Consider the following 144,179-nt stretch of genomic DNA (forward strand, 5'->3'; position numbering starts at 1 on the left):
ATTTTTTGAGCATCAGTTTTGAACTAGATTATCTTCCAAGAACAGTAAAAAAAAAATTAATAAAATATAAAGTTTTATTCTTAAGGAAACTACATGTCAGACTTGGTTAGCAGTTTTCTCCTTTGTCTCATACACACATCTTTAACTTCTACCTCCAGCACCTCTTCTCCAGGCAAACAGCCCAATCTAGACCCATCATGGTACGTGCCACATTCTTCTGGCAATAATTTGTTAAACATTATGTATATGGTCTATATTAGTCCATGTTCACGCTGTTATAAATAAATACCAAGATTGAATCATTTATAAAAGAAAGAGATTTAATTGGCTCATAGTTCTTCATGGCTGGGGAGGATGCAAAAAGCTTACAATTATAGTGGAAGGCAAAGAGAAAGCAAGGACCTTCTTCACATAGTGGCAGGAGAGACAAGTGCAAGAATGAAGAAGTACCACACTTTAAAACCATCAGCTCTGCTGAGTTACTCAGTATCCTGAGGGCAGCATGGGGGAAACCACCCTCACGATCCAATCATATCCTGCCTGGTCCCTCCCTTGACAGGTGGGGATTACAATATGTGATGAGATTTGGGTGGGGATGCAGAGCCAAAACATATCATAGTCTAAATCAAGATATTAAGAGTCCTTCTCTGAAAATGGTATTTCTACTTAATATAAAGTTCTGTGAATTTAATTTAAAATATCCCAACTAATACAACAGATGTGCCATAAATTATCCTTAAATAGGTACATTGATAGTGCTAAGAAAATTTAAAGATAAATCTCTGTAGTTTGTACAGAAATGAATAGAGGAAAAATAAGTAATAGACAAACCTTAATAAATGAAGGATTTAATTTGTTAAATTAATCATTTCATGAAGAAGAAATAATAGAACTTTATTAATCAATGGACTATTCCATTGGACTTATTTTTCATGTTAAGTAGGAAAAGAGGAACTGATTACAATTTTCAGGAAGCAAAAGAAACAGTAAATTTTGAAGAACTTTATGTGAGTTTTCACAGTCCATGCTGCTCCCTGTAACTCCTGGGACAAGTTGCAAAGTATTCTGTGCTGTTTCACACACAACTTTCCTTTTCATCTTTGAAATTAAGATTGTAAGCTCTATAAGGACATAAACCTATCTGACATAAACTTCCTAAAATAAATCTTGTTAATAGCTTTCATTAGGAAGTAAATTAGTACAAATAATAATAAGTTCTCAGAGGATATCAAAAGATTTTCAAAAATGCCAAATTCAGCCACAGACTAAATAAGAAGTAAATGGTAGGTCTTGGTTAACTTACAAAACAGTTAAATCATCTTAAGCCAAGGTGATTGAAATTTATGTTAAACTCTTTATATATATTATCTTAAGTAATTTTAAAATGTCTTGTGTAATTTTAAATGCATTTTAATAACATAATCTTATGTATGTTGTAGGTATTATCCCCAGTAAAAATTACTGGACATCATGTATCTTCAGCGTGTTCATCAGGAGTCACATACAGTATCAAATGTTGAATGTAGATTCCAAAGGTCTGCCATAATCCAAAAAAATAAGAAGTAAATTTAGTATCTACCTCAAGCATCCCAAATTCCCAGAATTAGTGAATAGATAATATATCCTCTCCTTTCCTCGTTACTCTATATATGCATATCCTGAAGCTGCTCCTGAGTCAAGGGAAGACTTCTCCTAATAAAAGATGGCTATCTTCCAAAAAGCATCCAAGTCATCATGTTCCCTTGTTATAATCACTATTTATAGAGAATTTTATCTATAACAGAGGTATACTGGGAAGATTTTTTGGTGAACTGTCATGCCTGAGAATTAAAATCAACATTCAACCAGAGTCAATGTTTCAAAGTTAAAATATAACCATCATAGAATGAAATTCTGCAATGTAGAAATAAATTTGAAATTCTATAAAGTAATTTAATTTTATTAGAAATTTATCATTAAAATACACTAGTCAAATTTTTAAAGTTTAACATAATTATGCAGCAACAAATTGCTCCTGTGTTCACTATCTTAAATACATGCCACACAAAATAGAAACTCACTTTCAACTGAGATCAGCAAAGATTCAAGATCTTGTTTTTTTTCTGACACCTCCAAGAGGTCTGTATGTAGATACTTACATAAGGTATGTCAGATTATGTAACCATTACCAAGTCATTAAGCCTTTCTTGTTTATTAATACAAAGTAAACTATCAATATAAAGAAACATACACTCTTTAAATCCTAGAAGTAAAGATTTCGGTTGATGGGGATGATGCAGTCTCAGGATGCAATCCTACAAACTGAAACTTTGCACATAGCTTCAAAAAATAGCATTTTAATATTAGATGCAGACTTAAAAATTCATTTTTAACTTATAGTTATTAATTCTATTATTTGTAGATATTTTTGTATTTAAAAAACAGCAACCAATTTTCCATTCTTCTCATTCATCTGCTTAAGATATAAGGAATTCCCAAGTAGGATATTTGTCCTGAAACACCCATGATCAGGATAGAATTAAACAACTCACAATTAAATATAAATGGTAAAAATTATTTTGCTCACTACTGGGAATAATGAACATAGTGAATAATTCCAGAAACATTAGAATTGCAATATGATAGCTTTGAAAAATATCAATATAGCTAAAAATGCCCTTTACTGTACTTATTGTCATTGATATACAGGAATAGGTCCAGGGTGACCACGCTTGCATCTGATGACCATCTCACAGTGGCCATCAAATATCAAAGCAACAGTGGACAATTGATACTTCTAATCCAGATTATTTATCCAGGAACTTAAAGTTTTTAATGGAAAGAGAAAGAGACAGAATTATTTTGAGATGGGTCACATTAAAGTTCTGGCTCCAAAAAGAAGTCCCAGTGTCTCTGCTGGAAAGGTTTCTGGAACTGTCCTGGTGTCAACCTTTCCTAACGTCTCTGATCCCATTAGGCATCAATATTATCTCAATAAGTTCCATTTTGTTCTTGGCATCTGTTACTTTTGACTAAAACTACCTCAGAAGTAAAGATTCTATTACTGCCATTGCCCTTCTATTACTCGCATTTAAGTATTTCTTAATATTTAAATATGAAGTTGAATTTTTTTCCAGTTATAAATAACTTGGAGGACACAACTAGTATATTTGAAATTGTACAATTTCAATACAGGAACAAGTAAAAATTGTCTTATCAAGTTTATCTTAATAATAAGTGCTCCAAAATTTATCTGTGGTAGTAGTAGACATGAAAATTCTCTAGGAAAGATGAAACTCTAGCAACAAATATTTCAAAACTTGTTTTGGAATGTGAACTTTTAAAAGATTTGAAGATTACACATAGGTTTTTGCAAGAATAGAAAATATTTCTATGTTTTTAAAATGGAAACGTTTTCTTGATAGAAAGCCTCTTGCTTTTCAATACCCAAATTTCTGAGAATGTATTTATTTCTCAGTACAAAGGTTTCGGCCAATGGTAATATAGGAAAAAATTATATTTTAATCCCCTAAACTTTGTAAAACATTTTCATGAAAATGTTGCGCATGAAAATATTCAAGTTGCAATAAAAATACACTTGATAGGCTGGCAGAGTCAGGCATAGATATGGCTGATGATCAGTACATCACAGTGTCATACACAAGGCGAACATACCATTATGTCTTATCCTCTACCATTCTTTCAGCATGATCTTCTTTTTGACTAGTGCTGTGCAGTTAGTATTCACATTTTTTAAGAAAAATACTGGAGGAAATTTTAGAGAATTATAACAATTTAAGTGAAAAAACTGACTTAAATAGAAGAAAAGGTTTTTCTGCATACAAAGCATGTAATTGTTAAAAACCATGTCAATTGCTTTGAGATTAGAAGTTATGTTTTAATCAAATTAAATCCTAAACAAATAGTTCATTATTCTTACAAATGTTCATATTTCAGTTATACTCTAGGATTTGTTGGGATTTTAGGCTTTCTGTGTAATGTAGGTACATTTTTTCTAAAAGAATGGTGACAAGCTCTTGCTGGTATTCTCAAAAAGTATATTTATTTGAAAAAAACAGTTATTTTTCTATAATTTAAATTATTCTACAGATAGAGGTAAAAAAAAGTTTCAAAAACATCCAGCATGAGACAGCATGTGATTCTTTCTCATTATTTTCAATGCAAATAAAGGTTAAAAGAGCATAGCAAAGCCAAAAAGGATTTATTCTAGAAACGCCAAAAAAAAAATGTTTGATATCAATTAAAAATCATATAAAATTCGGTCAAATAAAGATCTTCATATAATACAAAGAAGGCATTTTAAAAGTTAAACATCCGTATATAATTTTTAAAGGCAGAAACCTTATGCCTAATTGTGTAATAAGCATTCTTAGTAAAGTCATGAGTAAGACAATTGTTACCACTTTATTTTAAATTGTTTGAATGGTTCATCAATGTAATTAAACAAGAAAATTAAGTGAGAAGCAAACTTTTTATTATGTGCAGTGATAGTTTGAATACTTGGAAACAAAAACAATTGAAATTAAAATGAGAATACCTGAAGATAGCATACTATAAAAATAAAAATCCTTCATTTACACAAATAATAACAATTTAGAAAGTATAACAAAAGGGGCCGGGCACGGTGGCACACACCTGTAATCCCAGTACTCTGGGAGGCCGAGGAGGGCAGATCACAAGGTCAAGAGATCAAGACCATTCTGGCCAACATGGTGAAACCCCATCTCTACTAAAAGTACAAAAATTAGCTGGGCATGGTGGCATGCGCCTGTAGTCTCAGCTACTCGGGAGGCTGAAGCAGGAGAATTGCTTGAACCCAGGAGGCAGAGGTCGCAGTGACCGTGCTACTGCAATCCAGCCTGGCAACAGAGCGAGTCTCTGTCTCAGAAAAAAAAAAAAAAAGAAAGAAAAGAAAAGATAAGAAAAGAAAAGAAAGTATAACAAAAAGAAAGATCTTTTGCATAAGTATAAAAAATAATTTTCTTATTTCTGAGTAAATCAATCCAGAAATCAATATAACTGTATGGAAGTAAACATTAAAATTCACTTAAGTATTGTAAATGATTTGAATAAATGAAAAATACACTGTTTTCTTGTATTGTCAAATTCAATATCGTATAGATTCAGTCCTTCAAAATTAACACATAAAATTAATATATTCTAAGTAAAAACACCAACATATACCTCAGAGTTCTTGTTCCTTTTCTATGCTTTATAAACAAAACAAGAAAAAATAAATCTAAAAGTCACTTGGAAAAATCACCATATAAAATACTACCTCCGAAATGTGAATGTGTAATTAGTGAAGACTCTTCCAGTAATACATTAAAATATATTGAAAAGCTACTATAATAAAACAATGCAATTCAAGTCCAATGATTGGTACAAATTAATAAATCAATACAGTAGAATAGATCATACAGAACAAGACTCTAGTGCACATGAGGATTTAGTATGTGATGAAATGGTCTCATACTACTCAGGACATTTAGTGTTATAAGTGAAAGAAACACAACTCAAACTGGTTGCTATGGCTTTAATGTTTGTGTCCCACCCAGTCTGCCCCTAAATTCTTATGTTGAAACTTAATCACCAATGTGATGGTGTTAGGAGTTGAGGCCACTGAGAGGTGAGTAAGTCATAAGGGTGGGGCCCTCATAAATGGGATTAGTGACTATTTTAGTCCATTTTGCATTGCTACAAAGGAACACATGATGCTGGGTAATTTATAAAGAAAAAGGATTTATTTTGGCTCATGTTTCTGTAAACTGTACAAGAAACACAGTGCTGGCTGCTGTTTCTGGTGAGGGCCTCAGAAGCTTTCAACCAGGTGGAAGGCAAATAGGAAGCAGAGGTGTTATGAGAGAGCAAGAGAGAAAGGAGGTGCCAGGTTCTTTTAAATAACCTCTCTCCCATGAACTAATAGAGAATTCACTCATTACCAAGGGGACAGCACCAAGCCATTCAAGAAGAATATGCCCTCATAATCCAACACCTCATTAGGCCCCACTTCCTAAATTGGGAGTCACATTTCAACATGAGATTTGGAGAGGACAAAGATCCAAAGATACCAGTAGTCCCCAGAGAGGTGTGTTGATCCTTCCAGTACATGAGGACACAGCTAGAAGGTGTCACATATAAACCAGAAAACAGGCTCTCACCAGACACTGAATCTGTTGTCACCTTAATCTTGGACTTTCCAGTCTCCAGATTTGTAAGAAATAGACTTGAGCTGCTTGTAAACTACCTAGTCTGTGACATTTTGTTATAGAAGCCCAGATAGACTAAGACATTGGTTTAAGTAAAAGGAGAACTTTATTGGCTAGTAAAGCCATACCATGCGAATGCAAGATTTACAGCTATATCAATGGATATCAGGGGTTATTTTATCTGTGATAGTCTCTAGTGATTGTCACACTGCCTGGCAGAGAGAAAACAAGCAAAAAAATGTTTGTTAACTGAATGCACAGACTAAGGTGCAGCCTAGAATCCAGTATCAGGAATTGGGATGGAGAATGCAGTGATACATAAATAAAGTGGAACTTGATGCTCAGTCTCAGACAGTCATGAAACTAGAAGCAAAATTGTGTCCAAAATTTTTACTGCCACATAAGAAACACAAAATTGAGAGTGGAAGAGGAGAAAACACTAAATAAACTCTTGGTCAGACTTTGGGCATAGAATTTAGGGGAAGGGGTGCAAGTATACAGGTATACGGGGTGAAAACTAATTTATGAAGTGACAGAGCAAAGTGCAGTTTGGAGAGTAAATTGTATATATAAGCAAATAAAAAATACAGAAAATAAGTTAAAATGTCAAATGCATGTATTCAAAAAAAAAGCTTATGATTTAATAAGAGAACTTTTAAAGAGATCTATTATTTACTAAATTCTTTCTATGTTCCAGAGAAATTTCTAAGAAATTTAGCAATCAAGAATCACTTGAACAGATCAACCATGTTATTATCCTCATTTTATGGGTGAGAAACTAAAACTCAGAGAGGTAAGCAAGTTGTATGAGATCACATAGTAAATAAGCTGAGATTCATGCTGTAGCTCTCTGACTCCAGAGCCCATATACATAAACTCTACACTAAACCTAATGTGTATGAATACATTTGAAATGAGAACTAAATGCATTAGAAATATACATTAATTTTAAATGAATATGCTATATATATTTATGTGTGTGTGTGTATCACATCACAACACTGCATACAAGCTTTCATATTCCATTATTGTTTTAAATCAAATTTAATCTTCTTCGAACTTCCACCTGCCTGGATGGTAAGAAATTCAGTGTCACTCATTTTGAAGTCTCCTCACCACAATAGATCCACAGGATAATATAAAATTTCTGGACAAGTGTCACAATAGAAAAGCAGGGAACACTCCTGGTCTATACTCCAAGATTGCTGCCATCTTGATTATTGCTCCCTTGGCCACATTGATGCTATTCTGAAATTCTGATAGCTACTGTCTGTCTGATAGACCCTGAGGCTTCAGACTGACTGATAGTTACCTCTTAAATGTCTTTCTATTCATCGCAGACTCAGCCCTAGAAACTTTTATGACTGCTTTTAGGTTTTAGCATCTACAACTGCAAGAGAAGTCTGCATGAAATATCTAACTTCCCTACTTGCAAAGTAAAGTAAGTACCCCTTATGCTTTCTTGAATCTTAGACAGCTGCATCTGAAATGGTCTTCTTTGTAGTTGAGCAGTATGCTTTACAGTCTTGTGTTAGGTTCAGACTTCCCTTAGGAGACTTCAGTTCTGTAGTGCATAGTGTAAGCCACTGCAAAATGGTGGATAAAGGATTGCCCGGATACCAAAGTGTTGGGATATCAAGGATCTTGTGGAAGAGCATCCACATATAGATTAATGGAACACACGAAACAACAATCAAGTCTTCGGTTGGTATATTAAGTGTCCATCTGCCCTAGCTGGCAGAGTCTGAAATTGGGTCACTAAAATCATCTCTTTCATGCCTGACTCCCTCTCTCCTGGAGTGAACAACCACTTCCCCTTCATTTTCTTCTCTAATGAGATTTAAAGTTGAAAACAGTTGAACAGTTGAAGGGAGGGGTTCAGTTTCCACCAGGCTGAGCTCACAGTGGAGAGTTTACTCAGAGCAGCCCCTCCCTATGCTTGCTCCTGCTGGGCCTGGGCCATACTCCCTGGGTCTATGGCTCCTCTGGCCAAGGCCAAGTCTCCAAAGCCTCTAGCCTCAGAGCCAACATAGAAACTTTTAACCAGCCCTCTGGATGGTATATTAAAAACTGACCTGAACAGAAGCTTATTCTAAACTACTGAGACATTCAGCCATGGCACTGAATACTTTTTGAGATTCAAATAGACTCAAACTCAAGACTTTAACCCCATTTCATCATTGTTTGTATTTCAGGACCCCAGACACTTTCCATTCTTCTAGTAGTGAATCTTCTCCAAATGGACTTCTCAATCAACCCAAAGTTTCATCCCCTTCAACAAACAGATTTTATGGGATTTATCATTTCACTGGCAGTGTAGTTTTCCCTTATCTTAAAATTTCAGCCCATATTTAAATGACATTTAAGCTAGGAGCAATATGGAAGTTTCCATAAAATAAAACAAAGGTCTCCAACTCATTTGATCTGAATTTCTGTCAGAAATGCAGTTTTCATTATGACTCTTTATACAAATTTTTATGTATTTATAGGTGTATATAGGTATATAAAAATATATGTAATAAAAATAAAACAATACAGAGTCCTATTCTATGTGATGCAATCAGATATTTTCATTTGATTTTTTTTAAATGCCTGTGGTGATTTTCCAGATTGATTTCATGACTCACAAAGGAGCCGCAAAAGTAATTTGGAAAACACTCCTGAAGGACACTGAGGGCATTGGCTAGTAGGTATTCGTCTCTCAGATGGAGATGATTAAGTCATTTTTGAAATTATAAGTCTGAGATAGGGGACTTAAATATCTTCTTCCCTATTCGTCATTTCTCAATAGTCTCTTGCGAATAACAAAGTTATTTATTGAAAAAGGCTAATTTCTCTTCCCTTAATGAATATTCTGCCAATCACTATGTATATGCTACCAGTTTTAAAAATATTTAGTAAGCCCCATTCACACTAAATCTCATATCAGATCACTGGTATTCCCCAAATCCACAGGGTTTTATGGGAGTTCCCACTATTCATTAATTCTCCAACATAGCAAAAATCATTATCTGAAAATTAACAACCCTAAATTCTAAGCATTTTAGTCTTCCTCATAAATATATATTTCATAAACTTTTATAATAGTGCCCAAATTGTTTCATGTATAACTGTTATTAATTTTACCCCCATAATATTCAAGTTTAAGGAATTTCATTTTGATTCACTATGTTAAATCAAATATCCTCCAAGCTTCTAAATACTTACTGACAATAAGTTCAATTCAGTCAATATTGAGACTCTCTCATTAAACATTAAAAACTCCTGAGTTTATATAATGCCTAAAAAATAGTTCATCATGATTTTCTTCTTGGCCTTGCTCCTTTAGCTTCTCACTGCTGCAATTGAGCAGTGATGTTGACTACCTTTTAGGCACTGGTTTCCTCTGAGTTTAACCAAATTCAGATATTCATGCCATTCCAGTTCTCTGCACTGACCTTCATCTAAAAGCACACAGCAGTCTTGTAACCCACTCCCAGTTTTGGGCAATGTATGCCATCTGGACGCACTTTTCCACAGCAAGCTGAAATGCCAAAGCTCCTTTTGTAAATCTCAGGTAATCAAAATCAAACCCTTGAACTAGTCACACCTGCTCCCACTAAAAAAGGACTTTCACTGCCTATCTCTCTGAAATAATCTCGCCTTTAAAAAATGTTGTTCATTTCCCTTTTGAATGTATTACTTACTTGGGGGAATGCAGACTTTAAAAAATATTAATATAATGAGGATTTCTGACTTTTAGGGAGCAGGGAAGGTGTGGAGAAAGAAGATGCTTTATTCTTCCTTGGTAAGAGTCTACAGCAGTAATGAAATCTGAGACACCAGTTCTCTCTCTCTCTCTCTCTCTCTTTGTGTGTGTGTGTGTGTGTGTGTGTGTGTGAGAGAGAGAGAGAGAGAGAGAGAGAGAGAGAGAGAGAGAGAAAATGAGGTGGAAAAAGAGATTCTTGTTACAAATGCACTGTAAGCACTTAAGACTATCCTCTTTTGAGGGTTAGGGGAAGGAAGCTTATTAAGGTAGCACTGGAAAAAGTTACACATACTCTTTGTGAGCACTTTACTTTCCATTTCTTTCATTAGAATAAATATGAGATGAGATTATCATTTATTAACTTAATTTCTAAAATTGCATGACCACTGAATAAACACAAGTTTGGAAAAAATAAAATAGAGCATATGAATTAATACCAGGAGAATCATTCTAAAAGTATGCTTTCTATTATCCCAGAGGGAAAGAGTGTTTATATTTTTGAAGAACCATAAGCATTTGGGATTTAACCACCTTTGCATCCAGGAAATTTCAAAAGTAGGCTTAGTTTAGATTAGGAAAACCACAACAATAAATAGGATGGCACTCAATCTTGTGTTTTCATCATGTCCAGGGAAAGCACAGTCCTGACAAGAGAAAGAATTGATGAGAAAAAAGGAGAGTAGATGAGCAAATGAGTTATTTTCCCCTCTTTGAGCAGAAATATTACTAGTGATATCATATCTAATAGAGAAGTATTACATTATCAATTTCAGGATGGTTATTGATTTTTTTTCCATGAATGGCATAGAGATAGACTTAAATTATTTTTGGTTACATTATTATTCTTACTACCATGTGTATAATAATGGTGAAAATAAAATATAGTCATAGAGTTTTCCTCATTTTATTGAACAAGGGAGAGAAAGAGAAAAGAAAATTGAACATTCAGGAAACAGAAAATTGAAACTTTTCTTTTGTTTGCCCTAGCAATTCCAAGATCTAATTGACTCCATCTTCATTTTTGGTTGTTTTTATTTTCATTTTTAAGGTTAGCTTTGTGGTGGTTTTTTCCAAGTTTCAATTTCGGCTTAAGAATGCTCAGTATTTTAAAATGATCAGTTCTAAAGTTATTAAAAGCACATTTGATTTTACTATGGATGACCAAATTTTTATGTATGTGTGTACATGTACACAAACATGAATGAAGAAAAAAATGAAAGAAAAGGAGAAAAAAGCAGGGAGGAAGCTTATCTTAGAATGTGAGTGTTAAGAGGCACAATTATTCATATGAGTACTTTAGTTCTTTTTTGAGTTTACGTTAAGTTTGCTAATAGTTTTTCTAAGTTATTTTGCAGTAATAAACAACCCCAACAATCTTAGTGGCAACAATCTTACAGCAACAACGGTTTATTTCTTGCACATGTTACTCATCCTTCACTGTTCAGTTGCGGCTTTGCCTCTTATTGTCTTCACTGCTGGACCAAGGCTTAAAGAACAGCCCTAGTTTGATCTTATGAAAGAAGAAAAGCAATGCTGCAACCATGCAATGAATACTCTACAGGCTTCCAGTGAGCAATGCTATGCATCACTTTTACTCCTATTTCACTGGTCAGAGCTACTCATATGGCCAAGGCATTCTGTAAATAAGGCATGAATGAAGCAGAAGTAAGACTCTCTCAGGAAGGAGCATTGCACATCACATGGCAGTGGGCAGTGATGTATTCACTCTCTCCAAGTGTGAGAGTAAGCAATTCCAAATAACAGTGCCATCTATCTCAGAGTCCTTGCCAATATCTTATTCCTTATAAATTTTATATAAATTTTATTCTAGAGTGACTTAGAATGAGACAACTTGGGTCTCACTTTACTCCATTAAAAGCATACTGTTGGCTGGGCACAGTGTCTCATACCTATAATCCCAGAACTTTGGGAGGCCAAGGTGGGCAGATCACTTGAGGCCAGGGGTTTGAGACCAGCCTGGCCAACATGGTGAAACCCCTTCTCTACTAAAAATACAAAAATTAGGTGGGTCTCATGGCGCATGCCTGTAATTCCAGCTACTTGGGATGCTGAGACAGGAGAATCGCTGGAACCCAGGAGGCAGAGATTACAGTGTGTCAAGATGGGGCCACTGCACTACAGCCTGGGTGACGGAGTGTGATTCTGCCTCAAAAAAAAAAAAAAAAAAAAAGCATACTGCTAGGTTGAATCTCTCTATTTTCTGTTTCCTTGTAACTCAATAAGAGAATAATAGAAAGGAAAAGGAAGATAATTCCAGTATCAAAAAGTTTCAGTTAGAGAACTTTTATTTACAAACCAAAGACTATTTCTGCTGCCAGTTTGCTATGAGTTTCTATAACCCATTGAATGAAATCTTCAATATTACATGCATAGGTAGATAATACACAGCAGGAACATAACTCTCAACCAAGTTGTTTTTTCTCTTTTCTTACTTGTTGAAGACGGTCACCGGAAAATACTCCAGAGCACATATATTAGACCAAGAGGGGCTCAGAGCCCCAGTATCTCCTTTTTACCTAAAAGGAAGTGTTATTGGGTTTCCCTCCGATACTCCAGAGAGAAATAATCAGTCATCACTAGTAATACCAATTGCTCTCATCTGCGTCGATCACCAGCCGGGGGTAAAAGGAAGCAATTTTACCAGCACTCACTTCGTTCCAGTGAAGGAGGAAAATGGAAACGGAAAGTTCTTACCAATCTGCAAATAGAAGTATGGACATTTCTTCACTTTCAGGGGACATTCAGGTTCGGTTTTCCCTTTTTCTTCTGGAAGAGTAAGACCTAAATATAATTCAGAATGTGGAAGAGAGACGAATGAGATTTCTCCTTGTATATGAAGAGAAGAAATATGAGGGTCATATGAGAATTGTAGCTGTTGAGGCAGACTATAGACAAGTTGCCATGGCAATGACCCCTTGATTTTCGCCTTTCCTAACCCTGTACCTCTCTGAACCATATCTTTTCAGAGTTTTTGTTCTTTTCCCTATTTGGTTACAAGTATTGTGGTTGTGATAAGTAAAGTTAATTTTATTTTTTCTCTATGCTGTCAGTATAAAGACATAAAGAAATAATATGCTAAGTCATTTTGTGATATTTGAGCTAGAAGTTTTTCAGGTAAAAAGATTTAAAAGTAATGAAGCTACTAAAGGCATTCATTTATACGTATCACTTGCTATTCCAATTAATGGGATACTGAGAAGCAGCTTAAAGTACATGTTGTAAATAACATATATATCAATCCTGAAATAGACATACATAGCTTCAAATATTTTACAGCATTTCAACAAACACGGCACACAAACGATTACAATTTAAGGGCTTTCTAAATATAGGCTTTCAAATTAACAATAAACTGTAATTTAGTAATTTTGAACAATGAATACAGCTTGTCAGGAATACAGAAAAGCATTTATTCAGAATAAATAATTATTGCCCAATCTATTAGACATGCTGTCTGCATCAAAACTATTATTTCTTTGCAACTGTACTATTTGCTAATATGATAGGACTTAATTCTATCTGAATTAAAATATTACATACCCTTTCTATAACCCAATTTTTGGATATCTAAGTATATGGTGTATTTCTTCATGTGGCTCAATTTTTAGTTATCTTTAAAATAAAATATATTTTATAAAAATGATACAAATCAATTTTTTATTTTATATATTGTATATTAAGTATATAACAATAAATTGCATAATTAATAAAAATATCTAATAAAATGATTATTAAATATTATTTCATATTTTTTAACTTTATAAATTTCTCTTAAGCTGTAAAACTCTACTCCCACTCAATAATGCCATCATTTTGGTTAGGTACTTTTATAATTGTACCTTTGGTTAGGTAATGTATAATTTCTTTGGATGAAAAATCTAAAACTTTAGAGTTTTTGCTGGAGGGTTCCAGGTTATTTAATATTGGTTCATTTCAACTGGATAAAATGTCAGTTCTCTAGGTTCCATTTTTATCTCCAAATAATAAAAAAATGTGGCAGTGATATACATATTTTATAGCTTCCTTGAGTAGTAAGAGTGTTCACCCTGAGACAAAGAGGATGCAGATGCAGAAGGAGTATAAGAAGCATTCCCTAGTCATTTCAGATTTAGATACTGTTTTTTGGAAAAAGAATATGGAAAACCACAAGAGAAACAAGGCAAACTTTTAAAAATAACATTGTTTAACAGCATATTTATGTTTTTAAAATATAATATATTATGTGCTATAATATTCCCAATCAAATGTTAATGACCCTTAAAATTGTGCAATAGATTTGCTTTGCTTTGTTTCCATTCTACTTTTCTTCTACACTGTTCTTCTTTATCAGTATTGCCTGAAGAAATTAAATTTTGTGCTCATAATAGTCTCATCATGCTAATATTGTTACAATTATTAACAAGATACCACCATGTTAGTAACCACCAAAAGGCTTTTGCACATAAAATAAGATAATCACTAGCACCTTTTGTACCTTTTATAAATTTTGTAAGCAATTAATATTCTTTTAATTATTAAATAATTATTCTTACAGCTAAAATGTGTACATTTCAACAAGTGATGTAGCGGCAATTAGATATCTGTCACCAAAACAAATACACCTTGAAATAAAACCTCCACTTTATAAAAGTTCACTCAAAATGAACCAACAGTTTTATCATAAGATATAATATTATAAAGCTTTTAGAAGACAATGAAGGAAAAAATCTTTGAGGTAGAAGATTAGGCAGAGTTCTTAGACATGACAAAATGCAATCACTAAAAGAATAAAATAGATAAACTGGACTTCATTAAAGTTTTTTTCTCTACAAAATCTCTGTAGAGAATATGAAAGACAAGCTAAAACCTGGAAAAAATATTTGTAAACCATACTTAAAATATATAAAGCACTCTCTAAGTGTTAAAAAAAAAAAAGCTTTTAACTATCTAATTAGAAAATGGCAAAAGACATTAATAGAATTTTCAACAAAGAGAATATATAGATGGAAAAAGTACATAAGAAGATGTTCAAAATCATTAGCCATTAGGGAAATACAAATTAAAAAAAGTTGACCATCACTATGTTTATAATAAAACAGTTATAATTAAACATAGTGAGATTATCAAATTCTAATAAGGATACAAAGAAACTGTTTCTTTTATACATTGCTGCTAGGGGTGTAAAAGAGTACAGCTACTCTGGAAAATAGTTTGGCAGTTTTTTATAAAACCACACACACTTATCAGATGATCCACTAATTGCATTCCTACACATTTATCCCAAAGCAATGAAAACTTATCTTCACATAAATGTTCATAGCAGGTTTATCAATAATAACCAAAAACTGGAAAAAAATTCTTCAACAGGTGACTGGTTGAAGTTACTGTGGTACCTGGATACAGTGGAATACTACTCAGTAATACGAAGAAACAGTGAGTTACACATGCAAACATTTTAATGAATCTGAAAGGCAGTAATACAAGCCAATCTCAAAAGGTTACACATTCTAATTCTACTGATGTCTTTTGCATTCTTGAAATGACAAAATAAAATGTCTTGAAAATAAAGAACTTATAGAAGTAAAATAGATTAGCAATTACCAGGGTGTTTGCATCCATTGTCATGCCCTTCACACATCTCACCACGTATTCAAGTGTCGCTCTCCCTTGTGCCAGTCTGTGGGAGAAGAATAGCCAACACTGTGGAGCAAGAGTTTCACCTGGATCCTTCTTCCCTACAATACACAAGCCTAAACCACCGAGGGAAGAGCAGCAAATGAGATTCCTTACTGCTTAGGGCAGGACATGATCTTTGAGAAAGACACAACCTCAACAGCCAAGGACACAAAGCCTACCTAAGACAAGCCAGGACAACAGAAAACACAAAAGTATAACCGTCTATCCCCACCCTTGCCCCTTTTGGATCAGCTTTCAGGTCCATAAGCACAAAATAATAAGAAAAAACCACTGGGAGACGGTCAAGAACGTGAAGATATTCTGCATGTAGGGAAAGTCTAAGGCTGAAAGTAGTCTAGGAACATGGAGAAAAATCCTCCTGTAATTCAGCTCTCGATCCTCAAGCACAAAGTAACAGTGGAGCACCCACCTAAACCTGGAGATGTAAAAAAACAAAGAAACAAACCAGCTTCACTGCCAGCTAGATATACTCATAACCTTAACTCACTGTCCAGGAAAGACAGTTGTCCATTTTCAGGCATCAATATTTCTCTCAACCTCTACATGACTACACATGATGCCTGTGTATAAAATACACACACACACACACATACACACACACACACATGTACATACCCCCCACAACACACACCAAGGTTAAGATACAACTCAATAAGCAATCAACAAAACTAGACTTAGATAAGGCCCAGATGTTGGAATTATCAGTGAATTTTAAATAACTGTGTCTAAGATGTTAAAGGCTTTAGAGGAAAAGGTGGACATCTTTCATGAACAGATGAGGTATTTTGAAGAGATGAAAAGTATAAGAAATAATCAAATAGTAATGCTAGAAAAAAATAGAAACATAGTAACAGAGATGAGGAAGGCCTTCAATGGGCCCAAATATATGTATACTCAACATAGTTGAAGAAAATATTAGTAAAATTCAAGATAGGTAAAAAAGAACAACCCAAACTAAGACACAAAGAGGAGAGAGAGAGAGACAGAGAGAGAGAGAGAGAGAGAGAGAGAGAGAAAATGACAGAGAATCCTGTGCAATGGGACAATATCAAACAGTCTAACAGATGTGTAATTGGGATACTAGAAAGAGAAGAAGGGCAAAATATATTTTTAAATATTTAAAAAATATTTTAAGGAATAGTTGAATTTTTTAATGCAATAAATTAGATCACAAAACCAAAAACTTGGAGAACAGAAATTAATAAAAAAATACTAGGTGCAACATATTAAAAGTGCCAAGAGCCAAAGAATAAAACAAGGCAGTCAGAAGAAAAAGACATGTTATGTATAGAAAAACAATTCTACGAAGTTCAGGCCAGGAGCAGTAGCTCACTCCTATAATCACAGCAGTTTTGGAGGCCGAGGTAGGCAGACTGTTTGAGTTCAAGACCAGCATGGGCAACATGGTAAAACCCAGCTTCTACTAAAAATACAAAAATTAGCTGGTGGTAGTGGCTCACACCTGTAATCCCAGCTACTTGGGAGGCTGAGGCAGGAGAATCGGTTGAGCCTGGAGGTGGAGGTTGCAGTGAGCCAAGATCGGGCCACTGAACTCTAGTCTGGGTGACAAAGTGAGACCCTGTCTCAAAAAAATAAAAATGAAAAAAAAAGAAGAAATACAGCAGTCTTCTTGTTTGATAACACGCAATCAACCAGAAGATAATGAATTGGCAACATTAAAGTGCTTTAAAAAAAACTTTGTGAGCCTAGAATTCTATTATCAATAAAAATACATTTAAAAATAAAGAAAAAAACTTTTATTTTTCCAGAGAAAAATACTACTTAGAGAACTTATGATCAATGACTCTGTCTAATGAGAAATATTCTTAAAAACTTCTGTCAGGAAAAAAAAATACCCCATGGTTTCTAGGGCTTTGCAAAATAAATAAATAAGTAAGTACCCCAAACAGAAACTTAAATATAAGTAAATAAATGAAGAGCAATGAAAATGAAAATTACACAATTGAAAGTTAAAAAATATATATTTGATTTTTGTTTTTAATTTCTCCAAAAGGTATTTGCACTTCCTAAGCAAAATTAGAGGCTTTGAATCAGTGTTTGTAGCACATGTGGAAAATAGAATATATGACAGCAAAGTTCAAAGGTGGGAGGGTGAAATTGGAAGCACATAAAAAATCTAAACTTCCAACTGAACAAACTGGCAAAGTCCAAATGAAATATGCCTAAAGCTTGCTAAAAGAATTGGAACAATTAAGATACAAGTAAAAATAAATGAAATTGAAAATAGAAAATCAACAGAGGAAATTGATTAAACCAAAAATAATTATTTTAAAAGATTGATAAAATTAATAAACTGCTAGCCAGATTGACCAAGACCAAACAGAGAAGAAACAAATAGCAACTATCAAAAATGAAAGAGATGACATCACTATAGATTCTATAAATACAGACCTGACATAATTTTGCAAGTCACAGATCTGGAGATAATACTTTCAACATATACACATATACCTTATAACTTGTTAATAAGAAGATAAACGGGTCCATTAAAAGTACACAAACTGTGTGACAGTGACTGCACAAAAGAACATGTATAAATGATTAATAAATATATTAAAAGATGCTCAATTTTATCAACAAAGAAATACAAACTAAAAGTGCAGGAAGATACCACTGCAAAATCACCAAAAAACTAGAATTTAAAAGGCTGATATCGGCTGGGTGCTGTGGCTCATGCCTGTAATCCCAACACTTTCAGGGGCTGAGGTGGGCGGATCACGAGGTCAAGAGTTCGAGACCAGCCTGACCAACAGGGTAAAACCCTGTCTCAAAAATTAGCTGTGCATGGTGGCAGGCGCCTATAATTCCAGATACTCAGGAGGCTGAGGCAGGAGAATCACTTGAACCTGGGAGGTGGACGTTACAGTGAGCCGAGATCATGCCATTGTACTCCAGCCTGGGCAACAGAGTGAGACTCTGTCTCAAAAAAAAAAAAAAAAAAAAAAAGAAGGCTGTTATCACTAAGTATTGGTACACATGTGGAGCAGCTGGAACTCTCATACATTGATGATAAGAATGCAAAATGGTAAAACTTACTTTGGAAAATTGTTGAGAACTTTCTTTTAAAGTTATACATAAACTTGCAATTTGACCATCAGTTCTGGTCTTAGTTTTGTACCCAAGAGTGATGAAACCATACAGTCTCACAAAGACTTTCTCATGAATATTCATTGCAGTTTTATTAATAATTGCCCAGTAATTGGATTAATCCAAATGTCCATCAATAGGTAAATAAGTAAATTGATACATATCAATATGATGAAATACTATTTAGCAATATTAAGGAAATACTTATATATATATATATATCAACATGGATGAACATCAGTCTTGTTAACAAGCTTTCCTGACACTCATCTGTACCCTTGCAACTTTAAAAAAAAAATTTAATTCATAGGGAAGTTGAGAATGTTCACAAATAAGCCACGGTATAAGAAGATTCATGTTATAATCATTGTTATAATCATCTGATATGGAAAACTTTCACAATGAAGAAAAAGATGCTCAGACCTTAAAAAATGTACCATGGATCCAAGGGTGGAAAAATAGAGGAGCTGAGCAACTAAAGTCATTTCAACCTTTTAGTTTTTATGCTTGCCTCCCTTCCCATACACACACTAAATATGCTTATTTTCCTCTTCTTGGTACCGAGTGATAAATGAAGTTTAATACAGGGAAGCATGCTAGTATATTATGGAATGAATTGTTTATCTATTTATTTTTTATTTTTTGAGATAGAGTCTCACTCTGTCGCCCAGGCTGGAGTGCAGGGGCATGATCTTGACTCACTACAACCTCCACCTCCCTGGTTCAAGAGATTCTCCTGTCTTGGCTTCCCAAGCAGCTGGGACTATAGGCGCATGCCACTATACCCGGATAATTTTTGTATTTTAGTAGAGACCAGGTTTCACCATATTGGTCAGGCTGGTCTCGAACTCCTGACTTCAGGTGATCCACCTGCCTCAGCCTCCTAAAGTGGTGGAATTCCAGGCGTGAACCACTATGCCCAGCTTGAACTGTTTATAAAATACATAATATCTCCTCAAAGTCATTCTGCAATGGGTTAAAGGAGATATACCAGTCAGGTATATCGATTGAGACACAGGGTGTAGTGGAAAAAAGGATCAATAGACAATTAGATCCAGTATTACAGAAGGCCTCATATATGAATCAGAAGAGTTTGATACTTTGATACAGGACTAGGGCATCTCAAAATGTTCTGCCTAACTATCCTGAGTAGCAGAGAAGAACATAAATAAATATGCCTCAGTGTTCTCAAGGTATTATTGAATCTACTTGCCACTTGCCAAAATACTGAATTTTTTTGTGCTGTTGTTAAAACTCAGGAGAAATTTGTATGCTCATGATTAATACAAGATATCATTATTATTTATCAGGGTATCAAACTTTTGCCCAGATATTAATGTGATGTTGACACTGTGTGAAAATATCCTGTGCTCACACTGTGGCATTACAGCATGCCACACAGTTTCTCCTAAAAAACTGTGTCTCTAGTCTAGGTGACAGAGTGGTATGCACACCACTGTTTCACAACCGTGGCATAGGAAATAGCTGACACTTTCTACCTTTTTAAATAGAGGTGAAAGTGTACTTTTCAAAATATTTATGTGAAAGATAATACCTCAAACTTTATTTTTTGGTGAAGAACTTTCATATTTGACCCTTGATTAACCTATGGCAGTATAGCAGAAAAAAAGTATATTCATGTCCATTTAAAAACAAATGAAAAAATTGAAACATAGAGAATTTAAATTGAACATTTAAAATCAGAGCCAAGAAAATAAAATATTTTCTGACTCTGAATCCAGTGCCAGTTCTATAATCCCTAGTCATCCTGAGCAAAATATAGTATAAAACCAATTTATCTTGGATCACATTCAAATGAATTTAGTTGTACCACAGTAAAAAGCAGATACCTTTATAGGTCATCTTAACATGGACCCCAAGGACAGTATTATGTAAGTCTGCTAGTACAGTCAGTTTTCACAGATCGAATTTGCTGGGCAATGTCTGTCCTTGACACAGGTGTGTTTTTTTAATACTTAAATGTTACCGCTTGTACTTAAAAGAATGAAACTGACATGCTCAAATTTTCTAAAAAGAAAAAAAAAAAAAAAGCAAAGAAAGTAAAGTAAAGGAAAGATAAAAAGAAAAATGCCCACCCTATTGAAAGTAGTTAATAAGCCAGGGAGACATTTTTCACAAACCATCTGGGGATTCACACGGGTATTTTCAAACTTTTTAGAAGTTCCATGACCAATTAATCTGAAGAATCAACTAGAAATGAGTACGTTCTCAATTGCATTCTTGCTCTCAGGGATTACACCCTGGTTGACTTTGTGAGATACTGAACTGCTCTAGTTGCACTCACTGAATCCTATCCTCATTGCCACAAATTTCTGGCTCTTTCAAAGAGTCAACCTGCCCAGAACCATTAAAAAAGAGTTTTTTTATTTTTATTATTGCTTTTAAAGTACACTTACTTCTTTGACTAGAGACAGAAGCTTTGAAGGTAGATGTTGATAACAAACCTGTACCTGATGGGCAACCATTTGACTGAGTTTCCCCATCCGGACTACCTCAAATGCATTATCATACTAGTTTCTGGTTCCAATAAGGGCAGACTTCCTGGAGTATTCTGAATTGGATTCTCTTGGTCTATTGCGCACAGAAAATCCTGCCAAATTAGGTCTGGATTCCTGGACTACTGGTTTATAAAAAGCACAGAGTAGCTTCTTGGGTATCTATGACCCTCTTTCATATCCACTGATAGCGGAAGTTGCTTGTTTTCCTTTGATCTTATTAGCAAAATTCCCTTTGAAAAAAAAAAAAAAAAACAGAAAAGGAGTAGCGATGATACTAAGAGAATGAGATAAGTAGGCTAACTTTGAAAGCAGCTCCCAAAAGGAATAAACAGGAATTTTCGCTTAAAAATATTTTTCAGGAATTCATATTTATGTTTTATCTGTTTTTTTCTTAATAGGTTGGCAAAACTAGAAAGGTGAGCATTTAATCTTTCCTCTTATAGTACCTATAAATGTTGATTTATTTTTCACGTTTCTAGCATATGTGATTTTATTGGTAAAAACCTACTAATCATGTTTAACTTTATATGTTTAGAGATACCATACACAGCTTCTGTGAATAAAAGTCATGGTAAAAAGCAAATGAGTAGTTATATTAATGGCACCTTAGAAACATACTTTGAAAAGTGGAATAGATATTTGTCAGGTTAAATTACAAAAAAAAAAAAAGACCAGTTTATTAGTTTACATACTCCCAAATATTGGAATCATCTGAGGATCTTTTTTTAAAAAAATATATTGCTGCCTGAGTCCTACCCCCAAACATTCCTGTTTAATTAGTGTGGAGTGCAACTTGAGCACTGGGGTTATTGAACTCTCTTCAGTTAAATAGCTAGTCTAGTGGGATCCAAACTACATGAGAAATCTGAAGTCGAGTTAAATTCAGTCTCTTTTGCTTATTGCCTGCAGTGTCTTGAGCCAGACAGTTGACCTCTTCAAAATTTTATTCCTTATCTGTAAAAAAGGGATATTTAATAATATACGTTCTATATCTCTGATAGGGTTTTTGTGAAGATTAAATATGATACTGTTTGTCACCTTATAAAGTTTTCACTTGATACATGTTTGTCATATTTATAAAGTTAAATGTGAAGTGATATATAAACATCATTTACGTGTGAGTATATATATGTATATGTATATACATGCATATGCACGTATATAAACACATACATATACATATTTTCCAGACCTTCACATATTGTGAAGTTCAGATGAGATAATGCATGTAAATACACTTTGAAGATTATAAAGGCATGCATAAATGTAAGGTATTGTTACTACTATTGTTGATAACACAAACTGTAAGAAAATTCCATGAAGTACATGGCTAGTAAAAAACATAGGATTATAACTATAGCATGTGTTTTAAGCTACTTCTTGGCCCTCATCTTCATCTCTACTTTGGTCCAAATATGTTGACATGTATTAGGTTGGTGCAAAAGTGGTTGTGATTTTTGCCATTAAAAGTAACAGCAAAAACTACAATTACTTTTGCACCAACCTAATAGTGTGAAGGACAGCATGCAGTCCCTGACAAATAATCAGGGAAAAGTCATTTTAAGAGAGAAGTTTTTTTGTTTTGTTTTGTTTTGTTTTTTCTTCTTCTTTAGCTCCAGAGTTACACTTAGGAAAACCTACCTCGGTTAGATTTCAGTGGCTCCTAAGACTGGCCATATGAGTAGGTGATATGACCTGAGAAATACCAAGAGGTCCCACCTGCTAAACATATCTTTCCTTAGGGACATTCCTGGAATTCTCCTCATTAGAGACAAAGCAGAAAGTCGCTTTTAAAATGCACAGAGATGTTAGCATATCACGGATTAATGTAACAATTTGACTAGAAAGTGAATTTTAAAAAGCTTGATATATTTACAAGGTGGAAAAAGAAATGGCTACATTCATCTTTGCTCTGGCAAAAAGTTTTCAACTACCAGACAAAAATAACACTGTCTAAATTACTCTGGTCTCCTTACCTGAAATCAGATAGGGCATATTATTGGCTATTGTGACCCTATTACCTAATTTCTTACTACCTTGTCCACATATCTCCAGGTGTCCATATTTGCTTCTCCATAGTAGGATCTATAGTAAACTTTAGAGATTTCTTCCTGTTCTTAACAAACATTGATGAAGTTTGTGAGCTCATTGTTTTAAACAGTTAGAGGAAGCAAAAATTTGAGATTTTAACCTAAAAAATTGCAAATAGAGAGCCATCCACCATTAGGTATCCAAGCATATGCAATTAAAATTCCAAAACGAAGGGGATATTTTTGAAAGACAATTATTTGATACGAAAGGACTATCTTTTAAAAGTATTTCTCATGCTTGTGAATACCTTTTATATATTCCATGTACTCTTGGGAAACAAGGACAAGGATCCTATTTTTTTTTTAGCTTTTCACCTTCACTCTCAAAATATTTGTCTCTGAAACTACCTGACAAAATGTAAATAGTTCGCCTTAGCCTAATTAAATAGTAAGGATTTTTTTCTCTCTACTTAAAGACATATGTATAATAGGTTCTTTCTGAAGACTGCGTCCTGTACCTTTCCACCTCCTCAAAAGCAGTCTTACTTCACTGCTACCTTGGCTAACACTACTATGCATTTATCACTCCTTTTCACTATTCACAGCTTACTGTCCTCTCCAAAGCTTAGCCATGAATCTAGTGCTCCTCTAAGTACTAGATTTCTGCACCATGTTAATACAAACATTCTTAAGGAGGTTTACCTCAAACCACATGGCATTTTTTGTTTTGCTTTTAATTTAGAAGGCATTTTACACTACCTTGGGTGTGCTGTTCTCCAGTTGTTCAAGATGCAGAGCAAGTTGTTCTACACAAGACCCTTATAATGCAGCAAATTCAGTGATGCTCAAAATGCTTCTGGCTGATCGGAGCCTATAGCAATCCACAATAAGAAAATCATACCAAAGTCCCACAAAGTTTTGAAGCAAACTTATTCTTTAGCAAATAACTACCTTTCCTTTGAAAAACAGTTCTTACGCTATTATTAAAATGTGCACAAGATGGAATGGCCCACCATGGGATAAATGACTATGTGATTTGCACTGTTCATCAGAATTGGGTGTTCGATGATGAACCAAAGCCTAAAGTTGAGTATTGATTTTCTAACAGTCCTTTTTTATTAAGTAAACGTTAGCTATATAGATCAAGTTGAAGCATAATGTATCCTCATGACCCAGGGAACATCAACATTTCTTCCTACTGCTGTCATCATGAGAGATAAAAGTCATGATGATTAGATAACTCTGTAAATAAAAGACATTAATTTCTACACATTTGGGTGAATTTTATGGCACAAAGAATATTGTGAAAAACAGCACAAAAATATTTAATGCATGCAAATTTTACAAAATAATTTAAGGATCTAGAAATCCCAGGATGAGATGCTGAATGTTATAAACAAATCTACTAGTAAATGTATTACAAATGTATGAACCAACCTTATTGAAAGCGAAAAGAGAAAAAAGTACTGACGTAAGATTTTTGGAAATAAATGGAGACTGGAGTAGTTTTTTTTTTTGTTTTTTTGTTTTTTCTTACAGGTAAAAAGAACCGTACCTAAGTGCTATACTCTAATTCATACAGTTATTCTCGATTGCCATACAGGTTAACAATTCTGAAACACAATACAGGTATACTGGAATTGGACATTTAAGGAAATGTGTGGCAGATAGTAGGAGCCAAGTTTCTCACTGTTGGAGTAGAAGGTTATAGATAAGTAAGAGAGTGAACTGACTGAAGTGATCCGTGTGGAAATGGAATAGAATTGGATACATCAGTAGGCACGCTTCATTTGCTCAACAAACACATATGCTGGATATAGATTTCTAGATATGTAAGCATACAAACATACACTGACTTGTTCTTTCAGTTGAGAGGACATAGAAGTAATGGCACCCCATTAACAATGAGCACAACTAGCACCCAGATCTTTGGGTCTAATATCATTCTCTAATAAAAAAAAAAAAAAAAAAAAAAAAAAAAAAAAAAAAAAAAAAAAAAAAACTTAGGATGCATGAAGAAATGGTTGAATATAGAGGTGGGACATGAAATATACAAGATGAACACAACTTCTTGTTCTATCAAAAAGTAAAAAAAGCATTTAAAGAAAAAATGTCACAATGATGAGAAGAATGACAAAGGGATACATGAGCCAACTGAAGAACAACCAGTGGCAAATTTGGGCAACAATGTGCAATATTATTGGATTATAAACCAAAGTAAAAATAACTATCTATGAGTCAATTTTGATATAAAATGATTAAGCAAACACATAAACGAAAAAGAGACAAATCTCTCATACAGAAGAATTACAAATATGTTTTAAAATAGTTATTTTCTTAAGGAAGAGCCACACAACTTCACACTCATTAAGTATGTGTTATATACAGTGATTTATTCCACAAAGTAGAATATAGAAAGGGAGAAAAAAAAGAATAAATTTACAGTGGATAAACTTGATAAACACTAGCTCAAGCCAGGTGGTCAATTAACATCATCAACAGTGATAAGTCCTATTTGTGTATATATCCTTACTACAATGTACTACAAAGACTGGCATGTTACCTATGTGATCATCCTCCCTAAAAGACATTACCCCATGTGTAAACTTGAGAAGAACAACACAAAAATTCCAATTGAGGGACTTCCTACAAAATATTTAACCAATATTTCTCAAATTGCCTAGGTCATTAAAAATAAGAAAAGTCTGCTGAGCGTGATGGCTCACGTCTATACTCCAAGCCCTTTGGGAAACCAAGGTGGGCAGATTGCTTGAGCCCAGGAATTCAAGGTCAGCCTTGGCAACATGGGGAAACCTCATCTCCACAAAAAAATAGCTGGCATGGTGACACACACCTGTAATCTCAGCTACCTGGGAGGCTGAGGTGGGAGGATCACTTGTTCCTGGAGGCAAAGGATGCTGTAAGCTGTGATTGTTCCACTGCACTCCAGCCTAGGAAACAGAGGGATACTCTGTCTCAAAATAAAAATAAAGTCTGAGAAACTATCAAAACCAAAAGGCACATAAGGAGACATAAAACTTATGTAATGTGGTATCCCAGATGTTATCCCGAGCAGAAGAGAAAATATGAATAAAGTTCTAAATTAGGTTAATAATATTATATCAATATTAGTTAGTTAGTTGTCATAAATATACCATACTAATGTAATGTGTTAATAATAGGGGGAATAATAATAAGAGAAATATGTTAATAATGGGAGAAATACTCATTATTTCTTAGAAAAAGAAAAAAGAAAATTATAATATTAAAAATAAAAAAAATTATGTGCTCAAAGAAAGTAATTTCTTCTTTGATGACTATGTGCATGGTATTTTACATGTAAAATATTGACAGTATCTATTATGCTAATTCTGCCATATTTGAGCATAATCTTCTATAAGGTACAATAGCCATTACTTGCCCTTTCAAGATTAAGGTCTAAATTAGGTATGCAGTTTCATTTTTTAAAATGTTTGTGTTGATCATATTTGAACTACTTTAATAATTTTATGAAATGGTTCTTTTTTTGTACAGACATATCTCGGAGATACTGCAGATTCAGTTTCAGACTGCTGCAAGACAATGGAGATTGCATTAAATCAAGTCATATAATTTTTTTTGTTTCTCAATGCATACAAAAGTCATGTTTACACTACAGTCTGTTAAGTGTGCAAAAGCATTTTGTCTTAAAAATGAAACACATACATTTATTGAAAGATATTTCATTGCTAAAAATTGCTAATGATCTGGTACAAAAACAGACACATCAACCAACAGAACAAAATGGAGAACTCAGAAATAAGACTTCACACGTACAATCATCTGATCTTTGAAAAACCTGAAAAAAAAAAAAAAAACACACAATGGAGAAAGGATTCCCTGTTTGATAAATGGTGCTGGGATAAATGGTTAGCCATATGCAGAAAATTAAAACTAGACCCCTTCCTTACACCATATACAAAAACTAACCAAAGATGATTTAAAGACTTAAATGTAAAATCCAAAACTATAAAAACCCTTTAAGAAAATCAAGGCAATACCATCCAGGATGTAAACACAGGCAAAGATTTCATGATGAAAATACCAAAAACAATTGCCACAAAAGCAAAACTGTACAAATGGGATCTAATTATACTAAGGAGCTTCTACACAGCAAAAGAAACTATCATCAGAGTAAACAGACAACCTAGAGAATGGGAGAAAATTTTTACAATCTATTCATCAGACAAAGGTCTAATATTCAGAGTCTACAATGAACTTAAACAAGTTTGCAAGAAAAAAACAAACCCCATTAAAAAGTGGGCAACGGGCATGAACAGACACTTCTCAAAAGAAGACATACATGAGGCAAACAAACATGAAAAAAAGCTCAACATCACTGATTATTAGAGAAATGCAAACCAAAACCACAATGAGATATCATCTCACACCAGTCAGAATGACTACTATTAAAAGTCAAAAAACAACCACTGCTGAGGTTATGGAGATAAAGGAATACTTTTACACTGTTGGTGGAAGTGTAAATTAGTTCATCCACTGTGGGAGAGAGTGTGGCGATTCCTCAAAAACCTATATTTTATTCTATAAAATATAATAGAATAATTTACATTCCTTTGGATATATACTCAATAATGGGATTGACCCAGCAATGGCACCCAGCAATCCTATTACTGGGTATATACCCAAAGGAATATAAATGATTCTATTATAAAGACACATGCATGTCTATATTCATTGCAGCACTATTCACAATAGCAAAGACATGGAATCACCCCAAATACCCATCAATGATAGACTGGATAAAGAAAATGTGGTACATATACAGCCATGGAATACTCTGCAGCCACAAAAAGGAAGAAGATCATGTCCTTTGCAAGGACATGGATAAAGTTGGAAGTCATTATCCTCAGCAAACTAACGCAGAAACAGAAAACCAAACACTGCATGTTCTCACTTATAATTGGGAGCTGAATGATGATAACACATGAACCCATAGAGGGGAACACCACACACTGAGACCTGTTGGTTGTGTCTGGGGAGGGAGAGCATCAGGAAGAAGAGCTAATGGATGCCAGGCTTAATGTCTAGGTAATGGGATGATCTGTGCAGTAAACCACTATGGCACATATTTGCCTGTGCAACAAACCTGCTCGTCCTGCATATGTACCCTTGAACTTAAAAGATGAAGAAAAAAATGCTAATGATCGTCAGGGCCTTCAGAGAGTCATAATCTATTTATTATTTATTTATTTATTTATTTATTTATTTATTTATTTATTTATTTAATTTTGCTGAGATAGGGTCCAGTCCAGGCCAGAGTGCAGTGGTGCAATCTCAGCTCATTGCAGCCTTGATCTCCTAGGCTCAAAGGATCCTCCCACCTCAGTCTCTCAAGTAGCTGGGATTACAGGCACATGCCACTACACCCAGCTAATTTTTTGTATTGTATGTATGTATGTATGCATGCATGTATGTATGTGTTTATTTTGTAGAGACGAAGTTTTGTCATGTTGCCCAAGTTGGCCTCCAACTCCTGGGCTCAAGCCAGAGAGTCATAATCTTTTCACTGCTGAGGTATCTTACCTTGATGTTGATGGCTGCTGACTAATTAGGGTGGTGATTGCTGAAAATTGTGGTAGCTGGGGCAATTTCTTAAAATAAGATAACAAACAGTGAAGTTTACTCATCAACTGATTCTGCCTTTTATGAAAGATTTCTCTGTAGCATGTGTTGCTATTTGATGGCATTTTACCCTTGATAGAACTTCTTTCAAAATTAGAATCAATCCTCTCAAACCTTGCTGCTGTGCTGTGAACTAAATTTATGTCATATTCTAAATTCTTGGTTTTCTTTTCAACAATATTCACAACATTTTCAACAGGAATAGATTCCAGTTTCTTTGGAAACCACTTTCTTTGTTCATTCATAAGAAGTAACTGCTCATCCACTTATGCAGCAATTCTGTCATATCTTCAAGCTCCACTTCTAATTCTAGGTGTCTTCCTATTTCTACCACATCTACAGTCACTTCCTCCACTGAAGTCTTGAACCGCTCGGTCATCCATGATGATTCTAATCAACTTCTTTTAAACTCTTGTTAATGTGCATATTTTTACCTCCTCCCGGAATCATGAATGTTCTTAATGGCATCTAGAATGGTGAATTCTTTCCAGAAGGTTTTCAGTTTACTTTATCCAGACCCATCAGAGGAATCACTCTCTATAGCAGCTATTTATTTACTTTTTTTTTTTTTTTTTTTTTTGCCAGACAGGATCTTGCTCTGTCACCCAGGATGGAAAGCAGTGGTGTGATCACAGCTCACTGCAGCAGCCTTGAGCTTCTGAGCTCAAATGATCTTCCCACCTCAGCCTCCTGAGTAGCTGAGACTAAAGGCACATGCAAGTATGTCCAGCTATTTTTTTTTTTAATTTTATTTTTAATAGAGATGAGGTCTCACTATGTTGTGTAGGCTGGTCTCAAATTCCTGGCTCTCAATCAATCTTCCCGCCTCAGCCTCCCAAAATGCTGGGATTACAGGCATGAGGTAGCACACCTGGCCCCTTAAATCAAAATACTTGAAAGTCAAAATTACTCCTTGATCCATTGGCTGCAGAATGGACATTTTGTTGGCAGGTATGAAAATAATATTGATCTTCTAGGACATCTCCATCAGAGCTCTTGGATGACCAAATGCATTGTTAATAAGTAGTAATATTTTGAAAGGAATCTTTTTTCACTGAGCAGTAGGTGTCAATAGTGTGCTTAAAACATTTAGGAAACCATGTTGTAAACAGATGTACTGTCATCCATGTTTTAGTGTTCCATTTATAGAGTCCACATAGAGGTTGAATTAGCATAATTCATAAGGGCCCTAGGATTTTTGTAAATTAGGCAAATAAACATTCACCTTAGTCACCAGCTGCCTTAGTTTTCAAGAAGAGAGTCATCTTGTCCTTTGAAGCTAGGCATTGACTTCTCCTTTCTAGCTATGTAAGTCCTGGAAGGCATCTTCTTCCAGTAGATGGCTTTCTTGTGTTGCATATTGTAGGCACCTTCATCAATGATATGGGCTAGATCTGGATAAGTTACTGCAGCGTCTACACCAGTACTTGCTGCTTCAGCTTACAGACAGCCTCTATCCTTAAACCTCATGAGCCAATCTCTGCTAGTTTCAAACTTTTCTTCTGCAGCTTCCTCAACTCTCTCAGCTGACATAGAATGAAAGAGAGTTACAGCCTTACTCTGGATTAGGTTTAGGTTTACAGGAATGTTGTTGCTGGTTTGATCTTCTATCCAAACCACAGAAACTTTTTCCATATCAACAGTAGGCTGTTTTCCTTTCTTATTCATGTGTTCACTGGAGTAGCACTTTTAATTTCCTTTAATAACTTTTTTTTTGTTCAGTAACCACTTGGTTAACTGTTTGGCACAAGAGGCTTAGCTTTTGGCCTATCTCAGCTTTCAGCGTTCATGCCTTTTTCACTAAACTTAATCATTTCCAGCTTTTGATTTAAAGTGAGAGACGTAATTATATGTAATTATTCCTTTCACGTGAACGTTTATAGGCCATTGTAGGATCATTAATTGGACTAATTTCAATATCGTTTTGTCTTAGGGAATAGGGAGGCCCTAGGAGAGGCAGAAAGACAGGGGAACTGTTGGTCTAGTGGAGAAGTCAGAACACAATACAAATTTATCCATTAAGTTGGCCATCTTATATAGGCCTGATTCATTGTACCCCAAAAACAATTATAGTAGTAACATTAAAGATCAATGATTATAGGTTACTAAACAAACCTAGCAATTATTTAAAATTTTGGAATATTGTGAAAATTACCAAAATGAGACACAGACATGAAGTGAGGGGAACACATGCTATTGGCAAAAGTGACAGATAGACTTGCTTACTATAGAATTGTCACAAATCTTCAATATGTATGAAAATGCAATATCTGTGCAGCACAATAAAGGGAGGCATGCCGCTATATATTCTCTTGTATATGAGTTTATTGAAACAAAGCATGTGATGTATTCCTCTTAAATCTTATAATTTCTATATTTTACATTAAAATGGGTATTATATAACAGCCTAATAGATTAATTTTTCAGTATTATTTATCTGCCATGACTATAAAAAGAGCTATTTAGACTGTAGCTAATATTTAGAATAGATATGTAACTAGCTTTATAAGCCTTTTTTTCCCTGAAATATATTGAATACACTAAACCCTGTATTTTACTTTTCTTAAATTTCTGCATTTATTTAAATAAAAATGCTACTTAGCCAAGTACAACACCAGTCTGGTAGAGCTGAATTCCAGCAAAGCATGAGCCAGTTCCACACATACAAATGAAAGTGGCCTGGTAGATGCTAAGCTTTATTTTTCTCTTAACTACTAAATAGAGGAGTGTCTGTAAAACAAATCCTAAAGTATGTGTTGGAAAAACTGAAGATTTCAAATCTATTCTTCTAGGGACAAATATGCTCAAAATACCTTATTCCATTATTTATTTTATTTTATTTTATTTATTTTATTTTATTTTATTATACTTTAAGTTCTAGGGTACATGTGCATAACGTGCAGGTTTGTTACATATGTATACTTGTGCCATGTTGCTGTGCTGCACCCATCAACTCGTCAGCACCCATCAACTCGTCATTTACATCAGGTATAACTCCCAGTGCAATCCCTCCCCACTCCCCCCTCCCCGTGATAGGCCCCGGTGTGTGATCTTCCCCTTCCCAAGTCCAAGTGATCTCATTGTTCAGTTCCCACCTATGAGTGAGAACATGCGGTGTTTGGTTTTCTGTTCTTGCAATAGTTTGCTGAGAATGATGGTTTCCAGCTGCATCCATGTCCCTACAAAGGACACAAACTCATCCTTTTTTATGGCTGCATAGCATTCCATGGTGTATATGTGCCACATTTTCTTAATCCAGTCTGTCACTGATGGACATTCGGGTTGATTCCAAGTCTTTGCTATTGTGAATAGTGCCGCAATAAACATACATGTGCATGTGTCTTTATAGCAGCATGATTTATAATCCTTTGGGTATATACCCAGTAATGGGATGGCTGGGTCATATGGTACTTCTAGTTCTAGATCCTTGAGAAATTGCCATACTGTTTTCCATAATGGTTGAACTAGTTTACAATCCCACCAACAGTGTAAAAATGTTCCTATTTCTCCACATCCTCCCCAGCACCTGTTGTTTCCTGACTTTTTAATGATTGCCATTCTAACTGGTGTGAGATGGTATCTCATTGTGGTTTTGATTTGCATTTCTCTGATGGCCAGTGATGATGAGCATTTTTTCATGTGTCTGTTGGCTGTATGAATGTCTTCTTTTGAGAAATATCTGTTCATATCCTTTGCCCACTTTTTGATGGGGTTGTTTGTTTTTTTCTTGTAAATTTGTTTGAGTTCTTTGTAGGTTCTGGATATTAGCCCTTTGTCAGATGAGTAGATTGCAAAAATTTTCTCCCATTCTGTAGGTTGCCTGTTCACTCTGATGGTAGTTTCTTTTGCTGTGCAGAAGCTCTTTAATTTAATTAGATCCCATTTTTCAATTTTGGCTTTTGTTGCCGTTGCTTTTGGTGTTTTAGACATGAAGTCCTTGCCCATGCCTATGTCCTGAATGGTACTACCTAGGTTTTCTTCTAGGGTTTTTATGGTTTTAGGTCTAACATTTAAGTCTCTAATCCATCTTGAATTAATTTTCATATAAGGAGTAAGTAAAGGATCCAGTTTCAGCTTTCTACTTATGGCTTGCCAATTTTCCCAGCACCATTTATTAAATAGGGAATCCTTTCCCCATTTCTTGTTTTTCTCAGGTTTATCAAAGATCAGATGGCTGTAGATGTGTGGTATTATTTCTGAGGACTCTGTTCTGTTTCAGGCAAGAGAAAGAAATCAAGCGTATTCAGTTAGGAAAAGAAGAAGTCAAATTGTCCCTGTTTGCAGATGACATGATTGTATATTTAGAAAACCCCATCATCTCAGCCCAAAATCTCCTTAAGCTGATAAGCAACTTCAACATAGTCTCAGGATACAAAATTAATGTGTAAAAATCACAAGCATTCTTATACACCAGTAACAGACAAACAGAGAGCCAAATCATGAATGAACTCCCATTCACAATTGCTTAGAATAAAATACCTAGGAATCCAACTTACAAGGGATGTAAAGGACCTCTTCAAGGAGAACTACAAACCACTGCTCAGTGAAATCAAAGAGGACACAAACAAATGGAAGAACATACCATGCTCATGGATAGGAAGAATCAATATCATGAAAATGGCCATACTGCCCAAGGTAATTTATAGATTCAATGCCATCCCCATCAAGCTACCAATGAGTTTCTTCACAGAATTGGAAAAAACTGCTTTAAAGTTCATATGGAACCAAAAAAGAGCCTGCATTTCCAAGACAATCCTAAGTCAAAAGAACAAAGCTGGAGGCATCACGATACCTGACTTCAAACTATACTACAAGGCTACAGTAACCAAAACAGCATGGCACTGGTACCAAAACAGAGATATAGACCAATGGAACAGAACAGAGTCCTCAGAAATATTCCATTTTTAACAAGCATGAAAAATCTGGTCTCCAGAATGGCCTACATCACAAATGTATTTGCAAATATGATATTCCTCCTGCTGTCTTTATGTACCATGCTAAATACAAAATAAGGTCTGATTTCCTTTTTTTAGACTACAATCCACTTGAGGGCAAAGACCTCTTAAATTTCTGGGACCCACAATCTGCACTTTTGTAATAATTGGAAACTACAATAAAAATCTCGTCCTGAGTTGCTGTGGTCATTTTCTAAATGGTCCCAGTTGTAGTTCAGACAACCTAATCAGATAGCTGGTGACCAACTATTTTCTACCTTCTTCCAAAAAACAATTTGACCCAAGGCTATTTGATATAGTCTTTACACAGGAGAAGTCACAACACAAAGACTTATGTTGTCACCCACAGTGAGGCTGAGGTTCATTCTTTTCTAATTATTATTCGTTCTAATCACCCAATATTTCTCCAGACTCATTGAATGCCCGAAAATAATTTAAAAAATAAATTTGAAAATTAACTTCAAAAATATTTTGCAATTGTTCATTATCAGGACCAACAAGAGGGTAGGAGGGGTCAGTAAAAATAACCAGCACTGATAGTTCCTAGATACGTATCATTAAACCAACACTGATAGTTCCTAGGTACATATCATTAAAAATTCCATGTGCATATTTTTGCCTGGCTGTTCCTTCTAAACACTTCTAACAAGAACCTAACCCACTTTTAGTGCCTGTTAATTTTGAAATTATTAAATGATATGTTTGATATCACTTATCAAATAAAGGCACTGAAGCAATGTAAATCCATCTTATCTTTGTGTTGATGGTTACCTAGAACTACATCATTCTTTCTTCTCCCCAAAATGAATTTGTCTTGTGTTCAGAGAAGCAATATAATATTGCATACTACATGAAAAACAATTGTCTGGGTAATAGGAGATGTTGACTCTTGCCATTTCTTTTGTACTGGCATTTGTGAGTCACTTAACCTTTAGGCTCCTCAGTTTATCTATATTTAAAATAAAGGTGCTGTGATAAATGACTTCTAAGATGTGTATCAGTTCTGAAGTTCTGGACAACCATATGGAAAGATCATAGTAAACAGATTTTCTAATTAAGATAAAAGAATTCTTGAAAAAAAGAAAATGTCACCAAAAGCAAAATAAAACATTACTGTATTTTTATAGGTAAACAACATTATAAAGAAAACAAATCAATAAACAGAAAAGAATCAACTAGCATCTATTTTTGTTTGCTTCATAAGATAAATACGAAGAAAACTGAAATTTATTGAACTAAATCAAGAGCTTGCAACTCTATTATTTTATTTGAAATTTTTATTATTAAAGCTGTATTTTATCTGGTGTAGTATTTTATATACAGTTAAGAAGATTCTAGTTTCCCTAGCCAGAACTATAAGATCTTGGAGGACAGGTGCATATTTTCTTTTTCCTCTTTTATCATTTGAGTCACTGTTATGGAATAAGGCCACTGTCAATCTGTTTCTTTCCATTCGCTCTGAAATGCTGGCATAAGCATGAAGCTTCTTTGTAATTTTCCCTAAACTTTAAACTGGTATAACAAACTCCCTGCATGAAAACATCTGATGTAAACACTTGTGGGACCAAGTGTTTCTCTGGGACCACCACCTCCCTATCTTCCTCCTGCATCTATCACTTGTTTCAGGGATCACTTTGTGGGTTCCTTGGAGATCTCCAATCACTGAGGTCTTGTACCAATGGCTCCCTTGATGAGTGCAAAAACCTAGCTACTGGATAGTTTCTTATGATACATATTCTCATTGTCCATATCTTTCTTTTGTGGTCTCTCCTCTTCCTTTTAGACAAGAGTCTGACAATGGGTCTAAGACAACCCCTGCAGACTTTTTATTGTAAGACCTGACATCTCAAGCAGAGGAAACATTCAGCTTTAGTTTAATCTCAGTGAGAGTGCAGTTACTTTCTACCAGCATCCTCTGCTATGCTGCCACAAGCTGCTTCAGTCAAACTTTGCTGTTTTGATTTCTTAGATGTAAATCAGACACCTGTGAGTCTCTATGTCCCCTAAGTTGAAAGGGGAACTTACAAAGTTGTACTGGTATTGTTCTTAATATCTTTTTCATTTGAATTACAAGTGGGAAAGAAATCCATTTCCATTCATGAGGACCCATATTACCTTGGCAGGTCTTTTCAACTCCCTATTTCTAACTGAGTTATTAACATTCACATATATAAACACTGACATTTCCAAAGCTGATTTGTAGTAACTCCTTTGGTAATTAGTACTTGATTGTATTGTAGCCTTCTCTCTCAATGAAGGGAATAAAGTGTACAGTCATCCCTTGGTATCAGCAGGGGCATTTGCTCCAGGAACCTTCCCCTCCACCCAAGATACCAAAATCTTTAGATGCTCAAGTCTGTGTTATAAAATGGCATTGTATTCGTATGTAACCTACACACAACCTCCCATACACTTAAATAATCTCTTGATTATTTATAATACCCAATGCAAAGAAAATCCAGTGTAAACAGTTGTTATACTATATTTTTATTTCTATGTTTATTGTTGTAGTTATTTTTTATTTATTTAACTATTTATTTTTTGAATATTTTTGATCAATGGTTGTTTGAATCTGTGGATGTGAAACCCAAGGATACGGAGGGCCAACTGAATATAGAGTATAAATATAAGAGGACAAACTTGTGCTACTTTGTTGGGGCCCTACTGTTCACCAGCACTGTGACCATGACCAAGTTATTTAAATTTTCCACATCTCAGTTTCTTCATCTGTAAAATATAGTAAATAATATCATAAATCTCATGGAGTTGTGAGAATTAAACTATGTACACATTCTTACACACAACTCTATACACGTCAGCATATATATCTGCCCAGTATGTATACACACTTACGTATATTCTGTACTGTGTTTATGTATATATGTGTATATATATTCATGTTCACTAATAATATACTATATGTATTATTAGTATACAGTATATACAGACTGGTCACTTGTTTTGTCACTTATTTTATTCTCAGTCTATATATGCCTTAAAATTGAGACAAAATTCCCATTTTAAAGTGCAAAAATGTGTAAATAACAAAGTAAGATATAATAAATACATTTATATATAAAGTATAACAAGAAAAATTATAAGTAAACTATGTGTGTTGTGTGTATGCCTATTTCACAAAAATGTCTGAAATGCATATGAACACCAATATGGGGGCTAAAAGAATAATATTTTTGTCTAATAAAATAGAGTTTATAAGTTCCACTAAAAAAGTGGTTGCATTATTTTAATAATATTAATACTACACATGTATTGCAGTTAGTGTTATAATGTGTTCATTACATTACCGTATTTGATTTATATCATCTAATTTGAAGCAAAACGCATTTCACACTGCATTATTACACTTTTATTCATTTTTACATGTAAAGAAGCTAAAATTAAGAAACATTGTGAAATTTAGATAAGGTGCCAGCAAAAAAGATGAGGGAGCTAAAAATAAAACAATGCTCCAGCGAGTCCTTATTGAGTAACCTTTATATTACTCGATATTGCTTTGGTACAAGAGTCGGTCAATCTATTAGCTGTGATTGCACAGCATTTTGTGAAATCTTTATAAGATATATAATTAGTATGTTGAACATGAAACTGGTAAGATAAGTTCAAATCACAATTCTGTTTTATCTCCAATACTCACTTAAAATTCATTCAGTGTGGCTAATCTTTCCTGCCCCTGGGTGGAAAATTGCTTAAATTTTATTACTTTCCAGCTTACTTTTAGGTAGTAAGTAGTTTATGACTCCTTAAGTCACAAAACACATCTCAATTCAATAATTACAATCAATAATAATAACATATACAATCAAAATTATTAATTAATGTTTCAATAGTCATTTAAATTGTGACTTCTTTCCAAAGCCAAGGCCTATAGTTGCCTTCCTCAACACAATGAGAATGGTTGGTTGTCATCTACACTTTTCCTTCACATGTCTACCTCCTCCTTCACTGAGTAGCTGCTTTCTCAGAACTCTCCAGGGTAAAAGTAAGCAGGAATGCTAAGAGAGAAAGAAATGTTTTTTTCCTGCTGACTGTGCCATATTCTCTGTGCCTGACATGAGGGTCAAAGCTTATTCTCTTATGAGATGCTTTTGTGGATTGGATTTGGAAGTTTCCATAGCTGTGGCATTTCAATCTCCTGGCTGGATGCTTCCAGTTCAGCCCCGAATTTCCCTGGGGATCTCGTTCACAATATCTCACACTACAGGAGTCCTTCAGCAATCCCTGCTGATCCTCCTGATAAGCCCTTAAAATGGTTTCTGCTCAGTTATCTTCCCTGCATGGCCCTGTATTTATTCCACTAACACATCCTTTACCGCAACAAGCTCTAGGAGACCATATCAGTCTGAAAGCAGCAGCAATACTCTCCTGGCTCTTCACCAAGCAGATAGACATACCTTTACTCCTTTTCTTACCCTTTAAATAGACTAGGCAAGTGTCTGACTCCAAGTTTCAAGACCCTCCAATATCAGGAAACACATATAAAGCTCCTAGGTGGTCTTATTGAAACCTCCTTTTTCCAAGTCCACATTATTCATCTCATAAGAGAAGAAAATGAGGTTTATAGTATTATTGTTTTCAGAGAAGTTCTCCTCCAAGCATCTACTCTTCTGTGTGTACACTCTGACAGTTTTTTAAATGACCCTGAATTTTCTGAAGGTTCCAAAAATCAGAAAACAGGATTTCGGAATTTTGTTTGTACATTCAACAAAGAGGCAAAGGGTGGAATCCATTCCATGTTCATTTCAAAGCTACTGTATTATCACTTTAGTAAAAATGTATAAGTCTTATCTCAACAGTCTGTTCTGATTGAACAATCTGTTCAATCTGTCTTATCTCAACAATCTGTAAACAACAATGTATTACTTCTTGCTTTGTATTTTATATATATATATATATTTGTGTATATGCTACACGTCTTATGCTCCCTATCAAATTGTATTCTCCATCTAAAGAGAGTCTGTGGTTTATTTATTTATGTATTCTTCATGACACATACAGCTGAATCTGTAAGTGGATCAACAGGGAAAGCTGGCTCAGGGCTGGAAACTGGGAGTGGATAGGATATGGCCCAGTACAGTAGTTAAGGAATTAAGAGGCATATAGACATGCATTTCTTCCTCACTTCACCATTTGATAGTTGGGTGACTTTGGACTTGCGGTTACACTCTCTAGGCATTGGAATCTTCATTTGCACAATACAGATAATAAAGTTTTTGTTTTCATAAGGTTACAGTAACAAATGAGTAAAAAATTCTGTAAAAATTTTAGCTACTTTGGTTATTGTTGTTATTACATTTATTATTACCCATTTTTCTAGAAAGATAATAGATCTGGCTCAAAATAGAAATAGACTAATATTTAATAAATAACTTTATGACTAAATAAAACAAAACTCTGCAACTATCTGTGTAAGTCATTAACAACCAATTTTACTTTAATTATCTGTATTATAAGGCTAGTTATTTTACATCCATTCTTCAGACAGATGTGATTTTAAAAACAGAAAGGAAGGAAGGGAAAAGGAAAGAAAGAGAAAGAGAAAAAGGAGAAAGAAAAAAGAAGAAAGAAAGGGAAAGAAAGAAGAAAGGAAAAAATACATTCTTACATACATTTCCTCTATGTTAAAAAGGAAGGAATTGCCTGAAGAATATAAAATATCAATATATTTTTAATGGTTTTGTTATGTTCTTCTAAGTTGAAAATACTAGTAAACTATCTGTGTGAGGAAAAAAGAAGGTAAATTATATTTGGCTTATCATTTCTTTTAACATGATTAATTACAGAAAATGTGATTAAAATGTGTGTTGGTTTCAACATGTCCTCTAGAACAGTTAGTTGGCCTATGTCCTCCAGGAGTGGTTTCCTACAAGTTAATGCAAAGTCTTCTCCCTAGATAGACTTCATTTATCTTTATTACTAATCAACACCAGATATTTATTAATAAGCTTAATGTTAAATTGAACTTCACTGGTGATATCAGATATGTGGACTGACTAAAATGTTATACAAATATTCTATTCCCCAGTTTGTATGAACAGCTTATAAGAATCTGTAAATCTTGCACTTTTTATAAATGATACCCTAGGCTTCTTTTTTTTTTTTTTTTTTTTTTTTTTTGAGACGGAGTCTTGCTCTGCCGCCCAGGCTGGAGTGCAGTGGCCGGCTCTCAGCTCACTGCAAGCTCCGCCTCCCGGGTTCACGCCATTCTCCTGTCTCAGCCTCCCGAGTAGCTGGGACTACAGGCGCCCGCCTCGTCGCCCGGCTAGTTTTTTGTATTTTTTAGTAGAGATGGGGTTTCACCGTATTAGCCAGGATGGTCTCGATCTCCTGACCTCGTGATCCGCCCGTCTCGGCCTCCCAAAGTGCTGGGATTACAGGCTTGAGCCACCGCGCCCGGCCTAGCTTTCTTCTTAAATGGTTCATGCTGAGTCAGTGATTCTGGAGTATTATGGGTCATGTAACTGACTGGAGAGTTAAAGCATTGCCCATTTGTCTCAAGTGAATATTTGTGCAAGATATTCTCAGAGTATATGGGACTGAGAACTAGGACTTCGTGGCCTGTAGAACAGGATTGGGAGTGTTTCGTGGCTGTTTATGAAAAAATGCCTATGTTTAGCAAAATATGTGTTTTCACAGTGACCTGGCAGCAAGGTTATAGGATGTTGATTATATCCCTTACCTACCTCTAACAATTGGGAGTCAAGTATATTACAAATAACCTAATAGCTGTGTTTTACAAAATTGAGTTCAGTTTGCATCAGAAAACACAATATACAATAAAAACTGCCAGCCTGGCACAGTGGCTCACGCCTGTAATCCTACCACTTTGGGAGGCCGATGGGGGTGGATTACGAGGTCAAGAGATCCAGACCACCCTGGCCAACTTGGTGCAACCCCATCTCTACTAAAAATACAAAAATTAGTTAGGCGTGGTGGCACTCACTATAGTCCTAGCTACTTGGGAGGACAAGGCAGAAGAATCACTTGAACCCGGGAGGTGGAGGTTGCTGTGAGCCCAGATCACACCACTGCATTCCAGCCTGGGTGACAGAGTGAGACTCCATCTCAAAAAACAAAACAAAACAAAACAAAAAAAACAAAAAAAAAATTGCCCAAAAAAGAGCTTAAGATTTCTACTCTTGCAAGGTAATCCTCTTCAAGAAATAGCCTTGAGACTGATAGTTGAAGTAGGGCTTATTGAATTACAGATGACTTATTAGCCAGGAGAGAAAGGGAAAAACAGAAATTAATTGTATTCATAGTAACGGAAACACAAGAAGCGTAAGAGGGATGAGGCTAAGTAGAAACATTTGGGTCTATTTTAAGAGACAATTATAATAATAAGAGATCTTTGCAAAATACTTAGAATATCCATTTCTTTTTCTCTTATTTTCTACTTTTTTTTTCATTGGTTCATGCAGGATCAGAATGAAGGATGTTAGCTTTGACAGCATCACTGGTGAGAATTACTAGAATTTAGGTATAAATAGAAAAGGCCCAGTTACAGTTAAAGATTTAGGTGTCTGCAGTGCCCATATTTACAAGTAACTCTGATATTTGCTGGTTGGAACAACAAGAGCAAGAAGAATCCAGATAGTAGCCTGCAGCAAACCGTAAGCTGCCAAGGCTTTGGGGTACCACTAAATGTCTGGAAGTGTCAGCATGAGTTCTAATGAGTTTGTAGGAAAGCAGAGATAAATGATGCAATAAAACTAGCTTTGTTAGATTAACTGGCAGGGTACTTAGATATTTTCTTTTCTTTTTGTATGTATGTATGTATGTATGTATGTATGTATGTATGTATGTATTTGCTGGAGACAGAGTCTTGCTCTGTCACCCAGGTTGGAGTGCAGTGGTGAAATCCGGGCTCACTGCAACCTCTGCCTCCCGGTTTCAAACATTTCTCCTACCTCAGCCTCCCGAGTAGCTGCCACTACAGGTGCATGTCACCACACCTGTCCAATTTTTTTTTTTTTTTTTTTTTTTTTTTTGTATTTTAGTAGAAATGGGGTTTCACCATGTTCTCAGGCAATCCACCCGCCTTGGCCTCCCAAAGTGCTAGGATTACAGACGTGAGCCACTGCACCTAGCCAGATATTTTCTTCTGAACTTTATTCTTTGTAATAAGTATAGAAGGTATGACTTTTAGTTTCTAAAACTTAAGTGTGAAAAATTACTAACTGTATTTTATTATAAATACACTTAATTTCTATTATATGCTCCCATTTTGCTGGGCAGTAGAAATAAAGTTGGTCAATTTAGAGTAATCTCAATCATTTCAGTTACTAGTCCTCCTTACAAACACTGCAAGTAAGTCATGCACCTCATAACAAGTAAGTCAAGCACCTTGTAACAATGCTTCAGTCAGCAATGAACACATATATGTAGTCCTATAATATTTTAATATTGTATTCTACCTTACCTTTTCTATATTTAGATGTGTTTAGATACACAAATACCACTGTGTTACAGTTGCCCAATTATTCAGGATAGCAACATGTTGTCCAGTTTTGTAGCCTAGGATCAATATGTACTTCACATTGGAAGTTAGTGTGAAGTGATTGCAGATTTCAGCTGCACCATCCTCCTCTTTAACATAATTTCTCCTCCAATCTGTTAGTTCTGTGCCATGTCTATGCTACCCTCAGCTCACCAGGAAAACATTCTGCTGCTCCCTAGGCTTTATTAATGGGACAAGAGATTCTGAGAAGCCACCCTAGGCCTGTATCTCAGACCTCACCCATCTCTACTCTTTCCGTTCTCCATACATGGGGAAGGGGACATGGCTGGAGGTAGGGGAAGAGAAGGACAGTATAAAGCTTGACAACTCTGTAAGTTCCACTAGGGAAACTAGTTGTCTTAATTCTAGAACCTCAAGCTTATGTATTTGTTGTATTGCTAATCACCAAACACAACCCAGACATTGGGAAAACAAAGTATTTAAGAGCTCTTTTGAAATAATATACCAACATCTAAATACTCTTCTTCTGTTTCTTGTCCTTTCTCCAACCCAGGAAATTTTTCTTGGTGGGTTTGAAAAAGCTGGCTTTGATAGATAATAAGTTTAAGTATTAGAACGTGGCTTTTTCCTTCTATCATTTACTGTGCATATGTGTCTGTTTCCAATTATTTATTTACGTCTTTGCTTCTGAAACTTTATTTATTTATTTATTTTTGAGACGGGAGTCTCGCTCTGTCGCCCAGGCTGGAGTGCAGTGGCCGGATCTCAGCTCACTGCAAGCTCTGCCTCCCGGGTTTACGCCATTCTCCTGCCTCAGCCTCCCGAGTAGCTGGGGCTACAGGCGGCCGCCACCTCGCCCGGCTAGATTTTTGTATTTTTTAGTAGAGACCGGTTTCACCGTGTTAGCCAGGATGGTCTTGATCTCCTGACCTCGTGATCCGCCCATCTCGGCCTCCCAAAGTGCTGGGATTACAGGCTTGAGCCACCGCGCCCGGCCGCTTCTGAAACTTTAAAGGCAATAGTTTAATTTTATTGTTGTTTTACTGTTTCATCTCTTTTCTTTGCTACTTTTTTTTTTTTTTTTTGAAACAAAATCTGCCTCTGTTGCCCAGGCTGGAGTGCAGTGGTGCGATCTCGGCTCACTGCAACCTTTGGCTCCCAGGTTCAAGCGATTCTCCTGGCTCAGCCTCTTGAGCAGCTGGGATTACAGGTGTGCACCACCACGCCTGGCTAATGTTTCATCTCTTTTCTAAGATATAAGCTCAGAAAACCCCGCTTCCTTCCTGCTAGAACTGGGGTTAGAACTAGTAGATATTGGGAGTAGGGTAAAGAACACCATGTAGTAACCAAAATAGGAAAAACATATCAAAATGTTATACTGCTACAAAAAGATTAGGTAATTGTGTTTCTTAGAGAAGGCCTATATCATTTAATAATAGTTTCATAAATAGTTTTTTTTATTTGCCTTTAAGGAAAAAATAAGTGTTTTCTGAGTCTTCAGTAATATACATCTAAAATAAGTTTTCAAGTTAGGACTAAGCTAAATACTGGGTGCATCAACATTCTTGGAACAATTATCAAGATCGTTGCAAAGACTAAAAGAGGAATGATGTAGTCACTTGCAGAAAGGTATATCTAATAAACTTTGTCTATTTGATTAATGCTAAATATCACAATTGGAACATTCATTGGTTTTTCTATACATGAAACAGAGTACTAAAACCCATAGTGTATCTTAAACACAGAGAGATCTGATCAAATAAAAGTTTCAAAAATAGCTGTGAATTTATTCTCAAAAGTTTAAGCTGTGAAATACATGAGATTAATTATAATTACAATAATCAATATGCTCAAATTCTTTCAAATTGGATATAGTCTGTTTTTATAAAGAATTTCTTAAATTATCTCAGCATTTTAAATCTTTAAATTACTGAATTAAAACATAATTAGACCAAACTCAAATATATTAGAAGGGATGCAAGGTAAAATTATCATATTAGGTTGTATATTATATTTATTATATATGTGTGTGTTTTGTATATTTATTTGGTATTTTAATGTATCTCTTTCAAAATTATTATATATCAATATATTTATATATGTATATATTCACACACATAAACATTAGTAGATGTTTTCTTTATTTTATAGATTCTAATACCACACCCTAATTAAATTAAACTTCTGTATCGCTCTTCCAGAACATGTAATACGAAGCAAAACTCAATTTCAGTGGTTCTGTACTCTGCTCTTCAGAAAATCTAGAAAACAGAGTTGCAACGTGAGTCGAAGACAGAACATTGAAATTGATTCATATTTCACAGGCATCTGTAGAACTGTGGGTCTAGATTGCAGCTCTTAGCCACTAGCCAGCTTTGCCTGTATTTCCATGATAGGCTCTGTCTTCACTTTTTAAAATACTAACAGGCTTCTTGTGGGTGGGATCAAATGACTGCCCCTCTCCCTTCACCTGTGAAATTTCAGAGCCTATTTGAAAAGGGCCATTGTTTCCCAGGAATGCCAGTCCTAGTCCAGGAAAAAAAGTCTTCATTTCAACAGGAATTTGGAGCCTGCCTGAGAAGGCCAGCCAGTTACTTGGTGAAAACTGTGGCAATTCATTCAAGTTCTGAACAGTTACTATCCTGGCCTTACTTGCTTACTTTCAACTCCTAAGCTTTATGACTAATATGTTTTTTCCCTTAAATTATATACGGGTTTATGTGTGTATGTGTGTGTGTTGTGCGTGTGCGTATCTGTGCTTGCATGTCACAGCAGAGAGAAGTAAGTATGTATGAAGTGCGGCGTGTGCACAAGCAGTGAGCTGATGAAGAAAAACCTCTCTCCCCAAACAGTGAGCTGCTGCCATGAGCAGGACACATAGGTTCCTCTGTTCCAACTTCTGCCCCTACATTTACAGCACTAGAGTGCATTTATGTGAATAAGCTCATATGTTTAACAAGCATTTTGAAATAGGTTTCCAATAAAACATATTTGTACAAGAATACAAAACAAAGATACAGTACTTATATTCAAGACCTGGACAGAAGGCCCCTGTCTGAAGCATATTAAAATAATTTCTAAAGTAAAATTAGGACTAGAAGCCAAAAGAATACATTGCTTTAGGAAGAAAAAAAGAAAAAAATCACCTTGATACAGAGTCAAATCTTTCTTGTTTGAGTCTACAGGGACTGACTAGCAGTTTTACTATCTGAAATTCCTACTGTTTAGAGTTCTCTCTCATTTTCTGCAAAATGACTTGGAAATTCTCCAAGATTTGTTCATTATACTAATAAGATATTTAAGTTCACAGAATCCTTATTAAAAAAAATCTACCTTTGCCCCTCAACAATTTCAAATCATCACCCGAGCATCCAAACTAACATGTAAAAATAAAAAGCAAAAAAATAAAAAATAAAAATAAAACAATGATAATGTCAGTGGACTTGAAAGCAAAGCATTTCCACTTAACGTGTGTTTATTAACAGAGAAAGAAATAGTGATGCCAATACAGCTTCAGAATAGGACTTTGGAAATGTTTTTTCAAGGCAAGGATAAGCAGCCCTGAATATGAAATGACATTATTACTAAATTCAACTAAATTCAATACTAAAATCTAAAGATTTTGTAAAGCTTTTCTATGATTCTGATATGTCACACGTTTAATCTCTCATTTAACAATAAAACACCATCAATTTGTGGTGAACTACCAAAGAATACTTTTCCAAAAAGCATAGTCAAAAATTAGAAAACTGAGTAAAACAGAGGTTAATCAACTCAAACGATGACTGTTTTTATTCTCTCCTCCTTCATCAGATGTTTCCTGTGATCCTGTGCTAAACCTGATGTTGTGACATTAGTAGTCGTTGGACTTGAGGATAGATGGTGCACAAAAGGAAGCTTGTCCTTTTGGGACCTGGTTTTGAATCAGTTTCAGACGACAGAAAAATACTCTTTTGTGGCTGCTAAAGTTCAGGAATGAATTCTGGCAGTCTTACCCAATTCCCTAAAGCAGAGTCCACATTACCAACATTTAATTGGCAGGCTTTGCTTGTAACTCCCACTAGGGCCAGGGTAATGAATGGATTTAGTGAAGGTGTCCTGAGTCATCTGTACAGTGGCTGGTCTGGGCACTAAGGCTTTTCCTTATAACCTCCCCAGACATGTCACTCAGGGAGAAGAGAGAGAGCCTATGTGCACACATAATGGGGACAAGACACAGCAGTTTTATTAAATTGTAGTCCCAAAGAGAGTTGTTCTCTTTATTTGATCTAGAAAAGTAAAGAAGTCTTAGGCAAAAAAACATATTCTTGTTGAATACTTTATTCTTTCATTTCCATTTTATAAACTTTTATATTTGGCTTGAATATCCAGCTAACTATGGTTGAATGGGACTTCATCCAGGCCTACTCCAGATTATTCTTTAGGCAGGTAGGGAAGACATTTGGACCATTTCTGCCTAGAAAAGCATCTAAGGGTTTACTTTCATTACTAAGTAACTTTTTTTTCTTATGTCTGAGAGAAAGAGAAGAAGTTTGTTTACTCCTAGTTTCGTGCATACCAATAGCATTAAATATTTAATGATGATTCATCATTATTATGTTAATTAAAAAAAATCATTTATGCCAAATTGTTTGAACATAGTATTACATCGGCCTCTTCAGTAAAGTTCCACCAGCCTCCCAAATCCAGCAATCAAGATTGGACATTGACAACTTCAATGCCAATAATATGGCCTCACTCAAATTAGGAGCATAGGAAAGAGGCTGAGAACAAGAATAAAATGGCAATCATGGAAAATTTAATAAGTGATTTATTGATGTCACAGAAAACACTCTCACTTTCTACCAAGATCATTTTGATGAAGTAATATTACCTATTTTCTTAACAAGCATTTTAACACTGATTCCTCTGGAACTCATGTATGAGACATTGCTCTCTGAAAGTCACACAGAATTGTATCTTTAGAGTATTTGCAAGCATTGCTATGTTCTTAAACCCCCTTCATTTCCCAGAAGCAAAAATCAACACATATATGACACTCCAATTTTGTTAATGAATAAAAAGATAAAATAAAGTCTTAAGGAACAAAATCCACATTGAAAAGTTAGGTGCTTTGAACTTTCTCATCACCTTACCAGTGTTTCCGCACGGGCAGTCTAAAAGACAACTCAGCAATGTCTGAATGGAACTGCAAACAATGGCTCCTTCACAAGTTGGTCTTTAATTGATTACGGCTGTGTTTATGCAAGCAGAAGAGAATTTACACAAAATGACAGATTCTCTTCATTTTGAGGGCATTTTACTGGCATTCATGGTAAGGGTGGTTTTTCTATTGAACAGTCTTGCTCTTTCCCTACCTATACCCACCTGGTTGCCATCTAACTGAAAAGGCTATAAGTTGATTACTTTATATCACTTTTTTTTTTTAGTGTTTTCTGCTCAGTTTTTTTTTTTTTTTTTTTTTTTTTTTCAATGGGTGAAATTCACACTTCCTGGGACACATCTGATGTTCAGAGAATTCAAACAAGGTCTGGTTTCCCTTTGTTTGTCATAGATTCTTATGTTAAATACTAAAGAAGATAATTAAGTCGAAAATTATTAGAACTCAATTCAGTAGAGTCTCTCTTCTGTCAATTTGCTTAAGGAACTATGGAGATGGGAAGTTTAGGAAATCATATGATTTGGATAATTTATTCAGGTAGTAATATCTACATTAATCATTTAATTATCTAAAAATATACTTTTAAAGTTGTGTTACATTTTTATGATGGTTTAGTGTCAGGTAGTGTTATAATCTTTCTGCTAATTTGGAGCAGACAGAAATTAAAATTTAGCTATATTAACCTGTAATGGCAAAAAGCTTTTCATTTGTCTGTTAATAGTGACCTCTACAGGTCAACCAAAACAATAGCATGGAATCCCTAGGTAGCTGCTCTAGACTCAGATTTACTCAGTGAGCAGTGGTATAATTGTACTATTAAATTTAAAATATCTTAGACCCTCAGTGCCAAACTACATTTTAAATTTTTAAGCTCAAGAAAAAAAGGTAATGGTCGTATATACATTTGTGGAGTCTAATTTCAAAACAAATACTTGACAAGATCTTAGCTGATTTAGTCAAGAGAATTAATAAACTTTAAAGAAATAGCTTAGAAGCAGAAAACCCTAAAGTGTATGTCATGTTAATCTTTTTATAACGTAAAATTAAGAAGGTAACATTATATTATAGATTATTTTTCTGAAAAGTATGTGAATATGGAAAGTTAGCAAAAAATATGATTCTATCTTACCTCAGAGCTTTGACAGTATGTTTTTTCTTATTCACAAGGACTTACTTTTAAAACAATAGTACAAATGAGTAACTGTGGAACATTTGAATTTCTAAGACTAGGTTGTACACTGTTGTTTTCTTAATATGTTAATAATGCATGGTTTTCAAATGACAATACACTTCGGTAAGTCCACACAAGTTAAAGTATCCCTGTTTGAAATATTACATTTGACAAGTTTACACAAATAAACTGAGAAATATTTCAATATTGCTACATGTAATTAAATTAAATTTTGGACTTTTATTCTAAAACTTTCTTTTACTCAAGTCAGCGAAAAAAAAATCAATTAAATAACTAAGCTTTCTAGTTTTGATGTTATTTTTCTCTAGTTAAACTGGATATTCTAATGAACACCCGAAAACTATAAATTCATACATCACATTGTTCTGACTCCAAACTCTTGTTCTTTCATCTACTTCCAGTATTTTTGACTTCACTGGGCCCTCATGTTCACTGGCATCTCTACACATGGCTCTACACTTCAAACACTCTCTTGTCAATACTTTACATTCCTTGACTATTCTATTTGTGCCACTAGGCTAGCAGAACTCCAACCCTCAATGCATGCTTTTCTACCTTGGTAGGCCTACTCTCAGAAGGAGGAACTTGACAATTTGAGAATACAATTAAGAAACACAAGTATTTCCCAGTAAAATTAGGCAGAATCTCTTGAAAATAACAAGATATGATTGAAATACCTTTGGCTTTATGAAGTTAATTTTAGTCAGAATTAAATGAATTTGTGCTCTCCCATTTACTTGCTAAGTACTCCCTCTGAGCCTCAATTTCCTCTTGTGTAAAATGAGCATTAAAATATCTACATCATAGAAAAATTAGTACAAGTGAAAACTTAATATTTGAAAAGCACTTGGAATAGTGCTTGACACAGAATAAGTGCTTTATATGTGTTAAAGAAACTGATTCTACTAAAAGTCACACAACAGTAATGAGTCAGAATTTTGAAAAATCTTGGAAGTACTCATTCTGTCTTATGTCTTTTAAAAATATTCTGCTTCTAATCTTGCCGTTAAAAATGGAATCCTATTTTTATGCATGCCACATACATTTCACTAATTATGTTATTAACTCTAGTGCATTTTTCAATAGAATACAGAAAATGACATTTACTATATTTTTAAGTTATGCATAATCACCTCACACTCATTAGAATGGCTACTATTAAAACTGACAAAGAAAATAAAAGAACAAGTGTTGGCAAGCATGTAGAGAAATTGGAACTCTTGTGTATTCTGGTGGGAATGTAAAATTGTGCCGTGGTTATAGAAAATAGTGTGGAGATTCCTCAAAAAATTAAAAATAGAATTACCACACGGTCCAGCAATCCTACTTCTGGGCACGCCTCTAAAAGAATTAAATGCAGAATATCAAAGAGATATTTGCAGATTGTGTTTTTTATAGCAGCGCTATTCACAATAGCCAAGAGTTGGAAGCAATCCAAATATCCATTGATAGATGAATAAATAAAAAGTGTGGTATTTACACACACAATAAGATATTATTCAGCTATACAAAGGAAAGAAATCCTGTTACATGTATGTAACACATAGAATAACCTTGAGGACATTATACTAAGTGAAATAAGCTAGTTACAAAAACAGAAATGTGATTCCAGTTATATGAAGTATCTAAAGTAATCCAATTTATAGATAAAGAAAGTAGAATGGTGGTTGCCAGGAGCTAGAGGGAAAGGGAAGTGGGGAGTAGTTAATGGATATAGAGTTCCAATTATGAAAAATAATGATGTTCTAGAGATCTGTTGCATCACAATGAGAATATACTTAGGACCTCTGAACTGTACACTTAAAATTGTTTAAGATGGTACATTTCTGTATGTGCTTTTTATCAATATTAAAATTTTAAATATTATACAATGTTTTAAGCATAAAGGAAATTTCCCCAAATAATGTATTAAGCATCCCTGTGCACATCACATACATAAATATTACAAACTTAAGATTAGAGAAGTACTTCCTGGATCTTCTTGCCTGAGTGTCATGAAGACCTGTATTCTGAATATAAGAATCTGTTATAAAAAAGGGTTTGGAGGGAGAGAGAAGATATATAAAAATATAAATAATCTGATAAGGATAATTTAGCAGTGTATATAAGGTAGTCTAAATGATGAGAAGATGTTCTGAATTCAGATATTTTGTAGAGTGCATTCAGATATATTGCAGAAATGATAAAATTTTGTTTAATGATGTCACTTTTTCTATCCCTCAAACTCTCACCAAAAATGCATAATTCCTTAGAATAAGTTCCATGAAACAAAGCAAAAAGAATTATCTGTAGGAAAATATTAAAGGTAGCTTCACTTTATTTCAAACTCTTATGGCAGTTCGCATACTTAATCCATCTATTTACCAATCTGACCAATTCTGACCTGGAATGATTGAAATACACATAGTAACACATTTAATTTGTTTTTAAAATAAAGGTAGACTTATAAACAAAGAGTAGGCAGAATTTGACTGATTTGTTAGACAATGAAGATCGTGCTAATTAAATTAGTGTTATTTTTCATATATTTAAAAAATAATTCAAAAAATATTGAAGGAGTTTGATACAATAAAAATATTTTATATAGAATATTAAATTAGCAATTATTATTCTGGCTCTATTTGCTTAATTGTTCCTTTCTCAATTTATCTCTTTCCTCTCATGTTTTACTATAGCAGCAGAAAGAAACCAGGCCACATTTTCCATACTTTCTTGGAAATCTCTTCAGCTAAGTATTCGAGTTCATAACTTATGAGTTAACTTTCCACCCACTCACAGAATATAATTCAGCCAAGTTTTCTGCTATTTATACTAAAGCCTGCCTTTCTTCCTACATCTAATAACATGTTCTTTATTTCCAGCTGAGCCCTCAGCAAAATCTTTTTTAACATCCTTATTTTTATCAAGTCTTTTCAAGACAATCTAGGATTTTTCCATCATTCGTTTCATAAGTCTTCTAGGCTGTACCCAGTAGTACTCAATTCCAAAGCCACCTCCACTTTTTCAGCTGTTTGTTACAGCAGCCTACTCTGTACCCTACTGTCAGTATCAAAATCTGTATTAGTTTCCTAGAGTTGCCACAACAAAATGGCTCTGAACAAGGATTTCAAAGGACTCTAGACAACTTAGTACAGTAGGCATTAAATTGCCAAACTAGAAAGTCTAGAAGAAATGGATAATTTCCTGGACACTTACACTCTTCCAAGACTAAACCAGGAAGAAGTTGAATCCCTAAATAGACCAACAGCAGGCTCTGAAATTGAGGCAATAATTAATAGCTACCAACCAAAAAAAGTCCAGGACCAGATGGATTCACAGCTGAATTCTACCAGAGGTACAAGGAGGAGCTGGTACCATTCCTTCTGAAACTATTCCAATAAATAGAAAAAGAGGGAATCCTCTCTAACTCATTTTATGAGGCCAACATCATCCTGATACCAAAGCCTGGCAGAGACACAACAAAAAAAGAGAATTTTAGACCAATATCCCTGATGAACATCGACGCAAAAATTCTCAATAAAATACTGGCAAACCGGATTCAGCAGCACATCAAAAAGCTTATCCACCATGATCAAGTGGGCTTCATCCCTGGAAGGCAAGGCTGGTTCAACATTCGCAAATCAATAAACATAATCCAGCATATAAACAGAACCAAAGTCAAGAACCACATGATTATCTAAATAGATGCAGAAAAGGCTTTTGACAAAATTCAACAGCCCTTCATGCTAAAAACGCTCAATAAATTCGGTATTGATGGAACGTACCTCAAAATAATAAGAGCTATTTATGACAAACCCACAGCCAATATCATACTGAATGGGCAAAAACTGGAAAAATTCCCTTTGAAAACTGGCACAAGACAGGAATGCCCTCTCTCACCACTCCTATTCAACATAGTGTTGGAAGTTCTGGCTAGGGCAATCAGGCAAGAGAAAGAAATCAAGGGTATTCAGTTAGGAAAAGAAGAAGTCAAATTGTCCCTGTTTGCAGATGACATGACTGTATATTTAGAAAAGCCATTGTCTCAGCCCAAAATCTCCTTAAGCTGATAAGCAACTTCAGCAAAGCCTCAGGATACAAAATTAATGTGCAAAAATCACAAGCATTCTTATACAACAGTAACAGACAAACAGAGAGCCAAATCATGAATAAACTTCCATTCACAATTGCTTCAAAGAGAATAAAATACCTAGGAATCCAACTTACAAGGGATGTAAAGGACCTCTTCAAGGAGAACTACAAACCACTGCTCAGTGAAATCAAAGAGGACACAAACAAATGGAAGGACAGACCATGCTCATGGATAGGAAGAATCAATATCGTGAAAATGGCCATACTGCCCAAGGTTATTTATAGATTCAATGCCATCCCCATCAAGCTACCAATGAGTTTCTTCACAGAATTGGAAAAAACTGCTTTAAAGTTCATATGGAACCAAAAAAGAGCCCGCATTGCCAAGACAATCCTAAGTCAAAAGAACAAAGCTGGAGGCATCACACTACCTGACTTCAAACTATACTACAAGGCTACAGTAACCAAAACAGCATGGTACTGGTACCAAAACAGAGATATAGACCAATGGAACAGAACAGAGTCCTCAGAAATAACACCACACATCTATAGCCATCTGATCTTTGACAAACCTGAGAGAAACAAGAAATGGGGAAAGGATTCCCTATTTAATAAATGGTGCTGGGAAAATTGGCTAGCCATAAGTAGAAAGCTGAAACTGGATCCTTTCCTTACTCCTTATACGAAAATTAATTCAAGACAGATTAGAGACTTAAATGTTAGACCTAATACCATAAAAACCCTAGAAGAAAACCTAGGTAGTACCATTCAGGACATAGGCATGGGCAAGGACTTCATGTCTAAAACACCAAAAGCAACAGCAGCAAAAGCCAAAATTGAAAAATGGGATCTCATTAAACTAAAGAGCTTCTGCACAGCAAAAGAAACTACCATCAGAGTGAACAGGCAACCTACAGAATGGGAGAAAATTTTTGCCATCTACTCATCTGACAAAGGGCTGATATCCAGAACCTACAAAGAACTCAAACAAATTTACAAGAAAAAAACAAACAACCCCATCAAAAAGTGGGCAAAGGATATGAACAGATATTTCTCAAAAGAAGACATTCATACAGCCAACAGACACATGAAAAAATGCTCATCATCACTCGCCATCAGAGAAATGCAAATCAAAACCACAATGAGATATCATCTCACACCAGTTAGAATGGCAATCATTAAAAAGTCAGGAAACAACAGGTGCTGGAGAGGATGTGGAGAAATAGGAACATTTTTACACTGTTGGTGGGATTGTAAACTAGTTCAACCACTATGGAAAACAGTATGACAATTCCTCAAGGATCTAGAACTACGTGTACCATATGACCCAGCCATCCCACTACTGGGTATATACCCAAAGGATTATAAATCATGCTGCTATAAAGACACATGCACACGTACGTTTATTGCGGCACTATTCACAATATCAAAGACTTGGAATCAACCCAAATGTCCATCTGTGACAGACTGGATTAAGAAAATGTGGCACATATACACCATGGAATACTATGCAGCCATAAGAAAGGATGAGTTTGCATCCTTTGTAGGGACATGGATGCAGCTGGAAGCCATCATTCTTAGCAAACTATCGCAAGAACAGAAAACCAAACACCGCATGTTCTCACTCATAGGTGGGAACTGAACAATGAGATCACTTGGACTCAGGAAGGGAAACATCACACACCGGGGCCTATCATGGGGAGGGGGGAGGGGGGAGGGATTGCATTGGGAGTTATACCTGATATAAATGACGAATTGATGGGTGCTGACGAGTTGATGGGTGCAGCACAGCAACATGGCACAAGTATACATATGTAACAAACCTGCACGTTATGCACATGTACCCTAGAACTTAAACTATAATAATAAAAAAAAAAGTTTCTTTAAAAAAAAAATTGCCAAGGCATTTTTCATGTTATTAAAGTAAAAGTGTGATTTTTTTTGAAAAATGAAGGGTTTATAATACACAATGGCAATTACATACTTTTGCAACTTATTAAACTTTCAGCTTATAATAAAAAATTTAGAAGTCAATTTAGAATGTGTGTGGTACATAATTTTTCAAAATTATTTGGAGTTGTAGCACTTAGAATAAATATTTTGTCTTGTACGGTGCAAAAGTTTCTTAAAAGCAGAGATATTGATTGGTATTCAGTAGTTTGACAACACTGAGATTTGTCTGTCGTCAATATGATCCAACACACTTGAATGAAATAGAATGGGGATAGAAAAAGCCTAAAATAGTAAAAGGTGAAAGATTTATATGATTTGAAGAGAAAACAGGAAACATATGAAAAAATGCTCAACATCACTAATGATCAGGGAAATGCAAATCAAAACCACAAGGCGATACCACCTTACTCTTGCAAGAAGAGCCATAATCAAAAAATCAAAAAATAATAGATCATGGCGTGATGCAGTAGACAGGGAACGCTTCTATACTGCTGGTAGGAAGTACAGCAACTATGGATAGCAGTGTGGAGAGTCCTTAAAGAAATAAAAGTAGAACCACCATTTGATCCAGAAATCCCACTATTGGGTATCTACCCAGAAGACAGTAAGTCATTATCTGAAAAAGATACTTGCACAGGTATGTTTATAGCAGCACAATTTGCAGTTGCAAAAATGTGGAACCAACTCAAATGCCCATCGATCAACAAGTAGATAAAGAAATTAGTGTACATATATACATACATACATATATATATATACACATGATGAAATAATAGTCATAAAAAGCCATAAAAAGGAATGAATTAATGGCATGCACAGCAACCTGGATGAGATTGGAGACTATTATTTTAAGTGAAGTAACTCAGGAATGGAAAACATCGTATGCTCTCACTCATAAGTGGGAGCTAAGCTATGAGGGTACAAAGGCATAAGAATGCCACAGTGGAGTTTGGGGACTCAGCAGAAAAAGGTGGAAAGTAGGTGAGGGATAAAAGACTACAAATTGGGTGCAGTGTATACTGCTCAGCTGTTGTGTGCACCAAAATCTCAGAAATTACCACTAAAGAAATTACACATATAACCAAACACCACCTGTTCCCCAATAACCTATAGAAATAAAAAAAATTAAAAGAAGAAAAAAAGAAAAAGTCTAAAATAGATTTTATTCACAATGTAATGAAGTACAACTTACCTCCTGTAACCAGTTTTCTTTTTCTATATCCATATCTTGCAAGGGATATTTGTTTCTTGTAGCTATGGAAACATTCGGAGCATTTCATAAAGTTTGATTTGACCCAACTGTCTTATAAGAACATCTTCTGTATAAGGAGATATTGTTACTGCTGCTAAAGCAGTGGTCCTCAAACGTTTTTGACACTGGGGACCAGTTTAGTGGAAGACCATTTTTCCATGAACCAAGTGTAGGGGAATGGTTTTGGGAGATTCAAGCACATTACGTTTATTGTGTACTTTATTTCTATTATTATTATATTGCAATATGTAATGAAATAATTATACAACTCACTATAATATATAATCAGTGGGATTCCTGAGCTTTTTTTCTTGCAATTACATGGTATCATCTGGGAGTGATGAGAGACAGTGACAGATATCAGATCATCAGGCATTAGATTCTCCTAAGGAGCGGGCAACCTAGATCTCTTGCATGTAGAGTTCACTTTTTTTTTTTTTTTTTTTTTTCATGTAGAGTCTTGCTCAGTTGCCCAGGCTGGAGTGCTGTGGTGCAATCTCAGGTCACTGCAACTTCTGCCTCCCAAGTTCAAGCCATTCTTCTGCCTCTGTCTCCCTAGTAACTAGGAATACAGGCACACATCACCAGACTGGCAATTTTTTTTAGTAGAGATGGGGTTTTGCCATGTTGACCAGCCTGGTCTCCAACTCTTGGCCTCAAGCATTCCCTCTGCCGTGGCCTTCCAAATTGGCGGGATTACATGTGCAAGCCACCATGCCCAGCCTGCAGTTTACAATAGGGATCACGCTCTTATGAGAATCCAGTGCCATCACTGATCTGACAGAAAGATGACCTCAAGTGGTAATGTGAGCTATGGGGAGCAGCTGTATATACAGATGAAGTTTTACCCACTCACCCACTGCTCACCTCCCGCTGTGTGGTCCAGTTCCTAACAGGCCACAGACTGCTACTGGTCTGTGGCTTGGGAGTTGGGAACCCCTGTGCTAATGGAACCATTTTTGGAACATAAGAAACCATAACTGAGTTGTCTTAAAAAAAAAAAAAAAAAAAAAAAAAAACACTGCTGAGTTCTTATCAAGCAGTGGAAGTGGAGAAGGGTATTCCAGACATAGGATATAGAATGAGCGAAGGCATGCGGGCATGAGTGAGCATGGTTCGTTGGAGGAAGAGCAAATGATACAGTCTGACTGCAGCTTAGGATACTCTGGGAGAATGTAGAATGTGCGACTCATTATAAAGGTGGATTAGGGAGGTGGTGCTAGTAGAGGGCAAAAACAGCCTGGGAGGTCATTTAGGAGGCCTGATAAGAGCCAACAGCTGTTTAGAAAGTTTCATTTTAAGAGTTAGAAAGGATGTAGAATCAATTACATTTTGTGATGTGAAAATCAAGTGGGGAAAAAAAGTTCTAAAATTAACTCAAGATATATGGGTTGGGTGGCCATTGGCCCCAACGGAGATGAGAAAAAAAAAAAAAGCATCTTTAACATTTTCAGGTTGTGTGCTCTGTGTGTGTGTGTGTGTGTGTGTGTGTGTGTGTGTGTGTGTATCTGTATGCATGTATGTGGGAGAAATAGAAGATGAGACTGACTCACCTTTTTTTATTATGAGGCAACAGCTACATAGATACTCATGATTGTTCCCAGTTTTTTGACATTTATCATTAGAAATAATTTCTAAAAATCATCAAAACTTTGACAAGCTTCAGAATAACAATAAAATGGATAAATGAGGTAGACCTTCTAAAATGTGATACAAAGACATGGAAGCTTATTTATCCACTTCTTTCTAGAATATCATATTAAAGAAAAAACAGTGGACTTAAGGCTATGAAATTTGAGTTCCAACCCACAAATCACTAGTTTTGTAAACTTCAGTGGGTCCAAGTCTCAGTTTTCATATCAATATGTTTCTTTAATCTCTAAAAACTATAATGTTAATCTTTTCCTTTTGTTTTTTTCTGAACTAGACATTATTTTTCTCCATCTAAACTTTTAGAGCCTTACCCTATGTATTCTTAGGTGAATTCCTTTAAACCCACATTTGGAATTAGACATCTTTGCATACCCTCCTTCATTTTACTTCATTCTTCAACTGCAATAAATAGTAGAAAATAATGACTTACAACTGCTTTTTGTATAATATTTATACTCATACAATTTAAAAATATAATGTATTTTAATAGGTATACAAATTAATGTACACTTGATTTTTCTCTGCTGAAAAATTATGAATACTTAAATTATGTAATTTTTAAGAACATGTAATATTCCATAAAACATACAGTATTTATTATGCTATATTGGTAAACACACTTTTCTGGAGAATGTTATTTTTTAGAACTTTATCTTTTAAGCCTTTAATGTAGTGCTTGAAGAATTAGAAATACAGAATGATGAAGTTGCAGGTGTGAACAGCCTTTAATTATTCCAATCTAAATTAAATTTATAGTTTTGCAAAAACCTAAAGGATTAATTTGTGTTTAGTTCTAACACTTCAGAATTTCCATTTATTTGTAAATTTATAAAAAATTCTATTTAGGTTAGGCCAGGTGTGGTGGCTTATGCCTGTAATCCCAGCACTTTGGGAGGCCAAGGCAGGTGGATCACTTGAGGTCAGGAGTTCGAGACCAGCCTGACCAACATGGTGAAACCCCCATCTCTACTACAAATATAAAAATTAGCTGGCTGTGGTATCATACACCTGTAATCTCAGCTACTCAGGAGACCGAGGCAGGAGAATTGCTTGAACCCAGGAGGTGGAGGTTGCAGTGAGCTGAGATCCCAAAGAAAGTGGACCTCAAGTGGTAATGTGAGCTATGGGGATCGGCTGTATATACAGATGAAGTTTAACCCACTCACCCACTGCTCACCTCACACTTTGTGGCCACTGCACTCCAGCCTGAGTGATAGAGTGAGATTCTGTCTCATAAAAAAAAAAAAGAAAAAGAAAAATTCTACTTAAGCACTCAAGGGTTTCCATAAAATTTTCATTTTTAATCCAACATTATTAAAATGATCAAAATTGTTATCTATTTCAGTTTATAAATAACACAAATTTTTACATTAATGATAGTGATAAGATGGATATATAGAATCCATAAGTAATCCAAAATCTGATTTCAGCCAATGTCCTGCTTTCCACACTATTTATGAGCACTAATAAGAAATATTATAATCTATATTGATATTTTTATATTCTATTTCCTCTGACAAAGACTGAAATAATTATTCATATCAAAAATTCAGGATAAGTTATATAAAGTCAAATAATTTATCTCCAGCTATAAGGGATTATTAAATTTGTGGTTAAAACATCTAAAGATTGTGTAAATTTTTTCATTTTTGTTAAAGTTTTGACATCAGAGATAAATATCTGATTTGAATTCTTTGCGCAGGTTACTTGATGTGGTAAATTCCACAAATCGCCACAGTTTTTTGCAATTCTTTCTTTAAAAAAGTGAAGTGGTTTGTCTTTTGAATTCAGGCATGGCTAGCGGTTTACTTTGGCTAGAAGAACATGCCAGAAGTACTATTCAGTAAATTCCAAGAATGGACTTCAAGAAGCTTTGTAATTTCTTTTCGTGCTCCTGAAATTCTGACACCATTGCATGAATGAGCTCTGACTAGTGTAGTGAAAGGCCAAAATTATCTCAGAAGCTTATCATTCCAGTTTTCCTCATAAAACCATCATAAAGGAGCCAGCGCTAGTCAGTACACAAAATTATCACAGACACTTGTGAAAGGTTTATCAAGATTAGCCAAGCCTAGTCCAGACCAGAAGAACTGCTCAGTGGAGACCAGCTTGGAATCATAAACAAAATACATAGACATTTTAAGCTGGATAAAGCAAAAGCTAACTGATGAAATTGATAAAGCTTTTATGTAGCATACATTTCATATTAACAAAAATGTTGACATCTATAATGTTGATGATCTGTTCTGGAATGTTGTAGAATCGAACTATTAACTGAATGACAAAATTCCAAAAATGGCTAAAAGAGTATCATCATAAAAATACATAACTATAAATCTGTATCTCTCATTTGTTGATTTTGGCCACAGTTAGTGTCAGTTATTTTGCTCCTGGAAATACATCATTTCCTTTCTACATCTGTCTTTGCACATCAAAGTACTTATTGGGGGAAGTCTTCTTGCCCCGTTGGACAAAGTTAATGACATAGACATGTAAAGGGGAAGTCAAGTGCGGCTATAGGAAAGTAGTTGTATGAGACTAGAGATAAATTAAGCATGACTTTCCTATCACTCTGGTAATGATCTCAAACCCCTGTGGTCCTTCTATTTCATGTGGTGTAGATTATAAAACATAGGATGGAAATTCTAACTCTACCAGGCTCAGAAAAAAATATTACTTACTTATGTGGGGTATACTGTTTTTACAAGTTATTTCTGAGATGGGAGACTATTAGGTCAGTGCAAAAGTGATTGTGGTTTTTGCCATTACTTTTAATGCAAAAAAGTTCTACAACATCTAGTTAAATTAGAGCTTTGATACTAAATTATTCTCACAAATTTTCACAACCTGATTGTTGTGAGTGTGTTTATACTGCAGAAGTTTCATCAATAACTTCATGTGATACAATTGATCCTTGCCCAGGGAGATACTGACTTACATGAGTACTGTTTTCCATAAGTACTGTCTTCTATTTTTAGCCTAAGTTAAGGTGGGATACCCTGAATTAAGAGTCATTAATGCATTAATGATATCACCTCACATATATCTGTTATGTAATTGTCTTGAAAACATTTCCATTTAATGGTCACAAAAGTTCTGTTTTACCTCAAGGAATCTATTCCTTCTTTCTTTTTTTCTCTTCCTTCCTTTCTTGTTTCCTTCCTCCCTCCTTTTCTCCTTCCTTCCTTCGACTCTTTCTTTTCCCTTCCTTCCTTCCTTCCTTCCTTCCTTCCTTCCTTCCTTCCTTCCTTCCTTCCTTCCTTCCTTCCTTCCTTCCTTTCCTTCCTTCCTTCCTTCTCTCTCTCTCTCTTTCTTTCTTTCCTTTTTTCTTTCTTTCTATTTCTAAAGAAATCCAATGACTTCTTTCTCCTTCCTTCCTTCCTTCCTTCCTTCCTTCCTTCCTTCCTTCCTTCCTTCCTTCCCTCCCTCCCTCCCTTTCCTTTTTCTTTCTCTCTTTCTTCTTTCTTTCCTTTGTATCTATCTCTCTTTCTTTCTCATTATGTTAGCCCATTTTCTCACTGCTATAAAGACATACCCTAGACTGGATAATTTGTAAAGGAAAGAGGTTTAATTGACTCACAGTTCCACACGGCTGGAGAGGGCTCAGGAAATTTACACTCATGGCAGAAGGCAAAGGGGAAACAAGGACCTTCTTCACAAGGCAGCAGGAAAGACAGAGGGAAGACCAGGGGAACATGCCATTTACAAAAGCATCAGATCTCATGAGAACTCACTCATTATCACCTGCACAGCATGGAGGAAACCGCCCCCATGATCCAATCACTTCATACATGTAAAATTATGCTTGAAATTATAAGCAATCAGAGAAATGCAAATAAAAGCAAAATTGAGATACCACATACCAGATTGAAAAATATTAATCTAACTATATTGGCAAGGATGAAAAACAAGTGTTTTTCACACAGTAATTGAGTTGCTACATTCCTATTTCTCTTGTTGTAACTTTAAAACATTAAACAATAATACAATCTGTAAATGTTAGACTAGATTCCCCAAAAAACAAGACTGAAAGAGGAATTAACATCTAGAAAGTTTATTAGGAGGGTTCACTGTGTAACCACACCTGTGAATGACTAAATAAAATAATGTTGGGCAGTGGAAGAAGTTGAATTATTATAAAGTAACAAAAGGCTTCAGTCCATCATACAAAAAGCTCTGAAACAAGGATGTCAGTTCAAAGTTGTATGGAATTTAGTTAAAGGGAGCTGTAACTTTTTTTGTTTGTTTAGACAGTGTCTCTCTCTGTAGCCCAGGCTGGAGTGCAGTGGTTTGAATACAGCTCACTGCAGCCTCAACTCCCTGGGCTCAAGTTATCCTTCCGCCAGAGTCCCCCAAGTAGCTGAGACCCTAGGCACATGCCACAATGCCTGGCTACTTTTTAAAAATTATTTGTAGAGACGGGGTTTGCCATGTTGCCCAGGCTGGTCTTGAACTCCTGTGTTCCAGTCATCGACCCGTGTCAGCCTCCCAAAGTGCTGGTATTATAGGCATGAGCTACTGCACCCAGCCAGGGCAGTGACTTTCTTGCTGGACACAAATCAGTCATTGGATGAAGGCTGCCCCTGCAGAGGTAGTAAGGCAGATTCCTTGTTCTAAGGGAAATTTGGAAAGACTGAACTATCAGAAACTAACACTGCTGGCATCTCTGTACTAAGTATCTTGGTACTGAAAGGGGAATCTGGGCAGTTTAATACAGCATTATTTACTACAGTCCACTTAAATCCCCTCAAATCCACTCTATATGTATAATAAGTTCACCCTGTCTGGTAATATCTCCTCTAATATTCTAGCTGATCATTTTTTTAAGGAAAGTAAAAGAGAGATGCTAATGGAAAAGCTTTAGCCCTATTACTACAGACAATGGTGATGCTTTTTTTTTTTTTTTTTTTTTTTTTTCCTGCAAGTTTCTTGGTACAGGGAACCAGAAGTCATTGTGTAGTACCATAACTTAGAATTAATTGAGTCATTTATTTTTACCTCTGGTGGAAGAATTCCCACTCTGTCAACTGGAATGTCTAAAGTCAAAGAGCCAAAATTGTGAGAACAGAATGTACATGTTCAAGTGGGTAGCTGAGAGTGATGATAAATCAAGCCACTCCTACTTTTGCTCATTATTTCGCTCTTCACATTTTTTCACCCATATTTTAAGAATATACATTTTAGCCATAGATAACAAAGTATCAACTACTATAATTTATTTAGCATTTATTTATACTGTGTTCTGCAAGATGGCTATCCATCCTGGCAGAATTTATCTCCAACCTGGAACCCCAGCTTCAAAATTCTGTTGCATTGCTTTTATCAGACTGGTAGCTTTTGGATGAAGCATTGTGTAGACCCTATATGCAGGTGTCTACTACCATACCTATTTTGCTGTGAATAGTCTTCCATGTTTTGATACAGCAATATGCAGAATCCTTTCTTGATGATTCAACATTCTCTAAAGCCTTGGAAAATAGTTCCGGCTGATGCCTCATGGGTAGAAAAGTAATAAGACTTGCATTTGATCTCCCCTAATATGTTAGCTTTTATCTATACACTAGGAATCAAGACAGAGGTCTAACAACTACTAAGTGTCTCTGTTTAAAATTCATGTCAACAACTAGAGAAATGACCACTGAGTGGGTCCATCAAATCAGTTAACCCACTGTGAAATGGAACTGGACCAAGGTTCTATTTATGGGCCACCATAAGCCCCAACTCTAACAGAGAATCATGATAATGCTTTGGGTACCTGGGTACGAATGTCAGTTCAGACCCAGAATCAAACCATCTTCAAAACGTTTGAATATTCCCCTTTCTCCAGTGTAATGATATCCTAATAAATAGCTATAGGTCTCTTAAGGGAAAAGAAAAAAACTGAAGAATCTTCACTGTACATAATGGCCGTAGTGTTCACATATGGGTTTCACATATGAATACTTGCTCAGAACTAGAAACTGGACAAGAAATAGTGACTTTTGGTGGGTTTTAACTTCAGTTTCCTGAAAATTCTTCTTTAGTTTTTTACAATATAAATTGTGCAGTACTCGTTCTGAACACTGTACAATAAAGTGGAACTCATTTATTCAGTACTTGAGAAGGAAGAGATCAGAATTCTGGGCTGCTGAAACAGTTAGAACTTGCTGGCCAAGTTAACCAGAAAGGGGAGACCTAACAGATAGGAAGCCCATAAGAATTCATGAGGATTACCTGCTGGTTTTTGGTCAGGAGCTAAGTGGTAGAAGCAAAATGTGAGGCCCTGCATAGTCTAGCAGTGATTGCGTCCTATAGGTCTGAAAACTGAATGATGGTGCCAGACTGCTGCAACGAACTGGAGTTATAATCCAGGTACAGTGGAGACACTTCACTGAGAATTTTGGTCAATTACTTGAGTTCTGAAAGGCTACATCTCATGAGTTCTGATGCCCCATTAGAGTAAGAACTATACCATAAAGATAAATAAATAAAACCATTCCTGAAACATACATACAATTCACCAGTGATTTAACAGTTTTCCAGAACATATTTCAACACCCTATAAAGGAACACCACTTAATCTAGACTTTGTATTATGTACTGAACCACTCACAAAGTCTACTAAAATTATAAATTACTATACTTGAAAGAAACAAGGGAGGGTAATCCACATCAAGAATGTAAAAAGTAGCCAATAAAAACAAACCCAAAGATAACCCAGATGTAGGAATTAGCAGACAAGGGCTTACGGGAGCTCTGTTCAAAGATTTAATGAAATACATGGTCAGTGAGTGAGCAAGCTGGAGATTATGGATGCATATTGTAATCCCCAGAGAAGGCATTAACAAAAAGAAGTACGAAGAGGAATAACTGAAAAACTGGCATAGTGAGTGAGCAGGTTGGAGGATGGGAATAGAAAATAAACAAATGGATATTCTAAAGTTGAAAAGTACTATATCTGAAATGAAAAAATACACTGTTTTGATTTAGTAACAAATTAGATATCATAGAATGAAGAGTTACTGGGGTAAATATAATCAAAATAAATTATTCAATCTGAAGACTGAATAGAGAAAAGAAATTAATAACCAGGGCCTTTGTGCCATGTGAGCAAGTATCAAGCAGTTTACTAGGAATTTTAGAGGACAGAATAAATACAGCAGAAAACATATTTCAGAAAACCACCATCAAAGAGTTTCCCAAATTTGGTGTAAAAATCAAGTTAATATTCAAGAAGTCCATTGAATCCAAAGAATAATAAATACAAACAGACCCACAGTGCAACTCTTATAGTAAAACCTCTGAAAAACAGAGAAAAAGCAAATATTTCAAAAGCACCTACAAACAAATATACAGGGAAAGAACAGTAAGAATTATTGCTGACTTTTTAAGAGAAAATCTGGAAGACAATGAAACATCTTTGAGGTGCTAACAGAAAAAAGAACTCAGAAGTCTATATCAAGCGATAATATCCCATGTAAATGAAGGCTTAATGCTAACATTTTCAAATAAACAAAAGCTGAGAAAATAAGTCATCAACAGATCTACTCTACAAGAATGATAAAGGAAGTTCTTGAGGTTTATGAGGAATGACACTACGTAGAAATCCATACAAGAATAAATGAAGAGCACCAGAAATGGTAAACTGGTGGGTAAACATTAAAAGTAAACAATTGTATTTGCTTCAAAATAGTATTTTAAGGTAGAAATAAGAACACTCTATTGTGATGTTTATTACATATGTAGATTTAAAGTATATAACAATAATACGCAAAAGAATGGAGTGCAAATGGAATATTACTGTTGTAAAGTTATTACCCTTCTCGTGAAGCAGCACAGTATTATATTAACTTGAAACAGACTATGGCAAATTAAGGATCTGTACTGTAGTCCCTAGAGACAGCATTAAGAAAAAGAAGTGCAAAAAGTAATCACTGAAGAACTGACAGGAGTTTAAAAAGTAATTTTTAAAAACTAGCTTACATGGTTGAGTTGGGTTTAAAGGTGAGGAGAGTGAGACAGAATTTGACGAACTGTAGTATAAGCAACTTAATTAAAGTAGAGCTGAGTAATCAAAAATATTTTCAGCTGATTTCTCCTTTTCATTCTTTTCATTGTTGCATTTTTACTCTTCAATATATTGTATTACCAGCTTATTTGTGAACTTTTTAACTCTCTTAGCTTTCTTTTCTTTTGGAGTTGTTAGTAGTGACATATTATGAACCGAACAAGGCTTGATATGTAATATTTATGTTTGCCAAACATAAAGGCTGAATCCTTGGTGCCAAGATGTTTGTCAAGAGCCAAGAATGCATCTGTGTTAATGATTAGGAGATGCAAGGCACAAAATGCCAAAAATCAATTAGAAGAATAAGAGAGATAGCTTGATGAAATCTCCGAAGAAAAATACCTGGGAATATAGGGCAAAGGATCCATTTGTAGCCCCACTCATTTGAAACTCCTGATAACATTAACACCTATAATGGTTAATGAAAGGAGGCTGAAGTTGAAGGAGGGCTGCAAAAGATGCTAGAATATAGATACGATTTTAAACTTTTGAAAACATTTACTTACTGCAACTTGGCTTGAGATATTCTAACTATTTTGATGATGTCCTGGGGAATGGCTTATGTCAATAAATTTATATAAGACTCTGGAAGTCAAAGTAACCAACAGAATGATCCTTGCTATGTTACTCAAGAATCTCAGAGAGACTATAACTCCTGTAGAGAATCACCCTTAGAAGAGGACAAATAGAACCCTTATTGCAAGCCCCACACCTGAAAGTTTCCACACTTTGGACTAACATCCTTAATATTTCCCAAGTTCCCTTCTGGTTCTTGAAACCATCCAGGACCATCCAGGCATCCTAAGTCCAGACCAGGACCCATGTGGACCACGGTCTCTATTTTTCCCCTTTTGAGTGTTCTCCAAACCTGAGGTCTTGATGAAATGGTGTGAGTAGTCTGAGATTTTCAGCTATACTAACAATGCCTGAGCCCTGGTCCTGGGACATGGCTTAGGAAATGACTCACTCCTGCTGGCTGAAGTAGTATTTCTTTAATGGTATATTGTGCGATTGGCCCCAGAATCATACTCATATGATAATTTTCGATGACTCACTTGTGTTGAACACAAGCCAAGATCTATGCTATTGGCTACCATTGGTTTATCATCAAATCTTGGCCTTGGACTCTATGTATGTCTTTGTGCATGGGCCATCCTTTGCAGTGTCAACAATACACAAGCGATATGGGAATAGCAGTCAACATTCTTTACTCTGTGAATCTCTGCCAGTGACACCCAGAGTTGTCATCGTACCTTTCTGCAGACTCCACATCACATGTTATCGTCCAGTGGTGCCCATTAGAAGGCTTTTGAAATGATAGCTCTGTCATGCTAATGGGCTCTTCCAATTGATGTTCTCTATTGTCTTTAATCTGTGTAGTAATGTCATGTTCTTCTGGGTAAATTTTAAGAGTTGCCAGGTGAGGAACAGCCAATAGGACCACTCTTCTTGTACTGCCAACAGGCTCCTTATTTTTTAACCCCACTTTTGGCAGTATGTGTAGGCAGGGGTGCAGTCTGCATTGAAAGAGATTATCTCTTAGGAGTACAGTCATTATTGCATAGGAGTTCAAGAGAAGACATGGTTGAAAATCAGTTGTTCTAAGTTTATACTATTCAATTCCTAGTAGTCAATTTACTAAGAGCAGAAAATGTAATGATAATTTATGTAATTATAATTATGTTACATAAGTAATCATTACTTTTCTGCTTGCTCTGAGTAAGACTTTCATGAGTATCATTACCAGGAAAATTATTTGAGAAAGGCATTGTAAGCCAGTATTTGCAGCAGCATGATGGATGATATGGAACCATAAGAAATAATTAACCAGCATTAAATAAGTGGTATAAGAATTGCAGAGGTGAAAAGATCTGCATTGCTTTAATAGTAATAGATTCTAAACAGCCATGCCATTGTGAGTAATAAGTGTTGCTGCCTTTTTCTTGTAATGAGAGATATAAAATTATCCAAGAATTGCACTTTGACAATAAAGAACAAAAAGAAATAGTTCCTCAATCCAAATGAGAAAGGATAGTGCCTGAACACTATGAAGAATCCTCTTATACACTGTTGGCAATTATAAAAATATACTTGCTTCTTCTCTATTCACTGCTCAAAATCATCATCATCATGCCTTATAGGGACCCATGAATTTTGCAAATTTTTAAATCAAATTATCTATTTCAATGGCAAATCCCACCAAAAAATATTTTCCTAGTGTTCCATGTATTCTAGCAGTGGCCCTACTTCTTGGAAAAGCCTGGGGCAGAGAATGGGCATAAGAAAGTGAGAGAAGAGTAGAAAGAACAACTATTTTTGAGTGTCTGTACTAGACATTTGATATTAACTACTCATTTAATTATCACAACTGCCTATAAAATAGACATGAATCTAGTTCTTACTAAGAAACAGTAAACAAAAAGGTTAAACAATTTGTTCAACATCATATAACTAATAATGAACAGAACCAGGTCTAAAATACAGATCTGTGTCACTGTGTAATTTTTCATTTATGATATACTAGGCAATTTTTAGAGCTAAGACAAATGACTTACTTCTCTCAAGAAGAATTTATTTCAGCCAGGCGCGGTGGCTCAAGCCTGTAATCCCAGCACTTTGGGAGGCCGAGATGGGCGGATCACGAGGTCAGGAGATCAAGACCATCCTGGCTAACATGGTGAAACCCCGTCTCTACTAAAAAATACAAAAAAACTAGCCGGGCGAGGTGGCGGGCGCCTATAGTCCCAGCTACTCGGGAGGCTGAGGCATGAGAATGGCATAAACCTGGCAGGCGGAGCTTGCAGTGAGCTGAGATCCAGCCACTGCACTCCAGCCTGGGCCACAGAGCGAGACTCCATCTCAAAAAAAAAAAAAAAAAAAAAAAGTTTATTTCAACAAGATAACTGGTAGAACAAGAATCCAACATTAAAGACATTTCAGCAATAGTCTCTACAACTATGTAATTTGTCCTTGTGATTTTCAAAGAGTCCTTATAATCTTTCTTGGCATTCTTCTCTTTTTAAAAACTCGTTAGCAATGTAAAGCAAACTTTAAAGTAGCCATATCTAGCTCCATAAGAAGGGAATATAACAATCACTTTACATGTGACTTTGCTGCCATCAGTGAGAATAGGTCCACTGAACACCAATTTAAAGAGTAAGGTTAATGTGGTTATAGGAAAACTCGTTAAGGGAAATGATTATCTTTAATTCTAATTGTTCAATTAAATAGAACAATTGGAAAAGACCCATCCTATTTGGTGTCCAGGTAAAAATAAACATAGGCCATAGAAAATGTTTAAAACCCCCGATTGATTTTTCTATAATCTCCAAGTTGTTTGCTTCAGGGCAAATAATCTTTTATTTTGGCCACTCATAATACAAAGAGGTGACTAACATGTAGGTAACTCTAATCACCAGACACTGTTCTAAATGCTTTATATATATTATTTTATGTAATCTTTATATCTTTCTAATGAAGAAAATACCATTACTATTTTTATAGACATTTTGTTGAGGAGATAAGTCAAAATGAAAGTCTCCATCACTTCTCTAAGATCATACAATGTTTAATGGCAGAATAGAATTTTAATCCAGCCAATCAGGCTTTAGAGTTTATTCTTTAATCACTACCCAATACAGCCTCTCCGTACAGTACAGTGGTGATGAGCACAGATTCTGGAGCCAGATATCCTGAATTCAAAATCCAGCTTCACTACATACTAAGTAAGTGACTTCGAGCATAATTTCTCTCAGCCTCAGTTTCCTAATTTGCATACTGGAATGATATATTATACAGATCCTTACCAGGATTAAATTGGGTAGCCCATGTAGAGCACTTAGCTCAGTGCTCAATAATTGCAAGTATTCAATCATTATAAGCCATGATTATGATAATGAAGTAGCTCTTCCCCTCTATTAGATAAGTGGGGTGAGGCAGATTCAATGAGACATAGCCTAATTCTTTTGTAACATAAGATGGGCAGAGAAACAGCCAATATATGGATATTTTAACATATAAATAATACATATCCTTAACCTTAGAGTTATGATTTTAAGAAAGTCCTCGAAAATAGTGTACTATTCCTTTGTGGAAATTTTAATATTGTATTTTATCTAATCCAAAAGCTATTGATTATAAGATGTCCCACTACCTTTTATTATACAACATTAGCAAAATGCTCCCAATTACATTGTGATAAATGCCTTTTCACTTACAATTTTATTGAAAACATTATTTTGTATTTAGACAGGTTTTTAACATATATCACATAAGAAAAATGTTAGTGAAAGAATTTAATTCATTTATTAAAAACCTTGTTAATGTCTGACTGTATTGGTTTTCAAAACAATATTGTTCTCTCTCCATCAAAATAATTGGTAAGGCAGCATTTCTTAAAAGAGTCTTGTATCATAGTCTTCAAGATTTTCTTTCAAGTTGCTGACACCCATTCTAAAAGTTGTGATGCCAGTGTTTTTTTTCTATTTTAGTAAGCTCATACTTTTATTTTTTCTTAATTCAATTACATTTTGCTAAAATTGTAGTAGCATCTGTTCAAAGACAACAGACTGTTAACAGCTTGATGTTTCAATACTCAACGGTTATCTTGTGTAATACATTAATATGATCATAGCAGCCTCTTTTTGCTTTCAAATTTATTTTATTTACTTCAATGGATTTGGCAGTTTTTCCGGTTTCAAGTGCATCACTAAGTGTATAGTAACAATAGGTATAGTTCCAACAACACATGTAACTTAATGAGGTTAGTAAAATATAAACTGCTATGCCAGGTTTAGGTGTGTACAGGCACCTACTATTACATCACAATTGACACTTAGTTGACAATAGTTATACGATACATATTAGCTTCAGATATGTTAATATTTGGAAAAAATAAGTATCTTCAATTTGATGAAATGTGGTATCCTAATTTACTACATTGCTTATCTGATTATATAAACACAACTGTCACACCCTTCACTACCCTCACTATCTATAGCTTTGCATACTTAACAGGAACATATTTAGCATTCCCAAACTTCATGGAATAGAGATAGCTAGTATCCTGCCACTGTGCTATCAAGAGACATACTATCTACTAACTCATATGCAAAAAATCAAAATAAAAGCTTATGAGCTGTATTTAATCAAAAGTTGACCTTTTGTGCGTCATATTTATATTCAGACCTCCTCCTAACATCCTACACTCATCATTGAACTTAATTATTCTATGTTTTGAAGAAATATAGTATACCGTGAAAATATGCCCAGTTCTTTCTGTATCTGTAAAGAAATAATAATAAGCCTTGTATTAGAGATTCAAGACTGTATTGCAAATTTCAAAAACTGGGATCATTTAGTTATCAATCTTTTACTCTTTCCTGTAAAATCTGCTGAAAAGGATTACACAAAGTTTAGAATTTGAATTCAATTGGATCTTTACATCTCCAGCATAAAAACAACTAATAATTTTTTGAAGAGTGACCATTAAGATATGTATCCTCTTAAAATCTTCTTCATATTTATACTGTTTGCTCCAATTGCTTGTTTAATATTATTTGTTTTCTGAATATGCTGTTACTGTAATACTATTTGTACTCTGAGTACGCCACACAGAAGCAATCAAAGGTAGTAGAATTTTTCAAAGTAGCTACACAATTTATAGATAACAGAGACTAGAGATTAAAGAACAAAAGGAACATTCTGATTAAAACTGAAATGTCAAATTTAAATCCTTAACAATTTTTCTTAACAAACTAAGTCATTCTCTGTTCTTAAACACAAGGGGACAAGCATTCTACAAGAATCTGGTCTATAATTACATTTTTAAGTACTTATTTTATACTGATATTTTATTTTATCTCTGGTATTTATCTCTTCCAAGTATTTTAGCTCTCCCAAGTATTTTAGAAATTAGAGTCTTTTAGTATTTAAAATATTTTAGGTATTTCAAGGTACTTTAGAAATTAGAGAGAATATATGCAGTAAATCCCTGTTGATGCATTTATTGATACATCTAAATATATTTATTACACTGTACTCGGTTATAGGTTGTGAGAAATATAATAATATATAATTCTAAATGTCTGTAGCAAGAAAGCCTGAGAAGATGAACAGTGAAATTATATGGTGTAAAATATGATGAGATGTAATTTTAAGATTGCTTTAAGAGTGAAAAGACCTTTTCATATATGTCGTGTTAGAACCATATCAGTTACAATTAGGTTTGACTTTATAACAGAGATTCAGTTTCAATGACCAAAGACAGTGGTGGTTCATTTATAACCTAGGCCTTCCAAGGACATCCTAGGAAACATCTTCATTTCTGTCAACCATAAGAGCAAAAGGAGCGTAGAGGATCACTTGTAGGAGGCTTTTATGGGCCAGACCTGGAAGGAGCACAGATCATTTTCATATTCCACTGGCTAGAACTTAGTCACATGACCACTTCTGACTTCAGTGAAAATGAAGAATGTCTGTCAGCTGAGAAGGAAGAGGAGACTACGGTTTAGGCTGGCACTTAGCAGTCATGTTACTTTTCCTTAGAGGATTTTTGTGATCATTAAACGAATTAATACATATGAAGCATTTCAACAATCCATTATTAATAGTAAGTGCTCAATTAGGTTTTGTGATTATTATTTTCAATTACTTTCCCACATTCAAATTCCAGTTAACTTAGAATAACTAAGTCTTATTAAAAGCATTTTGAAGAAAAAGAGTATTTCCCTATTTATTTTGCTTCCCATGGTATTGTTGATCCATAATAGTTAAAAAGATCTAGTTGACAGAAATGTAAATTTAACTTTGCATGAAATATTCACAGTTCCATTGACCATATTGTTTTATTATTGTCTACCTAGACTATTAATTAACTAAACATAAAAAGGTGATATCATATTCATGTTACATATAAAATTTATGACAGAGTAGAAGATAAACATAAATTGATATTTGATAGATTAAGCATTTTATTTATAACATGTACAATAGGGGTATTATTTCTTTCCACTCCCTGACATTTTGATATAACAGTTTAGAAAAAAATGTCAAAACTAGTTTAATTAAGCTAGATAAAAAAGCGAAAAAGGAATTCATGAAAAAGTTTCCAAATTAAAGTGAATTTGCAATTGATAGCAAAGTACTAAAAAGCTCCATTTACTTAAATGTTTATCTTGTTAATATTACTGTCCTTGGAACTGGTGATTAAGCAATTCTTCTAGGCGGTAGTTCAATATGGAAATTAGTATAACTATATCACATTTTGTCCTGCTAAAAAATACAGCATTTTAAAGTTTACGCATTGTACTCTGAAATCACAAACCATTAACTATCTCAGCATGCTATTAAATGTTGCATTCTAATTCCAAATGTGTCTCTAATGATCTCTTAAATGAACTTAAGTAAATTAAATAGTAACCAAGAGCATTTGTTTGGTAAACACAGTAAGTGAAAGATATTAAACAGAAAGTAACACATATGGCAATCACTAAATCAAAAAAAATAAAAAATAAAAACACAGAGCTGAAGTTTTTGAAGCTATAAAAACTATATATAGTTTTTGAAGGTTTAATTTTAAAAGACAAGCTGACTTTTTTTCTTTTCTTTCTTTCTTTTTTTTTTTTTTTTTCCCCTGAGACTGAGTCTCACTCTGTCACCCTGGCTGGGATGCGGTGGTGCAATCTCAGCTCACTGCAACCTCTACCTCCCAGGTTCAAGTAATTCTTCTGCCTTAGTCTCCCGAGTGGCTAGGACTACAGGTGCATGCCACCATACCTGGCTAATTTTTGTATATTTAGTAGAGATGGGCTTTCACCATGTTGGCCAGGATGGTCTTGATCTCTTGACCTCGTGATCCTCCTGCCTTGGCCTCCCAAACTGCTGGGATTACAGATGTGAGCTACTGCAACTGGCCTAGCTATGACATTTTAAAAGTACCCTCACTATTGGTAAAAGGGATAATAATTGATGTTGAACAAAAGTAATGAAAATCTAAGTAGGTTGATAACTCATGTGTGATCAATGGTCTTCAGCCAAAGACCACCAGAAACACACTTATAGTTGAACAAGTTAGGGTTATAACTTTTTGCAGTGAGAAAGAAGGGATAATATGGAGAACTATAGAACTTTGGAGTAAGGGGGTGTTAGCAAGGACTTTGCTTAGGTGATTTGAAGGGGGGTCAAGCATTCTGGACATAGGCCCTAGCAAAGATTTCATGACAAAGATGCCAAAAGCAATTTCAACAAAAATTGACAAATGGGATTTAATTAAACTAGAGAGCTTCTGCACAGTAAAAGAAACTATTAACAGAGTAAACAGTCCACTCTGTGAGAATGAGAGGAAATATTTGCAAATAACATATGTGACAAAGGTCTAATATACAGTGTCTTTAAGGAACTTAAACAAATTAATAGGCAAAAAGCAAGCAACCTCATTAAAAAGTGGGCAATGAACAGAACTTTTCAAAAGAAGACATATTCCTGGCCAATGAGCATATGAAAAAATGCTCAATACCATGAATCATTAGAAAAATGGAAATCAAAACCACAATGAGATACCATTTTACACCAGTAAGAATGACTATTACTAAAAAGTCAAAAAATAGCAGATGCTGCCAAGCTTGTGGAGAAAAGGAACTCTTATACACTGCTGTTAGGAATGTAAATTAGTTCAGCCATTCTGGAAAGCAGTTTGGCGATTTCTCAAAGAACTCAAAACAGAATTATCATTCAACTGAGCAATTCCATTACTGAGTACATACCCAAAGGGATATAATCAACCTATCATAAAGACACATGCATGCATATGTCCATCATAGCACTATTCATAATAGCAAGGAGATGGAATCAACCTAAATGCCCATTAGTGGTAGACTGGATAAAGAAAATGTGGTACATATACTCCATGGAAAATTATGCAGACATAAAAAGGAATGAGACCATTTCCTTTGCAGCAACATGGAAGAACTTGGAGGACATTATCCTAAGTTAACTAATCCAAGAATAGAAAATGAAATATCATATGTTCTCATTTATAGGTGGGAGCTAAACATTGAGCACAAAGAAGGGAAGAACAGACACTGGGGCCTACTTGAGAGTGGAGGGTAGGAGGAGGGAGAAGATCAAAAAACTACCTTTGAGGTACTATTCTTATTACCTGTATCATAAAACAATCCATATACCAAACCCCTGTGACACACAATTACCTATATAACAAACCTGCACATGTACCTGTGAACCTAAAATAAACCTTAAAAAGTAATAATGTTAAAAAAGCAAATGAAAATATGAGTAACTTTTGACTTGGAATTATACTTTTGGCAAATTATCCTCAGGAAAACCATAGCATTTTTTAAAATAGCCAAATAAAATTTCAAAAACAAACTAAAAATCCAATAATAGAGCTACTGGTTAAATATCTAACAGAAGAGTCATTCTGTGAAACAACTATCTATTTATGATGGAGTTTAGAATATGCTACCTCACATAGCACCTTGGTATTTGCAGGAACAGCAGAAGCGAGAGGGTCACTTGCACCCCTTCTCCCACTCTGCTCCCCTGCAGCAGGCTGCAAAACTTACCTGACTTTCCTTCAAAGTGAGTAATAAGGCTCTCATTCCAAAAGCATCCTCCCTATTCTTGGAGGAAAGGAGTGTTCTCATGTCTGAAGGCACAGAGATGCCAAGAAGAATCTGAACAAACGTGTCTTGCTGTTTCCCCCAGTTTTTTACTAGATTATACCCTTTTGTCTTCCAATCATAGTTCCCCATGGCTGACCAGGAAATACACAGATTTTTCTTGTTTATTTGGGTCTTCATTCCAAAAGGCATGAATGTGATTTTAATGTCATGTAAAACTTACATTAAATAAATGTATATGCTTTTCTCTTGTTAACATGCCTAAAAGATCTCAACCATGTACCTGGCAATGCGTGAGGAAAAAAGATATTGCTTTTCCAAATACGCGTGTGTGTGTGTGTGTGTGAATGTGTACCAGACAAAAATTGAAAATATATACAGTAAAATGGTAATGGTAATCATCTGAATAGTAGGATGATTGTTGATTTTTACATTCTCCTTTATATACGTATTTTTCAAATTTTTCTGTTACAAATATATGTAAGACATGAAGACATCTTCCTCCAAAAAGAGTGCTCAGAAGCAATAAATAATATGGGGAATAAATACAAAGAAAAAGTAGTGTTCACTTTATTCACAACTTTATAAAAACCATTTCATTTTGAATTTGAGAGAATTACAAAGTTGACAAATGAGAGTACCCATTTCATACGGAATGTCATAAGGACTAAAAAAAATAGGTAAAAAGCTTGATAGTGCCTGATACATAGTAACAGAGTAGGCACCCAATCAATGAGCACCAGTTGAACATTTTAGACGAGGATGACAATATCCATATTCTAGTGGGCAGGCTTTGGATTCCAGCTGCCTTCAGCATGTCCTTCAGCCTCTCTCAGCCTCAGTTTCCACATCTATAAATTAGGAGTAGGAAATATCTACATGTATTTTGTCAGATACTTAAGAATTAAATTTTATAATGTATTCAAAGACTAATCCCTAAGGCTGAATGACTAAATAAAGTCTCCGAGAGAGCAAACCTGTACAGCCCTGACAAAAAGCGTGGTTGGGAGATGAAGACTGAGTGTAGTTGGGGTACACAGAACTAAGGGAGATGTTTTTAAGACAGGAGAAATTGAATACATGCATTTATTTTTTGAAGGAGACAGCAAAGAGCAAGAAAAGGAAGCCAAGAAAAAAATAGTAATTTGTGAAACAATATCCTTGATGAAATGGGAGTGGATGGAAATTAAAGCATAAGAAGGGTATTTACCTAAGTCATCTTTCCCTGTGAGACAGGCGGTAAGGATGGGTATCAATATGGAAGACCCAAATATTTGGGAAAAGATTTTCATGGCGTATCCCATCTTGAGTAAGCTTCCACCTAAAACTCGGAGAATAGTCATTTTTGACCCACATATTTATAAGTATCTGCCATCATTATTATTGTCATTTCCTGTTATCCATGGTATATTAGAAAAGTATCCATACCCTTTTAGAAAGCATTTCTCTAAAAGGAAACTTAGAAAGATACTTCATTAAGTAAAAAAAAAAAAAAAAGAAAGAAAGAAAGAGAGAAAGAAGGTCTTTGCTTGAGTAGTGCCTTATCCAAACACCTTACCCCAAAGTTATTTATATGTTCCAGCTACCTTCACACAATTAAGCCTCAGTAATTTGAATTCCCACTTCATATAAATACTGTTTAACACAAGGTATGTGCTTGTTCCCTGAATACTTTGAATTAACATCTTGAACACTAATTTTTTTAAGTTCCATAAAAGAAACATTTTTAAGGTGTTTTTGGCAGGTGCTTTGGCTAGCTTCACTGAATCTATTCATTAATACAAGACAGAATTTTCCACTAGTTGCAGACAAAACTGAAGGTAAACCTTACTGGGTAAACATTCCTGTTTACTTGTCATGGTAAATTATTTTATTTATGGTTCAACTAGTCACTATACACAATAGCTTTGTGTGATAAATTAATAAATAACACATAAGAGCCAGGATAGATGGCAGGCACTGTGTTAATGACAATGTAACACTGTGAATTCTTAAAGTGAATTATAATATAATCTAAGTATCTAGTGGCAATTATCAGTTTCATCACCATCATCATTTTACTTTTATGTAGAATATAAGTTTCTTCTAGAAAATGCACATGAATATACTTCATATCTAGTAACTACTTTGGTATGTCCCCTATATGTCAAGGTTCTCCAGAGAAGTAGAACCAATAAGATGTGTATATGTTTGTGTGTGTGTGACAGTGTGTGTGTGGTGTGTGTGTGGTTTAGATCAGTGTTCTGTCCAGGCCTTCAACTGATTGAATAAGGCCCATGCACATTACAAAGGGCAATCTGCTTTACTCAAAATCCACAGATTTAAACATTGCTATTATGCAGAAACACTCTTACAAAAGCATCCAGAATAAGGTTTGATCATATATTCGGGCTAAACGGCCCAGCCTCTACAATTCTCCTTAAATGTAATCAATTTTAGTGCAACATCAAATTTGAACTAGATTTATACCCACCTGTGAGAAAGAGCTGAGTGAAATAAGTCACTAACAGAAAAGAAAGTGCAAAAAAAAAAAAAAAAAAAAAAAAAAAAAAAAAAAAACTGTCAGGTAACCATATCTGTCTCAATCACTTCTGCTATGCCTAACAGATAAATCATGTGCAAGCCATGCTGCCCCTGCCTGCTATTGATCTCAGCTTCAATCTCCAATGCCTATTAGTTCACCTTCAGCCTTCAAAAATGCAGCAGGTAGTATTCCATCATATATTTCTTCCATCTTCTTCCCTCCCCTCTTCTCCCTTCTTCTTGTTTGTGGTCCCCAAATTCACTTTGCCTATGCCTGAGAGTGAAAAACCCTTGAACTGCTTGCCACCACCATCTTTGGTGACATATATTTGACATCTAATGCCTCACACAGTTGGGAGTAGGGTAAGGACAACTAGCCTAGTCTGGCAAGGCAATAATAGTACCAAACTCATGATAATTTCTAGACAGGAGAATGCAGACAGTAAAATTTATATTTTTTACTCAATGAACAAGTGCATTAACAAACATCTGTTAATTTTACAAGTTTTAAAAATATTTAATTAAAAAATAGGCCACCTAGAGTAATTCAAATGAACAGGATATATACCTTGCATTTTTATGACATACATTTTATATAGAGTATTAGCAATGGCTTAAACAAGACAGACATTTATTCTCACATGAGTTAAAATCCCAAGCTAATATGGTAGCTGTGCTATACAAAGTAATCAGAGTCAGCCTTCTTTTATCCAGTGTTTTGCTCATCTCGATTTTTAAATGGCTTACTACCACCTATCCAAATTCTGGATAATAGTAAAAAGGTAAAAGAGGAAGAAGCAGCACTTGCCTTTCCTTTAAGGTATTACATACAAGTGGCAGAGATTATGTCTTCTGACATCCTGTTGTCCAGTACACAAATTCACTTAGCTTGAAGGGAGACTGGGAACCCTCTTCTTTAGTCCAGATGGCCTTTTGAGAAACTACATGAAAAACAGAGAAAAGAGAAGATGGGACATACATATGCAGCAGTATTGACTACATACCTAAACTTCAGTTTAATAATTATGTAGATGTATACATGTGTACATGTATACATGTGTATGTATAACTATGTAAATATTTAGAGGAAGAAGTAGGTAATGTTATTTATCAGTTAAAATTAATTAAAATTGTGGCCATCCATCTGTTAATATGGTGATTCAATTTAACTCTGTGAATAAGACATTCTGGATTCATTTTGATTAAGGAAATTTCTCTTTGGATACAAAATAAACTGATTCATTAGTTACATGAATAAAAAAAATCTCTTTATAGATGAGTATCAGTTCTTGCCACAGTCATTCTTGTAACAAACCACCCTGCAACTGAGAGGCAAAAAATAACCATCATTGATTCTCCCTCATAAATCTGTGTGCTTACGAGAGGCTGGCTGATTTAGGCTGAGTTTTGTTCCAAATTATAAGTCAGATCCAAGTTCTCTTGGTGTGTTTTTCTTGGCCCAGTTGGACTAATCGGTTACCCAGGACATGTTTTGCACATGACAATAACAAGCCCGAGGATAGGCTCAACTGTTGCGTTATTTTTCAGGCTTTTACTTGTGTCATGTCTGCTAATAGTCCATTGGCCATTGCAAGGCATATGTCTAAGTCCAAAATTAAGAGCTGAAATATTTCCTCTACCTTGACACATGACAAAGATGCAGACATATGTTATTATTACAAGGAAGTAAAAACTGGGACAAGTCAGTCAATTGACTATAAGATCTTATTGAATCATTTCAATGTGAATGTAATTTCACTTTGCATATTAGACTTAGTCCCTTCAATTAATTAATTTATTTGATATTTATTTTGAGATATTTCCAGCTGCATAGAAAGTTAGTCTGGTGAAAGATTACAACAAAGAAAAAAGCAATCTTAGTATATTGTGGTAAACTCAGTGATAAAACTATGGAGAGAATAATTACAAAGATATGAGAAGAGGCATCTATTCCATCCTAGAAAAAAAGAAAGAAAATCCAGAAGATTTTCTGAAAGGGATGTTTTTAAAATGTCTCTAATTTTTGCTGGGGTGGGTCGGCATCACACGTTTGCCATTCTTCTTATGGAGCCAATTGCTGGCCAGGATTATTATTCTCGTGGTAATGGCAAAGAGCTGGAGGGTAAGGATGCATTCACAAAAACACATTGTGTCTTATCTTCTAAAATCTTATTGGCTAAAGCAAGTCACATGATTGAGCTCAACATCAAAGTGTAATGAAGGAAGAGTATTTTCTTGTGTGTATGGGTGGAATTAAAAGGTTACATGGCAAATAATTTCGGAAAGCGGTTAAAGCAAATAATTCAATCCACTATACAGGTGAAAAAATCACCAAAAACCTAATTTTCTATAAATATTGAACTATTTATTTACATTTCCAGTATATATATGCATATGTATCTACATACATGTATATGTGTGTCATGTATACACAGGTTGAACATCCCTAATTCAAAAATTCAAAATCTCAAATGGTCCACAAATCAAAATTTTTGAGTGCCGATATGAGGCCACAAGTAAAAAACTTCACACTTGACCTCATGTGACGTGTTACAGTCAAAACACAGTCATACAACACAAAGTTTACTCATCATCCCCAGGAGAGCAAATACTCTCCCAATTCCCTTCAGCCATGATACATCTTTTCTGTACATGCCCAGATTTCCTTATGCATGCATACTCACAAACAGTAATAAAATGGGAGGTGCCAACAGCAGGTTTCCATGATGCTCCACATGGGGCCAAGACTTACAAGCATTATTCACTGTGACCTTCTTTATTTTTTTTTAATTCTCTTCTAAGTGAAAATATTACTAAAATGTCAAAAAGACCTGTGGATACCCACATGGGTAGCAGTGATTTAAAAAAAAAAAAAAAAGAGGAAGCATTTATGTTTCTCTATAGCACAGAAAGTCAAGCTGTTAGAGAAATCAGATGGTGCTGAAAGTGTGAATATTCTTATAGAAGAGTATGGTATGGTAAGGATAACCATATATGACCTGAAGAGATAAAACAATAAATGCTTGAAGTTACGTGCTGAAAGTAGTGAACAGCAGCTAATAAAAAATAGAAAAACACTGCATAAAGCTAAAAAATGAAGATTTCAGTTGTGTATTGAAACAGTGCATCTATCAGCATCACAGTGAACACAGGCCGCTTAATGTTATGCTGATCAAGAAATGTGCAAAAATTCATTACGATTACCTGAAAATTGAAGAGAACTGTGAATATTCAAGAGGCTGGTTGAATAAATTTAAGAAAATACATGACATTATATTTTTAAACATTTCTAGAGATAAAGTCTGTTGTTCACAAAACAGCAAAGAAATTCAATTCATTAACGAGTTTGCCAAGGTCACTGCTGATGAAAATCTAATGCCAGAACATGTCCAAAATGCTCAGGAAACAATCCTGTTTTAATATTATTACCCCAGAAAGATGGTGGCTACAACCGATGAGATGGCCCCTACAGGAATTAAGGATGCCAAGTGTAGAATAACTGCTAAGATGTGCTACTGTAGCAGATATGCATATAGGTAGACTTGCATGATAGGCAAAAGCTTTTGTCCTGACTGCTTTCAAGGAGTGAATTTCTTGCCAGTCCATTATTATGCTAACAAAAATGCATAGATCAACAGAAATATCTTTTCTGATTGGTTTCACAAACATTTTGTAATAGTGGCTCATGCTCACTGTAGGGATGCTGGACTAAATGGCAACTGCAAGATTTTGCTATTCCTTGACAATTGTTCTGCTCATCCTCCAGCTAAAACTTTCATCAAAATAATATTCGTGTCATGTATTTTCTTTCAAAGGTGACTTCATTAATTGAGCCATGACACCAGGGTCTACATAGATCAATGAATAGTAAATGCAAAAGCACTTTCTTGAACAGCATGCTAGCAGCAGTGAACAGAGGGCTGGAAAAGTTTTTGATAGGCTTCAGCATGAAGGATGTCCTATATTCTGTTGCCAATGCTTGGAAAATAGTAACTAAAGACAGTTGTGCATGCCTAGCACAACCTCTGGCCTGTGACTACGTTCAATGATGACCATGAACTAGGTGGTGACTTTGAAGTACTTCCATGTCAAGTGAAAAAGAAAATCTAACTTCCTTACATATGCAAAAAAAAATACAGCATCAGAGTCTGACAGTAAGCTGAAAGAAGTGGATATTGAAGACATTTTGAACACTGATAATATGGCTCCAATTGTTTATTGATTGATTGATGGTGAAGTAGCCAAAACGATTCTGAATCAAGGTGATCATGATAATAATAACAATGAAGATAAGGTTAACACTACAGAAAAAGTGCCTACAGACATCATCATAAAAATGCGTATGGGCTTGTTGAAGGACTAGAGAAGCATACAGTCATAACAGAACAAGAAATGATGTCAGTTTATAAAATATAAACAGGATTTCTAAAGCAAAAAACATTGTTAATGAGGCAGATGTGTCCGAAGAAAAAACCCTCATCCCAAAGACTCACTTCTTGGTCTCTCATCTGCTTCTAATACTTCTTCTCAACTTAAAAAAAATACAGTGTACAGTAAACTATTAATCAAAATGCAGAATTGTCGGTAGAGACTGAAAGCTTGCGATTGTTTGTTGTTGCTGTTGTTTAATAGCTGATACAGTTATTCTGTTGATGCTACTGTGCTCCTTAGTTACGCTGAACACATTACTTTTTTTTCTTTACTGTATTAATGGTATGCCTTTATTTTTTACTATTAAGTATCTATGTGAAAATAAGTGTAAGAAAACAATTGTTTATTGGTAGCACATAAATTCAGAGTCAAGGATGATGGTGATGGCAACCAATCACAGACTGTCCACATGGGTGACTGAGACAGTGACACCTTTGTTTTCTGATGGCTCAGTATATACAAACTTTGTTTTATGCACAAAACTATTAAAAATATTGTATAAAATTGCTCTCGGGTAAATGTATAAAGTATATATGAAACATAAATAAATGTTATAAACTTTGGTCCCATCCCCAGGAAGCTTCATTATGTATACACAAATATTCCCAAATCAGAAAATAATCTAAAATCTGAAACACTTCTGGCCCCAAACATTTTGGATACGAGATACTCAACTTGTATGTATGTGTGCATATATACATACACATATCTTATATACTCCAAACCAGTGAGGTAGATACATATCTATTTTGTATCTATAACAATATAAGAACGCAAGAGAAAAGAAATTAAGATAGCAGGTAACAGTGGACAAAAGTAGTACTTGATTCCTGAATATTTACTTTTCTGATATGTACTTTTAACATAAAAGAAAAAATACAACACATGAATATACTTAAAGCACACTTAGGGTAAATTAAGATGCAAATTGTTTTTTTGTTTCACCATCTTTTGTACTAACTCTGTGTTTATTTAGAATTTTCTAATTGGAAAAGCCCTAATGAGATGATTCTCAGGCTCTCTTTGGTTTTTACTTAGCAGAAGTGAAGACTTTCAATAATTTGTTGTCTTATTCTTCTTGTATTCAAATGTTCTTGATTCTAATGACTGTAGTTCTAATTAGCTCTAGTTGAATACTTTCAATAAGTTGTTGTCTTATTAAAATGTTCTTGATTCTTATGACTGTAGCTCTAATTAGCTCTAGTTCTATTTCTTTTGTAATAAATTGTATCTGCTATAAAAAAGTACAGCTGGACAAGTCAATGAAGATTTTCAACATTGTTGTTGTTAGGCATTCTATAAAAGTATCTGCCAGCAACATTCTTAAATGGAAACATTTGATGTGAAAATTGGATATGATTACTTAATAATGAATATGTGAATCCAAACGTGACTGAATATACTTAGTGTCAAATTTAACTATAAAATTTAGTTTTCAATAAAAATTTAAAATTTTATAACAACACAGTAACAACCAAGCATTATTAAATTAAGGCAAAGTTGATTTATTCATTACAACAATAGTAGCTAATATACACTGAACTCTAATGGGGCACTTTACATAAATTATTTCATTACATTCTCACAGAACTTCATTAGCTCACCATTATATTATTTACATTTTGCAGATGAGGTTCAGATAAATAAAGTAATCTCTTAGGATCACAAACTAATAATAAGAGTTTTTTCTCACCCATTTATACTATCTGTAGCTTCATGTATTAACCATACACATATATCTGTTTTTCTTTAATTATCAAATATTTTAAACAATAATCCTGATTTTTATAGTAAATTATAATACTAAATTCTTATACTAAATTATAATTGTTTTATTCATTTATTCAATAGATATTAATTGAGCAGGTACAGTGTGCAAGACCTTTTTTAAGGATGAGGACAAAGACATACATAAGGAAGACATGTTCCAATGCCTTCATAAATCTTCCAGCCTCGTATGTTTAACAAACACTGACTGACTGGATGGTTTACTAACGAAAATGGGCCTGCCCACCATTCTCCTTCAAATTTCCATTTCTAGTGTTTGCTTGAAATCCACAAAACAGAGGTTTTTAGAATTGCTCATAAACTAAAGATATGAATTTAAATAAATAATCAATTAAGTCACTTATAAATAAATCAATCAGTAAGGATTCTTTTGATTGCAATGACAGGAAACTCAACAAAGTTGGAGGACAGAAAAAAAAAAAAAAATCCAGACACTGGCTATCATATCGGTAAAGTTATTCCCAGGACAGAAAGTAAACTTGACCATAATACATTTTCAGGCTCTACTCCCTTCAGAGACCCTGATCTTAGGCCATCTTCTCTCCTTTAGAAAAATATCTTGCTACTTTCAAGATACTGGTCATTTCAAGTTCAGTGTTGAAGAGAGCATCTGTCTTGGAATTTTCACCACAGAAGCCGTGAAGTGTACTTTGATTGGATCAGCAGTCATGCTCATTACCAGATCATGATTACTCCAAGCCAATATGAGTTTAGCCTTGAAGTAGGGTGAGGTAACCCAATTCAAACCGTGTTTGAGAAATGGTAGGGTAGGGAGAAGTTCTGCATATATGGGATAAGCTTTATTGCATTACTTTTTTTTTATGTTTATTTGCACTGCTCAGAGACTTTTGCCAATTATTTATTTTTCTTTCTAAGTTGTATTTTATATAGGATAGGCTGCTAGTTTGTTTAATTTTAGGTAATTTTGGTGTTACTGAATAACTATACAGACCAAAATCTTTTATTTAGCAAATATTGACTAGATGCTAGCCTTATATTGGTTAAGTATGCCATAAAAATTACCAAGAATAGTATAAGATATTGTTTTTGCTCTTAAGAAATAGCTATTCTCTGACTTAACTAAACACAATAAACAATCTAGCTAAGATTATCTAAAACTTGCTATCTAAAAGTAGTTAAAGCTTTTTAAATCTTGACAGAAGCAGAAGAAAGCTTTAGGTTTGTGGGGTGTTTTTTCATTATTTTCTGAATGTAGAAATAATTTAATGAGTCTTTGCTTAAAAAAAGTAAAGCAAAGATCCTAATTTGGGATAAAAAAATGTAAAAAGATGAAGAGTTACCTATTTTGCATAATGTTGTAAATACTTTCTTTACCATATGAGAAGTTGCATTAATGTTGCTTGCTTCTTTTATAAGAATAGATCTTAGTTAAATTTAGATTAAGACAATGTCTCTCAAAAGTATTCATTTTGCAGAGATATGATATCTGTCTCCTTTGTCTGCCTATCCTTATTCAAAGAGTTACACCAGGAATAAATCAAAACAAGACACTAGATAAAGGTGAGAAGGTAAAATTTGAGCTTAAGCAAATGGAGAGATTCTTTAGGAGCAGGACTGAGGTTGCTGGAGCCCAGCCTGGATTATTCAGCTGTAATTCCCTCACAGGGTATTCTTCCACATTGGGAAATTTACCAGTGTAGAATGATACTGTGTCCTAGCGGGTATACCCTGTTGGATATTCCCTGGTGGTGCTTTCTAGAACAAGACCTATTCATATTAATAGGAGTCAAGGTTTTTCCAAAGGGAGTTGGAATTCCAACTGTCAGTCACCTTAGAAAGAAGGAAATTTGTGATGGAAAGTAAGGATTTGGAATTGAGACTTGAACATCTAGGAAAACAAACTTTCTCAAAGGCATTCCTTTTTAATAAGAAGCAAATTCTATAAGCATGAAGTAAAGAGAGAAGGGGCCACTGGGATACCCATGTAACACCAAAAAGGACTTAACTATAAACTCTGGGAGTATTCATACCTAGTTTCAAGCTTTATTTTTAAAGATGTATTGAAACTTTCTTCTATTATTCCCCGTCTTTAATACATTATTGTTAAATGCTGAGGTAAAGGAGGGAGACAATTAAGGAATGAACCACATCCATATTTGAAACACGATTGCTACATCCACCAAAAAGTGGCAGAGGAGGGGAATGTAAAGCAAGAAAAGCAGGGAACTAAGATGGCAATCAGCAACCTACACAAATTTGTAGGACATATAAGCATTTGGGGGTAACTTGGTGACATTTGAAGTGAAGATCATTTTGCAGACTAAGCCTTCTGAAATCACACAGAAGAGAAATTTAGATTACTTCTGAAGAAGTATAAACCCATAGGTAGATACAACAATATAATGTCACAGGAGGTACAGATACATGGATACACAGTGTTAGGCAATGTCAGAATCCTATAAAACATGATTTAAAGAACAACGTATAATCACACAAAAAAGTTAACTAAACATTGCTAACCATTACAAAACAATATGAATGGTAATGCTGACTTCAATTTTTACAAATATATATGAATAATATAGGAAGAGAAAGGAGTAGAAGGAATTATACTAAGTTGTTAGAAGATTGTCAGTAGTTGTTAGGGTTACATTTTTTTCTTTTGTGAATCAGTATAGAATTTCAATAATAACTATGTATTACCTTTTGTTAACAGTAATGTATAATTTCAACTCAGTTATAATCATTGTTTAAAAAGTGAGACAGTGACAAAATCTCAGATATTTGCAGTTAAAAAATGTACCTTGGATAATGCCTTCTCATTATATTAGATGATGTCATTAATACCCTCTTAAGTTGGATATAAAATAAATTTATGAGTCAGATTTGAAAGAGAAGTTGGAAATGGGGTAGGAAAAATAAAGAGGAAGTAGAAGTCAATGAAAGTCTCCTACAAGTCTTCCGTAATACAGGAAATCACTATCAATAAATGTTTACTTGTACATTGAATCATTTAACCTGAGAGAGACTATCAGTATGTTTGAATCCCTGCCAACATTGCTAATGGTAGCATCTCAGCTATGTTTGGGTTAACTTGGAAAAATATCAATGCTAGAATAAATTAATATTTATTTTAAGACATTCTAAAAAGTAGAATAAAGTAACAGATAATCACTTTGAAAATTTTTAATATAAGTTCCGGGATACATGTGCAGAATGTGCAGGTTTGTTAAATAAGCATATATGTGCCATGGTGGTTTGCTGTACCTATCAACCCATCAGCTAGGTTTTAAACCCCACATGCATTAGATATTTGTCTTAATGCTCTTCCTCCCTTGCCCCCCAGTCCCCGACAGGCCACAGTGTGTGATGCTCCCCTCCCTGTGTCCATGTGTTCTCATTATTCAACTCCCACTTATGAGTGAGAACATGTGGTGTTTGGTTCTCTGTTCCTGTGTTAGTCTGCTGAGAACGATGGTTTCCAGCTTCAATCATGTTCCCACAAAGGACATGAACTCATTATTTTTTATTATTTTTTATGGCTGCATAGTATCCCATGGTATATTTGTGCCACATTTTCTTTATCCAGTCTATCATTGATGGACATTTGGGTTGGTTCCAAGTCTATGCTATTGTAAATAGTGCTGCAATAAGCATACGTGTACATGTGTCCTTATAGTAGAATGATTTACAATCCTTTGGTTTTATACCCAGCAATGGGATTGCTAGGTCAAATGGTATTTCTGGTTCAATATCCTTGAGGAATTGCCACACTGTCTTCCACAATGATTGAACTAGTTTACACTCCCAACAATAGTGTAAACGCGTTCCTATTTCTCCACATCCTTGCCAGCATCTGTTGTTTCCTGAGTTTTTAATGATCACCATTCTAACTAGTGTGAGATGGTATCTCATTGTGGTTTTTATTTGCATTTCTCTAATGACCAGTGATGATGAGCTTCTTTTCATACGTTATTTCGCCACATAAACGTCTCTTTTTGAGAAGTGTCTGTTCATATCATTCACCCACTTTTTGATGGGGTTGTTTTTTTCCTGTAAATTTAAGTTCCTTGTAGATTCTAGATATTAGACCTCTGTTATATGGATATATCGCAAAAATTTTCTCCCATTCTGTAGGTAACCTGTTCACTCTGATTACAGTTTCTTTTGTTGTGCAGAAGCTCTTTAGTTTAATTAGATTATATTTGTCAATTTTAGCTTTTGTGGTCATTATTTTTGATATTTTAGTCATGAAATCTTTGCTCATGCCTATGTCCTGAATGGTATAGCCTAGGTTTTCGTCTAGGGCTTTTATGGTTTTAGGTTTTACATGTAAGTCTTTAATACAACTTGAGTTAATTTTTGTAAAAGGTGTAAGGAAGGGGTCCAGTTTCTGTTTTCTGCATATGGCTAGCCAGTTTTCCCAGCACCGTTTATTAAACAGGGAATCCTTTCCTCACTGCTTGTTTTTGTCAAGTTTGTTGAAGTCAGATGGTTGTAGATGTGTAGTGTTATTTCTGAGGCCTCTGTTCTGTTCCATTGGTGTATATATCGATTTTGGTACCAGTACCATGCTGCTTTGGTTACTGTGGCCTTTTAGTATAGTTTGAAGTCAGGTAGTGTGATGCCTACAGATTTGTGGTAAAGCAATCAATGCAATAAGAATAGCTAACTATCCTTAATATACATGCGCCCAATATAAGAGTATCCAGATTCATAAAATAAGTTCTTAGAGACCTACAGAGAGACTTAGACTCCCACACAATAATAGTGGGAGACTTTAACATTCCACTGTCAATATTAGACAGATTGAGACAGAAAATTAATAAGGATATTCAGGGCTGAACTCAGTTCTGGACCAGGGGGACTAATAGGCATCTACAGAGCTCTCCATCTCAGATCAACAGAACATACACTCTTCACAGCACAACATAGCACTTATCCTAAAATTGATCATATAATTGGAAGTAAAATACTCCTCAGTAAATGCAAAAGAATAAGAATCATAACAGTCTCTCAGACCACAGTGCAATCAAATTAAAACTCAGGATTAAGAAACTCACTCAAAACCGCACAACTACATGGAAAGTGAACAACCTGCTCCTGAATGACTACTGAGTAAATAATGAAATGAAGGCAGAAATAAAGAAGTTCTTTGAAACCAATGAAAACAAAGATATAACATACCAGAATCTCTGGGACACAGCTAAAACAGTGTTAAGAGGGAAATTTATAGCACTGAATGCCCACATCAGAAAATGGGAAGGGTCTAAAATCGACACCCTAATATCACAATCTTTTTTTTTTTTTTTTTTTTTTTTGAGATGGAGTCTCACTCTGTTGCCCAGGCTGGAGTGCAGTGGCTGGATCTCAGCTCACTGCAAGCTCCGCCTCCCAGGTTCACACCATTCTCCTGCCTCAGCCTCCCGAGTAGCTGGGACTACAGGTGCCCGCCACCTCACCCGGCTAGTTTTTTTTTTGTATTTTTTTAGTAGAGACGGGGTTTCACTGTGTTAGCTAGGATGGTCTCGATCTCCTGACCTCGTGATCCACCCATCTCGGCCTCCCAAAGTGCTGGGATTACAGGTTTGAGCTACTGCGCCCGGCCCTAATATCACAACGAAAGGAACTAGAGAAGCAAGAGCAAACACATTCAAAAGCTAGCAGAAAACAAGTAATAACTAAGAACAGAGCGGAACTGAAGGAGATGGAGACACAAAAACCCTTCAAAAAATCATTGAATCCAGGAGTTGATTTTTTGAAAAGATTAACAAGATAGACCACTAGCAAGACTAATAAAGAAGAAAAGAGAGAAGAATAAAATAGACACAATAAAAAATGATAAAGGAGATATCACCACTGATCCCACAGAAACACAAACCACCATCAGAGAATACTATGAACACCTCTACACAAAATAAAACTAGAAAATCTAGAAGAAATGGATAAATTCCTGGATACATACACCCTCCCAAGACTAAACCAGGAATAAGTCAAATCTCTGAATAGACCAATAACAGGTTCTGAAATTGATGCAGTAATGAATAGCCTACCAACCAAAAAAGCCCAGGACCAGACGGATTCACAGCCAAATTCTACCAGAGGTACAAAGAGGAGCTGGTACCATTCCTTCTGAAACTATTCCAAACAATAGAAAAAGAGGGACTCCTCCCTAACTCATTTTATGAGGCCAGCACCATCATGATACCAAAACCTGACAGAGATACAACAAAAAAAGAAAATGTCAGGACAATATTCATGATGAACAGCGATGTGAAAATCCTCAACGAAATACCGGCGGACTGAATCCAGCAGCACATCAAAAAGCTTATCCATCACGATCAAGTTGGCTTCATCCCTGGGATTGAAGGCTGGTTCAACATATGCAAATCAATAAACGTAATCCATCACATAAACAGAACCAATGTCAAAAACCGCATGATTATCTCAACAGATGCAGAAAAGGTCTTTGATAAAAGTCAACATTGTATCATGCTAGAAACTCTCAATAAACCAGGTATTGATGGAACATATCTCAATAAAAGCTATTTGTGACATATCCATAGCCAGTATCATACTGAATGAACAAAAGCTGGAATCATTCCCTTTGAAAACAGGCACAATAGGATGCCCTCTCTCACAACTCCTATTCAACATAGTATTGGAAGTTCTGGCCAGGGCAATCAGGCAACAGAAAGAAATGAAGAGTATACAAATAGGAAGAGAGGAAGTCAAATTGTCTCTGTTTGCAGATGACATAATTATATATTTAGAAAACCTCATCATTGGCCGGGCATCATAGCTCACGCCAGTAATCCCAGCACTTTGGGAGGCCTAGATGGGCAGATCACGAGGTCAGGAGATTGATACCATCCTGGCTAATATAGTGAAACCCTGTCTCTACTAAAAATACAAAAAAAATAGCTAGGCATGGTGGCACGCGCCTGTAGTCCCAGCTGCTTGGGAGACTGAGGCAGGAAAATCGCTTGAACCCGGGAGGCGGAGGTTGCAGTGATCCGAGATCACACCACTGCACTCCAGCCTGGGGGACAGAGTAAGATTCTTTCAAAAAAAAAGAAAACCCAACCCAAAACCTCCTTAAGCTGACAAGCAACTTCAGCAAAGTCTCAGGATACAAAATCAACGTGAAAAAATCATAAGCATTCCTATACACCAATAATAGGCAAGCAGAGAGCCAAATCATGAGTGAACTCCCATTCTTAATTGCTACAAAGAGAATAAAATACCTAGGAATACAACTTACAAGAAACATGAACAACCTCTTCAAGGAGAAATACAAACCACTGCTCAAGGAAATAAGAGAGGACACGAACAGGCCGGGCGCGGTGGCTCAAGCCTGTAATCCCAGCACTTTGGGAGGCCGAGACGGGCGGATCACGAGGTCAGGAGATCGAGACCATCCTGGCTAACTCGGTGAAACCCCGTCTCTACTAAAAAATACAGAAAACTAGCCGGGCGTGGTGGTGGGCGCCTGTAGTCCCAGCTACTCAGGAGGCTGAGGCAGGAGAATGGCGTGAACCCGGGAGGCGGAGCTTGCAGTAAGCGGAGATCGGGCCACTGCACTCCAGCCTGGGCGACAGAGCGAGACTCCGTCTCAAAAAAAAAAAAAAAAAAAGAGAGGACACAAACAAATGGAAAATAATTCCATGTTCCTGGATAGGAAGAGTCAATATAGTGAAAATGGCCATACTACCCAAAGTAATTTGTAGATTCAATGCTATTCCCATCAAGCTACCATTGGCTTTCTTCATAGAATTAGAAAAAAAAACTACTTTAAATTTCATATGGAACAAAATAAAGGGCCCGTATAGCCAAGATAATCACTTTTCTTAATAAGAAGGTGTACTAAGGTATGAATGTTTGTATCCTACCCAAAATTCTTATGTTGAAATCTTACCTCCTAAGGTGATAGATAATATTGGGAGATGCGCCTTTTGGGGTGGTGATTAAGTGATGAGTGGATTAATGCTCTTATGAAAGAGGCCCTAGAGAGATGCCTTGCCCCTTCTACCATGTGATGACATAGTGAGATGGCATCATCTTTGAATCAGGAAATGGTAAAACTCAGCAGATGCCAAGTCTGCTGGTGCCTCAATCTTGGACTTCTAAGGCTCCAGAACTGTAACAAATAAATTTCTGTTGTTTATAAGCTACCTAGTTCATGGTATTTCGTTATACCAGTCCAAATGGACTAAGACAAGAGGAAAAGAGGGAAAAAGTATTTTAGCAGCTGTAAGGAAAGTAACCACATTTCTTTCTTTTATCCTATAACACATCAAGGCACAGAAAAAAAATATATTAAAAAATAGTTAATTTTTTAGGTCTATTTTATTCAGTAGTTAACTTGCAAAAAGAAAATAATGATTCTTTGTAAATATTGCTGTACTAAAAACAATCAGCACCATATTAAAGGTACCATTATTTATGTTTGTTTACATGCCCACAATTTTAATGTATTTTGGTAAATTTAACTTGCCAAAGCATATAGGTACATTTAACCAATTCTAAGAAATTTATATTTATAAAGATAATTGTAATAATTCAATAAGATGATCATTTAAAGATTGATTATCTAATTTATAGGTTACTTAACACTCTTTTTTGTTCCTTTATACCAGGAGCCTTTTGATAATTTTCCTAAACAAAGATGAAGTTGGACAGGTACAATAGCATTGACCCTAACAGTTTCTTTTTCCAAGATGGTACATGGAGAGTTTAAAAGAATCAAAAGGGACATATACTTCACATCAATATAGGGTGGCTAGTAATCAGAAAAAAAGACAAAGTTCTTGCTCAAAAAGGTTAGCTTATGTCTTAGCCAAAATCAAAACATATTTTGGAACCGGCAGGTAAAAAGTATGATTTTGAAAGACGTGGGAAACATATGTTGATAAAGAATACATTAAGAGACCTTTTTAAACATTGCTTTTTAAATAGAAATGTGTGAATATAGTAACAAAGGGTCAATGGCATGACAGTAATGCTAAATGCATCACTATACAAAAGATAAGCTCCCCGGGAGGGTAGAGCACCTAATGAAATGAAAAAGAATAAAATACAGGAAATTATTATTTTTAAGTAAATAAAGGCTTTATCATCCTACCAGTCTATAAAAACACATACACAAAATTTTCCCCTATTTAGGGCTACTCTTCAGTTTCTGGTCTTAAAACATTTTGCCTTGGCTAGGACAAACTTGCCATCTAGCGACAATGACTGGTAACTACAGAATATGAAAATAGGTCCAGGGCACTCAAACATACGTGCAAGCATGATCTCAAAACTGAAATCAGCTTTTTATAAAAAAGTTCTAAGAATATTTATAGAGCATATATTATGAACTGTGGCTTGAAGATAAAGTGATGGATAAAAATTAATATGGCTCCCAAAAGTCTAGTGAAGAAGATAGATATTATTCAAATAATCACCAATTAAATGTAAAAATAACAAATATAACAACTTCTATAGCACTCTGTGCCACATTAATTCACCTGATACTCATAAACCTATGAGGTATACATATTATTAACTCTATGTTTTATATTTGAACATTGAGGAAGACAGATTAAGTAACTTCTCCTAGGTCACATAACAGAGCAGGTATATAAGTCTCAGATATTTTGACTCTTGAATCTGTGATTTAGGCACTTCTGAATATAAAACTGAAAGTCTAATAGTGTGATAAACACGAGCAAGGACACTATATGATTGGATAACTTTCATTCATTAATTTATTCATCTGTTTATTCACTCATTCAAAAAGTACTTACTGCATACCTATAACGTGCCAGGTACTACTTTTGGCAGGTGAACAAAGTAGCAAACATGACAAAAACTCTTACCTCATAGAGCTTCTAGCACACGCACGCGCGCGCACACACACACACATACACACATACATTTCTAGGCTGCTATTTTACAAGAAATTAATAAGGCAAGGTTAAGTTATTAGTGTTGGCCAGGTGAGGAGAAATGTTATTTCCAGAGATGGCATGAAAGTCCTCTCTGAGGAAAGCACATCTGCATAAAAACTGAATAAACATGAGGGATATGAGCATCTGGAAGAGGAATGTTAGAGAGATAAAGGACATTTGAAGAGATTAGTTTTTTTTTATTTTATACCCCCACTACCACTGCTGCAAGAATGACTAATGGGGAGTGCTCATGAAGCAGAGAAGTAGGACATAAGACGATAGAAGTACCAAGAAAGGCTTTATATGGCAAGAGAAGGACTGTAGGTCTTATTCTAACTGTGATGGGAAGCCAGTTACAGGTTGCAAACAGGAAAGTAATGTGATGTAATTTATGTTTTTAAAAATCACATGAGTTATTGTGAGGAAAACAGACTGTAAAGTGCCTAGAATAGAAGCAAGGAAACTAATCTAGAGTCTACTGGAACATTCCAGGTAAGAGAAAATGATGAAGACATATGATGAAATCTAAAAGTCAACCAAATTACATTTTCCAATAATTATAATAAAAGGGAAACTATATGGGTCATAACAAGCCAAAGAGTTTACTGAAAATCAAAAGAAAGGTCATATTTAGATGAGAATCAAGAAAATCATTAGTGGTGTGGCATATGTGGCATATTTGAGTATAGAAAGACAAAAATATGTGGGTGTCTTAAAGAAGTATAGTTTAGCTTCCATGTAGCATAAAGTGAATGTAAGTGTAAAACATAAAGAGTCAACTAGATGGAGGCACTTAAAGGATTCAGGAGATAAAAATTAGGCTCTGTTTTATTTTATTTCTTTACTTTCCTAAGCAGCATTCAGCCCTATAACAACTCAGTTACATGCTGGTTTTCATCTACTGTGATATATGTCTTTTTAATACCTTTGAGAGTGTTGGGCACAGAAAATGTTATTCAGGCATGATTAATAAATCTGCTCAAAGACCACCAGACTATGACACATCTATGGTCTGACAAAGGTAAGTTTATCATTTTGCAGCAGTAAAAAAAGACTACACAATTGATGGGGCATTTTGCCAAAACAGATGAAGGAAGAGCCCAGCATTCTGATTCATTTAAGAGTAAGGTGGGGTTTAAATAAAATTTAAATGAATAGTTCTTTGACAGGCTGAAAGAACAGCCTGGCTGTATTAGCATCAAGCCTGGACTAAGAAGTGGGTATAGGGTTCTCTTTCCTTGAACACTACAAAGTTAAGATGACTATGGAATCTTGTATCTGAAAAACATTATCTGCAGCTTTGCTCCTGGGTGGAAAATTAAGGCTGTTTGTCTGTGTCAAAGTACCCACATAGCTTAGCTCCTCAGGCAATAGTGGGGTGTTCCTGTCTCACTAACATAATTTCAAAAAGCAAACTTTCTGATAGTTTGTAATTTTTACAGAACAAAATTTTTCAATGCTGTCATTGGAGTTAATTAACAAAAGAAATCATTTTATGCTTTTATACCACTATAGCTTTTAATATATTGTATTAAAGTTTAATTTTAATACCTTGGTTTTGCTGTGAGTCAGGAGCATGCCTATCTCGTGACTGAATAAGGAGGAGAGCAGAGGAACTTAGAGAGTGAAGTAAGGGAGAAATTGCCATTTGGTTAGGCCACTTGGAATTTAGTACTAAGAAGTTTGAGATTTTCTGGAAAATAATTGACATCTAGACCAGCAAATCACTGTAGGAGGTAGCTGGACTCTCTATGCATATAGGCCATACCCAAGAGGTTTATCTGTTGGGGTGAATGACTCAAAGGGGTTAGAGACAGGAACTGAAGAAGAATCATAAGTGGTCAACCAGCAAGTATATTACTGATATCATGAAACTATATGGCATAAATGCTACAGGGCCCTCAAAAGGACAACCTACAGTGAGCTGCCTTGGTAGGACATCAACAGCAAAGACAGAACTACTTTTCCTAGTGGATTCTAAAGCAGAAACACAAAGAGATGAAGAAAATGAAAGAAAAGACTACATCACCTTCCCCACCATAAGTTCCCTGAGCTTAGAGAAGGGTGTATATTTAGAAGTGAGATTAGTATTAAAAACTGAACTGGAAGTGAATCTTAATTATAAATAATAGATTGTTTTAAAATAAAAATAAATAGGAATGCCAAGGGTGACTGCAGAGGAAGGAGATCCAATAAAGCATGGTGAAGTTGTAAAATAAAAAGTTTGTCTTCGGATTTTCTTTTGGTAGCCCTGTTAGCTGAAAGATTCAGCTAATTCAACCTTTCAGCATCTGTATACAGCATCTGTATACAGATGCTTTTATTTCTATAAGATAGATTTGAAAAGCAGAATTACTGGATCAAAAAGTATATTAACATTTACCCAAATAAATACTAAGATTTACTTTTCTAAATGCCTGTGACAGACATTTGCCCTCAGGTGCACACCAATATTAAATTTTATAGCTATGTATAATGTTTTCCAGTTTGAGAATTGAGAAATGGTATATTCTTGTGGGTCTAATTGGCATTCCCATTACCACTAGTAAGGTTAAACACTTTTCCATATGGTAATGGGCCATTCAGGTTTCCTTTTTGTAAAAACACCTGTTTATATTCTTTAAACATATTTGTCTATTAATTTGTCTTTCTTTTTCCAATTTTTTGGTAATAGCTGTATTTTCTGATACTTCAGCATTTGTCTGTAATTTAGTTTTTACCTGACAGAAGATAACCTAGCATTGTCATGTTACAGAAAAACAACTACTTACGCCAGTACCATTTATCAGCTGAAACACTTTCTCTAGGCATCTTCTGAAATGTTTAGTACATTTTAATTTTTTGATTGACTAATGTATTTTCATGCTGCTGATAAAGACATACCTGATACTGGGAAGAAAAAGAGGTTTAACGGACTTACAGTTCCTCATAGCTGGGGAGTCCCCACAATCATAGCGGAAAGCAAAGAGGAGCAAGTCATATCTTACATGGATCATGGATGGCAGCAGGCAAAGTGAGAGTGCTTGTGCAGGGAAACTCTTTTTTAAAAATCATCAGATCTCATGAGACTTATTCACTATCACAAGAACAGCATGGGAAAAACTCACCTCCATGATTCCATTACCTCCCACCGGGTTCCTCCCACAAAATGTGGGAATTGTGGGAGTTACAATTCAAGATGAGATTTGGGTGAGGACACAGCCAAACCATATCAACTAATAAATACTTAAATGTATCAGGTGAACCCACTCCTGATGGTTACATGGGTTCTTTTCTATTTCTTAAGTGACTCAGCTGGGTTGAGAAAGGGAAAGAGCACAAGAGAGAGAAATTTAAAGCTGGGTGTCCGGGGGAGACGTCACATGTCAGCAGGATCCGTGATGTTCCCCGAGTCATAAAACCAGCAAGTTTTTATTAGTGATTTTCAAAAGGGGAGGGAGTGCACAAATAGGGTGTAGGTCACAGAGATCACATACTTCAAAAGGTAATAAAATATCACAAAGCAAATGGAGGCAGGGCGAGATCACAGGACCACTGGATGGGGCAAAATTAAAATTGCTAATGAAGTTTCCGGCACACATTGTCATTGATAACATCTTACCAGGAAACAGAGTTTGAGAGCAGACAACCTGTCTGACAAAAATTTATTAGGTGGAAATTTTCCTCGTCCTAATAAGCCTGGGAGCGCTACAGGAGACTGGGGCTTATTTCATCCCTTCGACTTCAACCGTAAAAGGCGGCCCGCCTTAAGGGGGCCATCTATAAACATACCCTCAGGGCGCATTCTCTTTCTCAGGGATGTTCCTTGCTGAGAAAAAGAAGTCAGCAATATTTCTATTTGCTTTTGAAAGAGGAGAAATATGACTCTGTTCTGTCTGGCTCACCGGTGGCCAGAAGTGTTATCTCTGGTGTTCCCTGAACATTGCTGTTATCCTGTTCTTTTTTTGAGATGCCCAGATTTCATATTTTCAAACACATATGCTATACAAACAATTTGTGCAGTTAACACAATCATCACAGGGTCCTGAGGCAACACATATCCTCCTTAGCTTATGAAGAAGATGATGGAATTAAGAGATTAAAGTAAAGACAGGCATAGGAAATCACAAGAGTATTGACTGAGGAAGTGATAAGTGTCCATGAAATCTTCACAATTTATGTTCAGAGACTGCAGTAAATACAGGTGTAAGAAATTATAAAAGTATTAATTTGGGGAACTAATAAATGTCCATGAAATCGTCACAATTTATGTTCTTCTGCCGGTACCTCTGTTCAGCCGGTACCTCTGTTCAGGGTCCCTGACTTCCCACAACATGAATGTATAGGTTTATATTAAGAAAAATAGCCTTCCAGGTTGCATACATTAAAAAAAAAAAAAGTGCTATCCAAATGGATTCCAAATTATAAATGGAGTTAAGAAAGTATTTTAGAACAGGAATATTTTTTGGGTGCTATTTCTCTATCTTCTCTAGGTTCCATCTCAGAACAGCAGATACAAGCAAGTTATATTCCAGTAGAAAAGGCTGATTACCCCTGCAATAGTCAAAAGTTCACATAAATCCTGCCTCTGTTCACTTGTTATTTAAAGGAAGAGACTAAGTCTACAAATCCACATATTATCTAATCTATCAATAAATAACAAAAATAGTATTGACATTTTAACTTTCTGATCATTTTGCCTAGGAATCTTTAGATTGGTTTCCTAAAGTCATCATGCAAACTGCTGAATATGTAATCCCTGTTTGTCAGCAGTGTTTTTTATTTTCTTGATAATAACATTAATTTATTCACTGATACATGTTTTAAAACATAAGTCAAATATTCATTAATACATATTTCAACATTCAATGATCATCAATCTATTTGTAAGGTACTTCATTAATGCTTGGAGGATATAAAGATGAATATAGAAATTCTTGTCTTCAAGGAGCTTATTAGTAATAATGAAATTATGTATACAATTATTTATAATAAAGTATATTTATGATAACTTTTATAGCAGAGGTGAAAAGTATTACAATAACAAATGGAATGAAGACATGAATTCTACCTTGGGAAAAAAGAAAAGACTTTGATGATGGTTGTTTTAAGTTACCAAGTAATTGGATGGCTTATTACACAGTGACAACAAAAACACTGAAAAATCTAGTGTTCAGTTTTGTTGTTGCTGTTTTTGTTTGTTTGCAGTATGGCAAGAGAAAAGAGGAGGCAGCGATGGTGTTGATTGACAATGAAGAATTTAATGAGAAAGTCACATTTGAGCATCTGCAGAAAGTCAGGGAACTAAGCATGCAGATATCTGTAGGAAAAGCATCCTTGAACGAGACAATGGCAAAGGCAAAAGTCTTAGTTATGGGTCTGAAGTGTTCAAGCACAGCCAGAAGGTCAGTGTGTTTACAGTAGAGGGAAGGAAGAAGGGAAGAATAGATCAAGTCATAAAAATAATATACTGGAGGAGTCAGATCATGGAAATTTTCACAGATCAAAAGAACTTCAGCATTTACTCTAAATGAGGGGAAAAGTTACTGCAGAGTTTTGAAGATTTAACAGAATCACTCTAGCTTCTGTGATAAAAATACATGGAAGAAGCAATATATTTTTAATCATGTTAGAATGGACTTCGCATGGTAAAAATTAATCCTGTTATCAATACCTTTAACAGAAAAAAGTTATTTACTTCTTTGATGCAAAGTTTGGTGGGAGTGAAGTGATTCTGCGGGGAGCTATCATTGATGTGGTGAGTTAGTATTCTAGGCTATGTTTAGCTTGAGGTTATACCACCTCAATATGTGGCCTACATGATCACTGTTTTCACATCCAATCTTTCATGCGATACTCTGGAATTGACACATGTCGCTTTAATTAACACCCCATCTACCAAAATGAATCATATAGTCCCAAATAACAATAAGAGAGTTGGGAAATGTAAAGGAATATATGGAATAATTGTTGAGTCTTACTGTGTTGTCCAGGACAGCAAGGGCAAAAGTAGGAGACCAGTCATGAGGCTATGACAATATTCCATATAGATCATGGCTGCTTGGACAAGGATGGTAGAAATAGTGGGGGCAGTGAAAAATGGTCAAATTTTGAATATAATTTGAAGGTAAGATAAAGGGAATTTGCGGAATGTCAAGGCATGAGATATAAAAGATACAGAGGAGTCACAGGTAACTGAGATAGGAAAAACTGAAAGAAAATTTTTGAATACTATCAAGAGCTCAGTTTTAGGCCTCTTAGTTTTGAGATGCTTATTATATAACATTGAGAAAATGTCAAGTAAGCAGTTCAATATATGGACTCGGAGTTTAGAGACGAGGTTCAGGCTGAAGATATGATTTGGTAGTCATCAATGTATGGCTCTTAAAGCCATAAAACTGAATGAGATGACCTCAGGTAGGGCAAAAAGAAAGATTAAGCATGGGAAATTCCAACCTTTGGAAGTCAAGGAGATGAAGAGCAATCAGCAAAAGAAACAAAGAGAGCGATCAGAATGATAGGAGAAAAACTTGGCAAGTATGGTCCTCAGTAAGCCAAATGAAGCGAGTTTGGTTTATTGGTTGTTTGTAGGGTGTTGTTTGTTTCTACAGCAGAGTAAACAACTGTGTTTAGTGAGCAATGCTTATAGATCAAGAAGGATAAGATCTAAGAAATGACCACTGGATTTAGCAGTGTGTAGAGGTCACGGATGACTTCAAGAAGGGCAATTTCAGAAAAACAACTGGGATACAAATCTGATTGAAATATTCTAAACAGAATATGGGAGAAGAAAATTGGAGACAATGAATACAAACCACCATTTCCAAGAGTTTTGCTATTAACAGAAAGAAATCAAATGGTAGTCAAAGAGGAAATTGAAGAGAATTTTTAAAAATTATTTTATTTGCTTTTGGTTTTTTAAACAAAAGGTAAATAATCATATTTGTATATACTGATGAGAAAGGCTCAGTAAAGTACATGAAAGGCAGGAGATTTACTTCCCGAGAGAGGTTAGCTTAACCAAGACTCACAGACACAGTTAGGTTTAATAGACATGGGAAACCTCTATTATTTGGTTCATTTTTATTTCCCCAATGAGATTATGAAGCAAGGTCACCATTTAAGAATAAAAGTGGGGGCTGGGTACGGTGGCTCACGCCCGTAATCCCAGCACTTTGGGAGGCCGAGGTGGGCGGATCACGAGGTCAGGAGATCGAGACCATCCTGGATAACACAGTGAAACCATGTATCTATAAATAAATAAATAGCCAGGCATGGTGGCAAGCGCCTGTACTCCCAGGTACTCAGGAGGCTGAGGCAGGAGAATGGAGTGAACCCGGGAGGCGGAGCTTGCAGTGAGCCGAGATCGCACCACTGCACTCCAGCCTGGGCGACAGAGCAAGAGTCTGTCTCAAAAAAAAAAAAAAAAAAAAAGGGAAGGATTCAAGGTGACAGGAAATAGGAGAAAGCATGGAGTCAAAGATTTACTGGAGTAAAGCAGGAGAGAAAGTGAGCTTGAACAGTAGGAGAAGTGGTGCGTTTTGGAAATCAAGGGAAGAATAGTGTCTCAACGAAGAAGTGGTCAGGTATGCCAAGCATTGCTGAAAAGCTAAAATGAGAACTGAAAAGGCCTACTGGATTTAGTAACTGGGAGGTAACTAGTGACCCTAAAAAGAACTACCCTGTGGACTGATGGGATCAGAAGTCAGGTAGGAGCACACTTTGGAGTGCATGGGAGATGAAGAAATAAGAATAATTATGTCTCTCTCTTTAGAAGCTTGGCTGTGGAGGGTGAGGGGAATGCTTCTGGCAAGAAGCCAGGACAAATACTGGGATCAACCCTTCTCCCTACTGTGGTTCTCCAACGCATGCCAGAGATAGGACCCTATCTTCATGTGGATAGGGTTTTCCTGTCTTCATGTGGAAAAATAGGGAGTTTGGGGGTAAACGGTAAGATGTAATAGGGAAGTACAAATAGCCACGTGGTCAAGTGAGGAAAATTAGGGACACAAACCAAAGGAAGTAAAAAAGGTATTTCTGTCTGAGAAGGTACTCAGTGACATGCAGGAAGATGAAGATGAAAATGAATCCAAGAAAACCACCACATTAGCGGGGACCTCCATCAACACACACAACCCCTGAGAACAAGAATGAGAGAAAGAATCAACAATTGCTCAGTGAAGTCAGACACGCCCAAGCTCCAGTACTTTTCCCTCCTCCCATTCCCCAACATAGAAAAATTAAGGCTGAAAATGAGTTAAATTCATGGTTCTCAAACTGTGCTAAGGTGCTCCAGCTACCCTTGCCACCTTATAGAGGTACTATGGGATATTTTAAATATTTGAGGAAACATAGCAATACTCACTGTTTACCAGACACTACCTGAACTACCAGCTTGAGATGTTTCTCAGTTTGAACATTAGATACTGTTTAATTCCTTTTAAGAATGTCATGTCTTTGAAAAGCTGGGTTTTCGGCTGCTGCTCTTATATAAAACATTTGGAAGGCCAAGGTGGGTGGATCATGAGACTATCCTGGCTAACACGGTGGTTTTCTTGGAAAACCGGAGTAGAATAGGAAATAAGGTGGCATCAAGGGGTGCTAGAAAAAACTGCTGAGACAATAAAGGCACCAATAACTGAAAAAGTTTGGGAACTTCTGGGCTAGACAAAGAGAAGCGAATGAGAAAGGTGCTTCTCAGGTACGACCACACACACCTACACTCAGATACAGAAAAGATTAAAGTGTACTACATATTCCTGCAATCCTTTAGGTCAAGCCTGATATGAGGGGAGTGTAAGAGGAGACACCTTAATGGAGTTTGAACTTGACATCTCAAACCAACTGTACTGATAGCAACTGGACGTGACTAGAAAATTATGACCTCTACCTGACACATTGTCATGGAAAGGATAAGGTAGATTTCATTTAGTACAACTAAAAGCAATTAAGTGGAGAGAAAATAAAATTCTGTCATGTAACTATTCCACTCAGTCATGATACCTGAATTACTGTAGATAATGACCATTAAACTCTGATAGCCCCTGTAGTAATTCCTAACTGTAGGAGGCAGTGGTGAATATAAAAGTGAATTCCTTCATGCATTCATTCATTGAATAGATATTTACAGAATGTGCACTATATGTGGAACATTTTACTAAACATAAGAGTCACAGGGAGGATGTGAGGGTGATTTTGCTATGGTACCTGTCATCAACTAATCCCAACAGTTGATTTGGCTTATCTGGCTAACTAGCTGGGTTCCCCTTCCTTCCTAACTGCCCCATATATGTCTCTTCCAAAGCTGCACACTCTGCTGAGGAGGATGACTTTCCCCAATAGAGGAGGATGATTCTTCCGTAAGGGCATAAGCGTAGCAGTGCTCCCTTGCTAGAAGCGCCAAACAAGTCCTCAAAGGACACACACAAAAAGTCAGTGAAGGACAGTGTTTAAAACAGCATGACCACTCCAATCAGTTTATATCACTACCCTATTTTTTCCAAAGCATTTATTATTCTCTGAAAGAACTTTATTTACATGTTTATTCTGTCTTAATTTTAGAAAGTAAGCATTGAGAGGGCAGGAATTGTCTTGTTCTTCTTCCTCGCCTCAACTTCTCAACATCTGCATGTCCCATGACGCTGTTCTGGGCACTATTCTATCTATACCCTTTGTCATTCTTTGGATATAAATAGGTTGATGCCATACCTAGTGGTGACCTTTCACAAGAATGCCAAACATACACATTCAACTTCCTACTTGAAACAGGGATACTGAATAGATACCTTAAACTTAATATATGTTCCTCTATTTCCAAGGTCCCACTACAGTTTCTAACCTACTTACACTTGGTCAATCTTTTCACATTCAGTAAATGGTATCATCATCTACAGATGGATAATATGGAGCTCAAGCCAAAAATCCAGAATTCATCCTTGCTTACTGTTCTTCGTCTGCAAGTTCCTATCAATTCTACTTCTAAAACATATATCAATTCCAGTTCCTTCTCTACATGTCCACTTTCACCAAACTATTTCTGGCAGTGTTTTCTCCAGACTTCTACAGTAGTCCAATGGGCCTTTCCGCTTCTATTTCTCGCGTTGCAACCAGAGAAATTTTCATACCTAAACTTTGAGTCTCACTCCTCAACACACACCTATTTAAAGAATTTGTCAGTTTCTAAATGTTCTTCAAATAAATAGGGCTCCTAACAAACCTACAGCGTCTACATGGTCTGGCTCTGCCTATCTGGTATTTTGGTGTGTGTGTGTGGGGGAAGGTTCTTCTCATGTTTGTCTTCTAAGTTTTCATTAGTATCTGTCCCTCTCCTTCTCCCCAACCAATGCTGGATGACAGCAGACCATTGGTATACAGCTTACTGCTGTATCTCTAACATTTATTTAAGTGGCAAAAAGAGCTGTAAGAGGAACTCTGGTTCTCCAGCCTGTAGCAGCTACATCTAGAATAAAACCTCGCTTTAGAATTCTCAACAACCTCTCTGTATGGGGTGAGGGGTACATTTCTGACCCTCCGGGGATGATCTCTACCTTACTCCATTCAGAATCTAGGCAGAACGGTGGATTAGAATGTAGACCCCAAGTCAGAACACCAAAGGTCAAATCCTAGTTCTTCCATTTTATAGCTGTGTGACTTAACCTCTTTGTACATCAGTGTTCTCAGCTGTAAAATAAGGAGAAAAGTACCTACACCTACACCTACACACACACACACACACACATTATAATTTATTACGCGACCTCTTTCTAGAGGCTGCCATTTCTGTGAAATGAACCCTGGCAGGTGCCTATCCCTCGGCTAAATGCCTACTGATTCAAGAAAAAAGTCTCAACTTTTTGCCCTTTAAACTGAGTTATCCTCCCCATGGTGTCTAATAAGTTGACTGAAGAACTGGCTATCTTTAGATTTTACCATCGAAAGACTTTAAGAACATACCCAGTATTTCCACACCCAAGTTGTCCTACTTGATATCCAGGCCAATTCACTTTCCCAAGGCCAGGGATTAACAGCCGCGCGGGCAGCTTCTGACAGCACTCGCCGCGGCGCCCCTCCTTGCGCCCCGCCCCGCCCCGCCCCGTGACTGGCCCAGCCCGCACATGCGCAGTCGTGAGTCCTCGTGTCCTTGAGCATTCAGCTTCTTTCCCTCAAGTAGGTTCCTTCTTCGATTGACAACTTGTGGTAACCCTCGCACTTCTCTGGGCCAATTTTCGCTTGTAAGTCTTTCCGGAGCTACCTGGAATTTAAATCATTTTGCTTTACTGTCATTAGCACCGCGCCCTTCCCCCAGTCTCCGAAGGGTTGCGGCTTTTCCGTGGCGCAGTTCTCGCGAGAAGGTAACTTTCTGTCTCGGTATTTCCTGGTTTCCAGAATCCTTAGCGCGAGGCGGAAAAAATATCCCAGCTTGTGTTGATGCTGCGATTTTGACTGAGACTTCTTCCCACGATTTCTGTTTTGCTTCTCCAAGGAAAATGGCAGCTCCGGAGCAGCCGCTTGCGATATCAAGGGGATGCACGAGCTCCTCCTCGCTTTCCCCGCCTCGGGGCGACCGAACCCTTCTGGTCAGGCACCTGCCGGCTGAGCTTACCGCTGAGGAGAAAGAGGACTTGCTGAAGTACTTCGGTGCGCAGTCCGTGCGCGTCCTGTCAGATAAGGGGCGACTGGTAAGGGCGCGCCCCGCCGGAGTCTCCCGGGAAGGCCTCTGGCAAGCGACCGGGGAGGGGGAGCGCTGACAGGAGTAAGGCGGAAACGAGTGGGGAAGATGCACTTGTGTGATGGGAGCTCCCCCATCGTACCTCTTTTGTATCAAAATATCTGCTCTGCGAAGTGGAGTTTTAATCGGCTTGAGTCTGTATTAGTCATAGCACTGCAGAAAAGGGCAATGGTGAACGACAAAGTAGAAGAATGGAAATTAGCTTAGTTATATTGAGTTTTCAGATCCATCCTGAGAGCCTCACAACTTTTTTGAATTTGGGGTTATTGCTTCTGGACTCAGCGTATTCTTACAAATGTGCATCAAGGGATTTTTAAAAGTCCTAGTTCATTTATAAGCCAATGTTAAATCGTTCATCAAAATAGAAAAGAAGCTGCATTGGTGACTTGAGTAAATTAAATGCAGAATTTCAACTAGAAAAAGAGGCTTTTCATAAAAATTTCCCGATGGCATCTTTTGGGGAACAATTTTTTAGGGCTGTTAAAAGTACCAATGTAGGAATTTACACAATTACTTTGTTTTGCTTTATATCCAAAGATGTTTTGATTTCTCTTCATTAAAATAGGAATAGCGATGGGGCAAGACATCAGTGGTTTTAAAGTTTCCGCAGGTGATTTTAGTGTTAATGTGCAGCCCATGCTGAGAGTTACTGAATTATAAGAAAGGCCAATTTTGATCAGTTTAAGTGTCATTTATACCCTCAATTAAAAAAAAAAAAAAATATGGCTCAATTTAAGTACGTTAGGTCATCGTGGATCAGATTAGACAAAATTAGAGTGTGCGATATAATTATTAAAGTAACTTTTAATAAGCATTGACCAGAGCTCTTCCTTAGCGTAGTGTTTCTTTTACTCTTGACTTGTGTTGCTTTTCTCATGGTTTTTAAAATCTTTTATGTTTAAAAATATGCTTCTCCCATTGAACATTATTACGAAGATAAAGCACAAAGGAAATATGCACCTTGAAGAACGATTTCTCTGTTGGTGAATGTTTTTATACTGTGCATTGTTATGTATAGAGGAAAAGTTTAAAATCTTTAGGTCTGTCATAAATGAAGGAAATACATTTTTAGTTGGTTAAAAGTGACCCTCTGTGTGGAAGAGGTCTTTAAACTTTTGGTCTTTTGAACTATTTGCGTGTGTAAAACATGTGTCTTTATATGATAGAGGTTGCATAGCTTTCATCTCAAGTCTGACTCAAAAAATGTTGAAAACCACTGGACTGAAATTAGTAATCAGTTAAATGGTCTTGATTTTTCATACTTTCCCATGATTTTATTAACATGTCACATTACTCCACTGGTAAAATGTCAGATTTCTTTATGAGAAACTGAAATTATATTGGAAGTAATTTGTACCTTAACTCTGTTTCAGAAACATACAGCTTTTGCCACATTCCCTAATGAAAAAGCAGCTATAAAGGTATGACTTTTTCTTGACTATTAAAGTTGTCAAAAGTATCCTCTTATCCAGTCTTGGTTCAGATAATGTTAAACTGTGGTTTTTAAGAAGCAAAAGCGTTTGTATTCCAACAGTTTCCCCAACAGACTACATTTGATTTGTTAGTTGGTGGATATTGCCCAGTCCTTTAGTAGATTATCTATAAACCAAAGCTAACTGCATATGTAATTAAAGTAACAATTTCTCAATGATTTAGATTGATTAATATCTCTAACTGTTACAAGGTAAGATGTTTCAAGTGTTAAAAGGAGAATATACATTTCTTTAAAGTTCCAGGGAATCATTCACAAAGGAGGTGATCTTTTAGCTAGAAGTCTAATGATAATTGTATTTTTTCAGAAGGAAACAAGGGGAGATGGGCCTTCGGGGCTTGGGGAACACCAAATAAAGCTGTGAGGTGTTGCAAGTTATAAGTGGAGCAGGAGCTAAGGGTTGAGATGGAAATGGGACTTGAAAAATAGATTGAGTCTGGGAGAGAGGTATTGAGTTTGTTTTAGTAGGTGTGCACTTGATACTTTTGAGCTGGCTCATAATATAATCAGGCCTGTGAAAGATATCTGGTATAGTTCATATCATGGATTGGAGGCACAGAATTATTAGAGGTAGGAGACCAAATGGAAGGCCGTTATAATGGCCAAGGCAAGAATAAAGAAGACGACAATAAGAAGACAAAGGGGGAAGTAGATATATACTCAGTAGAGATTGAGTTTGTAGGTTTTATAATATAGGAGTTGAGAGAGACGGGTTCAGGATATTTGTATTGAGGATTGAGTTATTTGGGTTGTTATATTAGCTGACATGAGGATCCAGAGAATGTTTACAAAAGTATATGAGGAATTCACATGTCATCTATTAACTTGGAGGGGTCACTGGGCTACTTTTGTGGAAATACTTAAAAATATTAGTCTAGAGCTGAGGCAAGGTGAAGAATGGAAAGATTCTTCAGCCATGTGAATAGATATGATTGCCCAAAGGATAATAAGCTAGGAGAGAAGAATGGGAAGGAGCAGTTAAAGTAGGAGAACTAGAAAGGAAATTATCACTGATGCAAAGAGAAGTATGTTTTAAGAAGATGAAATCCTGTGATGATGCAAAATGAGGAATGAACACATCTATTAAAGTCTTTTTGCCGTGAAACAATAGAAATGACCCAGATTCTCATTGGTAAAAGGAAGGGAAGCCTTAAATCACATTATGTCCATATACTGTACTGCAGCTGTCTGCGAATGATATCAGATGGTATGTGTTAATACAGAATGATAGCCCAGATAGAGTACATGAATAAAATTGCGAAAGATTAGGTATGAGGTAACCTCAGATTTTTTGAAACGAATAGTATACATGTTAGCATATGCACAGGAAAAAAATACGACAGAACTATACACCACAATGTTAAAAACATCTTTCTCTGAGAGTAGGATTACAGAGGGCTTTCATATTATATTAATATGTACTTTTATAATGATAGGTAATTTTTTTTTTCAGAAAAAAAGTCTTTTTAAAAAGATAGCATATTACATTATAAATAAAGTATGGGAATGAAAACTCATTGTTTTAGGGTCAAAAATAACTTGGAGGAGAGCACATGGAGCCAGTCATTGTCTTTGAAAATGTTTGTAGTGAAAGGAAGCAGTAAGAGGTTAATGGCAGTATTGATAGGGCTTTTAGGCTAGAGAACATTTGGCCTTATTGGAAAGTGATAGATTAAGAAACAAAGGAAGAAATGTTCAAGAATAGAGTAAGTAGCCAAGTTAGGTAGGAGGAGTTAACATTAAAAGTGAAAAGCCATAAATCTTTGAGAATAAGAACTTACGTGATATCCATTTTGAGAGGAAGAAAGTTGGAGTAAGTCAGATTAGATGACCTTCATTTCAGATAATCAAGCTTCACTGTTAATGAATAGGTCTAACATTCATTTAGGGTCTTGAAAATTATTGAAGCATTTTAAAACTAACTTTGTATGACGATGTAAGGCAGGAATCCTCAAACCCCGGGACACGAACTGGTACCCAGCCACAGCCTGGTACCCAACCATGCCCTGTTAGAAGCTGGGCCGCACAGCAGGAGGTGACTGGCAAGCTAAGGAAGCTTTATCTCTGTTCACAGCCTCTCCCCATGGCTGCCTGAGCTCCACCTCCAATCAGATCAGCAGTGCCTTGGCCACTATTGTGATCTGCACATGCAAGGGATCTAGGCTGCACTCTCAATGAGAATCTGACTAATGCCTTATGGTCCAAGGTCAATCAGTTTCATCTCGAAACTATCTCCCCACCCCCTACCCCGGCCTGTGGAAAAATTGTCTTATCACAAAATCGGTCCCTGGTTAAGTCTTGTAGTTTCATGTGTTTCAAAACTATTAAGTGCCTACTATGTGCTAGATGCTGTTTTAGGTTTTGGGATTATATGTGAACAAAAACAAAGATGATTATAGTTTGTAGTCTCAAAAGGGGAGACAAAATAATCTTTAATATTTTAGAGGACAATAAATGCTATGGAAAAAGGACAAGTAGAGCAATAAGATCGGGAGTGTTAAGTGGGGAGAGGTCAGGCTGTAGTTAGGGTTATATTTGAACAACAATTTGAAGGATGCGAAGGGACTTAGCTAATGAAATTTCTGGGAGAAGTATGTTTGAATTAGAGGAACAGCTGGATCAGGGGCTCTAGGATGTGACCATGCCTGTCATGTTGTTCAAGGAAACCACTGTGACTGGAGCATACATAGTGGGAGTGATCATTGGATTTGAAGTCAGAGAAGTCATAGAATCTATATTATGTAGATTATAGTAAGGAATTTAGATTACTGTCAGTAAAATAGGGAGCCATTGGAACAAGGGGTGACCTGATCTGACATATTTCAAAAGATTGCTTTCTCTGTTGTGACTAGACTGAAGGGAGGGAAAGGTAGAAACAGGGAAATCCTTTAAAATGTTGTGGTAATTCAGTCCAGGATTGATGGTTGCCTTGACCACAATGGTAGTGGTTAGCGGTGATTAGATTCTTTATATAGTTTGAAGATAGAAGCAAGGATTTCTTATTGTATTTATTCCAGTAGGTTTTGGGGGAACAGGTGGTGTTTAGTTACATGCATAAGTTCTTTAGTCATGATTTCTGAGATTTTGATGTACCTGTCACCCAAGCAATATACACTATGCCCATTGTGAAGTCTTTTATCCCTCACCCCCACCCCCCACACTTTCTCCTGAGTCCCCAAAGTCCATTGTATCATTCTTATGCCTTTAGGTCCTCATAGCTTAGCTCCTGCTTAGGAGTGAGAACATTCGATGTTTGGTTTTCCATTCCTGAGTTACTTCACTTAGAATAATGGTCTCTCATTCCATCTAGGTTGCTACAAATGCCATTATTTTGTTCCTTTTTATGGCTGAGTAATATTCCATGTTTCATCTCTCTCTCTCTCTCTCTCTCTCTCTCTCTCTCTCTCTCACAACTTCTTTATCCACTCATTGATTGATGGACATTTGGGCTGGTTCCGTATTTTTGCAGTTGCAAATTGTGCTGCTATAAACATGCATGTGCAACTATTTTTTTTGTATAATGACTTATTGTCCTCTGGGTAGATACTCAGTAGCTGGATCAAATGGTAGGTCTACTTTTAGTTCTTTAAGGAGTCTCCACACTATTTTTCATACTTACTGTACTAGTGTACATTCTCATCAGCAGTGTGGAAGTCCCTTTTACCACATTTCTACCAACATCTATTTTGTCTTGATTTTTTCATTATGACCATTATTGCAGGAGTAAGGAGGTATTGCTTCATGATTTTGATTTGCGTTTCCCTGATCATTAGTGATGCTGAGCATTTTTCATGTTTGCCGGCCATTTGTATGTCTTATTTTGAGAATTGTCTATTCATGTCCTTAGCCCATGGGCTTGTTTTTTTTTTCTTGCTGATTCATTTGGATTCCTTGTAGATTCTGGATATTAGCCTTTTTTTGGATGTATGGATTCCAAATATTTTCTCCCACTCTGTGGGTTGTCTGTTTGTTGATTGTTTCTTTTGCTGTGTGGAAGCTTTTTAGTTTAATTAAGTCCCATCTGTTTATCTTTGTTTCTGTTGCATTTGCTTTTGGGTTCTTGGTCCTGACGTCTTTGCCTAAGCCAATGTCTAAAAGGGTTTTTCCGATGTTATCTTCTAGAATTTTTATGGTTTCAGGTCTTAGATTTAAGTCCTTGATCCATCTTGAGCTGATTTTTGTATAAGGTGAGAGATGAGGATCTAGTTTCATTCTTCTACATGCGGCTTGCCAATTATCCCAGCACCATTTGTTGAATAAGGTGTCTTTTCCCCACTTTATGTTTTTGTTTGCTTTGTGGAAGATCAGTTTCCTGTAAGCATTTGGGTTTATTTCTGGGTTCTGTATTCTGTTCCATTGGTCTGTGTGCCTATTTTTATACCAGTACCATGCTGTTTTGATGACTTTGGCTTTATGGTATAGGCAAACAGGATTTCTTAATGGCTTGGATATGGAATGAGGGAAAGAAGCATTAAGGATGATTACAAGATTTTTGACCTGAATAACTGGAAGAATGGACTTGCCATCATCTGAAACAGAGATGGCTCCTGGTGGAGCACATTTTTGTCTGGGGGAGAGATTAAGCGGTTTAGCTTCTGAAATGTTGATTTTGAAACGTTTGTTAGAAACCTATGGGGCACTATCTATTATTTGAATATGTGTTCCTTGACTTCAGGACAGAAGTCTGCACTGAAATTATAAATTAGTGAATCATTAGCATATAGATTTAAACTGCAGATGCTGGATTAAATCACGAAGATAATATGTTGAGATAGAGAGGAAGACCAGGACGAGAGCTCTGGAGCATTCCAACATTAAGAATGTGAGTGAAGGCACAAGTTAAAGAGATGGAGGAGTAGAAACCAGTGAGCTAGGAAGAAAATTGTAAGAACGTATGAAGTCTTGAAGCCAAGTGAATGACATGTATCAAGGAAGAAGTGATTATGAAGCCAAGTGAATGACATGTATCAAGGAAGAAGTGATTAGCTATGTTAAATGCAATCAAGTGAAGACTAGGAGTTGATCATTAGCCCAACAATACAAAATTTGTTGTCTATGATAAGCAGTCTCATTAAACTTATTAAAGCATTAACCTGATTGAAATAGTTTTGAAACTGAATAGGCAGAGAGGAGTTGTAGATAGAGGGTTTATATAACTTCTACAGAGTTTTACTGCAAAACTAATAATGCAAATTTAGGATGGGAGAAATAGGAGCATGTTTTCGTACTGATATGGATAATCCAATAGAGGACAGAAAATTAACAGTTTAAATAAGAGCACCCCCCACACCCCCCACCACACACATTTCCAGAGCATAGCTAAATAAAGACCCTTGAGTAGATGAGAGGATGGAATTTAGTATATAAGTCAGGCAGCTGGATTTAGATAGGAATGTGGATAGTTAATAGATTATAACAGATAGAACATAGAATTTTGGCGTGCATATGCTGGTAGATGGGGAGTTATAGTGGAAATCTGATATTCTCATGTCATCACTTCAGTTGTCTCAAAGTAGAAAACCAGGTGCTAGGATAACGGAATGCAAGAAAAATATTGTGAGGTTAAGGAACAAGGAGAAAGTACAAAATATTCTCTTATAGATGGGAAAAATAGACTACGATTGTAGTAAGTAATTTTATGGTATCATTAAAGGTCACCCTACAATTTGTGGTGCTGTTATAAATTGAAAGTAAGGCCAGGGAAATTTGTTAGCTTGTTTTCAGCCACTTTCAGCTGCCTGGGTATAAGCAGAGCTGGCATAAAGTGGGATTTAGCCAGATTTTTATTTTCCTCAGTTATAGGAAGTAGTCCTTTAATAAGTACTAAAGGCTTGATAGCCTGAATTTAAAAATAAATTAGGAAATAGTCAAGGAAATGTTTACAGCATTGGCAAAAAAAAAAAAAAAGTATACGTAGGGACCAGCCCCACAGGGTCGGTGGGTTTTTCTCCCCATGTGTTTAGATGAGAGACTGTAGAAATAAAGACGTAAGACAGAGGTAAAGGATAGCTGGGCCTGGGGGACCACCACCACCAAAATGCGGAGACCAGTAGTGGCCCCAAATGCCAGGCTGTGCTGATATTTATTGGATACAAGACAAAGGGGCAGGGTAAGGAGTGTGAGCCATCTCCAGTGGTAGGTGAGGTCACGTGGGTCACGTGTCCATTGGACAGGGAATCCTTCCCTGCCTGGCAGCCTAGGCAGAGAGAGAGAGAGAGAGAGCACTTAACGCCATTATTTCTGCATATCAGAGACTTTTAGTACTTTCACTGATTTTGCTACTGCTATCTAAAAGGCAGAGCCAGGTGTACAGGATGGAATATGAAAGTGGACTAGGAGCGTGACCACTGAAGCACAGCATCAGAGGGAGACAGGCCTTTGAATAACTGCGGGCAGGCCTGACTGATGTCAGGCCCTCCACAAGAGGTGGAGGAGTAGAGTCTTCTCTAAACTCCCTCAGGGAAAGGGAGACTCCCTTTCCTGGTCTGCTAAGTAGCCCGTGTTTTTCCTTGGCACCGACACTACCACTAGACCACAGTCTGCTTGGCAACAGGCATCTTCCCAGATGCTGGTGTTACTGCTAGACCAAGGAGCCCTCTAGTGGCCCTGTCTGGGTGTGACAGAGGGCTCACACTTGTCTTCTGGTCACTTCTCACTATGTCCCTTCAGCTCCTATCTCTGTATGGCCGGTTTTTCCTAGGTTATAATTGTAGAGCAAGGATTATTATAATATTGGAATAAAGAGTAATTGCTACAAACTAATGATTAATGACATTCATATATAATCATATCTGTGATCTAGATCTACTATAGCTCTTGTTGTTTTATGTATTTTATTATACGGGAACGGCTCGTGTCCCCAGTCTCTTGCCTCGGCACCTGGGTGGCTTGCCGCCCGCAGTATAAACATTGGTCTCTAACAGATCATTTTTAGTACAATTGTGAAATGTTTACTCTTGTTCTTTTAACTCCAGGCATTGACAAGACTCCATCAGCTGAAACTTTTAGGTCATACTTTGGTCGTTGAATTTGCAAAAGAACAAGATCGAGTTCACTCCCCATGTCCCACTTCAGGCTCTGAAAAAAAAAAAAGGTATGTAGATAATACATTTTGTAACATTTTTAAAGTTTTTTTTTTTTTTTTTAATCAGTTATATAGTTATTGTATTGGTTTCAGACTAGCCAGTAAGTAATTGGAAGAGTAGTGACAGATTTTTCCATTAAATCTAGCACAGTAAAACAATATCTTTATTTTTGCCCCTAATTGTACATTAGGAACCAGATTTAATGTTACAGTTTAATCAGTGTGAAGTGGGAAGGGAGTGGGCTGAAATGAATTCATCTTCAACCTTCAATAGAGGGAAAATAACTAGTATAATGTCTTTGTATCAGAGATAACACAGTGTGATAAGATCAAGACTGGCATTTGGTTTCCAGCTGTGACTTTTTGTAGTACACCTTGACAAATTTGCTTTACACTAGTAGTTCTCAGAGTTTGGTCCCTAGATCAGCTGTATCATCTGTAAACTTGATCAAACTACAGAACCTTGAGCTTTTTTAACCCTGTCTTACTGAATCAGAAACTTCATTGAGGGATGGAAGGGATGGGAAAATGCTCTAGAAGTCTATGAGTTTTAATAAACTCTCCAACTGATTATGACACACATTTACGACATTTGATTACCACCATTTTATACCATGTAAACTTTAGTTTTATTTTTGGTCAGTGACAATTATGCCATCTTCATAGTCTTGCTATGAAGAGTAAATGGAAATATGTAGTGCTGAATAATAATTTTATTATTATAGCACTTCTGTAGTAATAATAATACAGAAGGGATTCAGTGAAGGTTAATTTTAGTTCCCTTCCCATTTATAGGTGTTTGCTTGAGAAGTACTTGAAAGTTTTTTTTTTTTTTTTTTTTTTTTTTTAGTCAAACTGTTTTTATAATGACATGTTTGAAAGGTAATTTATCTTTTGTGTGTGTAGTTTTTCACTCTTTGGAAAGGTAAGATTAACTTTGATTCTGTATGTCCCAGGTCTGACGACCCTGTCGAAGATGATAAAGAAAAAAAAGAACTTGGTTATTTAACAGTGGAAAATGGAATTGCACCAAACCATGGGTTAGCATTTCTATTTGCTTTTCTTTTGCTTTTGTTCTGTGTTGTATACAGATATACAGATATACAGATGTCTTACTGCTTTTTGCTTATTGTATATTGTGATATACAGATATCTTATTATATATTGTGATATACAGATATCTTATTGCTTATTGTATATCGTGTTATATACAGATACCTTATTGCAAATAAGATAATTTAAGATAATTTTAAAAACAAAGATCTTTATTGTCATGTATATTTTTAATATGTTGAATCACATTTTGAGTTACGAGTTTGTCACTGAATTCAGTGCAGAGAAAGCATCTCGAAATGTTGAGAGATACAAGGTAAACCTCTGCCAAGAAACAGTAGCTTATTTTTCTTTTTAAATGTACTTTGGATCTTTTAGGAACAAGGTAAATCTAATAGTACTGCATCATTTGAGCAGTGTGTTTGTTACCAGGTTACCTAAAATGAGTTACTGATATGAAATTATTAAAACATAAGCATCTTAAATGTTTTTTTTTATTTTATAGGCTGACTTTTCCTTTAAATTCATGCCTCAAGTATATGTACCCACCACCTTCCAGCACAATCCTTGCAAACATAGTAAATGCCTTGGCAAGTGTGCCTAAGTTCTATGTACAGGTAAGTAGAATAAATCTTTTCCTTAAAGGACTTGTTTATATAGCTTGATATTTTATTTTTCATGCTGATTCTCACAAAAGTAATCAGACTAATTCTAGACAGCTAGTGATACAGTACTTTAAATGTAATTAAATATTTACTACTTTCAAGTAAAGACTTTTATAAGGTATAGTGTAAGTGGATACTAATAAACAGAAGCTAGTTTGGAAATGTAATTTGTGATAATTCTCTATTTAGAATACACCATTAAATAGAGATTCAGACCCCTGAGCAAATGCTTAAAAATATTGGCAGTAATAACATATTTTTTTGAAGTACAAAGTATAGATGTATTTTAATGTATTTCTCTGTTTTATATAATTTTACAATAATTGGGGTAAAGATATAAAATCATTTCAAGTAGGTTTTATATTGCAAGAATATTACATTCTTAGCAACGGGACTAATTGAACATGTAGAATTGACATTTTAGGAAGATTAATCTGAGATACACCAATGCCTTGTTTTATGCAGAGATCATAAAGTCAAGAGATGGGCAGGTCTTCCTTTACACTCAATTAATAAATAGTGTTATTGCAAAGTTTCTTGGTACAGTAGAATACAAGATGTGAGTTGAATCAATTTATATGTGAATTTAAATGTTTTACCGTTTTAAGGTCCTTCATCTTATGAATAAAATGAATTTGCCCACACCTTTTGGACCAATTACTGCGCGACCTCCCATGGTAAGACAGCTCTTAGAATTTTCAAGTTAAAATTTCTTTTCCCGAATGGGATTATTGAGGCTGAATTATACAGGTGTTGTAGCAACCTCTGATGTACATTGAAAATAAGGAACAGATATAAAGTAATATGATGATAATAGAAGAACTGAGAACTTTAAGTGAGGAAAAGCCAGAATATGAAAGAAATGCTTTTGGCAATAAAGACTATCATTTCATCCAGCATTGTTAAGTTTTTTGAGCCAAAACATTGTGCCATCCTATAAGGTAGTTACGCTTAACTAGATTACCTAAAGATTTCGTTGTTCTGGTTTTGTCACAAATAGAGCTTTGTTTGCAAAAGACAAAAAAGGGTGCTGGTATTTTTATTAGACTTGACTATGCAAATCTGTCAATAATTTAGAAGTAGGCTATACCTGCTCTTGAATAATTGTAGTTATTATTTTGCTATAGTACTCTTAGTATATTTATAAATAATAGCAATGCAAAATTATTAATACATTGAGTGTTCATATATGAATAGAAGAGAATTTGGTTTGAGATTTGCTGCTCTTCTAATGTATGTACTATTAACTTTAGGATTCGTTTGTTGTTTTTGTTTGTTTTTTTGTTTTTGTAACCCCAACACCTACTCAGTGCTTGATATATTACTGGAGAATTAATTAAGATTATACTAACTGCTGTTAACAAATAAATTCTTAGTCATTTAATACAATAAAAATGATTTTTGTCATGTCACATCCTTTCCAAAAGTAGAGCAGAGGGATATTTTGGTCTACTGAGCCATGAAAAACACCTGAATTGTTTTGACCATGTGCCTTCCCAGGTTGATGAAGACATTGCTACACAGTCTGCAGATCAGGAAGAAAAAATTATATGTGGGAGTTTCTAATTGTCTCATTTCATTGGCTATAACTCAGTTACAAGGGAAAATTATAACTACAAAGGAGCTTTGAAAATTTAGTTCAGCTGAGGGTGAAGGAAGAAGAGGCACATTTTGTGATCAGCTAGTGATCTGCCATACAGGGTGTTCCCTCAATATGTGTAGAATGTGTTAAAAAAATGTGATAGAAATGAGAACGAAGTATTCAAATGGAGTTTGTTCTATAAATATTTTAGACTGCCATAGTATTTTTGTTTTATTCTTTTAATTAGTATGAAGACTATATGCCATTGCATGCACCTCTTCCACCCACATCTCCTCAGCCACCTGAGGAACCTCCTTTGCCAGATGAGGATGAGGAATTATCTAGTGAAGAATCAGAATATGAAAGCACTGATGATGAGGACCGACAGAGGTTTGTAACATGAAATATTTGTTTAGTTTCCAAGAAACATAGAATGTAAGAAAGAGACTCTTGCTCTCCCTAGATTTTGTGTTTATAATTCTTCATAGTTTTGGGTGATTAGAATTTGTCCTCAGCCCCCCAACACCTCAAGTATATATAGCAGCTATAAATTAAGACCTGAGAATAGATACCAAGACCTAAGTGAAAATTTTTGGATTATGCATAATTTTTCAGATTGATGATTATGGTATTATAAACTACGTTCAAGCCTTGTTATTTGTGGATTCTGTATTTGCGAATTGTGCTAAAATTTATTTGTGACTCCAAAATCAATAATTGATGTGCTTTTTATTTATTATTATTATTCTTATTTTTTCTTTTGACACAGAGTTTTGCTCTTATTGCCCAGGCTGGAGTGCAATGGCCTGATCTCAGCTTACCCCAACTTCCACCTCCCAGGTTGAAGCGATTTTCCTGCCTCAGCCTCCCGAGTAGCTGGGATTACAGGCATGTGCCACCATGCCCGGATAAATTTTTGTGTTTTTCGTAGAGATGGGGTTTCTCCATGTTGGTCAGGCTGGTCTCGAACTCCCACCTCAGGTGATCCGCCTACCTCAGCCTCCCAAAGTTCTGGGATTACAGGCATGTACCACCAAGCCTGACCTTTGTGTGCTTTTTAAAATTTTTGATGGAAATGGACATTGAGCCATGTGGTGAAAAATTTGAGTCAGTCAGCACACAGGTTCCCAGATGAAGTCAAATAAAGACACCCTCTAAGAGCCTTTTGTTTCAGTTCTCATACTACAAACAAGTATCCTCTTCATGGTCTATTCAGCACCTACCTTTTTTTACATTTTTGAGTTTTTTTGTTGTGACTCTTGTGTTTAAAATGGCCCTCGAGCATGGTGGTGAAGTGCTCTTTAGTGTTCCTGAGCTCAAGAAGGTTATGTCAAGCTTGATGGAGAAAATACATGGTTTTCCTTCAGGCCAGAGTTATGGTGGTATTGACTGTGAGTTCAATGCTAATGATTCGATAGTGTATGTTAAGTAATAGACATATTACTTATATTAGTAAGTATATCTTAGACATAAACATATATTAAACAAGGTAATGTATTGATCAGATGACAAGATGTTGTAAACAAAGGCTTCCAGGAACCTAATCCTGAATTTTCCTAGGCACAGTGATTTAGTGTTTATGGTAACCTTAGAACATAACTACTGCAAATGAACTTTAATTGTGTTCATGTTTTGACAGATGCTTATTCTTCTGGACTTGATTTACCTCAGAATAATTTCTAGAGCAATTCTTTAGGATTTTATACAAAACTATTCATAGTAACTACTGCAGATGAATTATTCTTTTTATTGATAGTTCTTGACAATCTTCGTATTTTATTTAAGGATTCTGACAAACAATAGTACGTTGTTAATAATGTTCATGTATATAATCCACAGCCTGACTTAGAGCAAGAGTTGCCAAACGGTTTCTTTATAGGTCCAAAGAGTAAATATTTTTGACTTTGTGAGACATGTGGTCTCTGTTGTGGCTACTCAGTTCTACCCTTGGAGTAGGAAAGCATCCATGGATAGTATACGTAATGAGTTAATATGGCCTTATTCCAACTAGACTTTATTTATAAAATCAGGCAGCTAGCTGGATTTGGTCATTGAGCTGTAATTTGTCAACCCCTATCTGCAGGACTCTGATGGTAAAATGATCAAAATCTTAGGTGACTATGCACAGAAGAAGTGGTATATAGGAGGAATGAGTGGTTGGCATGAGGCAGAACCCAAGCAGAGACTCTGAGCAGCATACACAAATAATTGCAATTTGACTGAGTCAGTGTCCACCTAAGTAGTGGCACAATGTGCAGTGTATTCTCTTTGTAAGGGAAGAGTTAAAATCAAGGCATAGGTGGGGCTGAAACTACAAAATGGGAGTGATTACAGTATCTGTCTTGGACAGAGACGTTTAGGGAAGCTGGCAGTTCCTGATAGATGATTACTTTAACTTGTTGCTAAAAGAAAAAGAATAGTATAGAGTGTTAACTCTGGTTTAATTACTTAACCTCTGTGAACTTCACTTTCTTTATAAAAATAATGATAGTAATTAGAAATGCTATAGTAAACTGGCCAAACCCTTTTTTGTTTGTTTACTTAGGTTTCCATTAAAGGATGTAGTGTGGAATTCTGCCAGTAATTCATCTTGAGTCCTGAGAGAAAACATAGCCTTTGCATGTACCAAACTCTAGTTTCATGCTTCTCTGTTATCTTCAGGAAATGTAACAAGACCTAAACAAAACAAAAATGGTACAGGCTGAGTACCTCTAAACTAAATCTGAAATCCAGAATGCTTCAAACTCTGAAATTTTTTGAGTACCAGTATGATACCACATATGGCTGGCTTAGTGACACCTTTGCTTGTTTTCTTCCTTTTTTCTTTTTAAGGCAGGGTCTTACTCTTTTGCCCTAACTGGAGTTCAGTGATGTAATCATGGCCTACTGCATGCTCAACCTCCCGGGCTCAAGCAGTCTGCCCGCATCAGTCCCAGTAGCTGGGACTACAAGCATGTGCTACCACACCTGGTTAATATTTTTCGTATTTTTGTAGTGATAGGGTTTCACCATGTTGCACAGGCTGGTCTCAAAATCCTGGGCTCAAGTGACCCGCCCTCCTTGTCCTCCCAAAGTGCTGGGATTATAGGTGTGAGCCACCATGTCCAGCCAACACTTTTGCTTTCTGATGTTTCCATGTACACAAACTTTATTTCATGTACAAAATTATTAGGAATATTATATAAAATTATCTTCAATCTTTTGTGTATAAGTTGTATATGAAACGTAAATGAATTTTGTGTTTAAAGTTGTGTCTCATCCCCAAGAGATCTCATGTATATGCAAATATTACAAAACCGATGTACTTCTGGTTCTAACCATTTTGGATAAGGAGTGCTCAACCTGTACTATTCACTTATTCAGCAAATAATTATTGATTACTGAATATATAGCTAGCACTCTTGTAGAGGCTTGGTGTACTTCGGGTCAGAAATTTATAAATGTAGACATATACTTTGAATAACTAAATTTTTTCATAAGTTTTTGGTAAACCATGGTTTTTTAAAAGGGTTTAAAAATTTATAGCATATGTTTTCATTTTTCCTCAGGGAAAAGGGTTTAAAGCTTATTTGAACAATACCCTCCTTCCTCTCTTTTGTGTTTTGTTATGTGCATATATTTATTTTGCTTTCAAATTTTATAAATATAACCCTGAGAAGTAGAGCTGGGACTAGCGGTTTCCAAGTTCCTGCTCTGTAGATGATACAGAAATGCCTAGACAAGATCTATCTTTAATATTAAATATTCATACTCTTAATGGAGAAAAGTGCAAGGTGTTATCACTTCCTGAAACAAGGTGTTTCAGTACAAGTACAAGGTGTTATCACTTCCTGAAACTACTTCAGTACAAGTACAAGGTGTTATCACTTCCTGAAACTACTTCAGAGCATAGTACAGTATTTGAAAACTGTTCTCAAGTAATTTAAGTTACTTTATTTATAGGATGATTGATTTGTAACAGTTATGCACAAAAAGCTTTTAAATGACATATTTCAGTCCGGGCTCTGTTTAATAATTAGAATATGAATAAAAATCATTTAAGAACATTAATATTATATCAATTTTATTATTGTATCTTGTTCAACTGTTTGGCATGAAGTTCAGCCATTTTATTTGGGCAACTGCTTATGATGAGACATACATTTTAAAAATTGATAACATGTAATTAAGTCTATTTTTAGTTTTTTCCAAGTAAGATGAAAACTGAGCAAGGCAATTTAGTATTTCAGCTTTTATCAAATTGATTATCTCTTAATTGATGGTGTTCTGTATATTTTATATAAGTAAAACATTTTAAAATTTAAATTATACACCAAAATAACAAATTTAACTTTAATAGAAACAGTGGTAAATAGCTATGCTTCTAGAAAGGAAATTTTGTTTATCATTCCTCTCCTCATTGTAGAATGAACAAATTAATGGAACTAGCAAATCTTCAGCCCAAAAGACCTAAAACAATAAAGCAGCGCCATGTGAGGAAAAAGAGAAAAATAAAGGATATGTTGAATACACCTTTGTGTCCTTCACACAGGTAATTTTATTTGAACTATGAAATGAGGGTTGTTTGTATGTACTTTGTTTACTTGGTTAGTTCACATCATTCTTCAAGCTGGCATTTGTTTCCTTTCAATGTTCTTGGTTTACCACTGGCTTCCTAGTTGCCAAATTTATAAATATTCATAGTTCTCTCACAGTTGACCAGTACTCTCTTCTCTGTCCTAAGCCTTAATGTATTTTATTCCAGCTTCCTGTCTGCAGACTCAGAATATCTTATAGGCACTTAGGATATTATCCAAAACAAAATTCATTTACTTTCCTTTTACCATTTCTTTTCTCTTTCTCCTTGTACATTTACAGTTTTGTTAGTGACATTACCGTCACTAGTGTAATATATTAGTGAATAATGTCACTAATATAAACGTGTTATATACAGTTATTTAGTTTCTCTTAACTCCATCACCTGATATCAGACATTTTTTATTTAAAAAGTACCCAACAGATAAAAGTTCACATATCTTTTCTTGGCACACAGGACCCACCAGAATGCCTTTAAGTATTTGTTGAATGCATGGTAAGGTTCTCTGCTAAATATTGTGTGTAGTTTAAAGCATGCTTCTAAAGTTTAATGCTGTCTTTTCAAACAGTGAGTTAATAGTCTTAAGGATAATAAGCCAGATGCACAGATGATTATTGCATTAGCATTTATAATACATGACATAGGAAATATAAACTAAGAACTAAAAGGTTGTGAGAAAAGACGAGCCACAGCCAGTTGAGAAATTTGGAAAGGTTGTAAGAGAGAGGAGACATTTGAGCTGGCCCTTTAAGGAGGAGAGACAAAAATTAGGCAGGGAAACTGTAACCTATGTGAATGGAAAAATAAAAGGAAAGCTTCCAGAGGTAAGAAAATTTATTGAATAGGAATAGGAATGATGAAAGAGAAAGCTAGAAAGATTTGAAACCTCCCCTAAATGTTAGGCTGTGAAGTTTGAATTTATTGAAGAAGCTATTGGAATGCCATTGATATTTTTAAAAATTAAGAATTCCTTTCGCACTACTTTATCTTGTAATAAACTTCCTAAGGAATTTGCAGATTTGGGATAAGGGTCAAGCCATAGTTATCCAAGAATGTTAGTAGATTTAAGTTACCTTTCCATTGTGTTTTGCACATTTTATTATAGTCCGGAAGTTGTCAGTAAAATGATACTTGTTTTACACATGTTTGAATTATTTTACCTTTTTTTCCCTTTGAATCTCTATAGTGACACTGAACAATAGAAATTAATGTGAGCCACATTAAAATTGTATGAAGACATAATGTAAAATATCTTGATAACTTTTTATATTGATTATATGTGGAAATAATATTTTGGATATAATGAGAAATAATAAGTTATCAATATTTCGTCTGTTTCTTTTCATGGTTTTAATGTGACTATTGACAATTTTAAGTCATCAAAATCTAGTGTTATCTATATGTTTAAAATATCAAACATAGAATGCACTATTTTGCATATTGGTAAATATCCTGGGGTTTAGAATCAATAGTCATCAAATTTCTGTCATTTCCAGAATGACCTTATACAAATTATTAACATTGCTGAACCTCAGTCTTTTTATGTGTAAACTAATAATTTATTAGTCACCTATATGAGAGCATTAAAGTTTATTAAACTAATAAATCTAAGTCACTCACTTTATTCAATATAAAAAGTGTAGTGAATCCTTTGTCAGTGTTAACTTTTACAATTTAAAGTAAACTTGAAATAATATTTTACTCAGGATTTTATTTGCAATTACAAACTAATGCTATGATTGTTTTTAAATAGCAGCTTACATCCAGTGCTGTTACCTTCGGATGTATTTGACCAACCACAACCTGTAGGTAATAAAAGAATTGAATTCCATATATCTACTGACATGCCAGCTGCATTTAAGAAAGATTTAGAGAAGGAACAAAATTGTGAGGAAAAGAATCATGGTAAGGATATTCTAGTTACTTCACATGCTGAAATCAACTTTTTGTGTTAGAATTAAGTTTTACATATGATGTTTTGTATTTTAGTATTTGTCAACATTATTTAAAATATACAATTAGTGTTTCCTCAAAATCATGGAATAATATCCACCTTCAACTTTTTTATATAACAGAAATTGATGGTAAATGGCGAGATTGTCACTGTTACCCTTTGCTAGTAATGACCTCTAGAATGAAATTTAGTCCTTTTTGCTGATATTTACACTAAAAATATAATGGAGTATATTTTATTGACTTTTTCATTGCTTGTTTCATGTGGTGGCCTATGGTTTTATTAGTGTAATTATACTAATATTATTGGTTAGTAAACAAGCAATGTGACTGTTTTGTGAGTTGTAGACTTAATGTAAATGTATATATTTTTAATCCAAAAGACATGGACGATTGTTGCCAAGAAAGCTATTCTTAAGTTTAAAAAAAAGTATTGAAATTACAGATTTTTTTTGCTTGTTTTAATCACGAATTTGATATTATAATGGTGTTCCTTTGTTCTTTTAAGTCTTTATTTTGAAATTTCTGAAATAATCCCAGTTGATCGGAATGTAACCAAAACAAAGTAAAATTGTTAAAAAGTTAACACCTCAAACCTCACTCTCCTCTGTCCTACTACCTAGAGGCAAATACCGTTAGCTATTTGTTATGTGTATATATGTACGTGTTTGTGTGTGTGTGTGTGTGTGTATCCTTCCAGACCTTATCCTGTACGTGTATGAACACATTTCTATCTTATTTTTTAAATGAACATTATGTTTTGATGGTATTTATCATTCGCTCAGTAGTGACTTGTTGAGAATTTGTTATCTAGCAGCCTCCATGGACAAGTTTGCCATGGTCTCTTTTTTGAAGTTTACAATCTAGTTTGGGGTAGCTTACTATGTCAAAATATAATCATATACTTTACATTTTTTGGCTGTATAATAGACCATAATATAATTTTGTCAGTATTTTATCATGCTTTTTTCATAGAAGTTGAAGTTGTTTCCCTTCTTTTACTATTACAGAAAATAGTGGAATATGTCTTTGTATATATATCTTTGAGCACTTGTGTGAATATAGGATAGAATTCTAGTAAGTATTGCAAACATAGTGAGTGAAAAACTGTGACTAGTTTTCATTCCTGTGTTGGATGGTGAGTGTGAATGTAGTGCGTTTTCGGGTAGCACCTTTTTTGTGCATTTATTTAACATTTTTCTTTTTATAAATTTTTCTTATCTCATGGCTAGTCACCCTTTAACACAATTTTTTTACTATTTGAACCTTTATAGAAAATGTTTACTGGCCGGGCGTGGTGGCTCAAGCCTGTAATCCCAGCACTTTGGGAGGCCGAGACGGGCGGATCACAAGGTCAGGAGATCGAGACCATCCTGGCTAACACGGTGAAACCCCGTCTCTACTAAAAAATACAAAAAACTAGCCGGGCGAGGTAGCGGGCGCTTGTAGTCCCAGCTACTCGGGAGGCTGAGGCAGGAGAATGGCGTAAACTCGAAAGGCGGAGCTTGCAGTGAGCTGAGATCCGGCCACTGCACTCCAGTTTGGGCCACAGAGTCTCAAAAAAAAAGAAAATGTTTACATATGCTTCTTTCAGTATATTGAGAAACACCAAAGAATTTTAGTGCCTAAAGATATATTATTAAATATAAAATGGGGGGAGGGGGCAGAAACTGTTTTTAAAGGAGAGATTCTTATGGTTAATGTTAACATTGAACTCTTAGATTTACCTGCTACTGAAGTTGATGCATCCAATATAGGATTTGGAAAAATCTTCCCCAAACCTAATTTGGACATCACAGAGGAGATTAAAGAAGACTCTGATGAAATGCCATCGGAATGTATTTCCAGAAGGGAATTGGAAAAGGGCAGAATTTCTAGAGAAGGTAATATCACGAAATAAACTAAGCACATATTCCATTTTACATATCTTTGACTTTACAGAAACAAAACAAATCTGTCATGCCATTTACCTTAAGGCACATACTTTAGAACATCTCTCCGATTAATGTTTGTAATCACTTCTGTTTTTTTTTAAATACTCATACTTTATAGTGGAAGGAACGTTTCTTTCCATACAGTGTTTCCAGTCTGTATTTGGGGAAAATTTTTGTTTTCATTCCTAAAACTTTTATGTGTCATTTAAAGTAAGTCAGTGTGTCCTACAAGTCTGGGGTTATATTTTCCAAATGCAGCCAATAGACTGTCACAAATACTGTGTCTGAGATACATACAAAGCGATTATTTAAAAAAAATGGTGATTAGAAATCTATGATTTTAGGATTTTATATCCTAACACGATAGTTTTCTACTTCTCAAAGACTTTTACTGTTTTAGTATATTGTCAGAAAATATTTAGAGGCTTTAGATTGATGTGTAGTACATAATTTTTCCTACAGTAATGGGAAATAGACTTCCAGCTAGGATTTTTACACAAAACATCTATCTAATTTTCTAGAACAGACTACTGACATTAAAGGAGAGGAGCTATACAGGGGTTCTTAGGCCATGGTTTGTCCGAGATGCCTGATATTGTGCTTACTTCATTCTTGCATTTAAATATGGAGGTGGCTGATGGTTTGGGAAATTCACTTTAAGCAAAATAATTACCCAAATCAATTAGCATATATACTTTACCCTTTTTTTTATAACATGACTCATCTTAATGGAGTTTTAATAGTAGATATTTTATTGGACAAATTTTACTTACTCTAGAAGTCTGAAATTTTTTAAACAAAAGTTTTTTATGTGTATAAAAACTTAAAAGTTTTATATATAAAGAAGTTTTTTATATAATCAATTCAGATTTTCAGTGAGTATATTTAAACCCATTTGTAACATTGTTACTAATTTTATGGTTTTAACATTTTCATAAAGCTTAATTTGTCTATTTAACAGTTATATTTGAATATGATAATTATATTTAAAAACTTGGTTAAAATATTTTAATTTTATATCTTTGTTTTTTTGTTTTTTAATAAGAAATGGAAACACTTTCAGTTTTCAGAAGTTATGAACCTGGTGAACCAAACTGTAGAATTTATGTAAAGAATTTAGCTAAACATGTTCAAGAAAAGGTAGGTATAAATTGATTTTTTTTCATGTAAATGAAAATAATTTGAAGGTTTTATACTTGATGTGTTAAAGTCTGTGTGAAACTACCTTTAAGAATGTGTTTTTTGTTTTTTTTGTTTTTTGTTTTTTACTGTGCTTCAGGGCATGATAAATTGTTGTTTAGTATTTCCAGGTTAATTTTTTGTTAAAATAATATTCTCATAGCTTGGCTTCTCTGGCAGTAAATACTGAGGCAGAGTTTGGGGTATGTATTAATTTCCTAGGGCTAAGTGGCTGAAACAACAGAGATGTGTTGTCTCACAGTTCTGGAGGCAAACTGAAGTCAAAAGTGTGGCAGGATTGGTTCATTCTCAGGGCTTTGAGTGAAAGATCTGTTCTGTGCCTCTCCCATAGCTTCTGTTGGTATGCAGAAGCTGGCGATCTTTCACCTTCCTTGGCTTATGGCAGCGTCATCACAATTTCTGCCTTTGTACATAGCGTACTCCCTTTGTGAGTATCTGTGTCCAAATTTTCCCTTTTGAAAGGCCACCAGTCATATTAGATTAAAGCCTACCTTAGTGCAGTATGACCTCTTCTATTGATATATTGATGTATTTATTTATTTATTAACAGTTTTTTTTTTTCCCCCTGGCTTTGTTATTTGTCTTCTTACTGAAATTCTAGGACCTTAAATATATTTTTGGAAGATATGTTGACTTTTCATCAGAAACACAGCGGATCATGTAAGTGACAGTAAAATATAATCTTAAATTATGTTTTGTTTTTATCTGTTACAAATTTACTATTTTAATTCCATCATTTTCCTTTTAGAGATAAAAATTGTATGAAAAAGTTGGTCTATGCTGTTGCACTATTGATCTTTTAAGATGTCTAGAATAGGAGTTAGCAAACTTTTTCCGTAAATGGGCAGATAGTAAAAATTTAGTATTTTTATTTTGTTGCAGACCATACTGTGTCTGTTGGAACTACTAAGTTTTGTAGTTGTATTATGAAGGCAGCCATAAAACCTGAATGAATATTCATGGCTGTGTTCTAATAAAACTCTGCAGAAACAGGCCTGTGATGCATTCTGACCTTAATCTTCTCTCTAAATACATGGTTCTCAGACTTTAACATTGCACAAGAATCACCTGGAGAGCCTGGAAAAACAGTTTTATAGGCCCACCTGCAGAGAGTCTGATTTTCTAGGTTTCATGGGTAGGACTCATGAATTTGTGTTTCTGAAAAGCTCCTGGATGATGCTGAAGCTTCTGATCCAAAGACTGTGCTTTGAAAACGATTCTTTCAATGAATCATCCAGGAATGTATAGCAGTGAGGCAAAACTTTTTAGATTCTTACTCTGACAGTAAATTGTCATCTTTTAAAAGAACTTCATTGAGCAAGGCTTCCAGTTTTGTGAAAGCAAAAGAGAGGGTTGTGATTTATAAATGTTATAAAAGCTAATGTGTTAGTCTCTTTTCACACTGCTGATAAAGACATACCTGAGAATGGGCAATTTACAAAGGAAAGAGGTTTAATGGAAAACTCACAGTTGCACGAAGCCAGGGAAGCCTCACAATCATGGCAGAAGGCGAGGAGGAGCAAGTCACATTTTATGTGGCTGGTAGCAGGCAAAAAGAAAGACAGCTTGTGCAGGCAAACTCCCATTTTTTTTTAAACCATCAGATCTTGAGACTCCTTCACTACCATGAGAACAGTGCAAGAAAGACCCATTCCTATAATTCAGTCACCTCCCACATAGTTCCTCCCACTACACATGGGAATTGTGGGAGTTACAATTCAAGATGAGATTTGGGTGGGGACACAGAGTCAAACCATATCATTCTGCCCCTCACCCCTCCCAAATCTCATGTCCTCACATTTCAAAACGAATCCGGCCTTCCCAACAGTCCCCCAAAGTCTCAACTCATTTCAGCATTAATTCAAAAGCCCACAGTCCAAAGTCTCATTGGAAACAAGGCAAGTCCCTTTTGCCTAGGAGCCTGTAAAATTGAAAGCAAGTTACTTACTTCCTAGATACAATGAGGGTACAGGCATTGGGTAAATACAGCCATTCCAAATGGGAGAAATTGGCCAAAACAAGGGTGCTATGGGCCCTGGAGAAATCATCCAAACCAGAGGGTCTACAGCCCTTATGCAAGTCCAGAATCCAGTGGGGAAATCAAATCTTAAAGCTCCAAGGATCTCCTTTGATTCCGTGTCTCATATTCGGGTCATGCTGATGCAAGAGTTGGGTTCCCATGGCAGCTCCACTCCTGTGACTTTGCAGAGTACAGCCTCCCTCCCAGTTGCTTTCATGGGCTGGCATTGAGTGTCTGCAGCTTTTCCAGGTGAATGGTGCAAGCTCTCAGTGGATCTACCATTCAGGGGTCTGGAGGACGGTGGCCCTCTTACCACAGCTCCGCTAGGTGGTGCCCTAGTAGCAACTCTGTGTGGGGACCCCAACCCCACATTTTCCTTCTGCGCTGCCCTAGCTCATGAGAGCCCTATCCCTGCAGCAAACTTCTGCCTGGACATCCAGGCATTTCCATATATCCTCTGAAATCCAGGTGGAGGCTCCAAAACCCCAGTTCTTGACATCTCTGCACTGCCAGGCTCATCACCATGTGGATGAGCCTGCCAAGGGTGAGGTTTGCACCCTCTGAAGCTACCACCCAAGCTCTATGGTGGCCCCTTTCAGCCACAGCTGCAGTGTCTGGGAGGCAGAGCACCAAGTCTCTAGGCTGCATACACCACAGGTACCCTGGGCCCGGCCCTAGAAATCACTTTTCCTTCCTAGGCCTCAGGTGATGGGAGGGGCTCCCATGAGACCTCTAACATGCCCTGGAGACATTTTCATCATTTTCTTGGGGATTAACATCGGGCTCATCATAACTTATGCAGATTTCTAGAGCTAGCTTGAATTTCTTCTCTTTCTTTTCTGTTGCATTGTCAGACTGCAAAATTTCTGAACTTTTATGGTGTTTACTTTTAAAACTAAATGCCTTTAATAGCACCCAAGTCACCTCTTGAATGCTTTGCTGCTTAGAGATTTCTTCCAACAGATACCCTAAATCATCTCTCTCAAGTTCAAAATTCCATAAATCTCTAGGTCGGGGCAAAATGCCACCAGTCTCTTTTTATTTTAAAACCATCAAACCTTGTGAGCCTCATTTACTATCACAAGAACACAAGAAAGACCCACCCATATAATTTAGTCACCTGTAACAGCATTCCTCCCATGACACATGGGAATGTAGGAGTTACAATTCAAATGAGACTTGGGGACACAGGGCGAAACCGTATCAGCTAATGTTTGGAGTTAGAATTTCATTCTTTACAATACTGTATTTGTTAATTCTAAAGTATGAAAGACTCCCTGTCATATAAATTAAAAGTAAGAAGAAGTAGAAAGGATAAGGTAAGAGGCTTTTGAGTGCAGATAAAATAAAGAAGTGACTGTAACTAAGTTTTGTTTTAATCTTCAAGTGACGTCAATACTTTAAAAATCTTATCTGACTTATGTGTTTTTTTAGATAGGTATACACAAATGAAACCATGTTTTACAATTCTTTATATTCATTAGGGACAAATACCTCTTATCAGGATGCCAAAATATTTTTTCTTTTGCTGGTCATGCAAAATGCTAGGTCTTTTTCTTTGTTGCCATCTTTGAGTCATGATTATAAGAAAAAAATAATAATTTACTGCATTTTTTGATAGTTTTTTATGTTGTATTATTTTGGTAGTCTCATAGACTAAATATTAGGTAATATTTCAGTTGTAAATTACAATCTGATTTTTCTAAGTAGCGTTTGACTCATTTTCTTTCAAAAATTTCAAAAAAATGAATACACTATGGAATGGATCACTGTATTAGGAAGTTAAAAATTTGGTTTGTGTTTCTGACTTTAGATCTTAGCTATCTGCTTTGAAGTCACTCACTGTCTCTAGACATCACCTGTAAAATTATGGTTTTGAGTAGGTAATCATTGAGGTTCCTTTCTACTTGGAAGTTCTGTAATTGCTTATAATAATGTAATGAACTCTAGGCCAGGCGTGGTGGCTCACGCCTATAATCCCAGCACATTGGGAGGCCAAAGTGGGTGGGATCACTTGAGGTCAGGAGTTAGGACCAGCCTGGTCTACATAATGAAACCCTATCTCTACTAAAAATACAAAAATTAGCCAGGTGTGGTGGCAGACGCCTGTAATCCGAGCTACCCGGGGGGCTGAGGAAGGAGAATCACTTAAACCCAGGAGGTGGAGGTTGCAGTGAGCCAAGATTATGCTACTGCATTCCAACCTGGGCAACCGAGCAGGACTCTGTCTCAAAAAATAAATAAATAGATAAATTAAAAAAAAAACATAATAATATAATGAATTCTATAATTGTTTATAACTGGCTGTTAATCCTTTCTATTTTTCCATTCTTGGTTATATAGTGTTTTTTTTGTTTTGTTTTGTTTCTTTTTAATCACTTGAGCAGTGGTGCTAGATTGTAAGGCACTTAAAAAATTGAGATAAATAATAATTTAAGAAGATTTCAGCCAGGCACCTGGTTCACACCTGTCATCCTAGTGCTTTGGGAGGCCGAGGCAGGTAGATCACAAGGTCAGGAGATAGAGACCATCCTGGCTAACACAGTGAAGCCCCGTCTCTACGAAAAATACAAAAAATTAGCCGAACGTGGTGGCGGGCACCTGTAGTCCAGCTACTCCGGAGGCTGAGGCAGGAGAATGGCATGAACCCAGGAGGTGGAGCTTGCAGTGAGCCGAGATTGCACCACTGCACTCCAGCCTGGGTGACAGAGCGAGACTCCGTCTCAAAAAAAAAAAAAAAAAAAAGGGAAGTTTGGTTTTCTAATTACTAGTAGTATAATTTTTAAATCACATACTTTTATGATAGTTGAGAATAATTAAAAATACATCTTAAACAAATACTACCTACTTGTAGAATCAGTTTTAGTGCAAGAACATGAAATACATTTTTAGAAAACTGAATAATTGATGTGCCTATCAAATGTTTTAGTCACTTTTATTTGAAATAGCAACATTTTAAATTGTTCAACACATTTTCATTCACATCATTGAAACTAACATTCTTTGAATCAAAGCTCTTTTCTTCCTTCTAGGTTTGATATACGTTTGATGAAAGAAGGTCGTATGAAAGGACAAGCTTTCATTGGACTTCCTAATGAAAAAGCAGCAGCAAAAGCCTTAAAGGAAGCTAATGGATATGTGCTTTTTGGAAAACCCATGGTGGTTGTATCCTTTAAATCCATCTATTTCAAAACTATAATTTTTAGAAGGGTATAACTGAAATTAATTTTCGTGTTACCCTTAAGAAATTTCCACAATTGGCATTCTAGCAGTAGATATTCATTCAGTTACAGTTAAACCCACCTTACTGAGTCAAATGACAGTGTTATTTAGATTTTTAGCAAAGGAGCTTCAGCCACATGAAGTTGTTCAATTTCAGCCAAGTTTTAAATGTTTCACTTATGCAGCTCAAAATTACACAGTTATGCGAAGAGACTAGAGTATCCAGAAGTACATTTGGAGTCATAAAAGAACTAATTCATTTTATCATTTTATTGTAATTTATATTTCTACATGAGAATTTTAATAACCAGAGTATATCATTGATTAACCATCTTGCTTTTAGTAATCAATGCAGTTTGCAAACTAGAAATCAGCAAGATAGGTAAAGAAACAAAGCCCCAGGTATAAAAAATAATGACTATAAAGGAAAAGTTAATTATTAATTTCCTCTCAAGTCATGGAGTCAGGAGACACTCAAGGTAAATTAAAAAACCATACTCCCACCATACATTAGAACGTTTTTGAGAATTATTTAGAAAAGATTACTTGCATATTCATGAAGGAAACCTTAATTTTAAATTATTAGCAGTTTGCTCGATCTGCTAGACCAAAACAAGATCCTAAGGAAGGAAAAAGAGTTAAAAATTAATAAAGGTAAGTGTGAATAAAATGTAATAAAAAGACAAGACTAATTCTTTAGATACAATTAAGAATAAAAGTTTGATAGAGTAGTAATTCGGGTATCTCTTATGTATTTTTTAAGGAAATATCTATCTGTGCAGTTAAGTCCCATTAAACTTCAAAACTGTAACTACAGATTAAAACCCATTTATACTTAAAAATTAAGTTTGGAGAATGAATCTTACAAAGGGAGTGTGCCAGTTACTCTTTTTTTAACTTTTTCTGCCTATAGTAAATCAATAGTTCTTAAACTCTAGTATGTATCATAATCACTTGGAGAGCTTAATAAAACACAAATATGTAGGTTCCTTCCTTCCCTGAAAGAGTTTTTGATTTGGTAGGTCTGATGTGGGGACCTAGGGAAGCTAGTTATACCAGTTTTCCTTTTAATGAGTGGATTTCCAGGATGCTGGACATTTAGTGCTGAAATGGGGAATGTATCTGGCAAGCCAGGACAAGTTGGTCACCCTTGTTGGCACCTGAAAATTTACAAAATTAATGAGTTTTCAGGTAATCATGAGGCATCTGATCCAGAGACCACAGCTTGAAAACTCCTTGAATAAACACTTACAGATACATTTTCTAACTCTTAAAATTAACCTAAAGTAAATGTTAAAATAAAAGTTAAAAAAAAAAAGGTCAAACTGTTATTAAAAATAATTCTGGCTGAGGGCGGTGGCTCACCCCTGTAATTTCAGCAGTTTGGGAAGTGGAGGTGGGCAGATCACAAGGTCCAGAGATCAAGACCATCCTGGCCAAAATGGTGAAACCGCGTCTCTACTAAAAATACAAAAATTAGCTGGGTGTGGTGGTGCATACCTGTAGTCTCAGCTACGTGGGCTGCTGAAGCAGGAGAATCTCTTGAACCTGGGAGGCGGAGGTTGCAGTGAGCTGGGATCACGCCACTGCACTCCACCCTGGCGACAGAGCAAGACTCCAACCAAAAAAAAAAAAAAATTTCTACAGTGCTGAGTATATAAAATTATTAACACACTTCACAACAATGTATGTTTGTGGACTTACATCTTTTTTGTCTTTAAAACAAGTAATTTTAGTGCATACTTAATTTGATGATTAAATATGGTAGAATTAAATATTTTAAATGTTAATATTTGCTACATTGTTCAAGAAATAAGTGGAAATATAATCCTTTGTTTTTTATTTAAATTTTTCTTCCTCTGTAAACTAAAAGAACATGAAGTAAATTGGTCACAATCACAATTGGTGTTTAATTGACAAATATGAGTAAATAAGAGAAAATTTTGTTTAATGTTTAGTCCCTCTGAGATGGCTTGAATATTTGAATTGTGTTGTATGTCTATACTGGGTAGTCACAAGTCCTATAAACACTTTAGAGGAAAGATGGATTTCAGTCTGTATTTTTAAAAAATCATTTATTTGTAAATCTGGTGCTGAAAAATAAGAAAAAAAAAATTAAACTGCATTCTGCTGTTCTTCTTTAGAAGCATTCCTGCGTAAATACTGCTGTAATACTGTCATGCAAAGTGTATCCTTTCTTGTCGTATCCTTTTTGGGGCAGTGTTTTTTTGTTTTTTTCTTAGAAATGTTTGTCCTTCCCCCACCTGTTGATCCAGGTTAAGCAATACTTTTTTACACTTTATTCAAATGAAATATTTCTAAAATTATTTGTATAGATTGAACAAATCTTTTATGTGTTTTTAGATTTGTTGTGGAATTTTCTGTGCTGTCCTTTAGGTTATATAATTTTTTGAGGGAAAGTTAGTGAATCAGGTCAACTTACTTAGAGAATGTGGTTCATTTACTTTAACTCAGAATACAGTCTTGTTTCTTCTATTTGTATATTTCCTAAACCTAATTCAATAGCATGCTTTCTGTTGTATAATGTATCTGGTTTAGGTATTTATAATGTGTTTAAAATTTAATTGGGCAAAGGACATGTTTTTCTTTTAAAAAGTACTTATATTGAAAATTAAGATGTCTAGATTACTATGTAAATTCTAAAGAGTAGCAGACCACTCATTTAAAGTCTTAAGTGAGTCTCTTTTGACATAGATAGCAATAGAAGTATCTTTCTTCTTTCCCCTTTCTTTTTCTAAACAAGAGAAGAAAAGTGTAATAGAGGGGAGAACACATAATGCTGACTAAGGGTAGTGCATTAAGTGAAAAACAGTCTTGGCAGTTATATAGGAATAGTGGTTTCCCGACTGATTGATGACCATAATCGCCAAGAACAGTGGTTCTCAGTCTTGGCTGCACATTACAGTGATCTGGAACTTGAATGAAATACTAATTTTAAAAGGGTACAGTGGTTCATACTTGTAATCCCGGCACTTTGCAAATCCGAAATGGGAGAATCACTTGAGCCCAGGAGTTTGAGACCAGCCTGGGCAATGTAGGGAGACCCTGTCCCTACAAAAAGTAGCCGAGTGTGGTGGCTTCCACCTCTGGTCTCAGCTACTTGGGAGGCTAAGGCAGGAGGATCACTTGAGCCCCAGAGGTTGAGGTTGCAGTGAGCCATGATCACACCACTGCATTCTAGCCTGGTGACAGAGTGAGACCCTCTCCCTCCTAAAAAAAAAAAAAAAAAAAAAAAACTTAAGAAATATATTGATGCCTGGTTCTCTTGGTCAGAATATTGATTGAAGGTATTGGGAGTGCAGCACAGATGTTAGAATAAACCTCTCAAACAGATTTTAATGTACAACCAAGGTTGAGAACCACCAAAGAAGAGTTTTTATGCATAAAAATTCCTATACTCTACCCTAGAACCAATACATCTGCATCTCTGGGAATGGAGTATAAGAATCTGATTTGAAAAGATTTTCCTAGTAATTCTAAGAACTGACCATTTTAGACACTGCTTTGTTAGAGTGAAATGGTTAGGTACCTGGTATCAACCTAGCCATCCAACCTTATATTAATAACTAGGAAAATAGAGGGTTGGAGCCTCCGTGTTTCTTTGTTGAAAAATCTGCTACTATTATTAGTTCTATGGAAACAATTCAAAATTTGGTTATTATCATCTTAAAAGTATAAAACCTATAGATATTGAAATTGTAACTTTTTCTATAGGCACAGTTAAAATGATTTTGTAAATGTTATAAATCAGTTTCTTTATAAGCTGTTATTTAGATAAATTTTGTTATACTGACATGATTCACTAATTTTCTAAATATAAATGGTTCAGCTTTCAGTTACTTTTAAACTAATGAACTGTGTTATACTTATTATTTTTAATGGGCTTTTGTGATGTTTTAGGTTTCTTTTGAATCTGGTGTGTCCTTCAAGTGCTTTCCAACTTTGAGAGGAAGAAATTGACCACCTGGACTATGGAACTGTGCGTAACAGCTTTGAAAGTGTATTTAAAAATTAAATTGATATGCCTTTAAATCAGTGATTGGAAATATATTACATGTATTTTAATGTCTTTCCTCAAATATAATAAATTGTTTTCTTTCCAATAAAATGGTGTTTGTATTTTTTATCTGGTTTAACACATCTAGGAAAACATAGTATTATAAAAATATATAAAATTTATAATTTTTTTATGATTACAAATACTGCCTTTAAAAATTAAAAGGCAGTATTTGTAATTACCTGGATACCAGCACGCTTTCACTTTTTTTTAATTGCAATCTTGTTTTTTGTAATTATTTTATATTTGTCTGGCTTTGAGTTTTGTTGGGCTTTTGGTTTTTCGGAAGCGGGCGATTTATCCCAGTTTAGAAAATTTGTATCCTTGCCGTAATATAGTCTTCCATTTTTGTACCCCTAAATCTTTCATCTGTCAGAACATCACTCAAAGGTGAAAATGTTTCCCATGTACAATTATTCTGTTCCTTTAATGAAATTAGTTTCAGCTGTATATACGTAGGAAAACATTCTTTTTTTAATTTGATTTATTCTTACAGATACTTTCCTGAGTCTGTGATTACACCTGTACCTTAGAGGCACTGCCCAAAAAGACTCAGCTCTTCTGTAAAAATGCTGTTGTGAATCATAGCTTCTTACCTTTTACAGCATTGTGAGGTAGAGAAAGTAAGAACATTAGAGATAGGAATTAGAAGGATGGAGAAGTGAACCCTGGAGCATCCAAATGGTGAGATATCAAATAGTTAAAGAACTGTTAAAGAAGACTAAGGAGGAATAACTAGAAGCTAAATGAAGAAAGTATCTCAAATAGGAAGGAGTGATCAAATATATTAGCTCTCTTGATGAGTTAGGAAAGATGAGTTCTTAGGATTAAGCATTGGGTAGAGCAACATTTGGGACCTTGATGTTGACAAACTTGGTGGATGTCAGGAGTAAGAGGAGGTATTCAAGAGAATGTTGGCGAGGAGTTTAATATAGTGAGTATTGAAGACAACTCTTAAGGAGTCTTGCTTTCAAGGGGATGTGAGAAATGGGTTGTTAATGGAGGGTAATGTAATATCCAAACACTGTTTGTTTTAAGATCGATAATATAGCAGGTTTGTATGCTAATGGGACTGATTCAGTAGAGAGAAAAAAACATAATGCAGGAAAGAGAGGGATATTGCTGAAATCATAGATCTGGTATACAAATAGAAGGGTTAGTTTTAAAGGTAGGCACACAAACAGCTCATTAGTAACAGTAGGATAAAGGGGAGATTATAGAGTTCTAGATGTTTGTTGTTCAGTAGATAGGAGTAGCATGTCAAATTTTTGTTATATTTTCTCAGTGAACTAGGAAACAAGGTCATAAAGAGGGAGGAAGTCATGAAGGATTAAGGAAGGAAAAGGAGATGTAAAATGGATAGCCAGGAATGCAGGAAAGTAAACAAACTCTTAGGCAGTCTGTGGTTTATTTAAGTGGTATCAGTCAACGTGGTTTTGTGTTTTTCACCAGTTGAGTTCAGCATAGGTGCTGTCACTGAATAAGTACAGAATTCAGTTTAAAGTTGAGATTTCCCTAGGTGAGTAAGACAGTCAGTAATGAGATGTTGTTATATTTAAGAAAATGACTATAAAAGAGGGATATGGAAGGTAATCTGAGTTAAGGAATGAAGTGAGAAAATAAGGTTGAGACAGTGGAAAATCGTATGATCGATTGTAGATTGCAGTGTGGTTGAAGATGCATTGGAGTTCTTGAGGTAGGAACTAGAAATTTGGGAGATTTAAATAAGGGGTGACTGAAATTGAAAATATTAGAGTATAGTACTTAGTGATTATAAGTTTCAGGATGTGAAGATGGGAGTAGCTTAGAGGCAAGGTGATGATGGAAGGAGATAAATTCAAGAAATTGAGAACCTAGGAGACTGAAAGGTTATGTAAATGAATTTTGAAATCTCAACAAGAACTGTGCTGAGTGCTTGTAGTAATTAGTTTATCTTTACTACCCTGTGAGAAGACAGCACTTCCTTTTGTGAGTAATCGAAAGTTCTTTAATGTGTCAACTGTAAGATACTTTATTACATTTAATTATCTTTAGTAATGCATACTAAAAAATAATGACCTCAGTAGGATCATTCAGTAGATACGTGAGCTAACCCCCTGGGTCAGACACTTACGGGGTAGAACTGATGGTTTTCAAGAGGAATAGAAAGTTCTCACCCCTAGTGCTTAAGCTGCTAAATATCCTGCCCTATATTTTCTGAAAACAAATGGTATTAGAACGTCCACATAAAAGCTAATAGGAAATCTTAAAACACACACAAACAAAACATTGAAAAAGCATCAGGAAAGATATACCCTGTACCCAACATGTACAAGGTCTAAGCAATGAAGAAAAAGATAGGAAATCAAATAAGACTAGAACATCTATGACTAATGTATAAAGACTTGAGACGGTTGTATCCATTTAAAAGGTATCAATTAGAAATGAAAAAGGTCGCCAGGCACAGTGGCTCACGCCTGTAATCCCAGCACTTTGGGAAGCCCACGCAGGCAGATCAACGTCAAGTCAGGAGTTTGAGACCAGCCTGGCCAACACAGTGGGACCCTGTCTCTACCGAAAATACAAAAAAAATGTCTGGGCATGGTGGCTCATGTCTGTGGTCCCAGCTACTCCGCAGGCTGAGGCAGGAGAATCATTTGAACCTGGAGGGGGAGGTTGCCGTGAGCCAAAATTGTGCCACTGGACTCCAGCCTGGGTGATGGAGGAGGATTCAAAATATATATATATATATATATATATATATATTACATAAAATTTATTTTAATTTTTTGTAAATTATAAAATAGGACTTAATATGGTATTTATATACCAGGATCTTTGGATATCCAAAAGTTTAAGAAGATGTGAGCAATTTTATGAAAGTTTTCAAAGCTTAGAAAAAGGTAACTACTTAAAAGACCGTTATATGTTGTTTAAGGAAATGTTAGATGAAGTAAGTCACAAAAACATGCATAGAAATGATCATATAAACTCAGAAGAAATTGAATGTCTTGCTGTCGAAGGAAAAGTGGAGGTGTAAGAGACTGAGGTTGAGTGTGGGAAGCTCTGTATATATTGTATTTTTCTTTTAAAATATATATATTTAAACTCGCATTTCTTGTTTTTCAAATGTTCACTCCAATGAAAATTCTTTTATTTTTCCTGTTTATTTCTGATCTCATATATGCAGTGTACTATTTTTCACAAATATTAGTGATCCTCCCTGCAAATGAAATACTCCCATCCTGTTGAATTTGGGAATGTCCATGTGATTTGCTTCGGCTGTGAAATGTGAGCAGAAATAATGTTTTACTTTGGGAACTTCCCGACTGCTAAAGCGTGTGTCAAAATGAAGTTTTTGTGACATTACAAAAGGACTAATAAGAATGCCTTTGTTGATCCTAGTTGAACATAAGAAACTTGGTTATTGTAAGCCACTGAAAAATTTTAGTTTCTTTTGTTACTGCAGAATAACCTATTCTGTCCTGATTGATACAGCCACAAAATTTCCTTAAGCTCTTTGATTTTCATATTTCCATTAGGATGTAGAAAGCCAAGAGAAGAATAAACATAGGATCAGAGAATGTTAACAGTGAAAGAGACTATTGGAATAAATTTGTTCAATGGTTTCTAGACTTTGGGTTCTAAGTAATCAGTAATACTTCAAAAAAAAAGTATTAAAAGATATTTCAATATAAAAAATAATGGCATTTAACTTTGTAAACAACAACAAAAATACCATTGCGGGGCATAATAGGTCATGCTTGTAATCCCAACAACTTGGGAGACTGAGGAGGGAGGATCACTTAAGCCCAGGAATTTGAGACTGCAGCGAACCATGACTGCATCTCTGCACTCCAGCTTGGGTGACATAGGGAGACCTCAGCTAAAAAAAAAAAAAAGTTGTAATTAATAGATGTTCCTCTGTCTCTTTTCCCATCTTCCTTACCACTTGGTCTTTAATCTTATTAAACAAGATCTAAGGATAAGACAAGAAAAAGGATGGTTGCATCTGTACTGAACATGTATTGACTTTTTTTTTGTCATTTTCTAAACAACATAATATAACAACTTTTGACATAGCATTTACGTTGCATTAGTTATTATAAGTAATCTGAGATGATGTAAAAGTTATATGCAAATACTATATTTTGTATGAAGGACTCGAGCAGTTGTTGCTTTAAGTATCCATGGGGAGTCCTGGAACCAATTCCTCATGGATATGGAGGGACGAGGAACCACTGTAGTTAAACAAATAATCACTTTAAAAATTAAAACCTTTTGCATGGTGAATAGAGTCATGCACTGTATATATAATGGTGATCCAGTTAAGTTTATTATGCCACATTTTTATCGGAAGTTTCCTATGTTTAAATATATTTAGATACACCAGTACATTGTGTTACAGTTGCCTATAGTATCCAGTGCAATAACATGCTTTACGGGTTTGTAGCCTAGGAGGAATAGGTTATGCCATGTAGGTTTATGGAAGTCCAATCTGTGGCATTTGCACAGTGGCTTAATTACCTAAAGACTTACTCTTCAGAACATACTCCTGTCATTAAGCAATGCATGACTGTAGTTGTACAAAAAATAACAATGCAGGCATACCTTGGCAGTGTCCTAATTCTTACCAGCATCCATGATTACTTAATTTTGCAATGGAAAGACTTCAAAAAGCAGTGATCTATTAGGACACTATATTTGCGATACATGACAAATGATAACTTAAGAACTGCAAACATTCAATAAGAAAAAAACAATAAAGCAAAACTAGATGGGAAAAGGAAGAAGCAAATTTCAAAAGAAAACTCAATAGGCAAAAAAAAAAAGTGTGAAATGATGTTCAGACTTGCTAGTAATTGGGAAAAACACAAATCATTTTTAATCTATTAGGCAAAAATTAGAGCTATGATAATACTAATTTTTGGTGGGAGTGTTGCAAAAGGTACTATAATATTTGCTGCTAGAGAGTAAAAGTTGATACCTTTGTAAGGGCAATTTTGCATAATATGAACACATAAAAATATGCTTCAAGTTTCACATACATTTAGCCTACAGAATTACCCATGTGTAAACATGTATACAGATGTTCATTATAACACTTCTTATAACAAAATACTTGGAAATAAATTTTCATATTAACAAGAGCATACTATATGATCTTAGTCCAATTAGAATATTCTGTTTTATTTCAATCCTTTAAAAGACTCAACTTCTGACTGTATAGAGACAATTAAAAAAATAATGTGTTCTCCATATGTGCATTTGGTCAGGTTAATTAAAACTTGTTCAAATCTGCTTGTTCTTAATATGGTTTTGTTAAAACTCTCTCATAATGGTGGATTTCTCGATTATTGTACTGTCAATTTTTTTGTTTTAGCAATTTTAAACATGTTATAAAGCAAGTAAACACATATTTGTTGAATTTCTAGTCAGAGAGTCAAACATTTTTAATTATGAATGTACAACCATTTTATTTTGGCATTAATTTTGCCTTAGATCTTTGTGCAATACTAATAAAGCTACAGTCTCTTTCCTTTGGTTAGAATTTACATTGGTTATTTGGTTCCAGCTTTACCTTTACCTTTTTTGTATCTCTGTTTTTAAAAAAATCTGTCTGAAAATGCATTTAGCAGAAACAATCAATTTACATTGGATATAATTATTGTTATGTTTGCTATATTCACTTTATTCACTCATTTTTTGTATTCTTCCCTTCTTTTAAATTATTTTTATTAATCTTTTTTTTTTTTCCCCTATACCACAGGAATTAGGCACACTTTCTGTTTTGTTAATGATTAGCACTGATTATACCCATGCATATTCTCAAAGTCCAAAGTTAATGCCTGTGTCCACTGCCAAAGACAATAATGTGACCTTAGAATACTTGAACACTGTTCTATTCCAGTTTGCAGTCATTTTTATTTTTGAAATTACTCCTGTATTTTTAATTTTCCAAGACATTATTTTTGAAGAATTTTTACAACTGTTAATCTTTTAAAAATTAATCAGATTAAGCAGAACTCAGATTTTAAAATATTTTCACATAATATTTTATTTGATTTTTCTAACAATCCAGTGAAAGGGAATATAATACTGATTAGTAGGTAAGAGCTCACTGTGGAGTTAAGCTTCTTGGCTTTGAAATTCAGTCCCAACATGTACTACAATTTGGCCATAATAAATTTTTAGTGTTTCTGTTTTCTCATTTTAAAAATGGGGATAATCATATTTCTATCATGTAGGGTATGCATGTGTGAGAAGTAAAAGTGGTAATGTATGGAAATGGCACATAGTAACTATATGTTGTTAGTGGTTATTTTTTATATATATATATATATATATATATATATATATCAACAATATCCTCATTTTCTAATTTGAGGACCTAGTATGAAATCCATAGACTTTAATTTTTTTCTAAAGTTCATATAGAAAAAAAATGTTCATGGTGAAGCATCTAGTAGATGGTGACACATGGAGTTAAATTTTGTTTGTTTGTTTGTTTGTTTTAAGACAGAGTCTCGCTCTTGTTGAGCAGGCTGGAGTGCCATGGCGCGATCCGGCTCACTGCAACCTCCACCTCCTGGGTTCAAGCAATTCTCCTGCCTTTGCCTCCTGAGTAGTTGGGATCACAGGTGCCAGCTACCATGCCCAGCTAATTTTTGTACTTTTAGTAGAGACAGGTTTCACTATGTTGGCCAGGCTGATCTTGAAGAGTTAAATTTTTGATTTTGTGACTTTGCTTACATTCTAGTCTCATTTAACTAATTGAACCCAGTCCTATGTCAATCTGGTCTTTAAGGTTATTTTATTAAGGAGGTTATTTTATTTTATATATTTTTTTTATTTTTAAGATTATTTTATTAAGGTTATTTTATTCCATACATGTTTATTCTCTATATATTTCCTATATATTGGTATAAATATAAATGGTTCAGGGAAAAAAATTAGAGATTGGGAGAGGGTATTGTAGAAAAAGGAAGGAAGACAAAAAGAAAGCAGATGAGATGTAGTGTAGTAAGAAGAGGTGGCAGGGCAGCAAATTGAGCAGAGGAGAGAAGACAGTGGTTTGCTTAGGAAACGAGTGTAGTGACCAACCTGTTGCAATACTGGAGTTCAGAGAAGACTGTAGAAATCTGATTTGGAGAATTGGAGTGGGACAGTAGGGCCACATATTGAAAGTAAGAGGTTATAGAAAATCTATAAAATTCTAAATTCAGCATTTTTTTTTTTTTCCAACTGAAGAAAAAGCAAAACCAGAACTGTGAGATTTTGTTATTTTATGATTGTAAAAACACTGAACTGTGGGTTTGGGAGATTGCTGATTGAAAGAAGTTAAAGTAGGAAATTATTTTAATGTTTATTTGAGTATCATGTAAGTGCTCTGCCAACTTTTTGTCTTGAAATAAGTGGTTTCTGTCACATGATTTGATATAGAGTTTCACAATCTATTTTCAGTTTGTTGACAAATCATGTTTCAGTGCTGTGCTGTACAAAATGTACTATTTATATTGAAAATGTGTCTTAACCTTGGCTCAAAAGGTGTCTCTGATTTCATAGATCTGATAGGCAAACTTTATTATCTGTGCTTTCTTT

At 35.4% G+C, this 144,179-nt stretch overlaps 2 protein-coding genes and 1 long non-coding RNA gene across 8 annotated transcripts in view; 2 read left to right on the forward strand and 1 right to left on the reverse strand.

The window, feature by feature from the left end:
- Positions 1-936: 936 nt before the first annotated feature.
- Positions 937-67,263, reverse strand: LOC115899285. The gene is made up of 4 exons (XR_004059032.1): positions 67,010-67,263; positions 15,559-15,634; positions 12,673-12,759; positions 937-1,537 (listed from the first exon to the last, which is right to left on the reverse strand). It is a non-coding gene; the product is annotated as an uncharacterized LOC115899285 (long non-coding RNA).
- Positions 67,264-105,129: 37,866 nt separating this feature from the next.
- On the forward strand, positions 105,130-136,649 carry RNPC3 (RNA binding region (RNP1, RRM) containing 3). 6 transcript variants are annotated; one of them, XM_030935415.1, is made up of 16 exons: positions 105,130-105,242; positions 105,494-105,689; positions 107,113-107,160; positions 114,206-114,324; positions 115,272-115,355; positions 115,874-115,985; positions 116,642-116,710; positions 117,863-118,005; positions 122,021-122,146; positions 123,945-124,096; positions 125,866-126,027; positions 127,124-127,218; positions 127,880-127,938; positions 132,331-132,463; positions 133,107-133,174; positions 134,665-136,649. In XM_030935415.1, exons 2-15 carry the CDS (start codon positions 105,498-105,500, stop codon positions 133,167-133,169), a joined length of 1,557 nt encoding a protein of 518 aa, XP_030791275.1. In that variant the 5' UTR covers positions 105,130-105,242; positions 105,494-105,497; the 3' UTR covers positions 133,170-133,174; positions 134,665-136,649. The 6 variants fall into 6 exon arrangements, with proteins under 6 accessions (XP_030791275.1, XP_030791273.1, XP_010370881.1 ...); XM_030935413.1 differs by having other exon boundaries at positions 105,139-105,242; positions 105,397-105,689; XM_010372579.2 differs by having other exon boundaries at positions 105,139-105,242; positions 105,397-105,689; positions 136,442-136,649.
- LOC104669569 (alpha-amylase 2B) overlaps positions 136,407-144,179 on the forward strand; it is a 25,978-nt gene continuing 18,205 nt past the window's right edge. Inside the window, exon 1 of the mRNA XM_010372578.2 lies at positions 136,407-136,520. The gene's annotated coding sequence lies outside the window, so the exon portion shown is untranslated. The remainder of the gene's footprint in view (positions 136,521-144,179) is intronic.

Source organism: Rhinopithecus roxellana, chromosome 8 (genome assembly GCF_007565055.1).
Source record: "Rhinopithecus roxellana isolate Shanxi Qingling chromosome 8, ASM756505v1, whole genome shotgun sequence".
Taxonomy (NCBI): domain Eukaryota; kingdom Metazoa; phylum Chordata; class Mammalia; order Primates; family Cercopithecidae; genus Rhinopithecus; species Rhinopithecus roxellana.

What these genes read in the sequence shown, in the direction of transcription:
- RNPC3 (XM_030935415.1), top strand. Translation starts at nt 105,498, where the DNA reads ATGGCAGCTCCGGAGCAGCCGCTTGCGATATCAAGGGGATGCACGAGC. An exon ending in TTGTGAGGAAAAGAATCATG is followed by an intron (nt 124,097 to 125,865) that starts GTAAGGATATTC and finishes TTGAACTCTTAG; the next exon opens with ATTTACCTGCTACTGAAGTT. An exon ending in TTGGAAAACCCATGGTGGTT is followed by an intron (nt 132,464 to 133,106) that starts GTATCCTTTAAA and finishes TTAAATTATTAG; the next exon opens with CAGTTTGCTCGATCTGCTAG.